The sequence below is a fragment of the Sphaerodactylus townsendi genome, linkage group LG07 (assembly GCF_021028975.2).
Source record: "Sphaerodactylus townsendi isolate TG3544 linkage group LG07, MPM_Stown_v2.3, whole genome shotgun sequence".
Lineage (NCBI taxonomy): Eukaryota > Metazoa > Chordata > Lepidosauria > Squamata > Sphaerodactylidae > Sphaerodactylus > Sphaerodactylus townsendi.
Genome location: NC_059431.1, coordinates 56,416,998 through 56,561,176, shown reverse-complemented (window position 1 = coordinate 56,561,176; position 144,179 = coordinate 56,416,998). Strand labels below are relative to the sequence as shown.

The window sequence follows — 144,179 nt, the reverse complement described above, 5'->3', positions numbered from 1 at the left end:
CAGATATAATTTTGCCATACTGAAACGACCTTACAGTCCTTGCATGTTGTTAGGCTTGATTATAGGCAACTGCACCATCATGCAGTTTGAATTAGGTGGTTGAGCTTGCTTCTTTAAAATTTACTTTACTGTTACAAGCAGGCAACCTGCAGGAGGCAATCAACCTTGCAACATGTGTCTCAGCATCTTAGGGTACAATGTGAGGATGTTAGAACATCTGAAGAATGGATTGTTCTGGAATAAAATTTCAAACTGAATCCCTAATCAGAAATAAGCAGCCATGATGAGATGTGTGATGTATCAGTTGTTCCTGGGACACAAACTCTGAAAAATAGCTGGTATAAATAGCTACTTATTAAAGATCCGTGACTTCAATACAGAAGATACAGTAATTACCTACTTGCTGTTTCTACTGATTGTTGCCATGAGCTCCCTTCATAAAAACAAAGAAAAATAGCATTGTTGAAGGCTTTCACAGTCGAATTCAACTGGTTATTGTGGGTTTTATGGGCTGTGTGGCTGTGGTGTAGTAGATCTTGTTCCTAATGTTACGCCTGCATCTGTGGCCAGATGCGTATTTAGGCAAACTGGAGCCCAGGTTTGGCGGGGGGGCCCAGTATGGGTGGCCTCCCCCACCACGACCCTCCCCCACCACAACCAAACAATGATTTTTTGCACCAGCTCACAAAACACCTCCCACCCCCAGCAAAACTTACCTGGCTCTCTCCCCACCAACTCTCCTAATTTTGTCCTCACACCAACCCTATGAGGTAGGTTGTTAGCCTGAGAAGGAGGACATGTTGAATAATGTTCTCCATATGGATATTCCAAAAGTTTCCTCTGCTTTCCTTTTTATTTTTTAAGGAGCTAGTACATTATAAACTGTTCCAAGGAAATTTGTGGGCTCTATTCTTTATACTCATATACAAGAAGTAAGGATAGGAATCCTTTAAAGGACAGTACATATTCCTGTTCCCTTGTTACTCTATCTCTCTCAGTGAGAACAGTGCCATAATTTACACACATGAAGGGATTTGTAACATGCCATCTGAATATGGCCCAGGGCAAAGCATTTTTCTTCTTCAGAAACTGACTAAGAAGACCCCCAAGCATAGAGTGTGTACAGATGTACATGTTTTGAGCAGTGAGCTCACTCTGGAAGTGTAATCAGATTTTGAATCCCATCTGCCAACTTTCTCCCCTAGATTGTTCATGGAAAACCTATTGCTGTTTGGAGTAAAAGAGACCATTCACAGTGCTGACTGGCATGCTGTTACAGCAATCCCCACCCACCCATTTTTCAGCAGTTATTTGAAGACTTAATAAACTAATTGGATTTGTGTATATATATATTTAAAAGTTTGGCCAAAGAAATATGCAAAGCAATCAAAAAGAGGACAGCCTGCTGAAGGGTGATGTAGAGAGGAAAAGAGGTAAAGGCAGTGAAAGTTTGGTAAAGGAATACTGTTCACCCAACCGCAGAACAGCTTGTATCAAGTTCTGTTTGCCGGCACATCTGTTTGCGACATGGTCTTAACTTTCGGGTAAATTCTTATGATGCAAGTTGCATAGCTGGCTCCTTTGTGGACTCAGAAAGCCAACAGCAATGGAATCCAAAAGGAGAGCACCTCGGGATATATAACATTACAGCAGTATTGAAGTTTTCATCTGCCAGTGAAATCCATATGCTGTGTACTTTGTGAATAACAAGGAAGCAGGAAAAAAAAATCACGAGAGAACCTGGCAAACCAGCATCCCAATTTGCAACTTTTGCAGTGCCTGCAGTCATGGAACATCACACAGCAGAATTCACTAACTGAACTGAGATGTCTTTAAAATGTTATGAACTAGTCTCAAAGAACAATGTAGAAGTTTCTACTTGAATCTTCAAAATTTCTTGCACATAAGCAAGAGATATTTTTGGAAGCCTCTAGCAGAATTTCAGGGAGGCAGAGTTTATTCTAATGTGCAAAGCAGTAGGACACATTTTGTATAGAAAGAAAATAAAATGTGTAGAAAGAAGTAGTTTTTGTGCAGTTGGCAATATGGGCTTTAGAAAGGAATAATGTTATTTTTTAAGACAGATGAATGAGAAAAAAAGTTAAAGAAACAAAATTAAGATGATTACTGTTACCTCATTCTTCAAAACCATATATTTTGGGGACAAACTACATGAGACCAGTCAAAAGAATTAGTTAATTCATATTGAACTTGGAACCTTTTAGGAAGTGCTCGCGAGATTGAGAGTTTAGTGCTAGCATTGGTTTCTTATACAACAGGGGGAAAAGTGTGGAATGAACCCTGCAGAGGGGCTTAGGATCTGGGTAAAAGAGCACATACTGTTCCCTGCAAAGATCCCCAGACTCCATCTGCACAGCATTTCCATTAAAGAGTCTCAGGTTGCAAGTGTTTTGGAGAACAACCTTTCTCTGCCTGAGACCCTGGAAGGGAGCTGTCAGCCAGAGTATATGGTTCTGAGCCAGATAGACTGAGGATCTGATTTAATGTAAGGTAGCTTCATCTGTTCATCTGTTCACTGAAATAAAAACAAAGGGAACTTTAAGCTAAATGAACAGTGAGAGAAGGGATGTGGGAACTGCATTCCTTGCACAATACTGACCCCTCAGTCTGGTTAACCAAGAATGGTCACTGAATCTGTTATGTTTTCTTCACATATAAATTCATGCTATGTATGAAGCAGGTTTCTGCATAAGTCTTGTCTCCTCTGAGGATTTCTCTTTAAGGCTGACAGTAGACAGGGAGAGGAAAAAGAGCTGAGGGATGCTCTCGCTGCCTGATTCAATTAAAGTCCCCTGGCATACTGCACAAAAGCTAATGCAATGTCAGAAGCTAACAGTGATTAAGAGTGACACATTTTACAGTTACATCACTAAAGCATAAGTGAATATGCAACAAAGGTGAATTAATAGAATTGTAAAAATTATTCAAAAAAGAAACTTTTATCCTTTATAGATGCAGCATCACTTAGGAAAGCGAGCAGATACTCAGGATATCACTTCCACAACAGAGTCCCACTGCATCTGTGTGTGCCAGGTACAAAATTACTCAGAGCCTTTTGTCTATTCAAACTAATATACTACATTTATTATAGCAACTCCATTTCTAGATAGGATAGTGTGAATATAGTTTCCTATTCTTGTCTAACTAGAATGGAAGGAGATATAGAACCTGCATCCTGCCCTCATAGTGGAAACATGGAGAAGTGTAGCATGCATGTGAGAGGAGGTGAAAGAAGGAGAAAGGAAGGATGTTTCTCTGAGCGTGTCAGTCTACACATCAAAGAGATAGTGTCAGAGCAGCAGAGAAAGGATGTCCAGTGTCTTAACTTTTTATCTGTCTGACTCTGAAGTCAAGACCCCTCTGAAGTGTGTTGTTAAGAGACAGTGCAAAGACCTTCACTTCTAACAGCTGCTTCTATAGGGCTACAGCTCAACAGATGTTGACCCAAGTTCTAATTAAGCTTATCAATTAACTGGGAGGAACTTTATATCAGAAACAGTAAAACAACAACAACAACAACAACAACACATATCATCTGAAAAGCGGTGGAAAGGGGCCTGGAAAAAATAGAAGAAGAGGAGGAGGAGGAGGAGGAGGAGGAGGAGGAGGAGTTTGGATTTATATCCCGCTCCCTTTCTCTCCTGTAAGGAGACTCAAAGGGGTTTACAATCTCCTTTCCTCCCCCCTCCCCCCCACAACAAACACCCTGTGAGGTGGATGGGGCTGAGAGAGCTCAGAAGAACTGTGACTAGCCCAAGGCTACCCAGCTGGCATGTGATGGAGTGAACAGACTAATCTAATTCCCCTTCACAGCTCAAGTGGCAGAGCAGGGAATCAAACCCAGTTCTCCAGAGTAGAGTGTACAAACTACTGGCTTCCAGCAACCAATCAGCTCATTTTCTGACTAATGCTGTAAACAAAGAGCGTGCAGAGTCTTGCTCGTCACAACCCAGCAGATCCTTGCACAGGCCTTTCTTTTGTGGAAGAACTATTTTTGCTCAGTACTTCACATATGTGCATACAGATGCCTTATTGCATCAGGGACATACACAGTAATGTGGTGCCAGTGGTGTCTTTAAAAAAATAAAGGAGAGAGATCACAAGACAGTGCCCATGGTTACTAGAAACTAGGACACAGCTGTTTTCTCTCATGATATTCCCTCCGTCTGCAATAGTTTTACCTTACTGAGGACAGAGAAGGCCCAACTTCTGACTTGCCACTCCCAAATGCTGCCACTTCTGTGTCTTCCTCAAGCATGAGCATTCCTGAGCCTGTGTGTTGTTTATGCTCCACTGTGGCTTCTGTGTTGTCTTATAATTTCAACTTCACTTTTGGTCCCAATAGTAGGATTTCAATTTCATTTGGAAAATCCCACTTTGTAAGACACAGTGAAAATATTGCCTTAGTCTGTGCTCACTTGCTCCTTAAATGAAACAGATGAAATCAAATCCAATTTTTCCCTAATTCATTAATTACAAATAACATTAGACATTTATGAAGCAGTGTCTATTTAAAAGGGTTTTTTTAAGTTTCACATTAAATCAGAAAAGTGTCACCCTTGATAGCATAATCTTGTTTTAAAACATTGCAGTAAGATCTCAACATATCTGCAAAAGGTTTATTACATCTTACCTTTCTGAATACATATATGAAACCTCAAATTAATTCAGCAGCATGAGGAAAAGGGAGGCATATCAACAGAATAACTGCCAACAATGCTCAACAACTGAGTCAGTGGAATGAATTTGCTCTTTGGATAATTATTAGTAATTAGCCTTGGGATGTTGAGAATGACAATCCAGTGGTACACAGGGATAGTTCTGACATTAACAAAAGTACCTTTAAAGACATTCAGTCCTTCTCTATATTTAGCATGAAACTCTGCAACAGGGATAAAAGGTTTAAAATGTTAAAACATTTCTGACATTTGAACCATACTTAAATAGGAAGTATTTTGACATTAACTGAGTCTAGAAATGATTTATTAGAGGAATTTGTTAAGATTAACTAGTAACCCAGTGCAAGAACACAGTTTGTAGCCTCTAGTCAAACACAACATTTGTCAGTGATGGAAATAAATGGATCTTGGAATAGCACCTTTCTTGGCATTAAATGTTGATACAATGTGATAAAATAAATTGCATTGTTTGTAGCCAATGACCATTAGAATCTGCCATATAAAACCAAATCATATTAAAACAGTCTGACCAAAAAATGCTAGTCATTACATACCTTAAATGCCCTCAGCTTTAATCCAATGCCCTCAGCTTTAATCCAAATTTTCTTGGCTGATAAGGCAAACTGAGACATTCTATAGCAGGGTGGCCAAACTTGCTTAACGTAAGAGCCACATAGGATAAACTGAAGATGTTTGAAAGTTGCATGACCTGAACAAATATTACACATACATTTTTATTGTTACATGCATAGTTTGTTACAAACCTTTTCTATAAATATTAAGAAATACATATAAGTAATAATTATTATTCATGTATGTAATTTTTATTAGCATTTAACGAGACTGCCAAAAAATAAAAACAAAAGGCATAAAAGCAGATATTGCTAATTGTACTTCTTTGGCTAAGACTCTGAATGTCTAGTCAAAAGGGCTGATTCTGCATGGGCCAATTAAAACAATTTGAGGCATTTTTAAAAGCGTTTGTGGGAGGAGTTGCCACCGAACTAGCCCCCAAAATGCTGCTAACCCATTTTAGTGGCTAGAACCCAGGTTTAATGGAAATTGCTAATTTTGCAACTTTTCCCCTTAAACCCAGGTTGCAAACACTTCCTGCTTGCCTGTGCGAACATTGGCAAGCAATAAGTGTTTGCTCCCCTCCCCCTTCCCCCACCATTATGGTGGATTCTTCAGGTGGCTGCCATTAGAAGGCAAACTCTAATAGGCAGCTGCCATGCCATGCAGTTAGGTGGGGGGGATTCTTGCATGGGGGGGATTCTCAGGGGGATAGATTCTTGGGTGAGGGGATTCTCAGCTGTGTGGTTCGCACAGAAACACAGTGTTCTCCATGTGAACCGTGCTGCCTTCTACCTCCAGGATCCCAGCAATCCCAGCTGACCCCTGCAGCTGTTGTGCAAATGGCGGCAGAGGCAGCAGAAATGGGTTCCATGAACCCATTGCTGCCTGTGCAAAATTAGCCATGGAGAAAAACATGTAAATTAGAGATAGTGACTGGCTATTACTGCTAGTAGAAATATTGTGCATCTCCATCTTTGTTGTAAGTTGTTTAAAATCTGGATGACATGTTGTCAAGGCTGTATGAATTACAGGGGTATGAGGCCTTGTGCACTTACACTTTGATTCCCATATCTTTCTACCCTCCCTGCCCCATAGCAAAGTGAGGTAGCACAGCCAGGGTAAAGGACACGCATAGCAGGAGACAGGCAGGTGAGGGGGAGACTCATTCCACTAACCAGCCGTCCTGGCTGCGAGCTGCACATTAGGTGGCAAAGAGCCTGTGTGGCTTGTAAGCAGCAATGTGTCCATCCCTGCTCTATAGGAAACAAATGGATCAACATCTGAAAGGAGAAACAGAAGCTTCTCTGAATCTGAAAAGAGATTTGTCATTTAAAAACACTGTAAGAAACTAAGTTCTGGACTCTATATAAAGAGGACAGAACAAAATATAGTGCAATAGGTCCTCTGGAACTGAAGCTCCACAAATGCATAGACAAGAGGCTCACGGTGTTTGTTTGGGAGTTACCTCTAGCTGGCAAAGTCATTGGCATGGTTTGAAACTGGATTGAGGTGAAAGATATTCTAAGATTGAGAAAAGGGAATGCTGACCTGATATGAGGCACTGACATGATCCCTTTTAAATAGATTAAACCATGAGGAGAATTTAGATTGAGAAATTCACTGTTTGTCTGATGCAGTGTCACACTTAAAAACACCCAATCTCAGATGTTGGTACCTGCCATGGGGACACCTCAGGTGTCATCCAATATGGAGCAACAATTGCAGGATGTTTTTATAGCAGGGTAATGAAGCAACATCATTTTGCATCATCATGTTAAAACATTGCCTGCAGAGGAGATTGGTGGTGCCATTGCTTTGCTTTCTCCAAAATCCTAACAAGGCTATGTATACACAGGCTCTAGCTGAATTCTGCTCTCAACAAAGCTGCAGGGGGGCCTCTAGGTAAAGCTAGAATTCTCTTTTTAAAAAGATTTTGGATAGATTCCAATCTTTTGACCAGATGATCATTCCAACCCCAAACCTTTATGCAATGTAAGAGTTGGGGAACTGCATTACTTTGATACAGTTACAGAGCTGGATCAATCAAGAAACCTCTTTTCATGAAGTAAAATTTCAGAATAGCACCTATAAATTTTAAGGCTATAGACCTAGTAATTGCAAAATGAGCCGCCCTGGTTAAAGTTTCACTGAAAGTTGCCTCTGAATACTTGAAAGTGGTGCATTGATCAACAGGGATTCCATCTATAGGCCATTTATATTTGTGAAGCCTTTTAACAAAAGTCAAACACACCCCGACCCTTTCTTTAGTCAAGCATGGTTGCTGCAATCCTATGATTTCATAAAGAACTTTAGGAAAAAATTGATGTGCATTGTTTGTGAGAAGGGAGAATGGGCAGTTCAACCCAGAGCCCTGGGGCAGCCAAGGACAGCACCACTGTAGTGCTACTCCCCTGTTAAGAGCTTTCTTCAGAGCAGTTCTTCCAGATACCTGCGGGTCTCCAGCACTTGTCAATCAGTTTCGTCAGCATGGCCAATTGGCCATGCTGTAGGGGCTGATGGGAATTGTAGTTCCTGAACATCTGGAGAGCCGCAGGTTCCCTACCCCTGCTCCAGAGGGTTTTTTTGGTGGTGCAGGGAGACAAAAAAAAAAACCCTCTCCACCACCAAAAGGTATAAGGTTTCCGGTGGGGTTTCCGGTGGGGCAAGATGCTCCGTAAGCAGCGGAGCGTCGAAGTTTTGCAGTTTCCTTTCAATTCCTCAAACTGGGCTCAAAATTGGAGGGCTTCTAAGTTCAAGTTCATGGGTTTAGAAGAGACGGTGGCTGCGGGCTTGGGAGAGACAGAGACGGTGAGAGAGAGAGAGACGGTGAGAGAGCCTTCCACTCTCCATTCTCCAAGCTTAGAGGGCTATGCTACTGCACAAAGCCGTGAGTCATCGAAGCCAGCCAGGAGGCGCTGGAGTTTGAAACTCAGCAGCCGCAAGCCTCGGTAACGCCTCAACCTCCCCCCCCCCCAACTACGGGCTCTTTTACCAACGCCACTGACACTCTCAACTCAAGTGATTAGAAGAAGCTTAGCCCGGTTCCCCATCCCTGTAAGTATGAAGGCTGCGAAAACCGCTGCGGCTGGCTGCTTTTTTCCTCGGCTGTGGTGTGTGGATGTTTTGTGTTTTATGTTTTTGTGTTGTGTTTTCCCGCTTTTAAACATGCTACGTGGAGCAAGGAGTTTTATAGTCGGCAAGTCTTAATGCAAATTGGGCTGAAATGTGAAATGGCTATGAATAGCAGACTTCCATTTCATAATACTTCTCACAATATACCAAACAGAGGCAGCTAGGACCTGGGGGAACCCTGGACTACAATTCTTGGTAGGAGGCTGAGACGGCATAAGGGACAGAAGGGAGAAAGAGAGGGTGCCGGGTTGGCGTTTCTACTAAGCTGGGAAGGTACTGTAATTCAAGTCTGCATCTCCAAGCATTTTTCTCTTTACTAATGCACGATCCTTTAACAACAAAATGGATGAACTAAGGCTGCCAGACTGTGAAGAGCAGGTTTGGCAAGAACAGCTGTGTTTTATTAATTACAGAACCCAGTCTTCAATCACACATTCCCTGATGCGGCAGTTGAACTATCTGGCTTCACTTCTTTCCTCGCAGGACAGAAGCAGTAAAGATCTGGCAAGCTGAAAGGGGGGGTTAAATCTCTATGTGAACAAAAGCTGGTGCACTAATGCAAGTATCAATGTAGGGGTCACTTCGCTCAAAAGGATTTGGAAAGTATAGGGACTGTTAGGATGTAGACTCCATATATCTGCTAATGGAGTTCAGTGTGGTTATCATCATTGCAGCATACATTCCAATCTGATGCTAATGCTACCATGGTTTCTTTGAGCTCTCTGTACAACATTGTTGGGATAACCAGCAGAAAAGCATCCTGATGCTGTGCCTAATATAGGAGAGGAGATCCTTTAATCATACTAATTTAAAACAGTGCTCCCTAAACTCTACTCAGCAATGTTAGGTGCTCCTACGAGAGGATCCAATACATTGGATAAAAGTGTAATACCAACATTAAGGATGCCTAGCAAGGTGATACAATTACCACACTTGGGTCAGTCAGACCATTTTGTCACCGCTTCTAGCACCAGCATATATTCCACTTGGGAGGCTGGTGTTGCCTGTACAGTGACTGTGAAATCCCTGGCCTGATGATGCCTCCGAACTACTTCAAGATTGTTTTGAGACAACAAAATTGGGATGTTTTCTACCACCCAGATCTGAAGAGTATACCACTGCTGTTCTGAGTTATATCACCTACTGCACAGGTGACATTCCATACTGTGGATGTTGCGATCCTCATTTCTAACTCCAACCATAAAACCCTGGATGATGTCCCAGGTTCAGCTTTAATTTTTTTTGTACATGACAGGAATATTGCTTTCAGATCTGGTGATGAGGCAAAATACAGTATGGCGAGAGCTGGCCCCAAGAGAGGTATTAGACAAGCCAAGATGAGTTATAAGAGAAAAATTGAGGATCATTTTAATAATAACAACATGAGGTGGCAGGTGTGGTGGGATTCAAATAAATCACCAATCATAAACCAACCAATGACATCTCTGTAGATGGGGGATTCTTCTTCTCTGGCAGAGCAGCTAACCAATTTTTTTGCCCGCTTTGAAACAGGTTTATCAGAAGGAGATGACACACAGCCACTAGGTGATTGCAGCTCACACCCTCACTGTGGAGGAACATGAGGTGAGGTAAGTTTTGAGGGCTGTGAATCCAAGGAAGCGCCGCTGGACCGATGGTATCTCCGGGTCGGCGTTAAAGGAATGGGTACAACCAATCCGGCTGGTGTTTTTACTTCGGGATCTTTAATCGATCTCATCCCAGTCCAATTCATCCCATCTTGTTTTGAAAGCTCTCCACCATTGTCTCCACTACTCAAAGAGATTTCCTGGTTGACAATCTTCAGGGATTATAGACCAGTGGCACTCACCCCCCATCATCATGAAGTGTTTTGAAAAACTGGTCCATAGGCATATTAGTTCTTGCCTTCCAGATACATTTGATAAACATCAGTTCGCAGATATCGGACTAATAGATCTTTTACTTGAGGACGTTTCATTGCCATTAGCCTCCACACTGCTTTGACGATCTGGAACATCAGGGGAATTATGTGCGAATGCTTTTATGGACTTTAGTCTGCATTTAATACACCGCCACAAAGACTGGTGGACGAAACCTCGTGGATCTTGGACTCTCACATTCAATCTGTTTGTGGATTAGGGACTTTGTCTGATCGCTCCTAGAGGGACTGGGAAATCGGGTTTCAGTTCTTACTTCTAAATATGGGAACGCCACAGGCTGTGTGTTGAGTCCTTTACTGTTCACAATTCTTTATACATATGGACTGTAATTCTGTCTATCATAGTAAAACCATTATCAAATTTGCTGATGACAATAACGGTGGTGGGGCCTTATCCTGAGGGGATGAGTGGGGCTATCGGAATGAAGTGGACCGACTGGTCTCATGGTGCAGGGCAAATAACCTGGTTATTAACACTAACAAGACAAAGGAGCTCATAGTGGACTATAGAAGGAATAGCTCAGAAATTCAGCCCTTGACTATAAAATGAGATCAAGTGGGAGCTGGTGGCTAGTTTTAAATTTCATGCTATGATTAAAGAGGACTTGACTCCATGCATAGACTGTCACAGGGTTAAGAAAGCCCAGCAAAGACTGTACTTCTTGAGACTTCTTAAGGAAGCAAATAACTAGATGGAAACTTCTGGTGTCCTTTTACTGTGCTATAGAGAGAGTAAGTTCTAACTCTACTGTATCTTGTGTATGGTTCTCCAGTTGCACAGTGCATAATAGGAAGGCCTCCAAAGTGGGTGATCACTACTGCACAAAGGATTTATCACGCCCCTCTTCCCTCCCTTGAAGAAATCTATAATTCCTAAGCCTAAATAAGCTCAAAATACTTGAGGGACCCGCCCCATCCAGCACACTCTCTTTCAACCAAGCTACCATCTGGCAGACTCCATACAGGGCTCTCTGAACCAGGGACAAGAGGCTTAGAGACAGCTTCTACTCTAGAGCTGTGGCTATGCTAAACCTCACAAGCCTACAGGCTGATGTATTTAGCTGTAGGGATGTAGTGGAGGAAGGGGCAGTGAGGATGATGTATGAGTCTGAAATTGTGTGCATCGAGGAATGCTGCTGTAAATTTCGTTGTGCGTGCACAATGACAATAAAATGCTTATGCTTATGCTTATGCTTATGCAAAAAGCCCTCAATTGGGCTTAATGGGATTATGCCACCCTCCAAGCCCCAGGTGTCGGTATCCAGGGAGGCAAAGCCAGGGTGGAAGCCAACTATTGCCGACTCCACCTCCAGCCATGCCTCTGGAATGCCTCCACTATGCTGGCAGAGCCAAAGGGGCACAGGAGCACTGACATAGCACTTTAAACCGCATCTGCTTGTTGTTGAGGGGTGTGGCAGCCACCTGCCAGCAGATTTGCCCCTCCAACCGGGTAAGTGCTCTGGGGAGGGCAAATTTACCAATGTAGGGCCCTGAAACTCCACAGCTCCCTTGGTCCCCCCTCCGGGTTTGGCTATAAGACTTTCATATTTCAAGTTATTATTAAAAGACAATACATGCAAAAGAGAGATTACTTCGAACCATGGAGGCAAAATTGTCATTTCTGATATTTACTAATATTTCTAGTATAAGACCACAAAAATAATCCTGGATCCTTGCTTCAACCTCTTCTACTATGGAGATGGTCCTCTGCTGAAGAGCACATTCCAAAGTTTCTAGAACCTTCCACTCATACAGGCAAGCATCTTTCAAGGAGCTGAAAAGAGCCTCAAATCTGAATTCTGCACAAGGCTGTTTTACAATAAACAAAGAGAGGCACAAAGACAAGCAGTGTCCATGCCCGCAGTTTATTGAGGACACAGGTTTACACTCTGTAAGCAGAGGTGGGATCCAGCAGGTTCTCACCAGTTCCCGAGAGTGGGTTACTAATTATTTGTGTGTGCCAAGAGGGGGTTACTAATTGGGCCCGCTTTTCCGTCTCCTCGCCTCCCCCTCTCTTCTTCTTTCTCGTAGCCCGGAGCTTGCCGGCTAGTAAGGGGAGGGACCCTTTAACTACTGTTGGGTCCAGAGGACTCTTTACTTGCTTGGTAGGCTATTTATTTTGGCACTCTGTTCATTTTATGGTAAATTGTGATTTACCATGATGCTTGGCCACTTAAAAGCTCTGTATTCCTGTATGTGAGAATGTTATGCTAATCTGTGTCTCTAATCCTGGATTAATTAATCACGCAACATTTGCAGAATATACAGGCGGATTTCAAAATTCTAGTTCACAAATGGATGATGTTCCTGGTTTATTTTTTACTTTAAACAGAAGAAGAAGAAGAGTTTGGATTTATATCCCCTTTCTCTCCTGCAGGAGACTCAAAGGAGCTTGTAATCTCCTTGCCCTTCCCCTCTACAACAAACACTCCTGTGAGGTGGGTGGGGCTGAAAAGCTGTGACTCAGCCCAAGGTCACCCAGGAATAAAAAAAAGGGAGTGTTAATGACTGGATTTTAGGTATTTATAAAGCAAAGGGATTACAAAAGCATTTTGCATAAGGGAAAGGTTAAAAGTTACTAATTACTTCAATTTTTTTTAAAACCTGTGTATCCTGGGTAGTAGCCTTGATATCTAGCTCTCAACATGCCTATGCATTAGGAATGGTCCATCAGGATCCACATGTTTTAATGAATGTGTGTTCTAATCTAAAGCGCAGAATTATTTTTGAGTATTGAATGAATTAGCCCCTTCAGGAATATAGTTAACAAACAGTGGTGATGGTGAATCTTCACTAGAAGCTGGTAGATGACCACTCATGATTCTACAGTTTGGCATAAGTCCTGTTGTTTCCTATGGCTGGTTAGGTGAAGGTAGAAAACGGGATAATTCTCCCTGTTGAGCTGTTTTAAAAACATGTTTTAGAAATAAGGATAAAGTTCCTTGTTGCCATGGAAAGCATCCTTTCTTTGGATTTCTAGGAAACAAAATTAGAGAGTATTTAAAAGTATTAAGCATTTGACAGGCAACAATTAGAGGAGAAGTAGTTGTTTCTGTTGGCAATAGATGATAGGGACTTGCTATAATGAGTTTAAATTCATGGACAGAAAGATACCAGCTGGAAATTAGGAACTTTTTTTTTACAGTAGAGTTTTTTTAAGGTAACAGAGGAATTTATTAATACGCCCATCGCCCTCGAATGCCCGCCGCCACGCCACCATTGTGCCCCTGCCCAGCCCCCCCATTGGCTTATGCCACTGTTTGAATCCCACCACCATGGGAACCTGTTACTAAAATTTTTGGATCCCACCACTGTCTGTAAGTGAAAAACTGCTGTGGTAAGTAGTGAAATATGTAACCCATTAGTTCCACAAATACATAGGTTCTGCATTGTACATTCAACTGAGTACTAGGAGAACAAGATCAAGTGGGACTGAGCAGTATCCCTCCATCGCTTCATATTGCGCTGCTGTTATATTATTCACAACTAGATTATTCTGTTTGGACAAGATAATTTCCAGTTATGAAAGTTTGCTATCATTCAACAATGATACACAATATGCACAATAATACATCCAGTGATAAGTGGATGAAGCCAAAGATATGTCCTTGCAGTTTTCTAAATTAAATTTAATTCGATTTGGAAAAAAGAACAACAAAAACCAAATTATTGACATAAGGTTAAGGAATAAAGAAGTATAAATGAGATCTTTTTTGTACAAGAAACTTGTCAGCTTTCCCGTTTATTTTTTGCTTCATTTGGATCATTGAATTATGGAAGGGATTATAACTGCAGTAAGGAATACACTTTCAGTTCCAAGGCACAAGACCAAAGCAGGCAGATTAATTGGGACTCTGCTTTCAACAGGAATTTATCACTGTATGTTCATTAGCAGCAACACACAGTTAACATCATCCATGGTGCAGTTTATAAAACATAGATGAATTTGAAAAATAAGGCATTCCTTCAAAGATTTGACCAGAGACAATAACAAAGCTCCATTAAAGGACATGTGACTAATTTTGATATTCTGAATCTTGATTAGTGCAATCCTATGTACAACTGTTCCCTTCTAAACACAATGATTTTAATAGATTTAGGCTGAAGTCACTCTGCACAGGATTTCAATGTAAATTATGTTCTTCTCTATAATTAACTCCAGTGATTAAAAAATCTGCCAATTCTACAAATAACTGCTCACACAAATGGGCAATATATGCAAAAAAAAAAAAACAGTCTAAGCAGCCAGCTCATGTGAGCTCTTCCATGAACTGAAGATTGGCAAGGGGGGAAGGATGAGGGCAAAACCCCACGTGATGTGAATGGTGGCCACTCAGGGTGTTTGTTCCCAGGTGGCCCTGTGGAAGCTCCGCCTCTGTCTCACTTCTTAACATCTTGTCATAGGTTCTGCCTCCTGTGTCAGTCATTTTGTGGTTGGTTCTATCACCTGCAGCAGTCATTTTGTGGTTGAAACCCTGTGTCAGAATTCCAAAAGTTCAAACAAGTCTGAAGTGGTTAGGGACCACTGCTCTATAGACTAATAATGTTTGTTTTATTCTGGTCACATGATCTTACAGTGCAAAACTTGTAGATTATATTCCACAGTTTTCCTTAGCTGCATTTTTCAAGTGTTTGTTACAAGTTCTAACTTGTTTTTTTACTGCCAAAGCATCTGAGCGAAAATAATAAACCAATTGGTGGAGCAGAGAACACAGTTCTTATAACATTTTCATAAAAAGATAATCCATGGTACAGTGTATTGGTTTTAAATGAAGGATTTGAACCCAAATCTTACAGATCCAGATGTTGCATTCCAGACCATACTGGCTTTTCCATGATATGTTAAATACAGCTAGGAATCACAAAAATTGGCTTTTGCTATTTAGAAACATTATGGAAACAGTTTCAAAGTATGAACACCATAAGCTAAATGTTTGAATGAAGAATCAGATCCTCAACTCATTATGAACATGGATATGGTAGTAGTAGTGGTGGTCAGCTCTATAGTAACCACATTAATTACAACTAATAGAGGCATGCTGAGGCAAGCCATGTATCCTTGGTTCGAAAGTATAACACTGTTTCCCTCAAACTTCAGACTAATGTGTCCTTCACTAACAGCCTTAAAAACATGGGGGAGGGGATATTTTGCTGGATTTTACCCTGCTGCTCCAAGATATTGCCTTCTATGACCTAAGTTGGTACCAGTACTTGAACAGCTATTTCTCTTCTTCCAACAGAACTCTCTGTTAGGGTTCTTTTTGCAAGTTAATTGCTCTTGCGAAGCAAGAACAGCAATTAATTTTAGAGCAGGAAATGCAGGGAGACAAAGGCCACTAGTGCAGACATTTCTGAGAATTGCCAGCATGGAAACAACAACTTTGCCTTGTTCTCTTTGAAGTCCAGTTCTGGGTGTGCTTAATTTAAAATGAATCTCCTGCTGTGTGGATAGGCAGCTTGAAATTTGGCATGAAGAGATGTCATGCTGGTCTGTGGTAATAATTGGCTCATTTTACCTCAGTTTCTATTTCTGGAAAAAGAACTAGACGTTTAGGGATATTAATCCAATGAATTGTTATTAATAAATGGCAATTTATTTTTGTTTTCTTTTAAACACTTAATTATATCTGAAGACATAAATATGTACATAGAGATGAAGGAAATATTGTGCCTGCCATTTGTGTTGCTAACACATTTCTCAGGGAAAAATGCATCTCATGGTACACAGAGGTATTTCATCCACATATATGCTATATTTAGTCATTCTGCCTTAGCAATACAGAAAAGCACAACAGACACTGCCTACGAGAAATATGACGATCAGCAGCAAAAATGAAAGCAGCTATTTTTGAGAGTTTGAGAGACAGAGGGGGAAGAAGATATTGGGGTTGTAGTAGATAGCTCAATGAAAATTTCAACCCAGTGTGTTGAAGGAATAAAAAAGACAAACTCTGTTAGGAATTAGCAGGAAAGGGATTGAAAATAAAATGGCTAAGATTACAATTCCAGTAAATTATAATGCCCCCATGCATAAACAGTTTTGGTAACTGTATCTCAAAAAGAACATTACACAGCTGGAGAAAGAACAAAAGAGAGCAACCAAGATGATTAAGGGGCTTGGAACACGTTCCCGATGAGGAAAGGCTGAAGAATCTGGAACTTTTCAGTTTAGAAAAGAGGCAACTTAGGGGGAGTGGGGGAATAATGGTTTACAAAATTATGCATGGAACGTTGACAAATAGAACTTTTCCCCCCTCTCCCAAAATACTTAAGGGCATCCAATGAAGCTGATGGCTGGATGGAAAAAATGAAATATTTCTTTACACAGTGAGTGATTATAATGTGGAATTCTCTGCCAGAGGATGCAGTGATGGCCACAGGCAAAGACAACTTTAAAAAAGGGTTGACGGATTCATAGGTCTTTCAGTGGCTATTAGCCATGATGACTGAAGGGAATGTCCATGTTCAGATGACTGGAGAAGACAATGGTAAACCACCCTGTAAACAGTTTGCCTTGTAAACTTTGTGATGTGACATCACCTATGAGGCTGTAATGACCTGGTGCTTACAAAGGGACTACTTTTATCTTTTTACTATGTTCAGAGGCACTCAACCTCTGAATTTCAGTGCCAGGGGGGTAACATCAAGGGAAGGCCTTGCTCTCTGTGCCCTGTTGTCTGATCTCCAAAGTAACTAGCTGGCCTCTGTGTAAGACAGGATGCTGGACTCAATGGACTGGTCCAGTCCAGTCTGATCCAGCAGGGCTCTTCTTAACACAGAAGTTAGCAAGTTGTTTAATTCAGAATTAACCATGTAAGATATTTTGCAATCTTGCTAATATAGGAGGTCACATTATCCTGCAACCCTTCATGGCCTTGGCCTCTCTTATTTGCAGGACTACCTGTCTCCCTATTTTCTGCCATCACACCTTCGCTCATGTCAGCAGTGGCCTCTGCAGGTGCCAACCTGCAGAAGGGCAAAATCAACCACTGTGTATATGTGCTCTTGCCTTGTGGAATGGCCTGCTCAAACAATAAGAAGTTACATGTTAATATGTTAAAGCCTTATCACAACAGAGGCAATTTGATATTAAAGCAACAGATGAAGAACCTCAAGCTTTTGCATTGACAGGTTAAGGTTTTCACAGCCTAGGAACACCCCATCAGCCCCTACTAGCATGGCCAATTGGCCATGCTGACAGAGGCTGATGGGAATTGTAGTTCCTGAACATCTGGAGAGCCGCAGGTTCCCTACCCTGCTGGGGTAAGTTAAACAGGGAAAGTACCTTGCCTGAAGTTGTGTTATCACCCCAGTCAATCACAGAACAAAATTGGCAGCTTAACCTGTACTTCAAGAATATCAACGTAATTATTCTAACTTTCCTGGGAAAATTAATTTGGCCAACACAGAATAGACACTGGGGAGGCAAAACTTGTTGCATCAACCCCATACAGGGTGACAGATGACCATGCTAAAACCATCTCTTTAGAGATCAAATAAATGTTGGAACTATGACGTATTGTATCATCTGATAGCCCATGGGCATCTCCTGTCATTTTAGTCCCCAAACCAGATCAGACAATCCATTTCTGAGTGGATTACAGGAAATTAATCCAAGTTACTGTTCCTGACCTGAACCCTCTGCCCAGAGTTGATGAACTGGTAGAAACTACTGGAGCAGCTAATTATATTTTTACTTTTGATCTAACTAAAGGCTATTGGCAAGTTGCCATAGATCCACAGGATCAACTGAAAACAGCTTTTGTGACCCATGATGGTTTGTATGAATTCACAGTCCTTGCTTTTAGTTTAAGAAATGCACCTACTACATTTCAGCATTTAACTGACAAACTTAGTCGGGTTAAAGGATGTAGCACTGGCATATATTGATGATATTGCCATTTTTAGCAATACCTGGAAGGAACATCTGCACCATCTCTCCTTGATATTTAATAGAATAAAATCAGCAGGATTAACTGTCAAGGCTGCTAAGTGTCAACTAGCCATGAAACAAGTAAAGTACCCAGGTCATTTACTGGGTGGAGGAAAAATCTTACCAGACAGTAACAAGGTTAAAGTGATTCAGGAATGGCCTAGACCAGGGGTAGGGAACCTGCGGCTCTCCAGATGTTCAGGAACTACAATTCCCATCAGCCTCTGTCAGCATGGCCAATTGGCTGATGGGAATTGTAGTTCCTGAACATCTGGAGAGCCGCAGGTTCCCTACCCCTGGCCTAGACCATAGGTGTCAAACTCTCGGCCCTCCAGATGTTATGGACTACAGTTCCCATCATCCCCTGCCAGCATGATGCTGGAAGGGGATAATGGGAACTGTAGTCCATAACACCTGGAGGGCCGAGAGTTTGACACCTGTGGCCTAGACCAATGAGCAAGAAGCAGATCAGAACATTTCTGGTCAGGTACAGCAGATACATTGGCAGAGAGTGGGAATCGTGGCCCCACTCCAACCACAGAGGTTTAAAGACCTGGCCGGAATTATGGACAAGGGGACCAATCAAAGCCCTGAAAGAGTCAGATTGGCAGCCTGTGGGCCAATGGGAACCTGGGAACAGTACCTGTCCTAAGAGGTCCAGGTGATAGGTCCAGGAGGGGGTGGAGGGGATGGTAGAAGGGGATAAAAGGGGAGAGAGGAGAAGGGTGTGGGTGACGGAGAAGGAGAAGGAGGAGAAATCAGAAAAGAGGAGAGAGCTGAAGATGAAGGAGGGGGGGAGACAAGAGCAAGCCCAATTCCCACAGGCAGCTGGCAGCCAGCAGAGGTTGAGACCAGCAGGTCACTGAGCCTGATATTCAAGCAACAAGAGGTCCAGGCCAGGACAAAGATTATCCAGGAAGGGAAGGAGGGATAGCATACAGCCCCAATCCCAGGTCGCCAAAGGGTACACTCCACAACCAATAAAATTACTACTGAATTTCAGAAATAGCCTGGAAACTGCTAATTCTGGCACCAGCCACTAAAGAGGGACCCTAAAGTAATTTTAGAAGATCCCTGCTGGAGAGGAGCAGTGGTCTTTTTATTCAATATGCTGTTTTAACATTGTCCTGGAGGGCAGGCTGATTTACTGGAATATGCTGCTAATCCAAACAGACATAAAAGTTCAGCCTTCAACTCCTCATGGATGGTAGTGGCAGTAAACAGTCAAATATACCTTTATAGGCCTGACTGAACCCACCCCCACTACATCCATGCAAATCAATGGAGTCTATGTCTGAAATGCCTTTTAAAGGACTACTATTAAAAAACTAATATTTGGGTATGTTTTCCCCTCATTTCTTTAGCAGGCTGAGTTGAGCCTCAAATGTTTCAGATTACCAAGTGGCTCATGTTTCTTATCTCAGGAAAACACATTCTGCAACTATACATTGGCCTATCTACCACTTTGTAGTCAGATTTAAATCTGGAGTGTTAAATTTTCCCCATTACAACAATTTCCCAGATTGCCTGCAGAACTATAGCCAAGCTGTTATTAAAAATGGGTTAGGGAAGTAGAAGTCTTAAAAAAAATGGTGCTGCTATTGGGTGGTAAGAAACTGGAGCACACCTTTCTTCTGAAAAAAATAATGAATATAGAAATGACTCCACTTCATGCAACAGACCTGCTCCATCTGCATTCAGAGCTGCAGTTGCTGAGTTAAGGGTTTAAACAGGATTGTACTCCTACTAAAGAAAACAACTACGGAAATGGCATTGTAGTTTATTCCCTGTTGTGGATCACAGCAATTATTTAATAGATTACTAAAGTAGGACATGTGGGAATTTGAATACAGCACTGACATTATAATTTCACCTCCTGAGCTTTGAACACTAGTGAAAAACAATGTTGCACTTACCTGTAACTGTTGTTCATCTAGTGGTCTTCTGTGCAGGCACACATGGGGCTGTGCTTGCACAGATCTGCTGTGTAGAAGAGTAGCAAGCTTTTCTTCCATAGCAATAAAGTGCTCCCATCTCCCCTTGGAGCTGTAGGTGGGAAGGTTTCTCTCTGAAATGGTCATAAGGTCAGAGCAGGAGGGAGCAGTCTCATCCATTCTCCAACTACTGCAGACCAATTTATTTGAGAAGTAAATGCCCCCTTACAGGCAAGAGGAGAGTGATGAAGGAACAGTTTACAATGGGAAAGGTGGAAGGAATGTGGGACTGCTACAAGACCACCTGATGAACAACAGTTATCGGTAAATGCAACATTTTTCATCTTTGTGGTCCTATGTGCAGTCCCACATGAGTGAGTAGCAAGCTTACCACCTTAGAGGTGGGGTGAGATCAGGGGCATAACGAGCCAGCCCTGGGCTAACTGTAGCCCTGGGCAAAACCTGAGTTGGAGCCCCCCCCCCATGGGTGGCCACTCCACCACGACCAATTTTTTTTGCACCAGGACATTGGTGCCTGCAGGGGGTGCATTTTTAGACATATCAGCACCAAAATTTCAGCATATCATCAGGCGACTGTCCTTATGCTACTCCCCAAGTTTGGTGAGGTTTGGTTTAAGGAGTCCAAATTTATGGACTCCCAAAGGGGGTGCCCCATCCCCCATTGTTTCCAATGGGAGCTAATAGGAGATGGGGGCTACAGTTTTGAGGGTCCATAACTTTGGCCCCCCTGAACCAAACTGCACCAAACCTGGGGGGTTTCATCAGGGAAGTCTCCTGATGAGACCCTGAAAGCTTTGAGACTGTGCCTTCAGAAATGTCCCCCCCCCCAGCCTGCAACCCCCATGGACAGCAATACAGAAAACTCAATGCAGAACAAAGATTCTTGGGCAAATTTCTGAGATGTTCCTGCAGGGGGCGCATTTTTGGATGTATTGGCACCAAAATTTCAGGGTATCATCTGAAAACTGTCCTTATGGTACCCCCCAAGTTTGGTGCAGTTTGGTTTAGGGGGGTCCAAAGTTACAGACCCTCAAAGGGGGTGCCCCATCCCCCATTCTTTGCTAAGGAGATGGGGGCTACCCTTTGAGGGTCCATAACTTTGGACCCCCTGAACCAAACTGCACCAAACTTGGGGGGGTGCCATCATCTCCAGATGATACCCTGAAATTTTGGTGCGGATACATCCAAAAATGCACCCCCAGCAGGAACATCCTAGAAATTTGCCCAAGAATCTTTGTTCTGCATTGAGTTTTCTGCATTGCTGTCAATGGGGGTTGCATGCTGGGGGGCACATTTCTGAAGGCACAGTCTCAAAACTTTCATGGTTTCATCAGGAGACTTCCCTAATGATACCCCCCAGGTTTGGTGAAGTTTGGTTCAGGGGGGCCAAAGTTATGGACCCTCAAAGGTGTAGCCCCCATCTCCTATTAGCTCCCATTGGAAACAATGGGGGATGGGGGCAGTGGTAATAAACTGCCAACAAGTTGAAAAAACCAGAAAGCTTGTTAAGGAATGACATCCCATCTAATCATGTCTTCTTTTTGGTGCTAGGTGGTGGAGGGAGGGGAAATTGCCCACCCTTGCAACCCTTCTGGGAATTCTGAAATCATCTATAGCTCTGTTAGAAAAAGGCAGGGCACTCTTGGTGCCTGACTTCCCCAGTGGAACCTAAATGAGATGAACATTGGTAGGAGGGATAATGTGAATTTGTGTACTCAGTTGGGATATGTGCAAAATTGGGGATTTGTTTGGGATGTGATCCCCAGGGAGCAAGCAGTAGTGGCTTCATTCTTAAGGGTATAGAGAATCTCATCTGTTTTACGTTTGAACAGCTACCATCAAAGGGTAGCTCCTTGAAGTGGAGTTTTGTATCTTGGGTCAATGCAGAGGAGCACAACCAAGCGCGTCTACAAAGGCCAATGGCAGAACCCATGAATTTGGAGACAATGTCAGTGACATGCCTGACTCTGTTCGGTCATTGTCATCCCACTCTAGCACCTTTCACATAAGTGGCTTTAGCTGAGAAGGCAGGTTCTTGAAGCGGTGGGCAACTCTATCCCATAGGTGCAGCCAATACCTTCCATTACACCTTGGAAATTTTCTGTCTTCATGCCTAAGGCATCCTGGGAGCACAACTTTCTTCCCAGAAGATAATGTTTTCTTTCCTCCTTATCTTATATTTGGATGGAAGGGCTCTGGTCAACATGGAGTTGGGGGTGGATAATTAAATGGGCAGACCCGCACTCTTGTATCTTACATATAGCCTCAATATTGCGGATGGATCCTCATACTGCAGAGGGTTTTGCCCAGTTGCTCTGGGCAATGTTCAAGAAGTCTTGGGACATAGGGAATGCCGAGGGATTCTTGCTAGCCAAATAAAGGCAGTCCACAACTGGGTCAGAGGACCCATCCAAAGGAGTAACAAGAGTTAAGTTCAGCATACTGGCCGTTCGGATAATTCGTTCTGAGTACATAGTCAGATCATTTGATGGTGATGGTTCCAGCAGACAGGCCAAACCAGTCTTTCAGAGAGGGTTGTCTGCTGAGCGACCTTGGGCTGGTCACAGTTCTCTCCAAACACTCTCAGCTCCACCTACCTCAAAAGAGTTTGTAAGCTGCTTTGAGACTCCCTACAAGAGAGAAAGGTGAGATATAAATCCAAATTCTTTTTCTTCTTGCCATTGCCTTCCTCTGAAGAGCCCTCCTTGGTGGCCTCTCATCCAAGTACCAACCCTACTTAGCTCCCAAGATCTGACAAGATAGCGCTATAGGGCACTGTCATCCCTCCCCTATTTTCCTGTCTTTGTTTTGTTTTTGTCATCAAGTCACATCTGACTTATGGTGACTGCTGGTGGGGTTTTCAAGATAAGAGATGTTCAGAGGTGGTTCACCATTGCTTGCTTCTGCATCACAATCCTGGTATTCCTTGGAGGTCTCCCATTCAAATAGTGCACTCCCCCCCCCCCCCAAAATGAGGCAGTTAATGATTCCTGGGGCTGTTTCAGCTTGACAAAATTGTATGGGAGGAAGACTGATATCCCTCCCCCTCTACCCTTTAGGAGTCCCAATCTCAGTTCAGACCCAGCAGCTTGTTAGAACTGAGTTCGAGGGGGAAACTTCCCACTGCAAATCCCATATGGCTATGAGCTATGTGTAAAATTGTCTATCTTCAGCATAATGTTCCTCTTTCCCACCCCCACCTTTGGCTGGCTGGTTTACTTAGCACATCATGTATTGACAAAGTGTTTCATTTTCTTTCCTTAACACTTCACTTCAGTAGTCTGCAAAATACATCTGGGAAAGAAGCCTGTGTTATCCATCAGTATTATTTCAGATATGGTTTTATCAAATATCAATACTACTCAAAGGAAAGATGCAAGTGGGAAATGGTGTTTGTACAACCTGGCACTCCCTGACCTGGGTGTATTTGGCAAAAGAGGTTAGCAGCCTTTATAATTCATAATAGGAAAGAAATGAAATTGCAAGGCTGCAGGCAAAGTTTGTTAGGTGTTATGAAGCTGACAGTACAGAACTCAAGTAGAACAAGCTGCCTGGTCTCCAAAGACTGAATCCATTATCTCTTATAAACAAGGCGTGACCTCCCATAGGATTTCTAAATCTACGCTATTTCTTTAAAACTGTTTACCTGCATAGAAATTCAACAAAAGGAGTTCAAGGCTTTCTTCATTTTATTCTTTATTCACTTTCAAAATTATTTGAAGTGGGGGGTACATATTTCCTCCCTCATTTGATAATTAGACTTCACAGGCCATTTAAAACAGCTTTGGTCAGAAGATTAAATATCCTGATTGAGGTGGCCACCTTCTAATCTTGTCCACAATTTTCCCTCTGATTTCAGGGTGCGTGAAAACAGGAGTAAGCAGTAGTAATTCGTAATTATGGGCATTCTATCTAAAATAGTTAACATCTGCTGAACGCAAGACATAATTTCAAAGAGTGAGAGCAGATACATAAAGCTTAAAACAGGCCACACACCTTTTTAGTTAAATACAGTTTACAAGCATTTACAGAAAATTCAGGTTTAATCATACAATCATATATTCCCCCTAACATGATTTGATATTTTTTCCACCACCATACATGTTCACCTTATGAGCTAGCATATAGTGTGCAGCCCTGACCTTTAAAAATGCCTAGGTATGAAGACAGAATAATTAAATGGATAGTGGATCCTAAGGATATTCAACCAGTAGTGAGTGTACTGTGAGAGAGGGGGGTGATCAGAATTGGTTGTGAATCCAAATTCATTTGTAAGTAGTGTTTTAATATTATCAGGATTGTTTTCAATTGTGCACTCTGCGCATGTTTTCTTTTTAAATTTACAGTGCAGTGCAGTGACATAAACAGGCACTGTATGCTGCTTGGCTGAAGTTATGTAAGCCTGAGTATTGCTCAGATGTCCCTCAGTGTGGATAAGCATCTTCAAACAGTAGTTCTTGAGTTGGAGGAGTAAGGAACACATATACAACTTGTAGCTTTCTCCTTTAAATTGGTCTGGGATGACTCTTTTCACTAGGGATGGTTCCTGTTATACAGTTAGGGATCATACTCTCAACATTAGAGTTATTTCTCTTTACAACTAGTTATGGATCCTCCTTGATCCTAAAACAAAATGTGTTCCTCTCCCTTCAGAGAAGAACACTCCACAGATAGCTTGCAGCTCACACAGCTTTATTCATTAACTCTATTAATTAACAGCTCTCCTTCAACTGACAGTTATCTAACTGCAATCCTTAGAATTCCATTCAAACTCTTAAGCCTGCCTTGGAATCAATGGACTGTATCTACTAGGGTCTGATTCTTCAGATGGAGGAAAATTACCAGGGAAGAGAATGCTTACAGAACCCAGACAATACTTATCCAATGTAGCTTTCCCTGAAACATGAGTGCATCATTTAAAGCAACCACCAGTACTATGAATATGAGTACCTAACTTCTCAGCACTTTAAGACATCTGTTTCTTCTTTTTGGTGTTGAGGGAGGCATTTAATTAATTACTGGTTCTTATATTTTCACCTAGATACTGCCTGTTTTTTCCCCCTAGAAGGCCGAAGTTGTAATTCCATCCAGCCCCATTTTTATTCAAGCCTTCCAGAATGAAGACAAAAAAATCTTAAAACCCATGGTCTGAAACAGCTTTTTCTTCCCTTTTCATTTTTAACATCATATCATAGTGAAGGGCTCTGGACAGCATGAAAGCTTGGACATAGCTTTGTGTTATTTTGACTGGTCTCACTAAAAGGTATTATGTGACTTTTGTTCCGGAATTTTGCTTTAGAACAATTTGGCTTCCTCTTGCAACTTCTGTCTCCTTAGAAAGTTCCTTTAGTTTACTCTAAAAGAACTTAAGGTACATACCCTTACAGTGCAACCTATAATACAGGGTTATTGTGAAGATAAAATAGAGGAGAATGACATAAGTTTCTTTGGGTCACCCCTGAGGAGAATGGTGCAATATAAATGAAGTAATAAAGGAACACAGTCCATGGGACTATTTTGGTATGGGTTTTTATATGGCTATCACAGTTGTTGACAATGCCATTTTGTAACACAATTATTTTGTTCACTGTTGTGAACCTTTTTTTTTACAATAGTCACACTGTAGTCTGTACAGCTGTTATATAGTCGGTTCCACCTTTCCATAAGAGCAGCCAATGGGAACTGATGGAACACTGGTGAGGGGGACAATTGAAAACAGTCATTAATTCAACAATGAGAGTTTACTGGCCAAGTAAAGTGTGGGGCAGAAGATCAGCTTAACACAGACTAGAAAAAAATAAATTTGTAATGCCAAATGCCTAAAAAGAAATGCCAAATGCCTAAAAAAGGAAAATAGTTCAATTCAAAAGAAACTCTACTCGATTCACTCAAATTTTATGTTCAAATAATAAATAAAAGCTAATTCCTTCTTTGTTTAAGCCTCTAATTACCCCATGAGCAGGGGTCTCAGATCAGATATTAAGTAAATAGCTGGGATCCCTTCACTGATGGTACAGAGAAAGAGCTATGCATTCTGTTTATTTTAAGTTGGCCTCTATCAAAGTTGAAAATAGTAAATTAGGGTGTATTCCCTAAGAGGAAACCCAGCATAGTTATCTCACAAGACTCCACAAAGAGACCATGCTTGAGAAAAAGAAAATGTGAGCTCAGCCTTCCTCATGCTGGCAGGGGCTGATGGGAATTGTAGTCCATAACATCTGGAGTGCCAAAGGTTCGCCACCACTGGCCTAAGATAATAACACTGTCAGTAAATTACATTCAGCCTTCCTCAAACCATAACAGAATCTGCCTTATTGGTTAAGATCGGATACACCAACCTGATACCTAGGGGAGACATAGTCAGACAGGGTGGTAATTTTAGTCATAATCTTGATATCAGACAGCAGAGACTCATGGAACAGAACAAGGGTAAGATGAATGCCAATCTTCATTCATGGGCTTTGATTTCAAGAATGTTTGCCTGACACATGACATCAGTTCTTTCCTTCCTGAATTAAATATGTATAGGTTTACAAATTATACCAGACCTGGGCTGCCACCTATTTAAAGGAAACTATAGGTGATTGAATTCAAACTATAGGTGATTCAATTTGATTGAAATGCTGCATACTAATAAATTCCCCCACCTGGAGGAACAATTCTCATATTTAATGTTTTTGATACTTTGTGCATGGTTTGATCAATAGTACAATTCAAACCAGCAGAGTTGGTAAAAAAAAATGAAGGTGCAGGTGTATATAATGGGGTTTTGTTTTGAGAAAGGCACGCAACTTTCCAGAACAAGAGCAGTTGTCTAAATACATGTGTGAGACTTTGAGAAATGGGTAGTACGTTCAACCTTCTTTCCCTGTGCCTACTGTTTTTAAAAGATTGAAGGATACCACATTAATTCCAACCTAAACTTGCCAACTTTAGTGTATTTTCCTCAACCAAAACCCGTATTTCTTAGTTGGTGTGTTGCATTAACATTCAGAACAAAGCCAATTTTTATATATCCACTTTAATAATGAAAAAACAGCACTTGAATAACGATAAAACCAAAGAAACACATGACACCTTTTGATGAACACTGAATGTTGGGATAAATATCACTGATAAATGCCATTGTAACCCAGTAAGCAATTAATGTGTGCATTTTGGAGACCTCTTTGAAAGTCAGTCCTGTTAGATTTTAAGTATAATTCTGTTCATAAAGAACACATTTTGCAAGTACAAACAAGTTCCTGTAAGAGATGAATTCTTTTTCCAATTTTAGTAGTTTGATATTGGTATCTCGGCAAACTTTTTAGAGAGAATATCAGTTCTGTGATAACATGGAATTGTCTTCAACTGGATGGTACCAATATTTGGCATCCTTATCATTTTGCACTGAGAAGAATCATATCATTTGCTCAAGGAAATGCAGGGCTATATTATGTTGGGTTGACCATGAACTATATACCTCTTAGCAGGAAATTAAAGTCAGTACTATCTTGAGACTTTATACTTGCTGGTACAAAGTGTAAAAGTGCTTTGGATGTCTTTTCAGAGGATGGAACCTGAATCTCTAACATAAATCACTGAGAAATCTGGAAGTGATTTGTTGTTATGTTTCAGCACATGCAGACATTTTGTTTAGCTCCTTCAGAAATGCCCATATAGCTGTAGGACACAATGTCAATTCTACTGATGGCACATTGCATTCTAGTTTCTTGCCCATATTTAAGCAGCTGTTTCATATTTAAATACTTGAAACTGTATCAATTTTTACCATTACATTTGTCTAGACAAGATTCCTCAGACCAGCTTCTAAAAGAATAAGTTAGTAGGACTGCATCATGTCATTTCTTATTGAAACCCCCCCCCCCCGGTACATAGAGTAAGAAGTGATGGTAAATAACTGTTGTGCATGAAGAGAAGTAACTGTTGCTAGAGGGTTCTACTTCATATTGTTCTCTTCCCCCCCCCCTTATGTGGTTGACTTGATAATCCTAAATTGTCAGATTACTTTGATATTACAGGGATTCTTCCGCACTAGTGCAAATGACGTCTTAATGGAGTCGCTACCAGACCAGAAGTCCTGATCATTATCTTCAATGGGCTCAAAATTGGATTACTGTATATACTCGTCTATAAGTCGACCCGAATATAAGTCGAGGCACTTAATTTTACCACAGTAAACAAGAAAAACTTACTGACTCAAGTATAAGACTTGGGTGGGAAATGCAGCAGCTACTGGTAAATTTTAAAAATAAAAATAGATACCAATAAAAATGTTTTTGAATATTTATTTCGAAGAAAAACAGTATGGTATCAACAATAACTTTAAAAGTTCTGAAGTGGAATATATAACTCTCACAGACAGTATCTCTTCAGAGTTTCATAGGGAAGATGCTCAACAAGATCCCCCTTTTAAAAAGTCCATACAGTTTCTCCTTCAACACGGATAGCTTATCATTACACAGTGCTTGCGTGGTGCTTGCATGGTGATGGCAGCCGCGGCCCCAAAGCAAGTCTTTTTTGCAGGTCTGCTAGCTCAGCTGGACAGAAGTCCCACCTGCTTTCCAAAAACACTGGGTGGGGGCCGAGAAAGCTGCTGGCAGTGGCTGCACCCCAGGGCACCCTGTGTGTGTGTGTGGGGGGGTGTTCCTGCTACCATGGGCTCCAATGGTGCAGATTTCCCAATGAGTATGGCTCCCTAGCATTCATGGAGCTTCCTGGCCTGAATAAAATTCTGTAACACATAAATTTAATATTTAATATTCACGCCTATTCACTGAATATTCACTGTGAATGAAGCTACTGGCCACCTGTAGTGCAGCAAAGCAACAGCCCAAGGCTTACCTGGGAGCTGCCTTTGGGTCCACATAGCAGAGGGCAGATGAAGAAAAACACCCTCAGCTCCCAACCTTTTTTCACTCGCCACCCGTTCCCCCCACCTGCTCACCACCAGTTCACTCGCATATGTCAAGAGGGGCTTTTTTTAGCACAAAAAATGTGCTGAAAAAGTAGACTTATACGCGAGTATATAAGATAGTTTTTCAGTTTCCTGAACGAATCTCGATGTTGGGATGAACAGTGACGTTTACAAGGACCACTGGAGGATAACCGAATTCGACAAAGGCTGGTTGAAGTATGGCATTGAGGACTGGCTGGCTGATGGTTGCGATGATAAGGGTGCAAACTGACAAGATCCCACAGTTGAGGTGATACTTGGCATCGAGGGCTATCAGGTGCTTGAATTCTGTGATGATGATCAGCAGCCAATAAGGATGGTCTCAAGATGAATCAAGAAGACTTACTCCTTCTATGAAGGCACCATGTTAGGTAGAATGGGTGGGGGGGGTATGGTCAAAGTCCACAACAGCCCCAGGAGAAAATATCACAGCACTCAGTATGACATCAAAAATCCCAGGAAGCAGATCTATGATGAAAAGGCTCTCTGGATACTCATCAAGGCAAATCACAGGAACCATTTTCAAGGGAAGCAGCTGGTGGTGGCACCACAACCTCTACCAATGATGACATAAGTGCTGCCTGCATGCCTTCATTTCCTCAAGGGATAGGGTGTTCCACAGATAAAAACTGGAATTGACCTCAGGACGAGAAATGGCAATGACTGCTTGAACAAGTAACTCCACCTCTTGAAGAGAGAGTCTCAACAACTACCCAATGAAGTCAAACTATGATGCTGAGTAGGCTTTACATTAGAAAGTGGAAGAAGATGATGATTGTCGGCATTTCAGGGCTACACAGCAGTGGTTGTGTGTTGACTGGGCAACTTGCTAGCAGTATCTTTGCCTGAAGTTAGGGAAGGCAGAGACTGACACTGATTTCCATGACAACCAGGATTGTGACCCCTCGACGAAGAATGCAGTTTTCTCAGGGGGGATTCGGAGGCCAACCTCCAGTCATAGGTCAAGGCTTTATGGTGAGGGGACGCTTCCTCTCAGCAGATTTGGACCGCTTTGTGGCTTTCAATGGGGGTGGTAGGGCTAGAGCCCTGTCAGCTTGGTCCAAAGTAGATGTCTGGACAGTCGGAGCTGAGGCAACTGGGGTGGGTGGGGGTTAGATGACTTAACACAACAAAAAGAAGTATCTGGCACCAAGGAGTGTTCATACAAAACAGCTTTGAGCCTCGACACCCAGGTGAGGCGAGCCTTCAGGGTGAAGAAGGCAGAGGCCTTGCATGAGGCTGGGATATGGCCCTTACAAAGGCAAATAAGACAGTCTGTGAGACTGTCATTCTTTGTCATCTTTGCTCCACATTTGGAGCACTTTTTGAAAAGAAATGGGCCCTTTTTCTCCATGTTGACTTCGAATGACAAACCACTACGCCAACAGAGAAGAAGGAACACCAAAAGCAAAAGCCCTTTCAACACAGTGACAAGAGGGGGGGGGGGTTGTTCCTTCCCCGTTTTGTTTCCTGCTTGAAAATGTTTTAAAAGGTTTGTGTGGAAAGGGTCACTCTGCTTTCTGTTGTCCAGCAGTGTGGCCCTCAGGAGGCTGAGAAACATCGCAGGGCCAGCGGAACAGAATGGAAGCAATGTCACAGGCTGTCTGAGATGCAATGCCAATGCAATTTATTTAATTCTGTTGTTTATAGCCCTGACCTGGGCATAACTCCACTAACCCACCTAGCCACATTTTGGTGTTCTCTAGTTGTGCCCTTGACAGGGTCCACAGCTGACCGCCTCCTCCTTTCCTTTCCTTCTTTCCTCCACCAAGATGGCCTTCTTTCCTCACTGTCTCTTCTCATCCCAATCTGTCAGCTTGTCACAACACCCTTCTGCCTCTGCTTCTCTTCATTAAGCCTGGCTCCGCTTCTTGTTTCTCAGTGTCCCTCTCCCTCACCAGCAGAGGCTGCATGGGACCAGAGAGCTATTGTGTGAGGATCCAGCTTTGCCAGGAGTCCAGTGGCAGCTGGAGAAAACAAGCAAGACCTACCCTAGGGCAGCAAGACCATTCACAATGCCACTGTCTCCTTTTCCGGGCAGGACCTGGAGCCCCAGCCCAGCCACTTCACAATGGTTCTGCAGGTGTGGTTGCATTGCACTCTTCATCGAGGTGCTGGCCTCATCTGTGGAGGTCTCCTTCCAAGGCTCTCCTCCCAGCTGAGGCACCACCAGTCAAGTGGGAATGTTTGCCTCCAGTTGTCATAGCCCAGGTATCAGTTGGGCTATCCCGCATGGGACAGCCAGTGTGCCAACCTAATATTAACTGCTAAAGTGGTGATATGCTTCCAGAACACATAATTACACTGCTTGTAATCTTTTCGAGTTGTACTTATATTTACTTTGCCCTATGTGAAACTAGAAGCAGTGACTATCTACAGAAAACGGAGCCTACAAGCATCTGGCCCGAGAGTGGGAGCCTGTGTAGCTGCCTGGCCCTTCCCCTGCTCTTACACGGACAACTGGAGTCTCCCTTCCCCATTCCTCCAGCCCCCACTTACCAGTGCTGCTCTTGCCCAGCAGAGAAAGCAAGAGAGAGAGAAAGGAGGAGAGAAGGAGAGACAGAATGAGGGCGATAATGTTAATATTACTAACCATATGGCTTTACTGCAAAGGTTTAGCGCTGTATCTTTATGTGGCTTGCAACATTTGTAGTCATGTTAATCATTTTATACAAAACCTTGGAAATGTCATCCTCTGAAGGCTCAAATGCAAGGATACAAATAAAAAGAGCCACATTTTGAAACAAAGTGTTTTAAATTGTGCCAGCAAGGGAGGTTTCTATATAAAAAGCTATTTAAAGATATTGGTGCAGAAGACTGAATATCTTCAATTTTAGAAAAGCATTTCAAATCATCTCTCCAAAATCTGAAATTGGTCTAACCCTTACACTCATATTTAATTCTGGGAAGAAAATGATCCATGTTTACACAGCAACTGCCAGTCACACAAGATACAGGGAGCTCATTTTTATTTCCTCCTATGGCTACAGGACCTTGTATAGAAGAGAATTTTGCTTGAAAAAAGACAGAAAGGGGGAGTAGAGAGAGAGAGAGCAGTACAGAGGAGGAGAGTGAATGAAGAGAGGAAGTACCAGTGTAACTCTTCACAGCCACCTGCAGGGGAAGGAGAGGCACTAGAGGGCTGTACACAGGTGCCATCCCAGGGATGTGGCACAGGTAGGGCGTGTCTGGTTGGTCAGGGAGGAGTGGCACATTGAACCACAGAAACTTGCCAGTGCCTGAGTGGAGGTCCTCACACCACCTGCCCACATCACCTCCTCACACTGAACAGGCAGCACAAGAGGCAGCTACCAGTGGTAATGGGAGAGCTGGGGGGCTGCCTATTTGGTTACGAGCCCCCACCCTGGCAGACGTGGCCAGCAACAACTGAGAAAGGAGACACGGGGGGATGGGGGAATGGTGCAACCTGCGAAGGCACCAAATGTTGGAGAAGGAGGCGCGTGGGTGTTGTGAGACCCTTCCCGCCCCTTCCCCCCCCCCTCCAAGATGCACCACTGGCTAGGAGTCCTCTAATATATTTTTACAACTACTGAGGTATATGACATAGCTACAGACTTGGCTGCTCTTTGTAGTCTGAATGCCTAGAAAGAGATAGAAGGTATTGGTGTCAGAAATAAAATTTAAATACACAGGACAAAATCATCTTTATTTTTTACCAGTAAGATATAGTTATTGTAGATAGAATTTTATATTAACAAATGTCTAATGGGTTATCAATTAATACATTTTTCTTTTCTAAACATGCTGGTGTTCATTTCCTTCTTTAACATTCCATAAATTGATATCTACCATGCAACCCCCCACAAAATAAAGAAGAATGTGCATTTTAAAACAACTAGAAAACAGTTCAGTGACTGCTTTCCTTGCCATGGCTCCAATCATATACAAACAGTATGTTTTTGAACACTGTGGGTCTAAGAAAGTGAAGAAGTAAATTAGAACATCAGTACTCTTAACATTTCCTTTAGCTAATATTACTGGTCAGGGAGGAGATAAGCCATTTACCGAAATCAATCACCTGAGTACTTCCAGGACACAGTTGGACAATTTTTAACAGAAAATACTGAAATGGCAGGAATATGATAAAGAAGCTAATCTTCAAACTGCATCATGTAAGGGAATCCAGCTGTGCTTGTATAGTTTCGAACTACAACAAAAGAAATCATGCAAGATATTTAGAAGCATATACATAGAATAGAAACAATCATAACCTAAAAGATACATACTAATTCTATCTACAGAATAATAATATTGCAATCCTATGAACACTTTCTTCAGAAGTAAGCCCCAATGAACAGAGCTGCTTAGGATTGCTCCATACAAAAATCCCGAACTTCTCAATGTATTTTTCCATTGAATTAATCAGAATCAAATTTTTAAAAAGCTATTCTCTGCAGGTTCTACTCTAGAGCTGTGGCTATGCTAAACTCCGCTGCTTCATATTGATGTATTTGGGGCTGTGTAGGGATGGGTGGAGGATGATGATGTATGAGTCTGAAATTGTGTGCATCGAGGAATGCTGCTGTAAATTTCGTTGTGCGTGCACAATGACAATAAAATGCTTATGCTTATGCTTAAGATATAATTATAGCTGATGTGCTGCTATTTCCGATACAAAACAGAAAGATAATTTTTATACACACACACACAAACACACACACACACACACTGACTAGGCGAGCTCCCTGTTTGTACGGACATGATTTATTTAAAATATTTCTAAAACATATTTTTGCTTTACAATCACTGTCTTTTGGTTTCTTTTGATATTTAATAACAAGTCCATTAACTATTACATTTTCAAAATTATTTTAAGAGCAAAATTAAAACCTGTATCCAGTTAGTACTTTATATGAGACATAATTCAGAAAGGCAGTGCTTTAGGGGATGAAACTATTACACGTTTACAAGGAAAGTTCACAGCAAGAACCACTAAGGATTTGCAATAAAGACTTATTAAAGAAAAAGAAAGGTTATCAAAATGTTAGAAAGCCTGTAAAAATACCAATACTGACCTTGTTATAGAATTCAAACAATTCTTGATGATTGAATTCCACAAGCACTTTCTCCATGTTCTGTGAAAGAAAAGGAAAAAAGAAACTCCAAGAAGTTAGGTTACGTTATGTGAGGTTATTCGCAATTTCTCTTCACATGTACAAACTGTTATTGGTACAACATCCTTTAAAGTTTTGATGCTAGTTGTATGAATATACAGCAGCAAGAACATACCCATGAACTGCTATAGATCATATTGTTCATGGTACATTTTCTTTTGTTCATCTGGTAGTTATTCTCCAAGTTGTAAGAACATAGATGCTAGAAAAAAAGTTCATTATCTTTTTTCAAAGGCACATATAAAACACAAGATTATACTTCAACTTTCTTCAGAAGATCTTTTGGGAACTAATAAATATTATTCTAATGAGGCACTGTATGTGACTGAATTCACATAGCCATTAAAATGATATGAGAGTAAAGAACTAATACCTCACATTAATCTAACAGTCATCGACTTACCATGTTGAATTTGCTACAGTCATTTACACAGAATCATAGAATCATAGACTTGGAAGAGATCACAAGGGCCATCAAGTCCATCCTGCAATGCAGGAACACATAATCAAAGCACAGACATTCAGCCAATGTTAACAATTAAACAGCTTCCAAGAAGTGCTTAAATAATAAAAACTAAAAAGTAACAATTGGGGGAAGACACAGGAGGCAAAACAGATGGCAGGTAATAAACTTCTGTAGGAATAAACTTATGATTTGTCATGCACTACTGTATGTACTACTGGAAGCAGCAGAGAGTCTCTGGAAACAGCAGCAGAGCAGTTGAAGTAGAGAAGAGGAGTGGGACAGAAAGGGCTACGTGAGCTCTGGTTTTCTTTTTGGAAGGCTTTTCTCAAAGCCACATCTTTTTAACAGTGTGTTGTTAACAAAGGTTTTTAACAGGGGTTAACAGGGGTTTTCTTTTTTCTCTTTGTCTGGACCGTGTGCTTGCCCCAGGCCTCTGAGAGGTGGGGCTTGCTATTAGCTGTGTTGCTCAGCCTCTGGAAGCAGCGGTGCACACCTAACGGCACGTGCTGATGTTCTACTAAATAAGGACATATCTTGAGGGATAGTAGAAGGTACAGAAAGCTCAAGGGGGAGGCGCTCAGTAAAAGTTTCATATTTGAATATCTAAACAGAATTAGATATGAAGGCAGGAAGCCAGCAGGGGGAGTAGGGGCTTTCCAGTGTTTTGCACTGAGAGTCACATGTACGACTATCTACCACTAGGACAGAAGTCATATGTGTGCCCTTGCTGCAATGAGCTCCTGGCATTCAGGGAACGTGTGTGTTCTCTTGAAGCCAAGGTGGCCCTGAAGAAGCGGAGAGAGGCAGAGAGGATGACAGATAAGGCTTTCAGGGACCTAACAGCCAGGTCCCACTCCCAGGGTGACATCTTGTCAGATATCATGGAGAATGAGGATCTGGGGGACGGAGGGTGCCAGTCTGAGGTGGTGGAAGATGCTCCCTTAGATGGGACCCCTTCCTTAACTGGTGATCAGCTATCCTCTCGCACCAAGGATATCCCTTGGGGAGATGGGAGGCTCCTCGTAGTAGGCGATTTGATCATTAGGAATGTAGAGAGTTGGGTTTGTGAGAGATGTGATGATCGCATGGTGACTTGCCTGCCTGGTGGAAGATTGTGGATGTCACTCTTTGTCTATATAGGCTGTTAAGGCAGTGCTGGGGTGGAATCAGCAGTTATGGTCCACATTGGCACCAACAACATTGGGAAATGGAGTCGGGAGGTTCTGGAGGCTAAATTGAAGCTGCTAGGTAACAGGTTGAAGTCCAGGACCCCCAAGGTGGCATTCTCAGAAATGCTATCTGTTCCACGTGCAGGGCCAGCTAGGCAAGCGGAGATACAGGGTCTCAATGCATGGATGAGAAGGTGGTGTAAGGCAGAGATTTCAGATTTGTTAGTTACTGGGGAACCTTTTGGGACAAGGCAGGTCTGTACAAAAGGGACAGACTTCATCTTTTCATCTTAACCAAAAAGGAACCAGGTTGCTGGCACTCAACATTAAAAAGATGGCAGTACAGCCTTTAAACTGATCCCTGGGGAAAAGTCAATAGGAGCTGGGGTTACTTCAGTTTGGAATACAGTATCTATGGGGGTGCAGACGGAGAGGGAGATTTTTCTAAATCAACCACATTCAAGCGAGGAACATAGCAATGTGCATATGATAAGTGCCAGAACTTCTTCCTTGTCTACCACTATCTTCGCTAGTTCCTCGGATTCACCTCCTAAGAAGCTTGGTTCAGGTGCAGGAATTTTTCTCATCTCCTCTTGGGTGAAGATGCAAAGAATTCATTCAGCTTCTCTGCAATCTCCCTATCATCCTTTAGCATACCTTTTGTTCCTTCGTCATCTAACGGGCCTACCGCTTCCCATCGCATCAATCTCCGCTGCCTCTGGATCGAATCTTTCTGCACAATCATAGAGGCCCTCTGGCCAGAGGACTTCATGACTTCACTGGAACTTATAGAGGCGTACCTGCACATCCCCATACACCCATCCCACCATTGTTATCTGCAGTTCGCTGCGTGGAGTCAACACTTCCAATCCAGAACCCTACCATTTGGCCTGGCAACAGCCCTATGGGACTTCTCCAAGATCCTACTAGCACCCATCACCCTTCTGCACCAATAGAGCATCCATGACCATCCTTACTTGGATGGTCATGGTTACTTATCCTGATACAATCCCAGTCCAAGCAACAGGCAAATCTAGAAATCAATCATGTCTTCAGGGTCCTACAACATGGGTTCCTAGTGAATCATGACAAGAGATCTCTGATTCCTTCACAGGAAATGGAACACCTGGGAGAGATAATTTCAACCACCAAAAACTCTCTGTTTATCCCAAGAGACAAGATTCTGACCATCCAGTGGAAGGTCTTGGCCGTAATTCTCTCCAAACGTGCCTCCCTTCTGAGCCTTGTCAGTCTTCTGGACCGAATGATCACAGCCATGGATATGGTCCAGTGGGAACCCCTACATGCCAGACATCTGCAACACTTTCTCTGCCCCTACCAATGCAGCATCATGGAAAAGAGGGATCAAATGTTAACCGTGCCAACTTCATTGAAGGTGAATGTCTCACAACAAATGTACAATGGTGAATGTCTCACAAAAACTTAGGTCAAGGGAAAGCCTATCTGTTCCAGGACAGTATCCAGATATTCACGGATGCCAGTTTGTCAGGCTGGGGAGCCACCCTGGACAACCAGTTCATCCAAGGCCCAAGGAGGAGACCCTATTCCCAATCAACAATTTGGAGACTCGCACCATCCTATTCACTCTCTGTTGCTTCAAAACAAAAATTCTTCACAGACAGGTGCTCATCCGCACCGACAATATCTTGGCCAAGATCTATATCAACAATCAGGGAAGTTCCAGAACTTCCAGACTACACTGCAAAGCAACCAAGATACTGTCATGGGTGGAGAGTCACCTCCTTTCGATTTGGGCACATCACATTCAGGGCAAGATTACTATTTCAGCAGATTAGTTGAGCAGAAAACAGGTTCTCGAGGCAGAATGGACTTTGAATCGGCAGATCTTCCAGTTGATACCTTCATGGCTCCAAGGGTAGATATCTTTGCTACAGCCAAAAACGCACAACTGCTGACATTCTTCTCAAGGTACTACTATCCCAAGGCACTGACAGTATATACCCTAACAGCTCTGTGGCCTCCGGCACTCCTCTATGCCTTCCCTCTGTTCCCAGTACTCCCACAACTACTGAGGAGGATTGCTCTGGAGAAAGTCAAGCTCATTCTAGTGGTCCCTTACTGGCCCTGACGACCGTGGTTCTCAATGATCCAAGAACTAGCAACTGGTCCCGCTCTTCAGTTACCTCAGCTTCTGGACTTGCTCTTTCAGGGTCCCATCCTCCATCCAAACCCGGAGTGGCTACATCTGACCATGTAGCTATTAAATGGAGCAGGTTAACAGCTCAGGACTATTCAGAAAGAATCACTGCCGCGTTGCTTCACGGCAGCAAGAAACAAATAGGATCTACAACTTGACCTAGAAGGCATTTGTCTGATGGTGTAGGCAAAAGGAAGTGGGCCCACAATCTCCATCATGGAGATCTTACAGGATGGCCTCAACACCAGTTTACGCTGCTCCACCTCATGCTGTCAAATTGCAGCACTGACCACTGTGTGGCCACTTTTCCAGGGATTCCCAGCCTCCAAACACCCGGACATCACCCGTTTCCTTAAAGGTGTCAGACAACTACAACCTCCTCCAATTCATCTTGGAGATTGCATTCTGTTCTAACAGCATTAATTTGCTCTCCATTCGAATCAGTCCAACCAATTCACCTTCGCTGGCTCAGAATAAAGGTCCTGTTTCTGATAGCGGTGACGTCGGCAAGACGCGTATCAGAACTTAGGGCACTGTCAGCCAATTCTAATTTTTGCATTTTTCACCAAGACAAAATCATCCTACATACAGATCCAACTTTTCAGCCCAAAATCCCATCTCCAACAGGAGATTATCATTCCAAACTTCTGTCCACATCCCAGAGAGAGACTCTGGCATAATCTGGATGTGCACCCTTATGGTCTTAGAAAGCATACCCCAAATGGAAAGCCTGTTTATTAGCATAGCATCACCTAACTTGGGCCATCAGATGTCCAGAGCGGTCGTCAGCTCTACCCTCAAGGCCTGTATAACTGAAGCATATAAATCTACAGACTTACCAGTACCAACAGGAATCACAGCTCATTCCATGCACAGTGCGGCCACCAACACTGCACTTAGAAAGCATGCTTCAGTGACAGAAATATGTAGAGTGGCAACCTAGTATTCCACATCATCCTTTGTCAGGCACATTCCTGGGTTGTCACCAAGACGACATTTGGGAAAAGGGTCTTGGAGCACGTTCTGAGAAACTATTGATGACCCACTGCTCCGCCTCCAGGAAAATGGTCCATTGGAAACTCACTGTGAAGGGCCCTTCTCCTGTTAGGCTAAGACGCCATCTTGGCCCTCCCTTTGTCATCATCAGAGCGTGTTCCAGGGTTACAGTGCCTTCTAGCTCTAGTTTGTTGTCTTACATGTTCCAGTGGTTATAAATGTTATATGTTACGTCCTGTTCCATAGTTGTTGTTTTTACTAGTTACTACTTTGTCCATAAAATGGAGTCAGAGCCCAGGACAGGAAGTTGAAGAATTTAGTTCCTGCCTTCCTAACAGAAGGATGAGGAAAAACCCACACAAGATGGCCTCCTAGCCTACCAGATGAAGGGCCCTTCAAGGTGAGTATCCAATGGACCATTCTTATCCGGAGAACTGGATGTGTTTCCCCACTCCTACATTCCTACTGGGTGACCTTGGGCTAGTCACAGTTCTTCAGAACTCTCTTAGTCCACCTACCTCACATGGTGGCTTTTGTGAGGAGAGGAAGGGAAAGAAATTTGTAAGCCCCTTGAGTCTCCTTATAGGAGAGAAAGGGGGTTATAGATCCAAACACTTCTTGCTTTTATGGGAAAAGAGACAGAAAAACAGCCAGCCTGAAAAACAGGACTCTTTTACACAGCTGATATTTTTATAAAGTGAATGAGCTGGTGGGTATCTGAACCCCTACAACTGCAGTGATTTTTATCCTGAGAAACACAGCTCTTAGATTTACAGAAGCAATATTTGGTTCAACTACTTTATAACCAACAACTGTCATTTCAAAAAATGTGAAACTGACTCAGAACAATGTTCTGAAAGTATGTTTACAGTGCAATCCCTAAGCAGAAGTATAGTCTACTAAGTCCATTGAAGACAGTGATCTTGAAAAGGTATAACATTGCATGGGATGGTGATGTTTAGTTTAACTGAATTTGCTTATTTGTGACGCCCATGGATAATCTGCTGTGATGTCATAGTGGGCTCTGATATCATAGCCATCCTCCACTATTACTACCTTTGTGGCTATCACTCACTAAGCTACTTTGTCACCTTATGACTATAAATGCCAGCTGATGCCTACGCTTGTCTCCAATAGCAATTATTTGGGTCTAGGGCTAGGCCATGAGGAATGATTTGAGCCAGTCCAATGCACAACCCTTGATGCTTACTTCTACCCTCAGGAATCTCTTTCATTATGATAAGTATAACCTTCTAAATTGATATTCATAATAATAATAGGCTACAAAGTCAATTCAGTGGCTAAGCCTATCCAATAAGATCCCCCTTTTATGCTTTACTGGTTTTATCAGGAATAAATACATCTTTGATTCAAGAAAGGAAAGGAAAGCAAGAGTTTACAAGAATCAGATTCTGCCACTGGCTCAACTACTTTGGAGAGCTGAGGTCTGACACACTGAACCCCCAAGATGAGTAAACACACTGACCAATATACACCATTTAAAGAAGATATTAACAACCATAAAATCAGTGAGGCCAGAATGTCTACCTCAAGGCTTCCTTCTCTCTTCTGTAGAAAAAGCCTCTTTCTAGCAATTTAAGGAAACTTACAAAGGATCCGTAATTTGTATGAGAGGCTAGTCTTTACTCTGATGGAAGGAACAAAGCAATTCTGGGAACAGGATAGCGAATAAAAAACCGAAGTACTGGAAAGGCAGTTATATCTGCCATGATTCCTGCTGATCCTCTCTATAAAGAACATAATATGCTAAAAGGGAAGCAAAAGAGTTTTTAAAGCATTCTGTCAAGTCTTCAATGGAGAGAAAGTCAACAAGTGGCTGGGAAGAAAGGAAAAAAAGAAATCACTTTTGAAATAAAGTCTCAGTGTCTCTGAGTGTCACATGCAGTCTGAACAAAAACCTAACATTCCATTATCAACAGTAAACAACAGATATTAAAAAATATACTGGAAATTTGCTCGTCACACTAAATAAATATGTTTATCCAATTTGCTTAACCATCCAATGAAATCTGGCACTGCTTAGGGCACTGCTCTTAAATTGCCAAAACTTGGCTAGCTTCATTCATACCAAGTTAAAGAAAAGCTTCTGTGTATTTCTGAGAATACCTATTAGAAAGTTACAAACATGTTGGTGAAAAAAATATAGAAATGTCCGGACAGAGTATTGCTGATCCATTTGATAAATACACCTTTTTATACACTTTGCTATTTTAAAGATTTTATATGAAGACAAAACACAAGAGAGCATCTTTGTTGCTTAAAGAGCCAGAATCTGGATGATTTTAAAACAGTTATATTTGCTGTTTACATAGTCAATGTGACAATCTCAATGACAGATCAAACCATGGCCTAGTAAGAGAATAGACAGTCTTTATAGACCATAGCCTACTTAGTGAATTCTTCCAGTTGCTGCTGCTGCAAGAGCTTACCTCACCCCGAAGCTTTTTGCTTCAAATCTGTACCTAACTGTGACTATTCCCTCTTTTTAGGGAAATGCACACAGGAACAGATGATTGAAAGGTAATCACATTAAGATCAAAAATTGAAAGATTTTAGCTTCTAAACAAAGCATATTTCAGTTCACATTTTGGAGTCTAAATGTATCCTTTATGTGAATTTCTGCACGTTAACAATAATTTCAATCATTTAAACCTGGCTTAATTGTGGCAGACATCAATTAAAGGGAAACCAAAACAGTTTCAATTAGAAACACTAATGTGGCAAACCAATGTTAAATAGATCAAAAAAAGCAGATGGAGAGACAGACTGGGTAGTCTCTTTAACTGTATCTATGGATTTCAGTTGCATTATATTGCTCTTAATCCAATAGAAGCAGTAGAAATGTTTCGTGTAGTTTTGCTGCTGGAAACTAACAAAAACTCTTTGAAAAATGCAAGATTTTGTGAAACACCAAGCACTTTCCTTTCTATATATTATAATGCCTAGAAATTGGCTAAATGTCTTGCATGAGCAGAAATACAAGTGGAGAAACAATAAATTTGACTTAGCTCAGTGGCTACCATGATCTTTTTTTCTGTCCTTTCACTTATTCAAGAGCTCTAACATCAGCAGGTATTTTGTGCTGTATCCAGTTTACTAATTTGCATCACCTCTAGATGAGAATATCAGCTAGCATGGGGAGAACACAAACATTTTGTAGACTTCTTTGCCCTTTATTCACTAAAGAAATCTCATCAATGGCAAAATGTTATAATTCAAGAATTACTCTCCTTTTGTGCTGGTTTCATACCTGGCACACATTTCTATTTCTTCATATTCTTAAACAGAACCAACTGAACAAACCAGATTACCAATTACCTGTCCAACAGAATAAAAAATTTATTAATGACAGTATAAAAAAAGTTTTTGCAGATATACCATGACAATTTAAAAATTCACTAGAAAAACAAAGCTTAGACATGGATATCAAATGTGTTAAGTTGCTTTTGAAAATCTTTAAAGGTTGGAATTGCTCTCTAACAGGACTGTTAACCAGTTTTACTGTTAACCAGAAACCCGCAGATTAAAACTAAGAAATAGAAATTCCTGTTCAAGGCCTCTTTCATTATTCATTTCATGAATTATATCTGACAGATTAAAAGTAGAACTTTTGTTTTCCTGCCTAACTATTCTGTAACAGAAATAGTACACCTTAATCACATTATATTAGCTAGAGATTTAAAAGGAAGGAGAGCGAGAGAAATGAGGAGGTAAAAAGGGAATTTTCTGCCTTCATTCAAGAATCTTTTGTCTGGTACAGTTAGAGTTTCTTCACAGGAATTAATTAGCATACTATTACATTACTGCATACACTCAGGAGCAATGAAGTAATTTAGAGCACAAGAGGGAAAATCGTTTAAAAAATCAACAAGTACACATTTCAACAACCAATTGTGCTATTATCACACTGATATTGTTCTACACTACAAATTCCAAGCAAAAGTGAATTTCACCCATCATATTATTGAATCAGCTACTTTGTCAAATGAAAGTCACCAATATGACTAAAAATAAGCTTAGTTCTTTCTGAGCTAGCATCCAACTTCACTGGACCTGGAATGTTTCCAGTACAGTCTATAAATTGACATTTTATACATATCTTAATGTAGCAAAAAGTTTACAAGTATTTTAGTCCATTTAAGTGCACCTTGATGAGCGCATATGCTTTTCACTGTCACCATCCCCATAACAAAACAGACGAAGAGCCATTTCACAAGAATGGGTACCAGTTCTTTTATAAAATCTTAAAATTTATTATTATTATTATTATTTATTTATTTATTTAATTTAATATACCACCCTATCCCCGAGGTTGGATCTCTCTGAATGTGGCATACGTCCTTCCAACATGGTGTCATGATTAGAGTTTGGGAAACTCAAATTTAGATCCCTACGCTGCCACAGAAGCTTGCAGTGTGATCTTGGGCTAGTCACACATTCCCAGCCTTAACCTACTTCAAAGTGTGAAGATAAATGGAGCAGGGAAGAATGTTCTAAGCCTGAGGCCTCATTGGGGAGCACGCTGAGGATACACTGCACCGTGAGAAACTCTCAGTGAAGATCTAGAAGACAGAGAGCCAAAGTTTCTGTAGGCAGGAAAATGACGTACACCCCCCTTCCCATTGACTGGATGAAGGGCCCCTGCGACTGCATGCAGTGCAGCTCTCCCCAGGTCAGTGGGGTGGCTGCTGCCCCCAATGCCACTGCTCACCTCAGTCCTCAAGGGACCTGGGGCTGCCTGCAGTCCAGTGACGCCCTTGACCGGGTTGCCCGTGCTGGCCCAGTGTAGTCAGCTAATTTGTAGTTGCTAGCTGCCACAAGTCAGCTGCTTGCTATCCTGCTTGATCCAGGCCTCCCGGCATCACCTAAAAGTGCTTAGGAAAAGCCACTTCTCCGTCTGGTCATGTGGCCTGATAAGCAGCTGCCAGGTGGGGCAAGGAAAAGAAGCCATCGGAGCCCAGGTGAGAAGAGGCGCAGGAATGGCCTGGCCTAGCCTGCCCATATAAGGCCATGGCCCTGCCTCCTCCAGCCATGTTACCTGCTCACTCAGGCAGCTGAATGCCCCCACTCAAGCTAAATTCCCCCCACCACTCTTCCTGCCCCACTCCCAGGCAGCAACCGCAGCCAAGGTAAGTCTCAGCCATGTTTTATGATGACTGCCATAAAGACTACAAACGAATGTCCTTAACTATTCAGTTGTTCTTCACCTGGGTAAAGGTGGGGCAAGGGGGCAGGAGAGAAGATAAAGGAGTTATGGCATATTGGTATATAGGCCATGCTGTACTAAGCAACAGAACATTCCAAAAGTCATCTTTATTTTATGTTTTTAAACAGCTAATGTATAAAATATTCTTCTCTCAACAACCAAGACGCCATTAAAAATACAAAGAAAATGTACGGGTTAATGTGAGGGAGGAGAGGTTATAAGGGTAAAGAAAGTTATTCCTTCAGATAGGCAACCAACTAACAATCTGGTTAATCTTTGCAATCAACAGGTGCTTCAGTAATCACATAGGTACTTAAGTATGAATTTTTTAAAAGCAACCATGTGGGACCATTATGTTACAGCCATTCTTTTGATAGTGATCTGCCACTTGGTTTACATAAACTAAAATGTGTGAACTAATCTAATGTGTACAGTTGCTTTATAGACATATTCCGCTTAATGTCACACATTTAAATAGCTCAGTAGAAAGAAGTCAAGCAGGAAGAAAATGAAAATTAAAATTCAGCATCTCTCAGATTAGACTCTTCATAACCAATTTCTTTATGTTTCAGAGGATAACCCTGGGGGCCTGCAGTAGAACAGCTAGATTCAAGTTCAGGAGTACTTGAGAGACCAACAAGTTTTTTAGGGTATAAGGTTTGAAGAGTCAAAGCTCCCTTCTTGAGATACAAGTTTCAAACCCCAAAAATGTTTTGTTATCCAAGGTGCAGCTGGACTCAAATCTATTTTTTGAAAGAACTCTCCCTTTTCCCAGCCCAACTATACAAACAAAATTCTGAAAGCCTATAGGAACCCGTGACTGAAAAAGATTAGTTTCAGGCCTGCATAGTTCAAAAGACTCACCTACACCCATGAATGTGGAGCATTTATGTAGACTAAAGAGAATATTGTTCTGCCTAGCTCCATCTATAATCCTAGTCTCTGTACCACGAGGCTATGACTGCTCTGATATGGGATGATTGTTCAGAGAAAACTGAGTTTGCCGAACGAACCGCTAGGCTAAGCTGACCCTTGGACTTCCACTGAATGATACTGAGCATTTGGACTCATTCTTATTTTCTGATTTAAAACTCAGAAAAGAAAATTAGTTGTGATTCTATGCACCAGAATCCTGTTAACTGTAATCTTCCATTTAATGCAATGCATTAGAACTCTACTAAAACAACCCACCTCATATAATTCTATGATAGTACAAATCTGTGTTAACACCACTGAACTCCAAACAGTTTACTACAGCAATGTTCTAAACATTTCTAATGATTCAAACTGATGAGGCTGAATTATGTATATTTTGTGTTTTGTAGTAGCATCAGAATCATCCTTTATTCTGTAAGCCAATTTCTTAAACCCTATCATGCCATTTAAAAGACAACTATTGTGAGCATCTACATAAACAATACTGCTAAAGCAAATACAGACACTGTTGCTATAATATCTTTATAACATATTTTGAAGAATACAGGCATTCATTTTAGTGAAAGACATGCAGCCCCACCCACATTAATTCCAGCACTTAATGTCATTTTTTTTCCTGGTGCATGTTGGAATAGTGAGGACTTTTAAAATCAAAAGATACACAGCAACAGTTCTGGTAAATATTTTTACACTAGCATTATAAACAATATGATAATTTCATAACCACCCAGTATCTCGTGAAAAAAAGAAAAAATCATTCTTGACATTGGATTTTTAGTAACTAGTATGTAATTCAACCTTCAAAACAAGAATTTCAAAGCAACTGCCCAGTGGACCTCAACAAATAACCAAACATAATCTTGACAAAATTGTTGATAACATAGGATGGCTTGGCTTTTTGTAGAAAGCATGTTATCATGATCAGCCCATCTGAACTGCCATGCCTGCTGTCTCCTGCCCATGCTGCTTCCTGTCTGATGTCAGAACCTGTCTCTTCTCATTCCTGCTCCCTGCTGTGCTTGTGTTTTTCCACTTTGCTTTTCAGGCTATGCCTTATCAGCTCATTAGACACCTGCTGTAATTTTGTCAGTAGTGTGGAATGTAGGTTGTTTTGTCCCGGGGTGAGGGGAGAGGCTTCTTCATCTGGACCGTGAGACTGGAGGTGTGCCATCCCCCACATGGGAACTGGTAGTTAGGGATGGGTGATATGATGTGGGGGGCGACGTGGAGTATAATGAAGGTTGCATTGCTGGCTATGCTTAGTTCTGGCAATAGAAGTCTAAATGTTTATTCCTGATACTGTTTCATAATAAAGAAATCTACTGAATACAGAGTCCTGTTACTGAACAGTCCAGTGGCACAACACATGTTTAAGCTGATTCTCTTTGGGAGCTGAGGGCTGATCACCCCGACCCTCCCCTAGTCTTTCCTGTAGCTCAAGGGCTTGCAAGGTTTTTGAAAGTAGGTAAGCAAAGTCATTTGCCTTGAAAAACCTGGTAGCAGGTTCAGGCAATTCCATTTCGTCCTCTTTCTCATCTGACATAATTTCCACTCTTCCCTTTCATCTGATTTACACTCAGAGGTGTTATCAAAGAGATGAGGGCATCAGACCCATAAGCAAGGTAGGAATTAACTTGTGGGCTGCCTTGTTGAGCCGCTTGCTAGTAGCAGGGGTTGCTATATTAGCATTATAGTCAGATATGGGCTCTGGAGTAGCGGTAGGGCAGGTGAGAGTTAGACAGGGACCCCTGCTGCTCACAAGAAGTCTGCATTTCCTCATGAAGACTATAAGGACCAGGGGAATGTCACAATCTTTAGGAAACTGGTAAGATCTGGAGAAACATTTTGCCCCTTGGAGACTGGGAATAGGAACGTTGGCAACCTAGTCCTCCCTGTCATTCTCTGCTCCCTGCTGACCTGAGGAACATGAGTCCCGTTTGGAGAAAGGGCAGAATTTGGCCACAGGATGGCTACCAGAACCCTCCTGAGCACTGTGGCTACTGCCTGGGTCATCCTCCGTGTGGTACTTTTTGGCACAAACTGCAGAGCGTGGCATTTTAGACTACCCTGCTGGGGCAGATGGCTGCATTTTTCCATATGGCACCTAGCGCTTACCCTTGCTGCATGGCTCTTCTTCAGGGTCTGAGAAGAGGCTTCCCCCATCAGTGTGGTTCATGAACTGAGCAGCAATTACCAAGTCAGAGTGATTAACAAGCTCCAAGTCATTCGCCCCGCCAAAAGAAGAAGGGAGGGGGGGAGAGAGAGAAAAAAACAGCTCCAAAGCTAAGAAAAGGAGAAGGAATCCAAGATAAGAAGGAACTAGAAAAGCTATAGGATAGAAAAGAAATAAGTTGAAGGAAGCAATGGTCAAAGATAGAAAGAAAAAAGACAAGCCTAATGCTATGACTAATATAGTGTAGCTGTGCTACACTGTAGGTACCGTATATACTCGCATATAAGTCGAGTTTTCCAGTCCTTTTCCTGGGCTGAAAAATGCCCCCTCGACTTATACGCGGGTCACCACTTATCGGTACCTGCGATTCCAAGATGGTGCCGCTTGTTGCTGCTTGTCTGGGTACAGGGCTTCCCAGGAGGGAGAAGGAGGAACCCCCGCAGCTTTCTCCTGGCCTCGGCAGAGACTGGGGGCGGGGCGCTGGGCCACTCTTCTTGTGGCTGCAGAAGTTGCTTGTGCTGGGCCACCCCCTCCCGGGAAGTCCAGGAGAGCAAAGAGGGAACCCCCACAGCTTTCTTCTGGCCTCAGCAGAGGCTGGGGGCGGGGTGCCGGGTTGCTCTTGGTGCGGCTGCAGAAGTTGCTTGTGTGGGGGAAACCTCCTTTTGTGCAAAACAAGGGGAAAGTTGGCTTTTGGGTGCGTGCCTGGCTGAGCCCTCCCCCTTGGTACTCACACTCGTTCCCCGCCACCACCCCTGCACACAAAACAACCACCCTCCCTGCCCACAAATCAAGGCAGACGTCAAGCTGCTTCCTCTATGATTTTATTGGAGCGGCTTCCAATTGGCCAGTATTGGAAGGTCAGGAGACAGAAAGGCACAAACTCACATGAAAAAACACACAAGAGATCACCTAATCAAGGAGTCAAAGGATATGCATTTTCAGAACCAAACCCCCTGGGGCCCTCCTCTCCTTCCCCCCAGAGCTACAGAGGCAGAATCAAAGAGAGAGGCACAGAACCCACTCTCCCTTCCCAGCAGCTCTGGGGGTTCTGGATTATGAAGCCGATGCAAAACAGCAGGAGCCGGGGAGGGGATGTGTGGGGGGAAGAGAAGGGCTCAGTTGCAGCTCAGAGGGGAAGGAATTCACAGAAGTTCTTTGCATTATTCTGATTCGTACTGCCAAATACAGCAAAGCTTGGAAGCTTGAACCTTCCTGCCAGAATCTTTTCGGATTCCCCTTTCCCCCCCATTCTACTTCCTTTGAAATGTCACAGCCTGTTTCCATGGAAACAGTGTCGGCAGGCTCTGCTGTCCCAGGAGACACTGAGACTGAGGGGAGGAGGGCAGGCTCGGGGGAGTTGGGAGGGGCATATAGGGACGGAAGCTGGGTTGGAAGGCAGAAAAGGCGGGAGAAGGAACCAGGCAGCGTGGTTGTTGAGGAGGAACAAGAGAGAGGGGGAAGGAGTTGAAAGAATAAGGAATAGAGAGGCCCAAGGAGGAGAAGGAACAGAACAAAGGAAAAACAGAGAGAGGAAGCACACAGCAGTGGAAGGGAAGGTGGGGTGAAGTTTAACCTACTGATGCCTCAATTAATGTAATTTTATTGGTATCTATTTTTTATTTTTGAAATTTACCAGTAGCTGCTGCATTTCCCACCCTCGACTTATACACGAGTCAATAAGTTTTACCACTTTTTTGTGGTAAAATTAGGTGCCTTGACTTATACGCAGGTCAACTTATCTGCGAGTATATACAGTACTTCTCTTTTGGAGGCAGGAAAAGAACTGAGGCAAGGGTGAGTACAGGAAGAAGGAAGCAAGAAAATAATTTCCTGCCTCCCTGATTGGACAGTGGGAATCACCTAGCAAGATGTCCTCCACCTCCAATGAGAACCAGACAAAATCACACTCCCCATGTCTTTTGTATCAGTGGTGCTTCTGACAATGCTAGAAATTACACTGACAAAAAAGCAGTCCAAGCTTGATTCGGCTTCTTCACCGCAGCTTATCAGCTGCATGGCTAGTTGTCCATGTAAATTTAGTCCATAGGATCCAAGTTTATATATATACACACAGAGGCCAACATTTTAAGTAGACATAGCTGTATTCAATTGAACATAATGCCTAATCAATGCTTAGAATTGGAGTGCAGAGATTTAAGTCACAATAAGTAATCGTAAATTCACCATCTAACAGAATTTTTTCCAGTGGCTGTTTCAGGGACTGTATTTAGCCAATCAATATGCCCTGATTAATAGCCCAAAAGAGAAATATTTGCAAGCAAAGTCAATGCAAAACATACACACAAAAAGTTATTAGAAACCTGTATAATGAAAACCAGCAGAGGATGAGGTATATAGAGGCAAGTTCAAGACCAGAAATTTAGGATCAAAGGGCATAAATCCTAGTTGCAAAATGAAAAGCTGAATCTTGGAAATCAGTTAGTCTGGCTTACTGTCACTGTCAGTAAATAACTAAAGATGAAATGGAAGTGACTGCAGTTAGTGAAGAGAAATAATGGAATCCTTGGAAGTTTTCAGAAGGAAATGAATGAGGAGGTGTGCTATCATTGTTGCAAATGGAATCAGAAAGATCATGACCAGAATGATGCTTCTGGCTGTTATATTTGTCCTTCAGAATAAAACACTAGAGTCTGGAACCTTCATCTATTCAGCTTATCCAAGAAACCATCTCATATAGCCCACCATCTTGCCTGGTCCCACCTCTCCCAGCCTGCCACTTCACCTGCAGGAGCAGTTTTGCGGGGAGGGTGCAATTTGGGGGGCACAATTTCAGGACTTGATCCAGGCCCCATTTTCTCATGGTACATCACTGCATAAATCAACAAGCCTATGCCCCAAGAAACACATATATTATCGTTGGACTTAATGAAATCCACAAAAGAGGTGGCAATAGAGATAAACAGAAATAATATATGTCCACTTCAGCTGTACAAACTTGGGCTTCGCTTTGGCAGGGGGTGATGGCTGAGGGGTTATGTCAAAAATTTCATGGAGAAGGTAGGTTTTGAAGACTCGTTTTTTCATCATTTTCTAAGTAGTCACTAGGTCTCAGAGAATAATAAACTCTGCTGTCTGTTTGCAATGCTGATCAGTCCTAAACCTCATTTTAAAAAGACACATGCAAAGCAAACCCACTTCTCTTTTGGTAAGAAATGTAGACGAATGTAGGAATAAATAGTCCAATCAGTAATTTACACCCAATCTTGGAAAGGCAAATTCAGAATCCAAATGTTATTTTAAAACAGACAAAAGAACCCTAGAATCTCACTGAAAGATATATTTATTGAAAAGGCTTTAAATAAATCCATCCATTCTAAGAAATGTAATTTCAATTAGCAATTCTGTTACATAACAATAAGAGAACTGACTCTAAATTCAAAACTTTTACCATCTTGCTCTTGACCACACATAGAGACGTTATTCTGTAAATTCTATTAAAAATGTGATGGATGGGGATACTTTTAAATTGAATTGTTAATCCTTAACCCTTAAATTTAAATTATTTCACATCCAAAGCACATTCTCAATAAAATTAGATAGTTGCAAGCTATGTATATTATTAATAATAATGGGTCTCAGCATGGACTCAAACTGAGGTTTTATGAGTAGTCTTTCAGTATTGTCAAATGCTGAAAAAGCAAGTTTACTGCCAGTCTGAACTCTCTTTGGATGCCAACCTCTTTCAATGTCCCTAAATGAGCCCTATGGGGGAGAGCAGCATACAGGTTTGATTAAATAAATAAATAATTTCAAGTTAACTCTGCAGATACTTTTAGCTGCATGTCAAAATCAGACATGCCATCATTTTGTGCTTCAGAACTCTACTACATACATTCTTCTTCTATATGTAGCAAAAAGGCCTAGTAAGGAAGTACAGGAGTAAGAGAATTATGCTTACATACCATTTTTTAATTCTTAGAAACGTCCCAATTTCAAACCCAAGCAAATGTTATTGCTTTTTTTTTAATCAGAAGATGTAATAAATCAAGAAAAATGTAAGTTTTAATTTGGACATATCTAGAAAAATGGTCAATATTTGGGTTCTCTTTCAGGTTTCAGGGGAAATAACTATGGTCCCTTTCAAACAGCCTTTATAATCCATTCGATCAGTCTGTTGCTAATGAATTTTTGGGTCATTTCAGGCACAACCGTTTGGGTTCCCATCTGCTAATGATACTTTTATCTTTTCAGAAAAAGTCACTTGTGTCTCACTGGCATCCTGAGCTTCACCTGTTTTGTTATAAAAACTGTTCTCTCTCATTTCAAGTTCTTCCCTGAACTTCTGAATTGCTGTAGTATGGTGTTTAAAATTTCTGGGACTCGTTTTACCCCCAATGCATTATTTTTCAGCTTTTCAAAAATGTTTTAATATTAGTGCATCATAGGAATCGTACACATCCAACTGCTAGTGATACAGAACTGAATTGCTATATCACCAGTATTGAGATGCACTTGACTGTTATGGTACCATATTGCTATAGCTTTAATCTTAGAATGTTAAAAATAAAGTCGACAAATAACATGCCATGAAGAAAAGCTGCGAAAAAAGTGCAGAATGGCAAAACGGCCAGGGCGCTTTAAAGATGGCTTGAAATGTGTTGAATGGAACACCCAACTCTGTATTGCTTTACTCAGAATCAGGTAATTAACAGATAATATCTATATTCTGACCCACTGAAAGATATAAGTAGAATTGTGAAGTCATCCACCGCTACTTCCTCCTCCTCCAACCCACCCCTTTCCCAAACACCAAGCCGGGCCCAGCAAGGCAGCACCAGCCCTCCCAAGCCCCCTCCAACCCTCTCCCTGCCACAAACCCAGGGACTATTTTCTACTGCAGAAAAACAGTACTCTCTCTCTTCCACCAAAGCACTACTGACCGCACTTAGATCTTTTGGTGGTAAAGGGTATAGTTTAGAAGGTAATCATAAAGGGGTGTATGCCTTTATGTAGGCATAATATTATACTAGGGCAGGGGTCGGGAACCTTTTCCCCTCAAAGAGCCATTTGGCTCACCCTCCCCCGCTCACCCCCCCACTCGCTCGCACGCCCCCCCTCCGCCCACTTGCTCACTCGAGCCCCCCGCCCGCTCACCCCCCCGCACCTGCAGGGCAGGTGAAGATGGGCCTGGCGGCTCGGCCTGGCCAGCCGCCGGGAAAGCACCCGCCTCGCAATGAGAAAGACGGGCAGGAGGTAAAGCCCGCGGCACGGCCTGGCCGGCCGCGGGCGAAGGAAGATGGGCCCAGCGGCTCGGCCTGGCCGGCGGAAGAGCACCCGAGGCAAAGCCCGCAGCGCGGCCTGGCCGGCCGCGGGCGAGGGATGTGCCCGCCCTGCTGCTTGCAGGGCGGGTGAAGATGGGTCCGGTGGCTCGGCCTGGCCGGCCACTACACGGAAGCACTCTCCGCCATGCCAATGAAGCAGAGATGGGCAGAAGAGCCAAAGCCCGCTGGCCTTGCTGACCTGGGCCGGCCACGGGCAAGGGATGCGCCCGCTCTGCTGCTTGCAGGACGGGCGAAGATGGGCTCGGCGGCTCGGCCTGGCCGGCCGCCGGAAGAGCACCTGAGGCAAAGCCCACGGCGTGGCCTGGCCGGCCGTGGGCGAGGGATGCGCCCGCCCTGCTGCTTGCAGGGCAGGCAAAGATGGGCCCGGCGGCTCGGCTCATGGAGCCGCAGAACAGCGGCGGAAGAGCCGCATGCGGCTCATGAGCCGCGGGTTCCCCACCCCTGTACTAGGGGGAAACCGCAAGCACTCTCTACTTCTCAAGTCAGTGACAATTGGGGGGGGGGGGAATCCAAGTAACATTAGTCAAATATATAAACTTCAGATTTGTATAGAAATGCAAACAGGTTTTTAAACTATCTGGTAAAGCCCAGCTGTGAACTGCAGGAAGAAAGTGTCATAATATAAGTTATGGTTCTTTTAAATAGATTACCTGTGGTGATCTCATTTGCACGAGTTCATATTCTGATGACCGCGTGTAGAGAAGTGACCAAATACACATTATATTTTAATACCCCAGCAGGAATGAACAATATGCAAAATAGTATATGCTAAAAATATTCTAATAATTGAAGCTTTCTTCTACTGCCCTCTAACATCGACTGAATATTAATCCAGAGCATACCCACCACAGATCTGGCTAATAAGCTTGGGGGCAGGGAAAATCCTAGCCAGAAAGCTTGAACAAAAAGCAACAGCAAAACTGCTTAATAGCACTCTACAAACATTATGATTTATGACCCTAAACAGTAAGCCAAGGAACATATCTGAGAAGATGAACTAACTAATTATTCCGTTTGATACAAAAGATCATGACAAAAAGATATACAACTAGAAATTCAGTCTCACAGTGAGTGCACACATTCCCTAATAACTCTTAGAAAAGACCCTTGCAGTATATTCTTTTATTTTCCACAAAGGATTTCATAATTACGAACATACGACGACAATTTAAAGCTGCATGAGCTCCTGAATAGTTCTCAACTCAGCCAAACAATAATTACCTACTGCTTTGATATTGCAGTTTCAGCTGAAAGGTTTATAAAATATAGTAGATGCAACAGATGGAATTAATAACCTTTTATGGCAATTTCAACAACAGAACTTTCGTTGACAGAGCTTGAACCCAAACTTAACTAGTTCTTGAATATTGTATCAGAATACTTCTCTGTAAAGTTTCTAGAAAACCAAAACTTAAATGTGACATGAAATTAAACCATTTCATAGTCCATAAAGTGAAGTTCTACTATACAGTATACTAAACTAATATACTTCTTCAAGGTACCACAGGAAATCTGCCAAAAAAAGGGGGATAGCAAATAGGAATATCTAGCATGACCTACTTCCTTCTCTTCATGGTTAAGAATGCCTTGGGCCTGGGTTCTGCAGAGCTCCAGGCTGGATGTTGAGACTCATGATTTCCAGCATCCCCTCCAGAAATGAGGAGTGACTATCAATGCAACCCTAAACAGAGCTATATTCTTCTATATCTTTTTCTAAGTGAACTTAGAAGGGTGTCTGCTGAGGACTGCGATTTCAGTCCTGCAAAAAGAAAGAAAATGGGAGATGACTGGCACATAGTTAAATCACATTTTTATGGAGGTGGAAAGGGATGATTATTTTATTCTGCCTACTAACTATTCAGTAAATCAATCACCCAGTAAAATAACTTGCTTTTGAAAGAAAAACTATTTTTTAGCATAATGGAAAAACCACTCTTGAAAGTAACTGATTTAATGGATGATTACAAGTAGTATTTTATTTGTAAGGAGAATGCCATTTGAAACAAAAAAATTGGGGGGAGGGGGGGTGAAGCCTGAGTTGAGCAGAAAGAAAAAAGAGTTTAGGTTTTCCTGTTTAAACAATCACAGTAACCATCTCCCCCCCCCCACCCCGTGAGTATTTCAGTCTTGTACATCATTCATTATATTGATTGTTCCAAAAATGGAAAAGAGAATGTTTTAGGACATACATCAAGTTTGTATAAAAACAACCAATGCTTTTATGAACTGGAAATTCACCAAATCAGAGCTTTCACACTGAGCTTGGACTAGCATTTTTGGTCAATAATTATTATGAGTACTGCAGAAATCCACTGAAAACCTCCAGGAAAATGCATTCATATCGACTGAGTCCATTACCTAGAAAAACTGGTAACATTTTTTCTACTAATTTCTGGATTACTAAGGATATATCAATCCTTTTACAAGCACAGAACTTTTGTTTCTTAAAGTAAGAAGCTCCCTACTCTTTATTATTCATGTTTGTTTTTATTTTAGAAAGAGCTGTCTCGTGCCATGTCGCACCATCACCTTCAGCAGCTCTCCACATTCTCACAAGATATTTTTTACCAGTGCTGCTCCCAGATGTACTTTCAAAAGACAGGTTGGAGTCTGAACCCACAATATTTTATAAACACAAGTTTGGATCCACAATGCCCACAGGAAAAATCCTTACCCTTCTTAGTAATCCAACCCCACTGCAGCTCCCCATCACCCACCCAAACTACTGCCACCATACAGAGCCTGATGCAGCTTCTTTCACTTCCCCCCACCCTCTGCCATTCACAGCAGAAATCCCACACAGTTCCTAATCTGGGTGCTGAGGCTTCCGCCACACCACTGCCTCTCTCAGCAGCATGTCTGGCACGGCTCCTGGTGGGCCCATTGAGGCTCCCTCCATCACTGCTGCTAGGCCCAGGTAAGATTCCCCCCACCCTCACCAGGTCCACCAACAGAGAAGAAGGAGGTAGCACAATTGTTTGTGTTCGCTCAAACAATGCTTTTGTTTTTGAGAGGGTATTTAACCCCACAATTTATTTATTTTTTAGTTTCAGGTTTTTCTGCAAACCTGGAAGGTTCTCCAAGTTTGCGGAAATATCTGTTTTCTTCTTGTGTGGCCCGTGTCCACAGATTTAGACATCCACAGGTGGGGCCACACTTTTGCTATTAGAACTTATAAGTGGGGGCCCACAAGAAACTTAAAGAGAGAGTGCTTCCTCCTTCTCAAATAATCTTCTAACGTCTCTTTCTTTCCTTCCCTGACAATCATACCACCACTCTTTCTCCTCCCTTTGATGTTGATCTTTCCCCTTCTTTTTCTCTCCCTCCCATTCCCTTACCCCCTCTTCCCCTCCCCTTCTCTGTCAATATTTCCCATATCTCTTTCTCCCCTCCCTCTTTACCTTGACCTCCTCTTCAGCTGCAGTACAGGGCCCCTGGAGAATGCAGCAGGATCCCCAGCAGCTGGCAGGGACACTGGCACCTGCTGGTCAGCTCTGCAGGAGAGTACTTTGCACATGAGCAGATAATGTTATTGGTTTGGGGAAGATCAACCCCCCCCTACACACACACACACACACACACACACCTTTTAAGAGTTTTCTGCAAATCTGAGGTGTCCCTCCTCAAGTTTCGAGAAAAAAAATCTCTTTTCTCACATGTGGGCCCAGGATTTCAGTATCCATAGATTCACTCACACTTGAAAAATAGATTTAGATGCACTACATGTGAGCTGCAGCCCACTTCTTTCAAAGGCAAAACAAAAGGACTATAACTTGTTCTGTCTTTAAAACAGAGGTTCATTTCGCACAGCACAAATAAGACTTCCAGAGGGCATTGAAAAGCATGCAGTAGACCTGCCATCCATAGTCCCAATGCTTTTCCTTGGGAGTCCTCCAAGCAGATAAGATTCTTTTATGCATGTCTGCATATCTTCAACAATAGTTCCTCCAGAATTTTAAAAAATAGGAAAACGATATACTACAGAAATTGGCAGGAAGAGCTGAGTACAGCAACGTACTTTTTGGGCTAAAAGGGCACCAAGGATTAGAGTCTGCAGAGCAGACGTCCTGGGGCAACCTTCAGCAAATGGAAGCAGGAAGAATCCCTTCACCAGAATGCAAAAATGTCAGGCACAATAGGAGGGTGAAACAAACCACAGAACAAAACAGCCGGGCTTTGACACCTTTGCTGTCCAGAACCAAAAAGAAGCCAATATTTTTAAGATGGCTCCCAGACATCTTATTTTGGGTGTGCAGAGTGAAAAAAGCAGTCGACTCTTTTTAAGACGTCCCACAGATGTGTTTTTTGTGCTATACGGAACAGACCAGGAGCTCTATATTTCATGATCATGACACTGAATGGTTCACTGATTACTTGTAATTTTAGGTAAGTGATCAGCATCCACAACAAAATGCTTTAATTCACAACATTTAAAATCATGGTAAACAAATTGATATCTTGAATTGAAACAAATTGAAACAAATTGACATCTAGTTTTGAAGTGTAGTTAATTAAAATAAGACTAGATAAAAGTAAAAATATTAGAAAGGTATAATGTGATGAGTTAACAGTACATTGTTGAATCCAAAGTGTGCGACCAATGCAATCTAAATAATTCTGCTCCCTGGGATCTTTCTCTAAGAACAGATAACAAATCCAGAATAAGTGTTTTAAGCTAATTACCTCATTGCTGAATGATCCAAACTCATGCCAATCTCAGAGATCAGTACTATGTCATGTAGCTCTCGTATACTTCTGAAAATCGCAACTGCATAGGGAGTCATGATCATGTCACTGTTCATTACTCAACAACCATCTGGCAATTAGACAGAGGCTAGTAGTCCAACTCAACATAAAAACACAACGTATGAAGACAATCTAGCCCTGCCCCTGCTCCACCTAATTTTACATTACTTCATCCCTTGAGAGATGTAACAGAGTTAAACAATCCCTCCCCATCTATACATTCAATTCACTGTTAAAAATTACCTGAACTTGATTAATGTTAAAATATAACCACAACCACCCACTCCATCTTGCTTTTACACATGAACTTTTCTATCAAGTTTGACCTTAAATGGTTTTATGGAAAAATCTGAAGAAAGAGAAATGGAATTATGCAGATGTTCGGAAAAGGAGCTCCAGGCATAGAGATTTATATTTTGGCCTAAGATATTCTACTGTTTAAAGACACACTTTTCCCGTTTTGATGGATTTGTCAATTATGAAACTATTAACCAAGACACAAGGAAGGGAAAAAGCAACACCCAAGAGCTCAGCAGGATGGAGCATTCTTGAACTTTGCTTTAAAGCTTCCTGTAACATAACAGATATCTATACAAATTACTATTTCAGTAACCTTTACAGGAATCATTTCTATTTACAGATGCCATTGTAAACCCAAAACTTGTACTCAATTATCCTTTCTCAAATTGCTGGCAAAACTGAGGGACACTGCAAGTATAAATGCAAATTCTTTGAACAGTTTCAGCATTAACAAAACAATGTATGTACACAGATGTTAGCGCTGGACTTGATATATTTCAGCTTCAGGAGCTAAGATTAAAGTGGGAGAGATTCAATCAAAATACATAAACATGACAGAAGTAAAATATAATTCACTGTTCTTTTTGCGCCTCAAGGATTTTTGAAGAAAATAAAACGATTAATAAGGATCTGAAAGAGCATTTAGGTAGGGCTCTATGATGACCCTTGCCAAATTCTCTTTACCTCAGAGGCAGGAGTTTCTTACTCAGGTGAAATGGCACTTGAGGCTTTCTTGGGTAGTTCTTCAAAAAAAATCACATATTTAAACAAGAAGAGGAAAGGTCAGGGGAAATCAGGATTTGGACATTCTTGAGGAAAAACAATCCAGTACACATACAGTACAGAATTTTATATTACAGGTTCGTGAAAAGTTGTGATACTGTGGACAGAATTATTCAAGATAAATATATTGAGAGGTCTTAAGAACCTGTTTTTCCAAAAACACTCTATTGTAAGTATTCACTGACTCTCTCAGGTTTCCTAAGAGGTTAGGAAGAGCCTAACAGGCCTTCTTTCAGTACTCCAGCTTTTTTGTTTGGGAACTCTCTCACTCTCTAGTACCCAGTTCTTAACTGACCCTTTAGAAAGCGTAAAGGATATTTTAACTCCACTAGTCTAGGGTACTCCATTCACCTCAGAGTTCTACGCCTGTCAACTGGACAGCAACTGTACTTTAACCAGATCAATCCAGGGAACTCTGTTCACCTCAGTTCAATTAAATCAAAAAACCTCTAGCTCACAGACTTTCCCTCTTAGCACTCCTGGGGTTAACCAATTATCTGCTTGGAGCAGCCAGTCAAGGTGCTGTCTGTACAGCACATCCAAGCAGTGCAGTCTGTCATAAGCTCATTGAACACACACAAAGATTTCAGTAAAAAGCAAAAAAATCCACCATCACGACTTTATTGATGACTGAGCCAGACACGGAGAGGATATTAGCCATAGGCTTTGTTTATTTTTTCCAAACTTTCTATTTTCTCCTTCCATGTGCTGTTTTCACTCTTTCCTCATTGTTATTTGATTTTCTGTATCTCACTCTTTCCCCTCAGTCTTAGTTAGAAGCTCCAGTGTCTTTTCAGTGAAGCTCTTTTTTTGGCACCAAAAGGCAGCTCCTGCAGAATGGTGCACAGAGCAAAGGGGGATGGCTTCCTTGCCAAAGGAGAGATATGAGCCCTGCTTAGCCACAGAGGTCACTCAGCACAGCAGGGAACTTAATGCTCACCTAGAACTCAGTTTTCTGGGCTACCCTGAGGCTGGGAGCGATGCAGCATGAAGCAGCACCATTCTCCCCAGTAAAGGAGGGACTCCGCTGCCATTTTAAGGGTGAGGGGAGTTTTCTGCAGCGTTTAAAAAGTCCGCTCCTGCTCCACCCACCATTTTTTCAACAGGAAAAAACGACACCGTTTGAAAAAGGCAAGTTTTTCCAACAGTCATTCAAGACACTATAAATGCTCTTTTATCACTGTACCATGTTTAAAATGCAAAGAATGATGGTTTTGACTAAGGCTGTACTTAAAAATGAATGTTAATATTCATAGACATTTGGAACTTTTTTCTACTGCTGAAGCACACTACTTTCTCTTCCACTGTGACACTACTGACAGCTCTTATCTTTTGGTGGAAAATAGTAATGTCTATTAAGTAACTTTTATTAAACTGATTAAACACTTGCTTCTCAAACTTTTTCTAATCTAGTTGTGTTTCCAAGGTCAACTGGATAAGACAGAAGCCCTCTTTCTCTACTACTTATCATCACTGCTGGTTATTTTACATAAACAAGTAGAGAACCAATAAAACTTCCCAGATAATTTAATGTAATCAATCATTCTTCACTAGAGACTGATAAAAAGAGAGATCTGTAGTCATGTTACCAATAAAAGCTTTTAGAGTACCTGAAAAATGCATGCACACGTGCCTCTTTCAAGTGACATTTAACTTACTTTCCAGCTTTACTGGCATTTATTGAATGTCCTAGTTTGTCTGAAATGAACTGGGGTGAAAAAGTATCTTCAGCTTGATAAGTAATTTTGCCTAGACACAGTGTCTCACTCTGAACAGTATACCAGCCATCAGTGTCCCTGGTTGGAAAATCTCATTTATTTATTTATTTAAATTCACAGATAAAATGGTTTGTACATTTCTTCTGCCTTAACAAAATGCCCTCATACTCACAACAGTGCCAACATCTTCTCTCCAAACCAAACAATGTTGCTGTTGCTGAGCTAAAAAAAAATGTTCAGTTAAAAAATTGCCTTTGATATACTATATTCTGACATTCTATACACCAATTACATTCAGTAATCTAACAATATCTTCTCAAATAATACATGTGCCGGTAAACTGAATTTAGCGGCAGATAAAAAGCTATTTTATACTAGCTCAAAGAATCCATAATACACGGCAACATTCATCTGAGAAATTTAATGAGTAACTTGGAAAGCATTCAAGTTTACGTTAATAGCTGGACAGGGGATTTTATACACCAATAGTACTAAAACCAGTTGAGGCATACAGAAGTTAAAGCACAATGAATATCTGGACCATAGAGCAATGAAAAGGGAAAACATGCTGTCTGAATACAACTACCTATGATTGTTAAACAATACATGTTGTTCAGTTACCTTTCCTTAAAACCACTTACAATACTAGCAATTCCCCCTCCCCCAGTGCACTTATTCAAAAGACAATCTGATAACTGAGGCTACACTAAACCCAGCCTAGCTGGGGGGTGGGTGGGAGACTTTTAGTGACATCAAATGTCCAGCTATTTTTTTAAGGAAGTTAAGACATATTTTTTCAATTATCTACAAATTAATACTTTCAGTTTAGGGTTGACATGAATTCCATAGGCACCTCCTAGCTTTTGAAAGCTATGAAGTAAACAGGGATCAATATCCCTAATGTACAGTTAACACATGAAAAAAGCAAAAAAAATTTAAGGGGAAAGACGTAAAAAATTACGTTGATTACTTGTCACAGTGCTACCTGAGTCTGCAGATGTGTGGGTGACAGCACAGCAGACTCTAGTCAGATGGACTGAGTAAGCAGGAGTGGGGAAGACACGCATTGCCACTGGCTTTGAAAAAAAAACGGGGGCCAGGAACATTATGAATTATAAGTCACCTGTACAAGAGACCTGTGCAAACCTCACCAGGGCTCACTACTGCAATTTAAAAGTCAGTTTTCCCGCCCAAACAAAAAAAAGCTTCAAATGGACACTCCAGCATGAAACAACAGAATTAGAATTTTCCTAAAGATCTGGAGCAACCTCTTTCCTGGCCTCCATCAGGGCAGAACAAAGATTTGGAGTTTCTTCATGGTTAGAGGTCATCTATGCTTATACTGTTTTACTGCCTACTCATGGGGTTTAATAAACGTTTTGCCACCTTCTTATTAAACATATGAAGCTGCCTTACATTCCTCGCCATCCACAGAGCTTCAGGATTTTAGACAGAGATCTTTCACATTACATACTATCTGATCCATTCAACTAGAGATGCTAGGATTGAAACCAGGACTTTCTGCATGCAAAGAATATGCTTTACCACTGAATAATGGACCCTGTTCCATAGACCCTTTATATTGTTTGATTTTACTTTGTTAGCCACTTTACACAGGCCTCTGGAAATAAAGTATATACATTTCCTACATAAATAAAATCCTAGTAAAACCTGGGATTTCTCAGCCATTGCAGTTATTTAGCTCAGTAAACCTAATAAAATGGCTGGTTACTGCTAGCATAAAGGTTCTCTGTACTACTTGAGAGAGCACATCTGCCCATATATTTCTGGCCGGGCACTAAGATCGAAGGGAAGGCCCATCTGGCAGTCTCTCCCCCTTTGGAGGTGAGGGGGGCAGCCTGGAGAGCCTTCTCAATAGCGGCCCCTGCACTGTGGAACGCCCTCCCACCAGGCACATACTCTCTTGGAGTTTCGGTGCCTGGCAAAGACAAGCCTGTTTACCTGGGATGGGGAGGGGGCCTTGAGGTGTCCTGTTCACTCTTCCCACTTTTGGGGTGAAAGTTTTAGAGTTTAGAATGTTTTATGGTTTTAGGATTGGTTTTATTCTATTATATAGGATTTTATTATGCCTTTTATTGTAACTTGCCCTGAGACTGTTGTAGAGGGCAGGAAATAAATCTAAATAATAAATATATGAGTAAATTCTGATTATATTTTCATTTTATATCTTATTTCAATTATGTACTTCCTGCATCAGTCCCTTGATCCTGCTGCATCTTTTTTCATAACTTCACATATGAGCTGCTACATGCATTTGACAAAATGGGCTGTGCTTTATAAATGCTTATACAAGAATAAAATCTTAGTTTTTAAGTAGTCATTAGATTCCATTCCATTTTTGCTGTAGTAGAAAAACAAGGCTATTTCTTTTGAATCATCTTTTAAACTATTCTAGTTTTTCCTTCATTTCCTTCCTTCTTTAAGGATATTATTTCGCTAAAACATCAGTGAGCGCCAATACCATAAACAGATTTGATTTATTCAAAATAAGTGAGTTCTAAAAGGAAAAACAGGATTCGTAGCTGTAAGCAGAAAAATAATAATTCAAGATAACATTTTACTTCACAGCTTTTTGGCTACACCGAAGCAATTTTTATTGCCTATAATAAAAACCAAACAACTGCGAAAGAGCTAGTGGTGTACTTCGCCTCTCTATTTTTAAATTCTTCACTTCTTCAAACTCAGTTAATTAAACTAAGGAACTTCTAAAATATACACTATGGGCATATCTGAAGTTTATGGTAAGGGACAACAGTAGGAGGCTTATAATGGCCTGTGACCTTAACCAATGGTATTCAGTAATAAGTGCCATTTTACAACACAACTTTAGTGTTAACAGATGTGTTGACTGCCACTGCCCCGATCATAAGACATTAACAGCATTATCATTAGCAGAGTTACACTTCACGGACTTCAAAATATAAAATAAAATAAAAGTCTGATTACAATTCTAATAATATTTTGATGTGCAATTAAAAAGCCAGATAGTGTCCCAAAATGTTCTGTTTTTTAAAAAATTAATATTAAAAAGTCTATTAATTGACACTTGATTTTAGAAATACATAGCAAAGCCTGGCTCAGACCACACACACAATATATTAGTTACTTTCAGGTTACCTTCACTTACAGCCTTAAAATGTAAAGATAATGAAGTTCCTCTTCCACATTATTATCTAGCAAACCAGCACAGCTATTACAAAAAACACAGTTTGCCTTTAGGAATAAATATAAATGTAGTTCTGTATTTTAATCTTTAAAGCCTTTGTAAATCATTCATTAAGAATTGTGATCAAACTGAATTGAAACTTACTTCTATATTTTTTTAAAGGGTCTGAACTGAATCCAAGCCCAAAAGAATCTTCACCACATTCCTTACCTGGGTGGTCGTCATGACATCATTTACGTTTTTTACAAGAAGATCAGCCGAGCAAAACAATGAATTCCCAGGGTTGAAGGCTGGACAATAAAGCGTTCCACAGAGAAAAACTGCCTCAACCCATTTCATAATCAGCCATCTTATAAGAATGAATTACTCTAATAGCATATAGACGTTGGGTGGACACAATGTTGAACATTATGTAGTGGTAAAAGTGGTGGTCTCTACTCTGGAAATCAGGTTTGATTCCCCACAAAGCCTGCTGGCTAACCATGGGCTAGTCACAGTTCTTCAGAACTCTCTCAGCTCCACCTACCTCACAAAGTATCTGTTGTGGGGAGAGGGAAGGAGTTTGTAAGCTGCTTTGACACTCCTTACATTTAAGAAGAGTGCATAAAACCAAACTCCACCTCCTCGTCTTTATGCACATAATTTATATGTTTACAAATCTTTCCAACTATTTTGCTTATAATCTATCTGAACAGAGGTCTTCTATGTGATCATTATCACTGACAAATAGCTTTTTGATCTGGATCATTCAGGGCAAGGAGGTCATTTTACTTCTTTCCAAGGCCTGCTGGTGACCAAGAGCTCTAACAAGGTAAAATGTGCAATTGTTGTATTGAACCTCAGGTGACTGCCCCTGAATCATAACTGGATAACCTTATAAATCTCATCCACTTAAGTGTTTATTCTTTCTTTCACATTCCACTAGAATGGCTTTTATTTTATTTTTATGACAACTGACAGGAAAGCAAACAGAAAAACAAAACCACATTTCTATATAGAGAAGGGATCTGAGCTGTTCTTAACCATATCCAGTGAGAAAACTATCCAAATAGTGTGTGGCCCCACCACGTCCAGATCATGAAATCACACAGTACTCCACTTTACAAGTATACTGTTAAGAAAGCTTAAACACAAAACTGCAGCAAAAACCTGTTATAAGAAGCCGATATGATGGCTCTATTCTCATTTATTGGATAATGCCACACCGCTGAGATTGACAAACAGATCATGAGCACAATGTGGCAGAAATCAACCTATTTAGAGTGATATCACGTTTATCTATCTATCTATCTATCTATCTATCTATCTATCTATCTATCTATCTATCTATCTATCTATCTATCTATCTATCTATCTATCTATCTATCTATCTATCTATATAAAAAGCAAACAGTCCGTTTGTGAGTCATGCTCTAACTCCGAAACCACTGGACGGATTGCTTTCAAATTTTCACTCAACGTGCCATTCCAATGCGGGAAGGTTTTTGGATATTCACATTGCTGAAGTTCAATACCTGAGCAAGGTAAAACGTCTTTTTCCTGGCACACCAGGCAATGAAGCTGGTTGTGTTTAACTGTCACCCTTAGAATGTTCATGCAGCATGTCTGTGACCTGAGGGGCTGGTATGCCCTTACAATGTTCGTGCAGATGGCCAGAGATGAGCAGTGAAAACAGTAAATAGGTAATACTGGTAGGTAATACAAGTGGAAGTGAAACACATTCACGCTTTGCCATGTGAGACGTCAGGTGGGGTTCCCCCCTTCACACGCAGGTAACTTTCACTCTCTGTGCCTCACCCACTACTACCACACAACACACATACTCTCATACACATCCAGCTCATCCTCACACACCTCACTCTGCCCTCCCTCACATCCAACCACCACTTACCCACTTCCTCACCCATATTCGCCACAGCTCTCTTTTACTAAAAGCGAGCTGGAGTTTGCCTTTTTCTTCTAAGAAAATCCGCGGGGTGGGGGTGAACCAACACTACTGGCTCCACTTCTTTTGCATGTGGCCCTTTAAGAACCCAGGGAGCTGGCCTCGATCTGTGCTCCTCACCACCCTGCTTCTGCTGCCTGACTGGGATAGCCTCCTTGCCCCAGTTCTGCCTTACCCAAGCCAGGACTGTGGTTGTCAACCAGCCTCATGGACAGCAAGATTCGCACTCTGGACAGTTCCATTGTGGAATGGAAAGGGTTACCTTATACTAAAAAAACAAGCCACCACCATATAACAATGTGAATTGAAAAGGGAAAGAGGGATTCCATTTGACCACCCCAAAAGGCTATGCTGCAGATCATTGGACCTGCATGGACATCTGTGTGGGTTGGGGACTGTGATGAGAAGGACAATTGCCACAGCAACGCGTGGCTGGGCCCCGCTAGTATCTTATATAACTGCAACACATGCTGACAGCCATCTTCTTTCAAAGTCATTTCCTGGGAAGTTCCATATTTCTAAACCTGAATTGTTCTTTCTGCAGAAACTTAACCTGAATTGTTCTTTTAGCAGATATTGTTCTTTTAACAGAAACAAAGACAACAAAATCAATTATTTGACAATGGATTGGGGGGGGGTCTAAAGAGAAAGAACATTCACATACAGAATACGAACTGCTGAAACTTTTTACAGCCACTAGAGAAGCTAAGGAAGCAGAGGAACTTATGAACACAAGCCCTGTTGTCCCTTCATCATTCACCACTTCTCACCCAAAATATAAGAAAAGGTGTCCTGTCTTCATAAACAACAAGAGAAAACAGTAGCAGGAAAAGAATTAACATGCTCAGATAACTGGTGTAAGCTGTGGTTTTAAAACAAATCAATTGACTACAAAAAGAACCTCTCGGGATGTATTCCCTGGTACTGTGTTTGGGCTGATTTTAACACATTGTGGAGCTACAGCTAAAAGAAAAAGGCCCAGCAAAGAGCAACCAAGAGAGAACTGTAAGCCTCTGGGTGATGCTCCAGTGTGAATTTTATGCTACTGAATAGGACACTCATACATGTTTCAAAAGACATTCAGTTGTCTTCGGGTACTGCATTGTAAAGTCACTTATCCAAAACTCATTTTATCAACTTTTGTTGAGAGTCTTTAAAGACAGGCTTTTCATGCAATTTTGCAGGAAATTCCAAATTTAGTCCATTAAAGCATTTTAAGTATTTTTCAGGTTCTTCATAGTTCTTTGCAATCCAGCTTGTTTATGTATATCATTTCCATATTTTAAAAAGCTTATTATTCCTACTGTATTTTGCAGAATACTAAAACACCGCACAATGCTGCTATAAAATTGTTTGCGTTGTGGTTTTCTGCAGCACAGTCCCACTAGACCAACAAGCCTCAATCCTCTTCTGCCTCTTCACTCTGAATTCATACAAAATGTGTATGCGTTTTTTGGAACAGAATCCATTGACCCAAACATGACTGTCAAAACACATGCCTCAAAGACAAGCCACTGAATGGAAGATAAAAGCCGTTGAATATTATCATTGCTCTTAGTTATGTTTCTCCCCCTAAAAATACATCATCATATGAAAGGACAGCAATGAGTCTGCTAAATGTTTGCAAGTGTTTAATATCTCAAGGGGTGGCTATGTTAGCCTGCTGCAGCCAAAAAAAGAAAGATTCTCATGGCACCTGAAATACAAATGAATTTATTGTGCCATAGGCTTTCATGAACCAGAGCCTATTTCATCAGATATGACAAAGCAGGCTCAAGAAAGCTTATGCCACAATAAATGTGTTAGTCCTGCAGAGAAATGAGACCTCGTTACTTCAAATGTTTAATGTTTACTGTTACCTGACATCTGCCAATAAAAATGACTTTTTATAACAGATGCAATAGAACAAATTAACATTTCACAGATATCTGATAGTGTGGCAGTCACAAATAGTTAGGCAGTTCACAAATTCAGCATGAGCTAACACTACTACAACAGGAAATGATGTGGCAAAACATATTGTGTATCAAGTTTTGTGTGTGCCATCACCAATTGTATAACTACCTCCACTTGTGATAGCAGCAGCTCACCACCAGGATGAGTTACAGCTACCATACTGGGAAGTGGTTACAAGAATGGAAAGTTTACTGCAAGCCTGAAGTTACTCACATGAGCAGAGTTGCCCAGTTTTAGACCATGACTTATTGTTACATTTAGGTCAATCAGCCATTGCTTCTGTTCTAAAGACACTAGTGAAAGATACACAAAACAGATAATTATGATAAAACAGATAATTATAATAATCCCCAGTTTATAACCACCTGTATTTCTCCAACTTTTCTCCTTTATTGCTTCCTGTACCAGTGTCTTCCCTTCCTCTCCCACTCTCCAATATACCAAACAAAGGGCAATTCTCAGACTCAAAGAAAAAAGAATTGCACTGGCCAAGGTATTTTTCCCCCAGCTGCATATTTTCAGCATATGTTCATGTAACAATAGTAGTGCACATTCTCCACAAACAAGACGAAACGTAATATGTGTTTCTTCTTACACTGAAGTGATATTTATCTTGGAGTAATGTGTGAAGCAGCCCTTACATCAAGGACCTTTGAGCTCATCCTCTCCAGCACAGAAAAGCACTCACATGGACAGTAGTAACATGAACCAGAAGGGTTTCAGAGGAGGAAACAAAGAAGGAAGAAACAAAGAAATAAGAATGATAGTCTAAACATCATCTTTTCACTGGCCTGCAACATTAATCAGTAATCCCAAATCAGCTTTTCAGATTTGTTAAGACGGGAACTTTTTCTACTGAACTGAATACTGTTAAATTCAGTATTTGTCTACATTTCTCTTGTAGATAAGGACTGTGATTCTCCAGAGGCAATTAATTCAAGGAGCTCTGGATTTCAGAACACATGCAGATATGCTGGCCCAATTCCTAAACACATTTAATTTGTGAGAAAGTCTCATTGAAGCCTAAAGCAGTTATGCATATGTGTGGTTAGTGTTGCAGGCAGAATGAAACAGACAACAGAAATCAGAGAGTTGGCAACATTTGATGCATTTAATTTGTTTCCAAAATATATTTAGCTATATGAATACATTAAACAAGGTGGATTTGATTTAAATCAAATCAGTTTTAATCATAATTTAAATCACAATTTAAATCACTTGTCAGTAAGACTTGACTTAAATAATGGTTTTATACAAACACATTCATTCTTGCTAGTATAATCGTAATATTTACAACCAGATAAAGGTTCCTTTTTTAGATTAGTTTAACAGTTATATAAGAAATTACTAATTTGGTTATACTGTTAAAAATACAAAGATAGATCATTAAGAAATTATTGTGAGGTGAACTATCTTCAGTTTCATTCAAGTCATTAGCCTTGCAATTCTTTGTTGCAGTGTTTGCATTTTACGTGCCTGCCTGCCTTATCCATAAGCAGAGGAACTCCATCAAAATATTCCCAAAGTGGGTGTCTTTTATGGTCTGCTGCCATTACAGATTTTCTCAAGGAAGAAAATAACTTGATAAACCTCAGCCTTTAAATACAAAGATTCTAAGACTAGAGGAATATTCTACTCAAAAGGTGGAACTGGCATTGTTACTGTTTGCCCCTCCCTGCTCACATTTGGCTCATTATGCAGATCTATTGCACTCCAAACAATCTTCTATCCATTGAACTTCTTGAAACTTTGCACTTAAGAGATAAGGAGTTGATTCTGTGTACAGAGACGTGCAAACAATGGGATTAAGGCATTTTTCTCAATCTGTAGGTTTATTTTATAAACTTTTTTATGGTGAAGAAGAGGCATGTTATTTCTGCAGACATAAATTCATAATTTCGAGAACTGTAAAACCAAGCACGTGTGATCTCTTTTAGAATGGAAAAATTGCAAAAATAATCGAACAGAAAACTCTAGAAGAACATAATATTGTGAATAGAATAATGGAGTTCATTTACCAAAAAATGTAAGCACTGCATGAATATACAGTCTCATGCTACATAATTTTAAAAAACACCGTTGCATATACCTATAACTGTTGTTCATCTAGTGGTCTTCTGTGCAGACACACATTGGGGACTGTGAATGTGCAGGCCTGCTATGGAGAGATCCTAGCAAGCTTTTTGAGACAGAACTGCAGAGCTGAGTGCTCTCCCCTCTCCCAACTGTAGGCGAAACCTGCCTTTCCCACCTAGTGGTCACATGTTAAAAGGGGGGGGGGAGAACACATATCCCTCAGTTCTTCTGCCACTACAGAGCTCAGTGCCAAATACTAGCTAGTGGCCTTTACTGCAATCTTTTAAATATCAGTCCACTGCTGGGAAGGAGGGAGGGATGTGTGCCTGCACAGAAGACCACTAGGAGAACAAAAGTTACAAATAAGTGCAATGCTGTTTTCATCTGTGTGGTCTTCATGTACAGTCCCACATTGGGAGAGAAGCAAGCTCATGCACCTTGGGTGGTGAATGTGAGACTGGCAATTTAAATAGTGATTGCAACACCGCTCTCCCCACAGCTGCCTCTTTCCTGGCATCTACAATCCATGTAATAATGTTTCACAAATGTGGATGGATTTGACCATGTGACCACCCTGCAAATCTCTGCAAGTTCTACCCTGGCCATAAAGGCTGCTGACAAAGTCTGTAACCTGTTGGAATGCACTCGAATCATATCTGGACATTCCACACCTGCTGAGATGAATGTCAATCGAATGGCAGTAGACACCTATCTCGACAGAGTCTGAGGTGAGACCTTTTTACCCTTTTTTCAACATTTAAAACAAATAAAGAGACTGTCATCAATTCTGAATGTTGAAGTTCTGTCCAGGTAAAATAATAGTGACCTTTTACTGTCAAGGCAGTGTAAAGCCCTCTCAGTTGTCTTGAGAGTTGGGAAAAAATTACAGGTAACAATGTCCTGTGACAAATAAAAATGGAAAACCATCTTTGGTGAGTAATTTAAGCTATGCCACAAAATAACTTTATCCATATGGAACCTGGAAAAAGGTAAATCATGTCTTCAGCTTACAAGTCCCCCACTCCTCTGGAGGATGTAACTGCTCCCAAGAAAGCAGTTTTATAGGAAAGAATATCCAGAGAACAAGTTGTTAGTGGTACAAAAGTTTTTTAATAAACTGGGGGTTGTGGTGGATTGTGCCCTCCCAGAGAAGCAAGACTTCCACCTCAGGAAACAGAAGCATTTCTCCTTCCAATAGATTTAACAGTGCTGGAAACCAGGGCCTCTTACCAAAGAAAGGCTCCACTGAGACACAAGTGCCTTAACTGGAGGGCAAATGCTATTAAGTCCATTTAGGAAACATTTGGAAAAAGAGTGTGCAAAGATAGACCATGAAACTGCAGCCAGATAAAATTTGATGAATTTGACAGACCGAAATCTTTTAATGAAAGTAGATATTAAAAAACTTCTGATAAGTCACAACTCTCAGGAGCAGTTCCTCTATGTGAAGCCCATGTAACAAAACCAGTTGTCAAGATATGGGAAAATCGTGCATGCCTGTAACGCCACACACGATATGACATCTGAAATACATTTTATAAAAACCTTGGGCGCAGTTGCAAGGCGAAAGAGTAGGACAGCAAGTTGGTAATAAACCTGCCCATAGGTAAACCTCAGGAATCTCCACCAACCCTTGTGGATGGCAACCTGAAAGTAAACATCCCAAAGGTCAAGGACCACCATCCGTATGGACAGTAAAGGAGACAATCCAGAATTTGCTTACGTCAATGTATTTGTTGAGCCTACGCAGGTCCAGTATAGGTCAGTAACCACCACCCTTTTTATCCATCCTGATATCCACCCTGGATCATTTTAATCCCCTTTCACCTGTAAATGATCTTTGGAATAAACTTGATGTTACTTAATACTTATGAAATGGGAACCCCATAGACCAAAAAATTTGAGTGTACAAGAGTTTAGCAATTTTTTGTCATTTATCCTATTCCGGATGGTGGTACACTGCAATGACAGTATAATACAGTTTGGACAGCTTCAGTGCATGCACTATTCTATGGGATGTTTAAAAAGTAAAAGTATCAGTTCACATGTGGCCCAGATGTAAGCATCCCACATGGCAACACCAAGCCTCATATAGTATCAATTTCCTTGCTGTTAAGTTCTAATCTAAGATTTTCGTCTGGAGTTTGAAGGATCATGGTGCACTTGATTAGCAGAATGAGAACCAGGGGTATGGAGAAAATGAGGTTCAGTTCAAGGAATCTGAAGGAACAAGCAGGAAGAAAGACTAATACAGACTAAAGCAGAGAGAATAACAGAGTGAGCGTATGTGTATATTATAAATATGGGAAGGGCTGTAGCTCAGTGGTAGAGCACCTACTTAGCAGGCAGAAGGTTCCAGGTTCTCCATCATCTCCAGTTAATTGTACCAGCCAGTAGGTGATGCAAGAGACCTCTCCCTGAGTTTCTGGAGAGCTGCTGTCAGGCTGACTAGACAATACTGATCTTGACAGACTGATAGTCTGATTTCGTGTAAGGCAACTTCATGTTGTAGAAGAAACTGACAAAGTAAAAAATTGGGTTTTGCAGTTTTCAGACACCATATTTTTAAATATCTATATAAGTATATGTATATATTTCTGTAACTAGCTGTATGTTTTCTCACCTCTCTTCCAAAAAAGTCGCTCAGCTTTTGAATAAAGTTTTTGTTTTCTGGGCAATTTTGTTTCATTTCTATAAATATATTGTTCCATTAACACATTTAATGAAATTCAGGAATGAGGAACAAATAATTTACATTGGAGAATGTCACCAACTCCAATGAAATATTCTAACTCATCTATCAGTCGTCCCTTCCAGTTTTGAACTTTGTCCTTTATCTGTTATATATGCAAATCTGCAGCCTACCTACCAGAAAGTCCAGAGTAAAGTACAAAGAAAACATACAAATTAATACAAAAAAGGAAACACCTCATATGTTCCATACTACATTTATTGTTTATCCTGCTTTACTGTTTGAGGGACTCAGTCCAAATAGTACCAGATAATCAGTAAGAAGAAAAGGTACTTAGTTCCCTTTGGGATTATTAAATAGGTGCCATAGTCACAATTCCCTTTAGTGTACTCCCCCTTGGCACATCTCTACAATGCAGCACTTAATAGTTGCTAATCCTCACTATCACTTGCTGCCCACTGATTCTGGCCCCAGACTAAACCTTCACATTCTATGCCTGTACAAGTTAATATCCTTAATAATCCTGAATAAGATTGGAGGAAAAATGCTTATTTATTCTACAGAAGGGGAAATAAAGCTCAAAACATCTCCTACTTAAGGAACAAATCCAGATCTGGGAATTCAGGTTAGAAGGCTGCAAAGGAAAGGTGGTAGAGGCTCAATTTGTAGTAGAGAAAAAGGCAAGAGGAATGACACTGAAGCTTTAGGGTGCAGCTACAACCCAGTTATACAGCAAATGCTTTGCAAACATAACATTCTGGGTTCAACCCAAAACAACTCCCAGAAGTTGTGAGATAGAAAAGACTTTGGAACAAGAGCAGAAAGGACTGCTGACTGAGTTCCTGGAGTGCTACCACCAGCCAGGCATACAGCTAGGAATACTAGCCAGGGTGTGGAGGGCCAGTGGCATGACTTGAAATAAGGCAGCTTCATAAACTCTTTCTCACCACATTTTGCCCGCGGTGCCCTGACTGCGAAGCAAGACCTGAAGGTATTGAATATTGCATGGGAAGAGGCTGAAACACTCAGCCATGACTGGAAATGCTGGAGAGCACTTGTTGCCTGATATGCTACTTAGCATGATGGACTTGATGATGATGATGATGATGATGATGATGATGATGATGATGATGATGATGATGATGATGATGATGATGATGATGATGATGATGATGATGATGATGATGATGATCTGCCTGTTTGTCCCTGCAATGCAACATATATACACCTGGGGGAAGCTGCTGGAAGAAGAAATGAGAATAAGCACAATCTATGGCCCATCACTTCTCCAGTGCAAAGTGTGTATTTCCCCAGCTACGGCACAGCTTTTCAGAAGCAGGTTCCTAGATCCAGGATATTTTTGCAACCATAAAGGGTTCCCCCCCCCTTCTCCTACCATGCTGATCTCTATATTCGTTAAAATGCACCTTCCAAAAACCAGCACCTCATATCCTACTTATAATTACAGTAACGTCTTCTACAATAGTTTACTAAGACTAGAGAATACATTTTAAAGTCACTGGACTATTATAAGTCAGCAGCCTTAACAAGTATACTGAGTTCACAAACAACAGGTATGCCTTGAGGATGACTTGCACAACCATACTTTCTGTAAAGCAACTCTCTGCATGCTTGAGCTGAAAAGAACTTCCCTATAAAATGATTCATTTATTTGAACATGAGGGAGCACGGCAAAAGCAACAGGCTACTCACCCAAGAGCAGAGTTTTGGAAAGTCTCTAACTCCTCCCCTCATACACTGACCCCACAGGTGGGGAGGAGTTAGTCTTACAGAATAAAGAGAAGGAATGTTATTTTCTATTTGGTATGTATTTTAAATAAGAATCAAGATGCATTAAGATATATATTTCTAGGACAATCAATCCCACTTTTAGATAAGGGATTAATCTTATGGGGCCTGCAAAAAAAATCTTTAGTTTTAAAAATGTCAATAGACATGTACCAGATCTAGGCTCTATTTTAATTAAAACCATGCTAAGTTTTCCATGAAAAAACCCCTGGCCCTGCTTGTTTCACCCTCACATTTATTAAGATTTCTTTCCAAAGAACAAAAAGGCAACAAATGCACTTCATGTCAGATTTCTTCATGTCAGATTTCAAAATTAAAAAGATTTACATCTCCGTCTTAAAGCTCCAAGCTGATTAGCAGCTCTACCTCAAAGCTTCAGCTATTTATGCCATGCCTCAACATAAGATAATGCTGCTGGCAATTAGTATGATTTAAGTTTCTGAGCTACATTTGAACTCACAAAGATGTCTTTTTTTTGCCATCACCTTTTTAGTTTGACAGACTGAATGGTACCTAGAAGACCTTGGTGATACACCAGGCCTAATAATTAGCACTGATAACCATTTTCCTACAAAATAAACACTAAACTATAAAAAGTATTTTTTACTAAACATTCCTTCATAGTAGCACATGGCGGCTACATCTCTTGATAGCCCATTTCTAGTTTTTACATTCCCCTTTCTATTTATATTTCCAACTTTTTCTTAAATTCTACAGTCCTTGATCTTCACAGTGTTTCTCAAACGGGTGTGAGGAATTCACCAGACATTAACAAACATATTCAGCAACATCTACTCCAGTCTACAACTCTTATTGTATGACACCTTGCCAATTTAAATACAGGAGGAGAAATCTTCTACATAAACTACAAAAGTAAAGACCTTTACCAGAAGTACCGTATATACTTGTGTATAAGTCGAGTTTTTCAGCACATTTTTTGTGCTGAAAAAGCCCCCTCAACTTATACACAAGTCAGCTGTATTTTAAAAAATGTTAGGGTTTTTATTTTGTTGGCCTCCAGGGGTGCAGTTTTTAGACTAGCAGCACCAGAATGTCAGGATATTATCAGGTGACACTCCTGATGATACCTGCCATGTTTGGTAAAGTTTGGTTCAGGGGGTCCAAAGTTACGGACCCCCAAAGGGGGTGCCCCCATCCACCATTGTCTCCAATGTAAACTAATAGTAGATTGGGCTACATTTTGAGGGTCCATAACTTTGGACCCCTTGAACCAAACTTCACTAAACCTGAGTGGTATCATCAGGATAATCTCTTGCTGATACCAGCCAGGTTTGGAGATGTTAGGTTCAGGGAGTCAAAAGTTATGGATCCCCAAAGTAGGTGCTCCCATCCCCCACTGTTTCCAATGGAAGCTAATAGTATTTTTTTATTTTTTATTTTTATTTATTTATTTATTTATTTATTTATTTATTAATTATTGCATTTTTATACCGCCCTCCCCCGGAGGGCTCAGGTATAAGGGTAGATGGGGCTACCCTTTTGAGGGTCCATAACTTTGGACCCCCTCAACCAAACTTCACCAAACCTGGGTGGTATCATCAGGAGGGTCTCCTAAAGATACTCTGAAATGTTGTTACTGCTAACATAAACATTCCTCCCGACAGGTTGTGTGACTGTCCCTTCTGGAACAGTTATTTTCCTATTCAATTACCTGGGCCAAAATGAATCTGTAAGGCAAAACAGCAACTGTCAAGGTACACCAAGTCTTTTGGCTCCCAAAGAGACATTTCTGCTTTAATTTTTAAAAATAATATTGTCTTATTTTTTGAGCTTAATTCAATACAATTCAATACAAAAGTAATAATAATAATAAAGGAAAACAGATATATACTGCATGTCGGTTGGTTTTTGCAAGAGACTGGAAGAAGAGAACCTGAACCTCAAGAAAGTACATGGCTAGATAAAGCTAGGGAATTATATTTATTCATTAGACTTAAGGCCCTTCAAAAGCTAGATATACATTGGAAATTATTACTGAAATGAGGTCTGCAGTAATCAAGCAATGCACTCCTAAAGAGGGATAGTTGCAGCATGGTTGGGAATGGTGCAGACACCACACCTCCTAAAATTCTTGCTGTGCCTGCAACCAGCAAGCCAAAGGTGACACTCCCCTGATCTCTGTGAAATCCCCCTATGCAACACAATGGGCTGTGCCCACCTTTTTGCTAGCATGTCGGCAGCAGAAAATGGGGGCATTTCCAGGCCAAAGAAGCTCCGGAAGCTACCTAAAGCTGGCTCTGCCCCCCAGGAATGCCCCCTATAGCATAGGTTCCTGTGCTGAAGGAGCACTGGCGCAGTGGCAGTGCTGGTGCCCAGGAGTAGTGCTGCTGCATGGTTCCCCAACACCAGCACAAATGCCTCTGCGCTGGTGTAAATGCCCCTTACACTGACATAAGTGGCATTTCCACTGGTGGCAGGATCATACTGTCTCCTCAGTGGTTTTGGCTTCCTCTCCCCTCACAGGAGTGAACTATAAATATTCTAAGTTAACAAAGAAAAGACAATATGTTGTGAAAAAATATGCACAAGATGTTCCTATGTGGAAAACCACAATTCAGGCAGTTTTTAATGCTGACTTTTTCTATGACTGTTTTAAAAGATGTTGTATGCATCCATGCCTATCAAATTTTGAAGTACTTAAACTAAACAGTTTTCGTAGAATTAATCCATCCTTCCAGACATTTTTAATTCTGAGCATCCTGATAGACAGTCAGCACAATGTAGTGGTTTAAGTGCTGGACTAGGATCTGGGAAACCCAGGTTCAAATGCACACAGAAGCTTGCTAGGTAACCTTGGGCCAGTCATACAGTCTCACCTAATCTACCTCACAGTGTCCTTGTGAGGATAAAACTGAATACAAAAGAATGATGTAAGCTGCTTTGGATTCATATTGAGGAGAAAGATGAGATAAATAAAAGACACTGTGGGGACCTATCCCCTCCACAATAGTAGGGTCCCACTTTTATTTTGGATTTAGTTGCTTTAATAGGCACCCCCTTTAAAGTCACCTGGGTTCAGCCATGACATTAGCGAGTCCCAGGAATGAGGAAGGGCATTGGTGGAATTAAAACTGATTAAATGCTATCTCTGCTAGCTCTGTAGCATATCTTTTTTAAGGACAAAATAATTTTTAATGCTGAAAGTTACATGATGAAACAGCTTTATAATTGTGAAAGATATACAGAATTTTTGCCAAATTTCTATTTGTGAAGCCACAGCAACTTCAGTGCTGTTTAAAAGGACAACCTCATGTACAATGTACAATTGGACTTAAGTTATAGCTCTTCTTTAGATAATCCATTTGATGTGGTTTTTCATCTTTCTTTCTTTTTTGGCTGTCAAACTGTTCACAGAATTTCTTCCTTCCATTGACTAGGGAGTTTATCTAAGTTGGTCCTGATTAGATACCTTTGAAATACCAGTACACTTTCAGAATGTGTGGGGTCAAGTATCTCTCTACAATTTTGTCATTTTGAATTGTATATGTTTAGGGGGAAAGGGAGAGACAAACAGCAGCAATTTAAAGAAAAAGTGAGCAGCGTGAGAGCAAACAGCTTGTGTAGGAAGACTTCTCAGCCCTCTGACTGAAAGGCCTCAACAGGAACTGCAGGAAATCTAGAACAGGATTCTCATGAAAATACAAAATAACAGACTAGAATTGCTTTTACATATATAAATATGCTAAGACAAAGCGCCAATTAAATGGATTTTCTCCCTGCTATTTTATTGTTTTTTTGCAAAAAGATGAAAGACTGAAGGAAGGCCATTCCAAAAATGTATTTCATTCCAAAAACCTTTATATTACATTTTGTTAGCAGTTTATGCAGACATACTTTCAACAATACCTGTTCCAATGATGCAGATTAGCATATGCAATACCATTCTCTCAGAGCAAGTAAGCATGCCAACTTTCCAAGTGCTAACACAACTGCAAGTGTGACTGGGTGTTGAACAGTTACAAGTAGGGTGCTTTTTTTATCCTACCCCTATTCCAAAGGGTTCAGGGTCCCTTGTCTGCGACAAACTGCACAGTTTGATGGATGCAAGAAGCTGCTTTAGTTGCAACTGAGGTGGTAACCTGTATGTTAACCTACCTGAAGAATGATAATAATAATTGCTGGTGTACCTTTACTGTCACCTGTTTAACATTAAGTCCATAGTGGGCATACCTCCTGACAATACATATTAGCATTCAAACAAGGCAGAATTTATGGTGATGAAGCTTAGTGTGTGATCTCTTAATAATGCTCATTAGTTATCATGCTTTCATTCCCCCATAACATCCAAGCAGCTCCAAATTCCCCCATAAAATCCAAGCAGCACGTTTCTATTTCATCAAAACCACCAGATAAGACAGAAAAAAAGAGGGGGAGGGACTAAGGCCGTAAGTTTCATGGCTCCCTGGTACAAGACCAACAAGCTGTCCCCTGGCCGCAGAACAGTGAATGACTCTCTTTATTACAGTTACCTAGGCTGGAAGATCAGGAAAAAAGTACTATGAAAAGTACTATTTTTTCCAGGGGAACAAGTAAAACACCTGTGCAGAATTTCAAAACAAGAAACTGCTTCTATGGATTTAGAAAGCTTTTGCACATAATTCACCAGTAAATTCTCCTGTACGAGCTCCACAGTTAATGGGAACTTTTGTCTTTCCATGCTGTCTCACAGATAACTCAATGGGCTTTCAGAGAGATTGACTTTGAGGATGCAGGGGATGAGCCAGTCAGTTCAGTGATGAATCCTTCCAAATCCACCAACTACTTACAACTCAAACAACTCAAAGTGATGCCACCAAATTCATGCAAGTGCTATATAAATAACAGTAACAGTTGACATGCAAAATTGATTGTGGCATTCCAACAAGGAGTCCATAGGTTTTGCTTTGATCTACTGGCCAGCTATTATTTGTGGCTGCCACTAACCCCTCTTCTATGTTCTGTAGCTTATGCTCTTTGGAAAGAGATTGGTTCATTTTTGCTGCAGACTAGGGAAGGTTAGCACTAAGGGAGTCTCTTCTTAACAGCACAAGCTATACGTTTAGCTTTTTTAACCTTCTTTAAACAATAGCACAGAAGCTCCTCTTTCACCCAGCTATCCTGGGTCCTCTTCAATTTGCTGAAAGCTCGTGGGAAGGTGAGGTAGGATTCACCAGGTTTTAGGATCCTGGCTTCTAACTCATTGAGTATTGAAAAAGAGTGTAGCCTTAAACATCATTTAGCTTCAGCCTGTTTTCTTCCTTTCCAGGAAGGAACTGGCCCATGATATTTTAAAACTATTAATGAAACTTCCAGAGTCATAAGACTTAAAAGTGAGATATTCAGAGTCAAATATTTTACTCAAATCATACAGCAGCCTCATCCTCTGACACTGGGATTACAACTCACACAGACACCTAATTTCAACTCAAAGGGCAGGATTCACAGCCAGGCTGGTCTCACGAATGCAGTTAAGAACGAATCACTAAAATCTGACTGATTTAAGAGACTTTTGCCCCACCTTTCCATCATATCCAGACTTCTAGGCAGTTTATAAAATCTGTCAGGAATACAACACAGTAATACGCACATAAAAGTTGATGGATGACATTTCAACTGTCCTGTCCTCGTGGTCTTCCTGTCACAGTTCTCTTGAACTAAGGCAGCCAAACACTTCTCATAATAAATTACCAATCTTCTAGTCAGTCGCTAATGCCACTTGCTCTAGGAATGAGGCTTCTTCTCCACTGCTGTTATAATTCTTCTAATCGTTCCCAGCTTGGCAACCACAATGGTCAAAGAGATAATGAGGGTAGATGCTGTTCTGTGGCATTCCTTGTATGCCAAGGACTTCTCACTATAGCTGGTTCAAAAAAATTAATAATCTTCACTAATGGATCCAAGTCCAGGCACAACAGGGAAGTGCCTGTATGATGCCTGTTCTTCTGAGAGTGGTTTTTACAGAAGTTTGTTATGAGTATCTTTTATACACTTCCAGTCAACTGGGTCATCTACAGAGGAAACTCACCTCTTTCATTTTAAGCAAATGTAATTTCTACCTTATCAACACCTATGCTAGTATAAATGTTCCTAACAACAGTCAGCTAGTAGAACTAGCAAGCTGATCATGAATATAAACACTAATGACAATCATCACATGGGTCTAAAAGAAAGAACCTCCCAATGTTCCACAAAAGGTGTTCATGGTCAAAGCAACAACAGAACATATATCTTCAATATTATTTTTGCACATTAAAATACTTCCCCCCCCCATGCCCCTTTCTTTTCTTATCCAAAACTGCATCCATGTCGCACGTGAACCAAAGGTGAAAAGTCTAAATCCAGCCACATTCCCATCTGCTTTGTGCACAACAACCTGCCTAAAAAAGAGGCTCTGTCCAGGCCGGGGTTTTGCATCGGGCAGCTTCTCAAGTCCACTTCTTGGCCTAATTTGCACAGCTGTGGCTGCAAGCTGCTCCGCATCCTGCCTTCCCCAGCAGCTACTGCACGCGGCTCTATTAAGCCTTCCACCGCACATGTTTGTTTTGGGGAGCCCACGTTCCTGTCCTACTGCCTCACCCGCCACTGGCCAGGTCAGAGGGTGGTAAGAGCCTGGACAGGAGGGGGTGCAGCGCCATCTCACACTCCTTTGCCTTCAACGGGGGGGCACATGCATGAGCACAACCTCGCAGGGAGGCGCATCACTCGCATGCACTGTCCCCGCTCCAAGGAGGAGAAAGATGAGGAGCAAGAAGAAGGTGGAGCAGATCAAAATGCAGGAAGTTAGAAACAAGCAGCAAAAGACTAAAGTTTTAGTGAATCCACCATGTGTGTGTAAAGTGTTAAGTTGAAGCCAATTTATGGCAACCCCTTATGGGGTTTTAAGGGAAAAGACTAACAGAAGTAGTTTGCCATTGCCTACCTCTGAATAGCAACTCTGGTATTCTTGGGTGGTCTTGCATTCAATTAGTAACCAGGGCGGACCCTGCTTAACTTCCAAGACCTGCCAAGATCCAGCTAGCCTGAGCCATCCAGATCAGTATGAACTCACCATACCAGAAAATTAGTGAGGAAAGGAAGGAAGAACCCCATTGTATGAATTGTCAGGAATCAAGAGGACAAGGCTGACTTCCAGAAAAAAATGGAACCCACAACACCTCAGGTCTGAAATCCTTTCATACTATATGACACTGTAGCTTACCTTTAATAGTCCATTCCTATCATGCTGCTGTGTGAACAAAGCGCAGCAGCACATTTTCTTTTTTAGACAAAGGTCACATTAATATTTGTAGGTCTTAAAAATTAAGTGTATATCACTCTAATTACTTCATTTGCAAACTGCCATTGTAACAGCCAAATGCTCCCACAAGAAGTAATACTCAGTCATTCCTAGATAAAGTCAAATATGCTGCTTTAAAGATTCATTGACACTGAAATCCATGTCCTTTTAGAGTATATAAAGCTGGGAAATTGAGAGAGAGAGGAAAAAACCACGCTTAACAGTAATATATTTTACTGCAAAAAATTTAAATGTAAAAAAGAGCAAAAATAAGATTTAAACATAAGATTTAAAGGTTTATATCACACAGCCCTAAATATCTCCAATTTGAAATTCTTCCCATAAATAAAGCACCATCTGCAACCAGAATCCAATCCAATTTACTGTAAGATAAATTATTCCTTGTTGTCAAGGTGATTTCATGGTAGCATCCTGGGGAAACGCAGATTAAACAAAGCCCCAAAGAACTGGGAGGGGTGTTTATTTTATAGTAGATTAGACATGAATTTACCAAAATCTCTCTCAATTTGTCAGTTCACAATCATTGCTAGCTTCAGATATTCCTCCAGTTAAAATACTTTTAATTTAGAATGCACATATCCCTCACACATGAAATCAACTGGAGATCAAAAATGACAATACAACTGTTGTAATACGAGAACATTAATCTTAGCCAGTTTGTTCAGAGCAATTCATTTGTTTCCTTATATCCCTTTCACTTCACAGCTGTAGATCAATACAAGTCAAGTGTTTCAATTTTAAAAGACATTTTTATTTCTCACTCTTAATTTTTCCAGTACAAATCAGACAACAGCAACTCCTCAGCGAGTTTCCTGTACCATAAAACAAAATTTACCACTTGCTCAGAAGGACATCACAAGGCAGATTTCCCCATCCATGTTCCACAAGTATAGGTGGGGAACTCCACATGGAGAAATAGACCAATGTAAATAAGTGAGAGAGAATAATTGGAAAGAAGGTGCTTGAATGTGTGATAAATTGACCCTTGACAAAATTACACTTACCCTGTTTCCATTTTTAACTTTTCAAATGTAGCAGTCAAGACCTGCCACGCAAAAGCTACCAAAAAGAATGTAATCCCAGATTCTGCACCTCAGCTCTCAGCACTTAGTTCCATGTCTATGATCCATGAAAACTGAACTAAAGCAATTTGTTTTGCAAATCTGCCAAAGAAACAATCTGCCCTTTAAACTAAACAATGGCTTGTCTTTTTTGGTCATAGGAAACTGTGGTAATAGGAAACTGTGGCAAACGTAGTATAAAAACCTCTAAACTGCACACCTCCAAACTGCACACGTGGTTTTCCTTTATTAACATCCTGGAATAAAATGGAAATATATTCCAGTTCATATATTTTTACTATTGAGGCTTCTTCTCAGGGGTCCAAGCTAAAAGGCCTCCAAGGTCTGCAGTCTGTTGGGGTTCCTTAAATTAGGATAATAGCTTTCCTACTACAAATGCATTTCTCACACTAAAATAGTTTTGCATCAATTCAGAGCACTTAACATTTAACAACCAAGCTCTGGTTTGTGATCAAGAACCAATTTCAGAAACCTAAACAGTACAAAACTATTTCTGCTATTAGAGTCATTAACAAGTACTCAGCATCAGTTTCATTTGTATATTGATTTTTTTAATTAAGTGAGTAGACAGAGTTCTGTTTCACCTATTGTTGTATGCAGATTACAAAGGTAAACACAGGGTCTCACAACTTGCTTCACAATTGATTCAACGATGTTATGAGAAAAAACATTCAACATTCAGGAGAAATGAAGAATACATGAAAGAGCTTTACTGCCCCCTGGCGAACCAATGCAAACATACACATTTAGGTCAATGTTTAAATATTCAACCAGAGAACACGAATTCCATGTTTCTCAAATTGATGATTTCCCATACAACAACAAATATAGTCTTGTAGCTACAACAGAGGAAGGGAAGATAATATGTTAAAGCTGGATAAAAAAGAAAAAAGGGGGAACTATCTGGATCAAGTTTACATATGCTTTTCAAAATAAATAAATGAAAGGAAGAATAGTTCATAGTTCAAATACTTTTATAAAAAGATCTATAAGATCTCATTTTATTTTAGAAGGTTTTGTTAAGAGGTAAGATACAATTTATACATGTTACTCATTAGTAATTGCATACAACACAGAGACGGTTTTCAAAATCATTACTTCAATTGCATTGCACAAAGGCCTATGCAATGTAAAAATACTGATCAACTGGTTCACATTTTAAAAACCACGTCAAAACATTGAATAATGAGTTATTATCTGCAGAACTGGAGCCTAGTAAGAAGCAAGCAAGACTTAAGTATTTGGGCAAGAATTCACAGGCACAGTAGAATGTATACAGGGTCATTACAACACATACACTTTCTTGAACTGCAAGTAACTGTCCTCGGGAAAGAATGTGATGGAAACTGGATTACCTAAAAACTAAGTTTAATAAGCAGATTCTTTTTTTACTGTAGATTATGTGACAGCAAAACACCAAAACTAATAAAAACCAACTATGCACAAGGTTGTATGCCAACAGTTCGACTGGATTGCTCCTACAATTATGGGCATACCTACAGTTTTATCAGCAACTATCACCATAATTAAATAAGCTTCATATTTAAAGGTTCTGAGTCACTTTCAACCTTACAAGAGGAACACAAGAGCTGAAGTACATTAATATTTGTCTAACAATGAATAATGGGTTGCAAGTTACAGTACAACTATGAAATTCTTTTAAAAATCCATCCAACTTCAAAGGGCAACATCACTTAGGTTGTTAAAAACATATACGCCATTTAATGTATATTTTTGGAACCTGAGAACTAGGCAAGCTTGCTGATCTACAGCAAAGAACATTACATAAAGTACAGGGGGAAATCTTCTTACCTTTGAATCTTGATTGATCACTCCAAGTTCCAATACAGCTTGAGGAGACTTCTGTTTTGCTTGTGTAGACTGAGCCATTTGAAGATTAAGCTGCCATCCAATTGTCTCAAGCTATAATACACAAATGCATATTACAATAACATGCATCAAGAAAACAATGCAATTTTTTTCCCAGTTAAAACCACTTTAGTGATTGGAGTCAGCAAAAGGCAGCCTGGGAACTGCAGAGGGAATGATGGTTTCAACAAAATTTCATAATTCATCCTTTCCTCAATTGCCTATGCTTGAGAAGTACTATGTGAGAATGAGATCTTCTTTAACAAGTTGATCTGGTCTCCCAGAATGTGTCCCGTCATGCCTGACAACACTACCAAAAAAATAAATTTGTAGTATTTTGATTTCTTATCTAGTTTTGGTTCCATAAGACTAACTGTGCTGCTTCTCCAACAACTGCTCAAAACTCAAGCTCACAAGTAAAGCTGCAAATTCTACATGGTAATTTCAGTAGCAACTGAAGCATTTACAGTGATACTTTGACAGGCATTTGTGAGGAGGGCATCACAAAACTGTTGAACTGGTTACAGAAAAAGAACTTCCCAGGATTTTCTACAAGCGAGGCTGAACTGGTCATACTCTCCAAGGTATCTTTCCTTTTACTATTGTAAAGTTTCAGGCATTGGTATGCCATGGGCACAAAGGATAAAAGCAGAAACCCTATTTCCACGAGGCTATTATAAATCATTTAGGCAGGAACTGCCAAAGGAAGCAAGAGGCACTGTACCAGTGTTGCCCCTCTCTCACACATCAGAGATACCAACTGGGATAGCATATCTGAGTCCTTTCTGCACACCATGATTTTTTTTAGTAGAGAACTATGTGAGCTAGACTCACATGGAACAGAACCCTCCCACAGGCTGCATTTACACAGCAAGTATAGTTAACTTAAAATAGACGCAATTGCCACTTCTTGCCAGGTTCACATGCATGCCTCCCTCCTTTGTCCTCTCCCTTCATGCACACAGTACAAGAAGGGAAGATGTCATCTTCAGCATGGGATAACCAGAGTTAGTTTTCCTACTCATGCACTAACTGGGTCTCTAACCCAAAGTTATATTCAAGCTTTGAATCTCAGACAAGAGGGACACAGTAAATCTAGTTAGCCTGTGTTCATATCTGGAAGCTGGAGTTAATTCGTAACCTGGATTCTTTTGCTGCGCTTTAACCACAGAGGAGGGAGGAACACATTCAATCATAGCAATAAGCTATACATATTTTAACTTAATCTGTGGTTAAGTTTGCCATCTGAATGAAACTTCCCTGTCTGATAATCCCATCAGGTCTCAATGGCCATACAGCCCACAAATCTATTTTTATGCAATATTTGAACGCTGGTTTATTTATAAATGTTTTATGTCACAAATATGTCACATTTGTTTGTATGTGTGACTTCCAGTGGGAAAATCAAACAGGAACACCATATGGTAAACCCATTTAAACACCATACATCAAGATATTTAAAGTCTCAAGCAGAGGAGAAAATGCTTCTCAGAAGTTCTAAGGTAGAATTAACCAATATCTATTTTAATGTTGAATAATGCATAACATGCAGTTTTATCTACCAGTCATCTATTAGGCAAGGAATGAAGCTTATGCTTAGCTGGCAGTCATCTTGGAAGGTCTTCAGCTGAACAGGCTTAGTCAAAGTGGGGCTCCCTTCCCTGTCACATCCAACCCATACAATACTCGGATGCCACTACATCAGAGAGCATGTGCTGTATCACAGCTTCCTTCACCATTATGCATTTTGGGTGGGCTGTTTATTATACCACGTTCATATTGAGAACAAAAATATGGGACACATTTCAGATTACTTAACATTACAAAATTGCAGAAGCAGTGGACCCATCACACACACCATATAGCAGATCAACAAGGTTTGCAAGTGAAGGAAAAAGAGGCAAATTAATATTGAATGGTCTTATTTTTCCAGTGCAATTCAAGTAGATTTCCCCCATTTCTAGCAGCCAGCTATGCTTTAAGAATTTCTGATTAATGTACCATTTGCTGCCGGAGGGCCTCTGAATAGCTTACCTATTTATTTTATTGAAAGTAAGATTGACTATAGTAGAGTTCATCCTATTTTGACTGCTTTGGGTCCATGATATATGACCACAATAAAGTGAGACAAAGCATATAGACACAGAGAGGTGAGTTACTTAAGACATACCGAGAAACAAGGACAAAAACTGGAACCTACAAAATAAGCAAACATATTTTCTATGTATTGTTTCTGCAGGGTAATATACATGCATTTAACAGGAATATGTTCTAAGGACAATTAAACATAAACAGTTTTCATGCCCACCAGGTTTACTGTAGGAATGCAATTTGAAATAGTTTTCTAGAAACAGTAGCTATCGAACAACACTAAAAGAGTGATCAACCGACTTCAGCCTTGCACAGTTTTCTTTTGCTCACTAGAATCTCATGGCTGATTAAAGGGTTTTGAATTTACAAACTAGTGCACACTCACAATTTCTCATCAATCAGAGAATAGCTAATGTGTGTTAAGTAATCCTGAGTACACAATCCTGATGAACATCAGCAGCTTTCTGAGCTCAACCAAAATCCACCTGACCCAACATACTTCAGAAAGCAACTAGTAAGTAAATGACTCACTGAGAACTGGCCAGTGGGCCAACAATCACTCATACTACTTCGTATTCAAGCCTGCATTAGACAGTTGCACTGTTCCATCCAAAGGCACAACCCAACCCATTTGTAATCCGAACAAATTATAATTGAAAACCAAGCACCTGAAGAAAAGTTTATGAGTGATGATGAATACTTTAAACTTTCACAAAAATAATTAAGTGGAGACCCAAGATAAGAAATACATGTTCTTTCCTCTCTCCTCAACACAGGTTCATTGCTGAAGAACACATAACACTTTGTTCCATTTAGGCGAAAAGAAGAGTTGATTTTTATACCTCACTTTTCTGTACTTTAAGGAGTTTTCAAAGTGGCTTACAATCACAATCCTTTCTTATCCCTCTAGCAAACAACTTGTGAGGTAGTTGGGGCTAAGAGAGTTCTGAGAGAATTCTGACTGGCCCAAGGTTACCCAACAGGTTTCATGTGGAAGAGCGAGGAATCATACGTGGTTCACCAGATTAGAGTCCACCACTCAAACACTATACCATGCGGACTCTCAATCTGTCAGTTCTAGAAAAAGTGTTTCAATTTAAAAGGACAATTAATGCTGTGAACAACATGTTTCTGGAACCCAGAAAACAAGACCAGAGGAAAGGGGAGGCTCACAGTTTGCAAAAATCTTTGTAAGAACTGGGGCCTACTACAATGACATTACAGCCATATTTCATGTCTTAAGGTACTGCAGCCTGCTATGATCAGCTCAACTCTCATGAAGTCTATGTTGCTGCTATGACACACGTAGAGAGGCACTTATCACCACATCCAGACAGATAACCTGGAAGACACCTAGAACTCTGTGCTATTTCATTGCAGTCATGTTTTGTAAGGGGACACCCACACTTCATGCAGCAGAACTCTTCCACAAAGCCCACAGTTTTCTTCTTAAGTATAGATTTCAAATAGATAGCTTACATAAGGACTCCAAAGCTCTGAATGAGTGCAGTGAGGGCTTTCACTACCTGCTTTTATTACTGAAGAGTCAAATTTTACATTGGTTTCTAATTTACATTTTGAATTAGTGAAATGTAAGCTGAAGAACTGATACATGAAGGATCAGTGTTTACTACATGGTATTTTAGATCAAGAGGAAAGGTGAAGAAACAGAGGAAAGGCTTATAATGTTATGTATGTAAAAATTAACTTAATGAGATATATAAAAGTGTTCTAAATCAGACTAAACTGTAGTGAGATCTATAGCAGTAGAAAAGAGCAAGTGTTCAGGGGTACCTTAGAGATTAACAAAATTTCTGGCAAGGCATGAGTTTTTGTGAGTCACAGCTCAGGTATTTTGAGAATCACTCTTCAGGTATCTGAAGAAGTGAGCAGTGGCTCACGAAAGCTCATACCCTCCGAGAAATTTTGTTAGTCTTTAAGCTGTTACTGGACTCTTGCTCTTTCCTACTAAATAGTAGTAAAATAGGCACTCACCAAAATCAATCATTTTAATACCGGGAAACAAGCTGCAGTGGGAGGATATGCCCCATTAAAAATTAAACACAGTGTCTGTTAACTTCCTTATTGCTTCTGGAAATGCACTATTTTCAGAGCTCTCTGCTATCAAGTGATTTTCATTCTTATAAGAGATTTAGTTGCACAGAACTCTTTTCACTTAAAGATCCATTTAAAAACACCTGTCAAGGTTATTAGCCTGATTCTTACTGAACTTTTGTATTGCTGAAGGCTTTCACAACCGGAATCAGCTGGCTGTCGTGGGCTTTCCAGACTGTGTGGTCATGGTCTGGTAGTTTTTACTCCTAATATTTCACCTGCATCCATGGCTGGCATCTTCACAAGAATGCCACAGTGAGATGTGTCTGGAAAGAAGACAGCTACACAGCCCAGAAAATGCACAACAGCCAAGTAAATGTTTTTTCCCAAGACATTAAGCTAATATAACAGCATTTTTTTTGCACTGATGGGACTTTTTGTATGAGATTCATATTGACACACAGACACACGCTTGAAAGAAAGATTTGACAGGTTCACAGAATTTTTGTAACAAGATTCTATAATTAAAGGGATAGAAAAGGAAGTAATTATGCTTCTTTTTAAAATATTCTTCAGGGAGGGGCAGATTATTCAGACACAGTCTGTTCCCAGCAGCCAGCAGAAGACAGCCACACTCCAACAGATTCCAGCCATACCTGCTTGAATCAGTGGCTGTGCACAGCTGCCAAATTGCTGTATCTGATCTGAACAGTTGAAGTAAATGCTTCCACAACTCAACAAGCTCCACTTTAAGTGGCTGTTAAAAAATTAGATCATTTACAACAGATTCAGAGTTTGCCAGTTGGCCCACACTGGCATATCATTCCCACCACTGGCGCTGATTTCTAGTGCCTGAGTGCACAGATACATTTCTTTTGTGGTCTACAGCCTTTGTGGTTGTCCTGCACCCCTGGAGGGGTCCCCGTTGGAGCTCCTGTTGCCAACCCGCCTTCTCCTTCCTGGATGTTGGAACCTCCGGCCTCACTCCCGTTCTCTGGGGAGTGGACTAAGTGAGTCAGCCGTTTTAGCCACAGCTTGCTTAGGCTGATCACAGTTTGCTTATAGACTGCCAGAAGCTTGGAATAACAGCCAAAGAAGTCCTCCTCTCAACCACAGCACTGGGGCTCCTCCTTTCCCTCATTACCCCAACCTCCTCTAACTTTCCGTTCCCGCTCCGTCTCTCCTTCTTCCCACTCTCTGGCCCTTCTCCCTCTTTGAATATCCACTCCTTCGCCTTTCCCTCCTCCTCTGTCCACTCTCCCTCCTTCGTTCCTCTACCCTTGCCCTCCTTCGCCTCCCACCACGCTGCCCCACCCTCTGGCTCTCCTCCGCCTTTTATCTCCTTCCTGTTCTTCAGTGGGGTTAAAAACCCCACCCCTTGATCTTGCCGGCGTCTCCCCCATAGTCTCTTCGGCTTGCTGAGAGCCCTTAACGCTGGTCCATTCTGCCGTTCTTCCCCGTCGTCGCCACGGCCGCTGGGGTCCTCCCCACCGCTCCATATCCCCTCCGAGAAAGGGGGCGAGGCCCACTCCCAGGTCCTCAGCGCTGTCGGGTGTCTGTCCCCGGTCGTAGGAGAGGTCGCCAGGCCAAACAGATGGCTGCTCCTGGCCAGAGGAGGGGGTTACCAGACGGCAAGTCCGGGGAGGGGGTGGGGCATACCCCCGCTCCCGGACAGTAGTCTACAGACCACCACAGAGTTTGTGGTCTACAATCTTTGAATCTAAAGACACCGAATTATGGTAAAAAAACAACCCTGAGGGCAAAACCATGCCACTTTAGGGCATGAAGCATAATCAGAACACTTGGAAATCAAGGTTCAGAACACTTGAAATCAAGGGTCATCTATCTTCAGTTTTGTTCAATATATCAACCTTACTTGGAGTGGTCAGAAAATAAAGGGTTGAATTATCAGGTGCCCTTGCATAAGAAGGAAGCATTCCCATGAAAATTGTGCACATGCACTCCCTTGCCTAAGTGTATTACCCACTCAACTTACAGCTTGTCATACTGAAGCTCTAAGGATCTCTCAATCTTCAGGAAAACTTTTGGGGGGATGTGTGGGTATGTACAAAAAGGGAGGCAGATGAGCAAGGTCTGTTTTGCAATGAGAGACTGACTCAAGGTTGTCTGAATCCAACCCATATTCCCCAGCATCAAAAATATTTCCAGCCTTTTTTGCAAACACTAATAATTTCCTCCTGACACAGTAGTATCACTGAAATGAAAAAGGAGCAGCCACAAAGCTAAGCCATGAGAAATATAAATATCTTATTGATCTGTCTTAAAACTATCAATGAGGTCAAATTTGTCTGTAGTGATGTCATCACTAGAGAAGCATAACAAAATAAATTCCAATATCTGTTTTCACATTAAATCTTGGCACATCTCTGGAGTTATTTCTAATAGTTCTGCTGTTTCTGGCATTAGCTGTGATTCTAATCAAGCTGTTAAAATGAACACTCATGCTTTGAGCTTCTTCCAATTAATTTCAGGGCAGCTACCAATGCAAAGCTTCCTCCCCTTCCTCCCAAAAACTTTGTATGGCACATAGAAATTTAATTTATATTATCCACTGAAGCAACAGCTATTTGAAGCTAGTAACTAATATGTGTACTCAAGAATGTGCATTTTCTTGGTCACATGCTGAGTTGTGAACAGCAAAAATCACAGCATAGATTCCTTCAGGGACTCTATCAAACCAAGGAGGCAAATGTCTGCAACAAAGCAGAGGATGTGTTTGAAATACTGTCCTCCTGCCTTAGAACATCCTTTAAAAAAAACTAACAGCACACACCTTTCCTTTGCTAATCCTTCCCCATGGTACTTTCATACCTCCTTCCCTTGGCTACTTTCTTGTCTCCTACAAATCTCCAGGCTCCAAAATTCAAACAGATGACATGCATCCTTCTACCAACCCTCTCCAACTTATGTGAAATGCCAACTACAGAGTCCATGGCATGAAATAAAAGGCTGGCTGACAGTCCCAAGCAGCCAACATGAATATCTAAAGAGCTGGTGACCTTCTGGCCCCACTCATTCACCTAAGTGTTGTTTTGTGTGAACCAGCTCTTACAATTAGTGTGATGACACCTCTGCTTTTTCAAGCTGCTGGAATCGTACAATCTCCACTGTTCGTTGGAGATTTTCCCAGGCTAAACAGGTTGCAGGTAAAGTTTGCATGTCTGAATATCATCCCACACTGAAGACTCTCAGTACACACTCAATGACTTGGTCAGGAAGAAAGCTAAGCTGCCTAAGCTCCTGTCTTTACTTCAGAGGCACCAAGAGTCAACAGAGGAGGCATCTTCAAGGAATTGTCCAGTTGGTTCCATTCTCAGATTCTCTGTAGGTGTTGACCACCTCCCACACTGGCAGCAGTTGGTCAAGGACACCTTCTCAGGTCTGTTAATTAGCTCGCACAGTTCAACTGTGAATCTGGTAGGAGAGGAGGAATTCACTCTTACTCTGGAAAGGTCCATGGATACTGCCTAATGATTGGCTAGGGAGGTCAAGTGGTTATGCCCAACGTTTTTTCTATAAGTGTAGTTAAATAAAATAATTGTTTTCCTTTTAGCCTTTCCTTCCTACCCCTCTTGTTGCCAAAAAGATATTTGTATTATGCTCTGGAAACTGTTTGCCTTAAGAACTAACTGTTCCATGCAAGAACTCTAGTAAGTACGATTGTCAGCTTTCGTATTTCTCAGCCACTGAACTAAATGCTTTGTTAAAAAAAAATTCCTGCATTTCTTCAATAAGGCCTTCTTCTGCTTTAGAGTGTGTGTTGTTTGGGGAGTTACTGAGACCAAACCCAAATAAATTTGCTTACGTTACTGCATCAAGGCATGGTCAGTCCTGACACCAGGCAAAATAAGATTCTAAGTAAACATAAACTGTGTTTCTAGACTACCTTCTAGATTGCATATTATTCCTATATTCTTCAGTACTGTAGTAACTGCATTCACCTTGCACAAATCTGCAAGATCCTGTCCTTCCATAAATGCCTTCATGTCCTTATTTGAACTAGTTAATGCTGCACTCACTCATAAAAGCCCAGAACGTGTTTCCCATGACAGGCCTGCTGCAAAGCAGTGGACTCTCTGTAATGCCAAAGATTGTGCTAATGAACACTTTTAAAAAAATAATGTATTAAACTCTCAAAATTTACTGCATGAGCACACATCCAAGAATTTTACATTGCTTAACTCCTAATAATAGAACACAACCATTTCATTATTATTAAACATTCGCACATACCGTGTTTCTCCGAAAATAAGACAGTGTCTTATATTAATTTTTGCTCCCAAAGATGTGCTATGTCTTATTTTCAGGGGATGTCTTATTTTCCCACTCCACAGCTGCATGCTCTGGTGTTCTGTTCGACGGGCATGCTTCCAAACAAAAACTTTGCTACGTCTTGCTTTTTGGGGATGCTTTATATTTAGTACTTCAGCAAAACCTCTACTATGTCTTATTCTCAGGGGATGTCTTATTTTCAGAGAAACAGGGTAACTAGCCATTAGCATGCACCTACACCTGCACTTCTCTTCAGTCTCAGTAAAATAAAAAACCTTCAAATGTCGCACTGACTGTTTTATGCCTTAAATATGTTTTAATAAGAACTACCTTTTGAGGTGACAAAATCCTTTGCCTGAACTTCTCCACTGTGTCTGGCCCTGCAGCAGCCCACGTAGTGGCAAACACTTCCGCTTTATCATGATCCACATGGGAATGCTCCAGTTGCTGTTGCAGAATGGTTGGTTTCAAATTGTGATATACAGCCTGAGAAAGCAAATACACATAAACACCATTTTGTAAGTGCTGCTTACGACAACTGCAGAAAACCATCACCGAGGAATGTAGATTACTTATGGTGCAATGATAAAAATTACTGACATGGATCCTATCGGTTTTTTGCTCAGCTGGGCAAATTCCCTTCCTTATTACAGCATTTTGCAAGGTTTTTGTTCATGAAAGTCACATGATCTGCAGAAAAGGGTGTAAACAGACATGTGGATAAGGGGGAACCAGTGGACATTGTCTACTTGGATTTCCAAAAGGCTTTTGACAAAGTTCCTCACCAGAGACTGTTGAGACAACTCAGCAATCAAGGAATAAGAGGGGAAGTCCTCCTATGGATTAAAAACTGTTTGAGGAACAGGAAACAAAGGGTGGGTATAAATGGGAAGTTCTCACAATGGAGAGATGTAGGGAGTGGTGTCCCCCAAGGATCCGTATTGGGACCAGTGCTCTTTAACTTATTCATAAATGACCTGGAAGTAGGGGTGGGTAGCGTGGTGGCCAAGTTTGCAGATGATACCAAATTATGTAGGTTGGTGAGAACCACAAAGGATTGCGAAGAGCTCCAAGCGGACCTTGATAAATTAGGTGAGTGGGCTAAGAAATGGCAAATGCAGTTCAGTGTAGCAAAATGTAAAGTGATGCACATAGGGGCAAAAAATCCAAACTTTAGATACACGCTACAGGGGTCAGTGCTATCAGTCACAGACCAGGAAAGGGATTTAGGCGTTTTAGTTGATAGTTCCATGGGAATGTCAACTCAATGCATGGCAGCTGTGAAAAAGGCAAACTCTATGCTGGGGATAATTAGGAAAGGAGTTGATAATAAAACTGCAAGGATTGTCATGCCCTTATATAAAGCAGTGGTGCGACCGCACTTGGAGTACTGTGTTCAGTTCTGGTCACCACATCTCAAAAAGGATATCGAAGAGATAGAAAAAGTGCAGAGAAGGGCAACGAGGATGATTGAAGGATTGGAGCACCTTCCTTATGAGGAGAGGCTGCAGCGTTTGGGACTCTTTAGTTTGGAGAGGAGACGTCTGAGGGGGGATATGATTGAAGTCTATAAAATTATGCATGGGGTAGAAAATGTTGACAGAGAGAAATTTTTCTCTCTTTCTCACAATACTAGAACCAGGGGGCATTCATTGAAAATGCTGGGGGGAAGGATTAGGACTAATAAAAGGAAACACTTCTTCACGCAACGTGTGATTGGTGTTTGGAATATGCTGCCACAGGAGGTGGTGATGACCACTAACCTGGATAGCTTTAAAAAGGGCTTGGACAGTTTTATGGAGGAGAAGTCAATCTATGGCTACCAGTCTTTATCCTCCTTGATCTCAGATTGCAAATGCCTTAGCAGACCAGGTGCTCAGGAGCAGCAGCAGCAGAAGGCCATTGCTTTCACATCCTGCATGTGAGCTCCCAAAGGCACCTGGTGGGCCACTGCGAGTAGCAGAATGCTGGACTAGATGGACTCTGGTCTGATCCAGCAGGCTAGTTCTTATGTTCTTATGTTCTTATCTTCTTGCTGTTTGAATCCAAACCATTGCAGATATATCCAGCACATACCAACCACAATCTGCAAGTTCGTAATACCAATAAAAGCATTGGCTTGGGGGATTGCTTTTTTTCCTATTAAAAAAATATCGCACCCAGCCACAATACTTTAACACTAGGCTTTCGTAAGGAAAATGTTTGGACAGTGCAAAATACATCTGTCTGCTAAAAAATGACTGCCTGGTAAGGTTATTGAATATGGCCAGAAGATTCATGATATAGCAACCTTGCTGAAGCTAAACCAACCTGGGTCTGGCCAATGCCTAGAGTGGAGAGGGCTCAAAGGAACAAAATGGATACCACCATAACTTCCACAGAAGAAAGGGGGCATATAAATATAACAAATACATGTATTTGTAGTACTTATATAGCAATTTACAGTCCTGACTTAGAAGGCAGTCAAAAATTTAAAAATGAAAACATTCTACAAATATCATAAAAGCAAAACAGAAACAAAACAGGAACAATACAAACAGCTCAAGAACCACACAGTGACAGAGTAATTATTCACAACATATAAAATTATAGGCAAAACAGCCCATCGTTCAAAGACCTGGTCAATAAGAATACTTTAATCTGCCTCAGAAAGGAGGCAAATGATAGAATGACACATCTCCAAAAAAGCAGTATAACAGAACAAGGTTTTACAACATGGATTTTAAATTCTGATCAACTACTGTAACTCCATTTTGTGCTCAGCTACATACAATGGTCTCATATTGTCTGACATAGATGTGTAAATGTTGGGTTACTTTTGTTCATACTTTTTAATTTACTTATTTTTTAAATTTAGATTTATTAATTGCCCCTCCTATGTTTGGCTCGCGGTGATGTACAAACAAAATTGTAATGCATAAAAACTGGACAATGGACAAAAAGATCCATAGTTTAAAAGGCGAAACAGTACCCAAAATAATAAATAAAATAAAACCACACAGTCCATAAAATCAGGAATTAAAGCAACCAACTACACTAAAACTATGGAACCAAGTGGGAGAAGTAAAACCCACCTAAAGGCAAAGGTGGCACATAGCCCCAGAAAGACTGGTGGTCAAGGATCAGCCTCAATGAAATACCTGGCAGAACAGCTCCATCTTGCAGGCCCTGTGGAACTCCATAAAGTCCTGCAGGGTCCTGCTCTCCTCTGGGAGGCTGTTCCACTAGGAAGGGGCCAATGCCGAAAAGGCCCTGGTCTGTATTGAGGAAAACAGACCTCCCATGTGGCAAGGATAATTAGGAGTCCTTTGGCTCATGATCTTAATGTCCGTTGGAGGTTATAATGGAAGAGATGGTCACGAAAATACTTGTGGCAGGTGCCTATAATACTTTACCCATTTCTATGATATGCTAATGCACTGCTGGAAGTTTCTGGGGGCTTCCTTGCCACAGATCACAGAGACTTCGGATTCAATCACTCTCATTTGTATCATGGTTGAGAATTGCATGACTCATCTTATTGGGAGACTAAACACCTGTGACTCTTTATCCTATGGAATTAGGGGCCTTTTCCCTCTCTCTTGGATGCACATTTTAAAATGGAGAGGGGGGATTGTGTTTCTCAGTGAGAGTAATACCATAAGCAGTTTAGATTCTGTCAAAAGGCTAAATTCCTAGCAAAGTCACTCAGAGTGGAATGGTCATAGCTGAGACACTAAACTAAGATGCATTAATCTCCTTCATGGATCAATGGCCACAGCAGTAGAACAGAGTGGGCAGCTGCAATGGAGGAATCTGGGCAGCAGCAGCAGTAGAAAGTGGCACTGGTGGAGAATCTATCATAGACAACAGCAATGCCACTTCGCTAATCCTGGCTAGTACTGCATAAAAGAAGGCAATGGTAAACCACTTCTGATCAACCCTACTATGACACAATCCTAAACAAAATGATCATAATGCTGGAAAATAGAGCCTTCAGGTCAGGTAGCACTTTATCAGCGCTATTCTTAATTACAGAACTGGAGTAAAACCAAAAGGTTGTTCAGTTGTTGAGGCAAAAGGATGCAAAAGGAAAGTCCAAGGTTGTTCAACACATATAACCGGAACATAGAATGTGAGAAGTGTGAATGAAGTTCAAAATCATAAAACAAAAAAATAGAATGTTTAAGCATTGCAATCCCAGGAGTGAATCAACTGAATTTTCAGTCAGAAAATTACGAAGGGTTTTACTCGGGAAATGGCCAACACTGAAGAAACAGAGTTGCTCTAACAGTGTAGCAAGATGTAGCACAAGTTGCCAAAGTCCAACCAAATAATATCAGACTTCATGGAAAGCCAATCAACAAAACCACCATTCAAGATTACACCCCAATTACAGACAAAGAAATAGAAAGTTTTTATGCAACTGTCCAGGAAGAAATTGATCACACACCTAAACAAGATGGTCTGATAATCATGGACATCACTGGATGGCCAATATAGAAATCAAACAATTACAAAATTGGAAGCAGAAGATTGGGAACTATTCCCTCTGCTAAAACAAGAGTAAGATCTGATGATCATAATATAGATCATTAACAGTTAATACTGAAGATTAGAATAAAGTTTTAAAAAATTAAAACATTGCTAAATACAATCTAAATATAATTTCCTGAAGTGTTTACGGACAGTATAAAGGACAGATTTCCATTACTAAATTCAAGTGAACATGAACCAGAAGAAGCATGGTTGGAATCAGAGTTATTTCAGCAGAAAACAAGCTTGTGTTTCATATATTGCTTTTGGAAAGCTTTTGGAAAGCTTTCATGAGCCCTTTGGGATAGGGCGGGATAGAAATGTGATGACAGACAGACAGACAGAGCAACAATTGGTTTTAAAAGAAATGGGTGTGCCATAGCATTTGAATGTTTTGATCCACAACCTGTGCTCTGGACAAGAGGCTACTATTAGGACAGAATATAACAGAAGGTTTTCCAATTGGCAAAGTTGCCAGACAAGGATGTATTTTATATCCCTATCTCTTCAATCTACACACAAAACATATCATACGAAAACTGGATTAGATTTAGATGATGGTGGAATGAAAATTGGGGGGAGGAACATTGACATTTTGAGATATGCCAATGATACTACATTTCTGGCAGAAAACAGCAAAGACTTGAAATGATAACTGATCAAAATTAAATCAGAAAGTGCCAAAGCAAGACTCCCACATCTGAAATATGCAAATGACATTACATTACTGGCAGAAAACAGTGGAGATTTGAAACAACTCCTAATGAAGGTTAAAACAGAAAATATTACAGGATATCTACAGCTGAACATCAAGATGAAAAAAGCAAGGACTACTGGGGAATTACACAACTTTACAACAGAGGATAAAAAATTGAGCTTGTTAAAGATTTTCTATTCCTTGGCTCCTTCAGCAACCAAAAGAGAGACTGCAACCAAGAAAGAAATTGATACTGAGAAGGGCAGCCATGAAGGACCTAGGAAAGATTCTTAAGTGTAAAGCTGTGTCACAGACAACAAGATCAAGATAGTAATGCTGCAAATGATGGTATGAACTATGCATGGGTGTGAAAGATGGACAGTGGAGAAAGCTGCCAAGAAAACAGTTGATTCCTTTAAAATGTGGTGTTGGAGGAGATTGTCACAGATACTGTGCACCACTAAAAGGACAGTTAAGTGCAGTGGTTCTCAACCTTCCCAATGCCACGACCCTTTAATACAGTTCCTCATGTTGTGGTGACCCCCAACCCTAATATTTATCAATTTTACAGATGGAGAACACTGATGCAGAGAGTCTCAGACGACCGCTGTGAAAGGGTCGTTCGACCCCCAAAGGTGTCCCGACCCCCAGGTTGAGAACCACTGGTTAAGTGGGTTCCAGCCTGAACTCTTCCCTAGAAGCTAAAATGACTCAACTGGGGCTACTGTACTTTTGCCACATTATGAGAAGAGAGGAGTAACGGAAAAGAGAAATTCTAGGAAAAAGTTGAAGGCAAACGGAACAAAGGGCGGGCCAAGATTAGATGGCCTGAATCTACAGGGGAAGCCAGTATGGTGTAGTGGTTAAGAGCAGCAGACTCTAATCTGGAAAACCAGGTTTAAATCCCCATTCCTCTACAAGAGTGGCAGATTCTTATGTGATGGACTCAATTTGTTTCCTTGCTCCTCCATATGAAGCCTACTAGATGACCTTAGGCTACTATTAAGCACCTAAAAGGGCAAGAAAGTGTTTAAGAGTCACTAAATATAAAACTGCTAAATATAAAAAACACATATGTATTTATTACAAATTAAAATAATCTACACTTGTAAAAGACTCATAATAGCCTACCTTATGCACACAATATCACAATTACAATATACAAAAGGATTCTATGGCACACTTCTTTGACCCTTAAAAACAGACACGTTTTAGCTCAATGGTCAAAAGTAATTCTCCAAATTCATTTGTTCCAGCCTAAAAGCATTTTGAAAATCAGTTGAACTTATGGCAGTATTAAAAAGATACCTGTTCCAAAATGAATGTTATTGTTTCAAGGATGAGGTGAAGGTCCTGTTTCTCTACTGAAAAGGCAGTTTGAAGTTTTTCTTCCTCTTCTTCTGTGAAAGTACTTTCCCCCTGAAATAAAGTGTGCATTTAACAAAAACTCAAACAGTTACCTCAGTAAAAGGTTATGGTTGTCTGCAAATTCCAAAATAGAATTACAGATCTTGGATTCAAAAGATCTTGGGCACATGGTCCACATGAAGAGACACAAGGCCATTGGCTAGCCTGGCAAACTATTGCCAAGTATTTCACAAAGATTAAAATGCCACAGCTTACCTGTTGTATTTCATTCCTTAGCAAGTGTTTCTTGTTCCTTTTCCTGCAATAGGCAGGGGTAAAGCAAGGAACTTAGCAAAGCTTTTCCTACCAGTGACTAACTATAATTGCAAGCATCTGAAAACTTTTGGCTGGTAGTTCCTGTTACTTTGCTTTCTGGATTAATTTCTTTCCTTTTTTAAAAAGAAGAACTGATTGAAGTCCAACTGTAGTGTTTTAGAAGAAAAGCCAAAGAGGATAATTGTTGGATAAATTGTTCACACTGAAACCTTACTTAAAATTTTAATTCTAGAACAGTAAAATTAACTTTAAGATTATAATAAATTATAATATGAACAGTTAACTAATTTGTTTTTGTAATGAGCATAAGTGTCTAAACCTGGGGTGACCAGTGTAGTGCTGCTCACAGGTGCCATGATGAATGTCAACAACTTGCCTGGTGCCCACCGAGTGTTTTTAGAAATCAGCTGGAACCAGACAGATCTTTTGCCCTGCTGGCCATTGGATTGGCCATCAGAGATCTGATTGGCTGTGCAGATTTTTAAAAATGTTGTTTTGGCAATAGCTGCTACCACAGCACATACACAAGAAAATGTTTTAACACAATATGTTCATTTTAAGACACATTCTGTTAAACAGAGCTTCTGCCTGAAAGGCTGAAGAGTTACTGTTAAGCATAATCTTACTCCCTGACATTTTGCTGTCAGTTCTGTCTCCTGCATCAGTCATTTTATGCTTATGCTCACCACCATATATCAGAATTCCAAAAGTGCCCACAGGCTCAAAAACGTTGGAGAACTCTGGTCTAAATTGTTGACAATTAGAGCAATGATTGAATTGTTCTAAATAATATTAATGCTTTAGAAAAAAACTTGGCCAACACGTGCACAGCTATCGTATACTCTTGACCGAAGAACGGTACACTCCTTCTATCTGGGATGGCCGTCCTCTTCCACCGAGCGCACAGCTTCGGGAGAAACGCACATGGAGCGGTGAGAGAGGTAGGGGACACCCGCCTAGCCAGCCAGATCAGCCAAATCAATCCTGGCGATCAATGGGGTGACAGATGTCGCAGCCAGATCGCCCTCACATCCACTTAGCCAACACGTGACCAGTAATTTCACCTTTTTTGGCCAAACACTTCAACTCTGTCTGAAAGTCTCTACATCACCAAACCAACTATTAACAAAACATAAAACAACTTTTGCTTCCTTCACATTGAACACAAATAAGACCTCCTGGAGCATAGTAATGGCTTATCAGATCCAGCATCCTCTTTCACAAAGTTGCCAACTAGTTGCCCTGGAGGACTGAGCAACAAAGTATAGAGGTCAAGGCCTTCTCTGAATGTTCCTTCACGCTTCTGATATTCATCCTCTTAACGTGAAAGCTTCCATTAGTCAACAACCAGGTCTAGCAGTCATTGATAGGCATATCCTCTCTGAATAGCTATTTTACAGCAACCTGCAATATCTGCCATTATTACCTCCACTAGGAGTAAATTCCAAAATTAAGTTACTTAATGAGTAAAAACGTACTGTCCTGAATCTACTGTTCATCTTCACTATGTGTGCCACTGAATTCCAGCATTATGGGAGAGAGAAAAATAGTTCTGCCATTAAACAAGGGAGAAGAGTCAGCAAAGCCATGTGTTTTTCCCACATCTTTGAAAAAATATACCAAAGCTAAAAGTTAAGGAGGATGGACCACAGGTGCAAGCACAAATCTAATTCAAGGACCTACTTCCATCTGCTTATAATTTTGCAGAATATATAGTGCACTGTCCAGCACAATAAATAAAAAATGCTTAAGACCACTGATTTTGATGTTACAACACTGAAATTACAACATGAATGTAGCACCTTTGCTAGATAAGTAAATATAAGTGTCCTACATCACTGATTCAGCACACAAAATTAAAAGGAGTCTACTCAAATCCTGCACAGCCCTTTGTTCATCCTCTGTCTGGACACATGTTCATAACTCATTCAATGTGCCAAGCAGATTGGCTGCTGAACTGTGTGAATCAATTTGTATCTGTTTAATGGAGGCCAGAAAGTTCCAGTACTGAAATGACTTAAAATAGCATCCCTACATTCTCTAGCTGAGCCACTAGACAATAAGACAAGTTTTCAAAACAAGTTTACCCATAATTAATAGAATAGAAGGTTCTATACAAACCTTTAAATGAAGCTTCTGAAGGATGTGGGAGAGCAGTCGAGAGAACTTGCCAGTGTCTATGGAGTTGATGAAAGATACCGCATTTCTGACACTGGAAAAGGATAGTTTCAGAGTGGCGACAGGGCAGAAATAGACAAACCTCACCATGAATTACTAGTTCTTTAAAACAGCTCAAATTTTTATACAACAGACCTATTGGGGCGAGGGTATTTCGATCCACATGTTAATATTGTCCTTTATTTAAGAGGTGCACACTCCTTAATACCAAAACGCCAGGCAGTGACATTTTTGCCATCCGATAAAATTAGCTATTTAATTTCTATCTGCTATTCCCTCCGGTACCACCAACATCCAGGGGGCGCTGGAATGGTCCAGAAATGATATCTGATCTCCAGACTACAGATATCAGTTTCCCTGAAGGGCAGCTTTGAAGTACGACAGGGGTGTCAAATTCAATTGCACAGGGGGCCAAAACTCAAAGCACACCTTAGGTTGGGGGCCGAACAGGATAACCAATTTATTGCCAGGCATGCAAACCCTCTTTGCCCCACAGAGAAGGCAGCTGCCTGCTCCATTGGACAGAGAGGGGACTTGCCTGCCTGGTGCTGCTGCTCTTGCGCCGCGTGAGCCGGGAACACCGGCCATGCAAACCCCCTTTGCCCAACGGAGAAGGCAGCTGCCTGCTCCATTGGGCAGAGGGGGGGGGGCAGTGCCAGGCATGCAAACCCTCTGCCCCACAGACAGGGCAGCTGTTCCACCTGCTCCGTTGGGCAGAGGGGACGGCAGCACCAGGTATGCAAACCCCCTCTGCCACATGGGGAAGGCAGCCGCCTGTTCTGTTGAGCAGAAGGGGCGGCGGCGGCGGCCTGCCTGCTGCTGCTGCTCTCGCGCCGCACAAGCTGGCGACACCATGCTTGCAAACCCTCTCTGCCCCACGGAGAAGGCAGCTTCCTGCTCCATTGGGCAGAGAGGGGACTTGCCTGCCTGCTGCTGCTGCTATTGCGCTGTGCGAGCCGGGAACACCGGCCATGCAAACCCTCTCTGCCCCATGGAGAAGGCAGCTGAGCCGCCTGATCCATTGGGCAGAGAGGGGACAGCAGCAGTGGCGTGCCTGCTGCTGCTGCTGCTCTTGCACCACATGAATCGGCAATACCGGGCTTGCAAACACTCTCTTGCCCATGGAGAAGGCAGCTGCTTGCGTCATTGGGCAGAGAGGGGGCGGCGGCGGCAGCCTTCCCAGTGCTGCCGGCTCTTGTGCTGCGTGAGCTGGTTGCACCGGGCATTCAAACCCTCTCTGCCCCACAGAGAATGCAGCCGCCTGCTCCATTGGGCAGAGAGGGGACAGCAGCAGCAGCCTGACTGGTGCTGCCAGCAGCACTAGGCATGCAAGCCCCCTCTGCCCTACGGAGAGCAATCCCACATGGCAGCCTACCCTGCAGGTATGCATAGAAGTCAGGGCAGGACTCCCCTGGCGCAAAGCTGAATCTGGACCTCCCATCCGCCCCTTCCACTCAGCCGCCTTACCCAAAGCATGACCCAGAGATCGGGCGGCTCTTGCAAAAAACTCATGCAAAGCACCAGGCAAAAAAACACACACCAATTTCTGCCCGCAAGGAGATGCCACGGGACTTGGAGGCGGGGAGTTTGCAAGTTTGGGTGGAGTGAAAGAGGAGGCCTTGCCCTTCTTTTAGCTTGGAGTTCTGTAACTCATGGCCCCCTTTTTTGCATGGATTGCAGGGCTGCGGGCGTATGTTTGCAATGGGTCAGCTCTCTTGCAAGGAGAGGAAATTATTTTCCTTCTCCTTTTGGGTCTGCAACTTTGGGGAGGGGTGAGCATTACTTACAAAGGATTGCAAAGTTTGCATGCAAATACGGTTCCCTGGGAGGGAATTTCTCAGCCGGCTGGCCTTTTGAAATGCGGGTTAAAAACAAAAAGCTGCAGAATGAAAGGGAAACTGGAGGCCCAAGGTTGCCCTTCGCTTCGCATTCTCGGAAATAGCCGGGATGCTCGACATGTGGGAAACACCCGTGAACTTAATTCTTAAGCGCCTGTTTTCATTCCACCACGACCCCCTACCTCCCTGTTTCTGGAATCACGATGGGCGCCGCCATTTTCAGCACTGTCAATCATCCTCCTCCCAGTCACTCCCATAGGCTGGAGAAGAAAGCTCCGCCCATAAGAGCTAAGAACCACTCCCAGATCAGAACTACCGTCATAGAGAGCCTGATCCGTTAGCCGTAGCTTCACATTTGAGCTGGGACCCTCTTTTTAGGCTGAAAGCTTGCTTTTTTTGCCTGTGATTTCTTTCACTATGGCTAAAACAACAGCAGTTAGCAGTAATGACAAAAGGGACATAATTCCCACTACAGCATTATTGAATAACGTGTTCTGTGCAAAAGGGAGTGTACAGTATAGTGCAGGGGTAGGGAACCTTTAACACTCAAAGAGCCATTTGGACCCGTTTTCCACAGGAAAAGAAAACACTTGGAGCCGCAAATAATTTTTGACACTTAAAATAAAGATAACACTATATATAGAGGGGTTTTTTTTACCTTTTACTCCGCTCATTCTGAGAAGTGCATGGATGCGTCTGCCCTGCTGCCTGCAGGGTGGGCAAGGATGAAGCCGGCGGCTCGGCCTCACCGGCCACCGGGAAAGCACCCGCACCGCTCCAATGAGGCGGGCGACAGGGGAACAGTTCCTTCTTTAATATAATGTATTGTCATTATTCCCTCTTATTCAAGAAATATTAGCAATTATTTTTCCAATTACCCCTCCTAAGGCACTTTGGTAAGAAGAACTGGCCTAAATGACCCCTTCTGCCTCAGAAATTCTGCAAAGCTAACTTTCCAATGCATAAAGTCTTTTTTGAAAATAATGTTCTGAGTTTTTCAGCATCAGCCTATCCTGTTTCCACTTGCGATAATTTCTCATCCTTCAGAGGTAAGGTAATTGATCCTGGAGTTTGGTGGATGAAAATATGTGTATACATTTCCCTTACCTTCATAAGAACTCTTTAGAGGTATTACCAGCTCTGGTTAAGAAATTCCTAGAGGTTTAGAGGTTGATCCCGGAGAAGGTGGAGTTTGGGAAAGGGTGAGACCTCAGCAGGGATATAATCAGTGGTGGGATTCAAATAATTTAACAACTGGTTATTTACAAGCATCAATTTAACAACCGGTTCTGCCGAAGTGGCGCGAGCCTGATGAATCCCACCACTGGATATAATGCCACAGAATCTGCCCTCCAAAGCAGACGTTTTCTCCAGGGCAACAACTCTGTTGTTTGGAGATCAGTGCTAATTCTGGGAGATCTCCTTGCCCGCCGGGAGGGTTAGCAGTCCTAGGTATCAAACTTAAATTAAACATGTAAGATCCTTCAAAGTACCTAAGCTCATTTTTAAAGCTAAGGTTTGTCTTTGATCCGCCAGCTCCAGTGTATGCTTGCCTAAGAATCTAGAAACAGCAGTCTTTGTTACACAATGAGATGAGACAGCCCTAGACAGAAGGTATCTGGATCATATCTTGAAATACGTATGAAAGTTGTGTTCCAAATTCATCTGATTTGAGACTAGGAGTCCTTAATAAAATCTCTGCATTTACTTGGAAACACTGTTTATGTTCCATTTTGCATTGTTAGGGCTATTTAGGACAGAAAAAAGTAGTCTGGGAAAAGTTCAAAGGATATGATTTGTGCATTGTCTGACAGAGCTGTAATCTTAACAGGGAAAGACTGGTGATCATTAACTGTGAAGCTCTCCCTTCAACAGACACTGATGTGTACAGACATGGAAAAAAGCAGACTCATTTTTCATCAAAGAGCTCAGCTGGACAAGTTGGCATTGCGCCCAATACACATTAGAATCAATCCCTAAAACCTAAAGGAGTGGTGTAATGGTCAGAATGGGACAGAAACACCTAGACTTTCAGGAGCCGCAGGTCTTTCAGAGATGGTACTCTTGCACATATGTTACCATGTAATCCAGGAATGTTTGGGGTCACAGTAATTATCACGCCAGTTCTGCTATGATTACTGTGCAAGTACCAGAATATTCTTGGAGCTCCCAAATGTTTTAGAAAGGGGCCCATCCATTTATGAGGAATGCATATGTATTTGCTGGCAGAAATATTAATACAGCAGAATCCTTTATGTCTAAATTTACCTTAATTAATTATGAGGGGAGGAGGTTTCCTGTGAATTGTCTGAGTTTAGGAAGAGACTGGTTTCTCCCTGATTCAGCCTTTTGTTTTCCACTTAATCTGATAAAATCAAAGTGGATCCAATTTGGCGATATATCCTATACCACTTTCTGGATCCAATTTGGGGACACATTCTATACCACTTGAAAGGCTTCTCTCCTTGTTCCATCTGTCATGGAAGCAACTATATAAAATCAGGCCCATAGCCAGAAAATGTTTATCCTTGAGTGGGAGGGGGGAATGAGTATAGGGGGCATCCATCACTAATTACTATATTTATAGACCCACTTTATACTTGAGACTCAAGGTGGATTACATGATATACAGCCATGTAATCAAATGGCATTAGAGATCTTTAAAGCAATGCAACAGGACTAGGGTGACAAAAATTCAAAAGGTGCAAAAAAGTATCAGACATGTTAGGTCAAGCAATGCAGAAAATGGAATCACAAAAAAATGAAAACAATGCCTTAAGATCATGATTGAATAGCATACATTGTGGCATAGACTGCAGTCCTTTTCTCTATTAGTGCTGTAAAAATTCTCTCTCACACAACTATTTTTCATAATTTGCAGAAGTAAAGAAGCATCGGAGCCATTTTCCAGTTATTGACGCCTGAAACTGCAAATACGAACTTTTTTTCTCCATACATTTTCTGCAAAGGAAACAGAAGGTTCTGTCATTCAAAACAGAGTTTTCAAACCAAGAACACCTCTCATCAGGGGCATACCTAGGCAAACTGTAGCCCGGGGACAAAACTTGAGTTTGGCGCCCCCCCATGACCCCCCCCCCCATGACCAAACAATGATTCTTTTGCACCAGGTCATTTCTAATCACCATCACATTATAGAACATGCCTCAATGCAGCAATAGTCCATACCACTCAGCAGAAATCAAACCTTTAGCCAATTTTTTCAAAATGCTTTCAAAATGTTTTATCACTGCTGTGAAAACGTTTACGGTGTTCTATCCAGCACCCCCAATTGACCCCAGCATTGGAAACACAGCACAGTGCTGGGAGGGAGGGAGAGAGGGAGAGGACAGGGACAAATTTCAAGTCATGTTTTCCACAGTAGTTGCACACATTGAATTTTAATACTGACAAAGGCACTAACTGATATGAACTCAGTCTTCTGAAAATAACTTAACTTAGAAAACATAGTCTTAGAATAACCCTGAATAACTGCTTTTTCATCTGAAATATGTTTAAAGCCTATAAGGTAAGAAACTCATCTATGACACTAAGAAGGCACCCCAGATTATCTAAGAAGCCCAGTTCAGAACTATTCCATTGTAGAGATAGAACCAGCCAGCTTTGCTGAAGTTTGGATGTCTGGGCACTCATTCTGTGGGCAGCAGCTTCACCTTCAACTGGGTGCCCCATAGCATTTGCCCCTCCAAAGCAAACTTCAGCAAAGTTGACTGGTTCCTGTCAGGACACTCAGCAGCAGCCCTGAGGTAAATTTGGTGCCCCTACCCAGAGCAAGACCCCAGCAGAGCACCGCCATTGAAATCTCTACCACAGGGACAGCTTGGCATAACAGCAAGCCTCACCCAATCCCACACCTCTCACTGCTTCAAATAGAGAATAGCAGCATTTTTCCCTCCAGGAAGAACAGAGGCACACACACCCCTCCCTACTGCCTTCCACACACCTCCCTTTTAAAAATGAAGCCACTCTACGACACCTAATGAACTATGGACATCAAGGGGCACATTTGCAAGCCCTGAATCTCCTACCAAATCCACACAGCACTACACGACAGCAGAAACACAAGTCCCCCCCCCCAAAAAAAAACTGAAGTGGGGAGACCCACAGGTTTGCCCAGGGCACAGCAAGAACTACAGGAAAACAAACCACTTCTAAAGAAAAGGTTGTTTTCTTTTTTTAAAAAGCTAAGACAACAAACTTAAAAGTAGAACCAAAGCAAGTTAGCAAGTAACAGCCTAGCCACAAAGCAGGGGTGGGGGGACAAACTGGGAGAAATTTCAAACCCAAACTAACAGTAGAACAAGGTAAAATCATGAAATCACAATACTGGGCGCAGTGTGTAACACACTTCTCTCTCTGAAGATGCCAGCCACAGATGCTGGTGAAACGTTAGGAACAAGATCTACCAGACCACAGCCACACAGCCTGGAAACCCCACAACAACCAGTTGAATCCAGCCAGGAAGCCTTTGACAATACAAAAGAAATTTTGTTTTGTAAAATAAGATGTCAATGGTAAATTTTCCTTGCAATAAGAAAAGTTCTGAAGTTATGTGAACACATCAGTTAAGAAATTAGTTTTAAGTCTACTTATACCTTAGCTAAGATTTTACATCCTCTTTATTACGGAATTTAGTTTTAAGAATAATTGAATAATATAAAGAGATCCCACCCCACCCCCATATTCGCTGCAAAAGGCAGGAATGCCTGTATTCAGCTCTCATATGCTTAAAAGGAACAAACCTCTCTGGAAAGATGCAATTACCAAATCTCCCTGAATAAGAATGACTTTTCCCTTTCACATTGCAGGAGACTTGAAGCACTTGAATAAATCAACCTGAATCTTTCTCCAAAGAACTACATTATGTTTAGTTACTACATTATGTTTAGTTACACTAAACTAGTGTTATCTAAACAGCAGTCCCCTCATGAGCATACATCTTATTTCAACAGCAAAGGATTAAATCCAGCAAGGTCTTGAGCACTTATCTAGACTTTTTGTCTGACAGCCTTTAGTCTCAAATACAAGGATCTCAGGCAAGTTTATGCTGGACTTCAGCGCATCTATTCAAGGAACATGAACTATTTGGCAGATCCCTGACACACATACCCAAAATCAAATCCTGTACTCTGCCATCCTATAGCAATTCATACACCTGTTTCCAGTGGTGGTAGTGGAAAGTGCCACTAAGTCATGGCCAATTTATGGTGACACTGTTGGGTTTTCAAAACAAGAGATGTTCAAAGGTGGTTTGCCATTGCCTGCCTCTGCCCAATGACCCTGGATTTCTTTAACAGAGTTCCATCCAAGTACCAATGAGAGCTAACCCTGCTTAGCTTCTGAGATCTAACTAGAGAGGACCAGTCTGAGCAATCTTGTTTCCAGACACAGTCATTCATGCAGATTAGAATCCACACTGACATGCCCAGAAAGTGGGGGGGGGGCTTTCCCCTTTCCTTAACCATGGCATTGGCTACATCAGGGTGACGAATAGGGCAACTAATACAGAGGGAACAATCTTGAGTATCACAGGTGTACAGACAAAATGATGGTGTCTGCAGAACAGAGTAAGGGGTTCAGAATGAGCAAGGGGGAATGAAGCTATATGTGGTGTTGAAAAGCAGTAACATATCTACCACAAGCCCTGGCCGCATGAAAAGGAGGGGGGGATATTTAGTCATTGTTAAAACACAGGACTGGGAGGTGGAAAAAAAGTAGCTACGGAATAATGTGCACTCGAGGAGGAGTTGAGGGGATTGTGCCAGACTATTCAGGCGTGGGGAGAGGGAGGCCAGGGATTTCTGCCTCATGGGTTATAAGGGTGGGGGTGTCAGGACTGCTTGAGACGTGGAGCAGGAGCTGCAGGGGGGGTAAGAAGGGAAGTGCTTTGACCTCTCCAGTGGGCTGCGTGTTGATGTGAATTGAGGCCGGGGGGGAAGTCCAGCAGAGGCTGAGGGGCTGGGGAGTTCCTCTTCCCGGGTGATGGGTGCTACTCAGGGAGAGGCAGCAAGCGGCACGCAAAGCCCTTCCGAGGAAACCTGAGAAGCAACGTTTCAAGATTGGGAGGGACAGTTTAGCTTCCCTGGCTCTAAAACGAGGGGATTTTCCTCCCTCTTTGCAAAGGCGAGCTGCAAACAGAAGCCTGGGGTTGGAGGAGCAAGCCGTGAGGGGGAACGATGGGCTTGAACACCGGCTTGCTCCTCCAACCCCAGGCTTCTGTTTGCAGCTCGCCTTTGCAAAGAGGGAGGAAAATCCCCTCGTTTTAGAGCCAGCAAAGCGAAACCGTCTCTCCCAATCTTGAAACGTTGCTTCTCAGGTTTCCTCGTTTTTTTTCCTGTGCACTCAGCTAAACTGCGTTTCTTGCTTACCTCGGACCTGGAAGGTGCTGGGAAACCTCGCTCCGTGGTTGCCTCCAGTGCCCACAGCACCTCCCAGGTCCGAGGTAAGCAAGAAACGCAGTTTAGCTGAGTGCAGAGAAAAAAACAACAAGGAAACCTAAGAAGCAACGTTTCAAGCTTGGGAGAGACAGTTTAGCTTGGCTCTAAAACAACGGGATTTTCCTCCCCCTTTGCAAAGTCGAGCTGCAAACTCTGCCCTTTTGTTTGGCACACAACAGTTGAGAGGCAGAGCCTCGGGCTCGTGGGCCACTTGCTGCCTGTTTCCTGCACACCTGGTGAGGCTGCCTCTCCTGCACGCCTCTTGCTGCCTCTCCATGAGTGCGCCCATGGCAGGCCAGCAGCGGAGGCGACCATAGAAAGGAACCGGGTGAAACCACTTGTTGGGGAGGGGGAACGATGGGCTGGGGGAGGAAAAACAAAACTTCCTGATCGGTACGTGTGGGGGTGGGGGGGTAGTGATGGACTGGCAACAAACCTCTCTGTCCTCTGACGAGGCGCCATGGCTGCTGCGAGGGACACGAGCTGTTAGTGGTCAGCAGCGGCAGGCAGAACTCAGAGCCAAAAGACAGGGCCCGCCTCTTTCCCCCTGTGCCCGTGCTACTGCTGCTTGCTTCCTCCCGGGCTGCGTTCCTTCCCTTCTGAGCAGGGGAGGAGGTTTGTTTGCATGACCACACCCTGAGAGGCAAGGCACGCTGGTTCCAAGGAGGGCGGAGCTCACTAATGCTAAATAGACTGAGGTGGAACTGGCCCAGTGGGGCCACCGTCCAGAGTGGGCGAGGCTAAGGCAGCCTGAGCTGCCTGATAGTAATGGCTGCTGTGTAAAGCAGGCTGCTGGTGCAATGATGATGGTGAAGTCTGTGGGGGGAGGAAATTTTGCCTGGCGCCCCCCACGTGACCAAAATTGTTGCGCCCGGGGACAAAGGGGACCCCTTGTCCCCTAGGTCGGTACGCCAGTGCCTCTCATGACATCTGTAACTAACTGGTCAGAGTTCTTATTTTGTTCTGGAGTAAACAAGCTGAGGCTGTGATTGTGTTGGTTTGCAAGTCTCTGTCACAGTTATAAAAGGGTTAACTGTTTGTATGTAAACAAGTTGCTGAAGTCACTGTTTATGACCTGATTTATTGATTAGCTATTGGCCAGTCAGATAGTAATTGCTTACATGTTAGGAAGCACATACATCTGAAGTTAATTATGAGGGGAGGGGGCAGACACAACACCAGAGAGGAGACACGAGGTTCATGACATCATGTGAAATAGCAGATAGGTACCAAGATGTAACCAAACGTATAGTAATGTAGATGTGTAACAGAAAAGAAAGGATTTCTTAATTTATCTCCATGTAAACCTTCCTTATAGTTAGTAAGCTCATTTATATATGAGTTTACACACACACACACACACACACACACACACCAGATTTTCTGTACCTAAGTTTGGAGGACAAATTAATTCAGTTATCTAAAGACTCTTGGTCACTGCTTCCAGTTTTACACTTGAAACTTAGCTATTGTTGGGTTATAATTATGAACCTGTTCATTTTCTTACAGGATTAAGTTATTAAACGAATGCCAAATGAGACTCCTGATATTTGAAAAATGGAACCTTATCCTGAGAATAAGATTCTTGTGGGGTTATATTAATTAGCAAAAGATTTGTGCTCAACTTACCTCTAGGCCTAAATGTCTCATTATTCGTCTCCTGTCCTGCCAAAAATAATTTCCCCAGCAATAAGAGTTTTTCAGGACTATTATGAAACACTGTCCTGTCCTTTGTCTTTTTCTTTCCTTTGTTCAGAGTCTGATACAACATTATTTTTACCCCTTCAATACTTAATCTCCCTCTCTTTATTCCAACATAATTTTACTTCACTGCTTGCAAGCTTTTTAAAATCAAGACTTTTCAGCCTTGCTAACTATTTCTTCTGTCTTGGCCAGTTGCCTAGAGTATTCATACTTGGAAATATTTATGACAGGATTCAAACCTTTTTGCCTCAACCCTTTTGTTTTCCCCTTTACATAGAGAATTTACACTTGAAAGACTTGTGTCAGATTTCACACCAACCCCTGGTGCTTATTGGAGGGGCATGACAAATTCGATGGAGGCACCCCCCTTCACACATACACTTTTTGCACCACTGTGGCTGAGGGCCCTTTCTACATTGTTTTCAGTGATATGACCAAAGCTCTCTGTATTATTCAGCGAAATCATAAATCATCTGAAGGTCTTGACTTCACTTTTGTAAAGGCTTTGTTTCTAACTATTTTTAGTAACATTTAAGACCTGATTACACTTTCAGATAATGGGATACCATGTTGTCTAAGATGGAACTAGACCTAATACATCACCTGAGGACTTGCCAGTTGGCATCTCAGTAGTTCTTTCAGGTATCCTGTCTCACATTAAAATCTGATGAGAGGGAACAAAATAAGTGAACAAGTAGGCTTTCCAGATAGAAACTGAATGGCCTAACACCTCTATTTTTCTCTGTTCCTTTAGAGACAACTGAAAGGGTCAAAGCCACCAGGCCAATGTTGTGGGGTCAATTGGAGTCAAGAGAGAAACAAGGCAATTATGTGTTCAAGAGAAGTGGGAGAAAACTTTAATACAATGTTTAGATATTTACCAGTTTAACCTGACATCATTAACTATGAATATGCAACTGTATGTGTGCATTAGTAGACTGTGAATAAAAGTAAACAGTGCATAGTTAGATTAATTGGAATGAAGGATGAAATATGTAACCTTTCCTTTCACAGTGTGTATCTCTCTGAATTTTTATGTTGGTCTAATTGTGCATGGGGTTTTAGTTACAAGTAGGGTAGCCAACGTCTGAGGAAAATGCCTAAAAGCTTAATTGGGTTACAATTACAATTAATGGGGTTACAATTAAGAGTTTAAACAAAATAATAGTAGTTTCTTTGGGTTTCAATGATAAAATTATCAAACACAAGATCACATGCAGTTGGAAAAGCCTGCATATAAGCCACACCTTATTTCATGGATGTAGGTAAGGGGGGGTTCTCGGGTTTGAAACCCCCCCCCATTCATGTCCGAAGCTCCGCCCCTCCGTTTGAGGGTTTAAAAAACATTTTAGTGCTTTTTCGGTTTTTGGCCTGCAGGGGCGCATTGTTTGGGCTAGCAGCACTAAACTTTCAGGGATTATTTGGGGGACTCTCCTGATGATACTACCTGGGTTTGGTGAGGTTTGGTTCAGGGGGTCCAAAGTTATGGACTCCCAAAGGGGGTGCCCCCATCCTCCATTGTTTCCAATGGGAGCTAATAGAAGATGGGGGCTACACATTTGAGGGTCCATAACTTTGGACCCCATGAACCAAACTTCACCAAAACTTGGATGTATTATCAGTAGAGTCTCTTATTGATACCACCCAGGTTTTGTGAAGTTTGGTCCAGGGGGTCCAAAGCTATGGACTCCCAAAGGAGTGCCCCATCGTCCATTGTTTTCAATGGGAGCTAATAGAAGATGAAGGCTACATCTTTGAGGGTCCATAACTTTGGATATCCTGAACCAAACTTCACCAAACCTGGGTGGTATCATTAGGAGAGACTCCTAAAGATACCCTAAAAGTTTGGTGCTGCTAGCTTAACAATTGCACCCCTGACAGCAGGCACCCCCCAAATTTCCCCAGACTCTCCTTTTAAATCCACGCCCCTTGGCATGGATTTAAAGGGAGAATCTGAGGTCCTCAGTTTAGAAGAAGAAGAAGAATTTGGATTTATATCCTCCTTTCTCTCCTGTAGGAGACTCAAAGGAGCTTACAATCTCCTTGACCTTCCCCCCTCACAACAAACACCCTGTGAGGTGGGTGGGGCTGAGAGAGCTCCGAAAAGCTGTGACTAGCCCAAGGTCACCCAGCTGGCGTGTGTGGGAGTGCACAGGCTAATCTGAATTCCCCAGATAAGCCTCCACAGCTCAAGTGGCAGAGCTGGGAATCAAACCCGGTTCCTCCAGATTAGAATGCACCTGCTCTTAACCAGTACGCCACATTGAAAGTGATGCTGTTTCAGGGTGGGGGATAATCCACCCCAAAACAGCATCACTTTCAATGTTGTTTAACTAGGGACCCCAGATTCTCCCTTTAAGGTGGATTTAAAAGGAGAATTTGGGCTCTCTAGTTTAAACACCATTGAAAGTGATTCTGTTTGGGGCTGGATTCCAGCATCACAGCGGCTGCCGGGAGGGCTCAGATTTTGCACCAGGTTCCATTTTCCCTCTATGCCTCTGCCCAGAGGGGAGGGGCAGGGCAGGGCAGGGCAGGGGAGTCTGCCATCCCCGACCTCGGAGACCTGCTTTTAAAAGCACTAGGCCAGGGGTGGGGCTTGGGGAGGCGTGGCAGACTGCAAATCATGAAATTCCCATGTCAGGTTATAACAAACTAAGAAAGAAAACAAAACGTGTGGCAATTATCATTGACAATTTTTCAACTGGGAAATTAATTCCCTACAATGCACTATTTGTATTAGGAACCTGGTCTCACAATTAAGGTGATATTTACAGTACGAACATATTTAAAATTGGATGCTTCACAGAAATATATTAGTACAGACAAAATGAACCAATAATTATTCTCTCTCTGACCAGAAGTGCTAGTTTTTATGTACTGGTTTCACAGAGCTTCCTCAGGAAGGACAGATAGTAAGTGCAGGTTTGGCTTACTTCCCAGGAGAAACCTCTCTTAATAGCTAGTCCTGCTTTTGCTGAAAAAAACCCCAGACATAATAATTAACCTTTAAGTCACAGGCATTCAAACTAATATTGTTACAATATTTCTATATAGGCTTACCCTCAACTCTTATCATATACATCTATTATTGTATTTAATCAGCAGTGTTGTACTGGAACACACAGTTCACTGAAGTGTTAGGTCTCGAACCACGAAGCAATAAACGGACTCTGTATTATTGATCAGTAGAGTTTCTCGACAGGCATCGAAGCACCCAGCTTGACAAAGCCAGTTCTGGGGAACCTGGCTTTTGCTATCCCCTTTATCTCGGTTTTAATCCCCCCTCCCATTTTCCCAAGAACTGTGAGAAATAGTTAGTTTGGAGTTGAGGCGCCCCAAGGTCAGTGACAGATAGAGAGCCACCTGGCATCCTGCCCCCATGAGATAACAGAAACAATCCTGATTCTCATGAGAACAAAGTATCAGGGGAGAGCCTAGTTATCTACTCGGTGAGTGAAGCCATAGAGATCAAGCAAGCAAGCTTTTATTGGCATAGACAACAGTACAACAATAGTAAAAAAAACTGATTAAAACATATACAGTACAGGCAGGGGCGTAACGAGGCAAACTGTAGCCCTGGGAAAAACCTGAGTTGGATGCCCCCCCCCCCCCCATGGGCGGCCACTCCACCACGACCAATTTTTTTTTTGCACCAGGACATTGGTGCGTGCAGGGGGTGCATTTTTAGACATATCAGCACCAAAATTTCAGCATATCATCAGGAGACTGTCCTTATGCTACTCCCCAAGTTTGGTGAGGTTTGGTTCAAGGAGTCCAAAGTTATGGACTCCCAAAGGGGGTGCCCCATCCCCCTTTGTTTCCAATGGGAGCTAATAGGAGATGGGGGCTACAGTTTTGAGGGTCCACAACTTTGGCCCCCCTGAACCAAACTGCACCAAACCTGGGGGTATCATCAGGGCAGTCTCCTGATGGGACCCTGAAAGTTTTGAGACTGTGCCTTCAGAAATGTGCCCCCCCCCCCCCGCCTGCAACCCCCATTGACAGCAATACAGAAAACTCAATGCAGAACAAAGATTCTTGGGCAAATTTCTGGGATGTTCCTGCAGGGGGTGCATTTTTGGATGTATCGGCACAAAAATTTCAGGGTATCATCTGGAAACTGTCCTGATGCCCCCCCCCAAGTTTGGTGCAGTTTGGTTCAGGGGGTCCAAAGTTATGGACCCTCAAAGGGGGTGCCCCATCCCCCATTCTTTGCTAAGGAGATGGGGGCTACCCTTTTGAGGGTCCATAACTTTGGACCCCCTGAACCAAACTGCACCAAACCTTGGGGGTACCATCATGACAGTCTCCAGATGATACCCTGAAATTTTGGTGCTGATACATCCAAGAATGCCCTCCCTGCAGGAACATCCTGAAATTTGCCCAAGAATCTTTGTTCTGCATTGAGTTTTCTGCATTGCTGTCAATGGGGGTTGCAGGCTGGGGGGGGGGCACATTTCTGAAGGCACAGTCTCAAAACTTTCAGGGTCTCATCAGGAGACTGCCCTAATGATACCCCGTAGGTTTGGTGCAGTATGGATCCTAAAAACTGTAGCCCCCATCTCCTATTAGCTCCCATTGGAAACAATGGCGGATAGGGGCACCCCCCTTTGGGAGTCCATAACTTTGGACTCCTTGAACCAAACCTTACCAAACTTGTGGGGTAGCATAAGGACAGTCTCCTGATGATACGCTAAAATTTCCGTGCCGCTAGCCTAAAAACTGCGCCACCTGCAGGCCAGAAATGGAAAACCACTAAAAATACCCCCAAACGAACCCTGGTTTTGATGCCCCCCACACGGTGGTGCCCTGGGCAGCTGCCCACCTTGCCCAATAGGCATTACGCCCCTGAGTACAGGAAATAAATGTTAAGTGGAGGGAAATCTACTGGCATTTAGTAATTTCCAGGAGAAAGTCTGCCACTATCATACAGAGAGAAGGATCAGGATTGTCCAGCAAGTAGTGTAATCTAAATAAATCGGGGAGATCAGGTAAATGTAAAGGAGTAAGATTCACATACTTGGATCTGATTTCCTTGAATCTGAAACAGTGTAATAATTGGTGGGCCAGAGATTCAACTGAGCCATCATTACATGGGCACAATCTTTTAGCCTTTTCTTGCTTGTTAAATCTGCCATGTGACAAGGCAGAAGGCATAACATTAAACCTGGTGAGCATTATGGCTCTCCTTTGAGCAGGGTTTATTAAACAATACAGGTAGTGGGCCAAGTGGCCCTGTTCAAATGGGAGAGAAAAATACAGGGAGGAGCATGTTTTCTTAGATGCGGTGATTAGGGTAGAGAACTCTCTATCCAATAGTTGACCTTTTAATTTTCTATACATAAAGTAGAGATCAAGGAAAGAATGTCCCCACATGGCAGTGGTAACATATAGCAGGCCAGTTACATATACCTTGTAGCAATTACGTTGAGTTAGGAATGTACCTCAGTCACCTAGATATGACAGGTGTCCATAAAGAACACTTTTGTTTGGTTATTTAAAGGAACAGGCTCAAAATAATGTGCTACCAAGTGCAAATGCTTTACTATATACTCAAGCAGATTACAAAAAACAATTGTAATTGGATTTTCCCATCTGTGTTGCCAGTAGTTCATCACCTTAGCTATTAGAAGCTTAATGTAGACAGCTGATTTTTTTCATCGTATTGAAGTAAATAACATCCCATTCCATATCTATTAAAAGGCTAGGATTTCTTTCTTTCCAGGAAATTGGCAAGCCTGCAGGGCTCCACTGAAAGTTGAAAACACCACTCCCCTCTCCCCCCGAAAAAACACAAAGAAATGCTGTTTTACTTGAACAGATAAAATATGTTTGGCAATGTAGTACAGCAATTACCTGTTACACTGAAAATTATATGCAGCCTTCTCGTATCCCACAGTGTTATACTAGCCATCTACCACAAAGCATGAAATAATTGCAATATGATCATAATCGCATCTAAGGAATAAGTGATTCGTTTTTGAAAAGAAATAAAATACCATCACATTTATCAAATCTGGTAGTAGCCCTTTTAATAAAATCACCTGAATATCCCCATTTTAAGGTATGTTGTCTGTTTAACTGAAAGAGACACTATAAAACTCTAGAATGTAACTTAACAACCTGTTGCTTCCATGCATTCAAAATCTGGTCTTTCTACTATAAAAAATGCTACATGCCTGACTTAGTTTATGTCTAGCTTTGCTTTATAAGATTTAAATGTGCACTTTGATAGCACCTCATTCTGCACACATAATAACAGAAGGAATCAATTTTCAAGTTGTACAGCTACCTTTTTGGGAACAAGAAGAAGCTTTAATTAATGTTACATTTCTTGTTTCTCTTTTTATCTAAAGAGTCCCATTTTTCATTGTAATTTAAGAGTTGGGTTTTTAGGGCAGACTTGTTTTACATTTGAGTAACAACAGATACAATAATTTATATGAGACATTTATAGAAGAAAGCAAAAAATAAGCTAATGAAGGAGTCTTCTGATTTTTCTTCAATTTACTTCTGCTGGTTTGGAGTTGCTTTATTCTCAGGGCAACCCAATCTCTCCACTAAATAGATTTAATTCCACCTTTCCTTTCTCCTCAGACTTAACATAAGAGAAATGTTAAATAACTTGCAAAACAATCCTAAACACATTTACTTAGAAATAAATACCTGATTTGGATGGCCCCAGGCCTGATCTTTTCAGATCTCTGAAGCTAAGCAGAGTCAGTCAGAGAGTAGCAGTGAAATAGTGGTTAAGGGCAGGTGTACTTTAATCTGGAGGAACCCGGTTTGATTCCCTGCTCTGCCACCTGAGCTGTGGAGGCTCATCTGGGGAATTCAGATTAGCCTGCACACTCCAACACACGCCAGCTGAATGACCTTGGGCTAGTCACAGCTCTATGGAGCTCTCTCAGCCCCACCACCTCACAGGGAGTTTGCAAGCCCCTTTGAGTCTCCTGTAGGAGAGAAAGGGGGATATAAATCTAACTCTTCTTCTTCTTGGTTAGTATTTGGATAGGTAACCTCCAAGGAACACCAGGGTTGGACACAGAGGCAGGCAGTGACAAACCACCTCTAAATGTTTCACCTTGAAAACCTTCAGGTCACCATAAGTTAGTGTCCTGCGTTAGGCTGCTTGTTAGAGGTTTCAGGTTACAGCACAGAGTTGTACCTAGAGAGAAGCAGAGAGCTGAGATTCGGCAACAAAGTGGGTAGTTTGAGAGAGCCAAGTCACGCGTTCCAGGATACCAAGCCAAGAGTCCATCACACAGGCTCAAAGTCCAAAGGGGTCTGGTCTGCAGGTTACAGTCCACAGAGTCAGCATGCTAAGAGGATGTGGTGCAGCAGCCACCCTGATATAGGACCTCCCACGAACCCTACATTCATCCTGTGAGGAATCTGATTATTTCTGCTGAAGGAGGTGCCTTCTCTAAGCCATCAAAATTGTGCGCTTTGCCTTTTAGTCTGGAGCAGTTCTCTACAATACTGTCTCCGTTGACGAATGGGCTCAGGTGAGCTAGTTGCCTGAGGCACCTCAGCCAGGGCAGGACTGGGTGAACACTCTGCTTCTGCAGGCACTTCAGGCTCTGAGTCCTAGCTAGCCTGCTGTGATGGACCCATCACACACCTTCTATACTTCTTTAGGCAGGGAAATCACTCACTCAGCTTTTCCCCTGTAGGGACTGGGGTGCTTCAGAAATATGGTAGTGTAAGATAGAAAGCTCTTTCCCTAGAATCATAGAGTTAGAAGAGACCCCAAGGGCCACCAAGTCCAAACCCCTACAATGAAGAAAGCACTCCCAACAGATGGCCATCCAGCCTCTGTTTAAAAACCTCCAAAGGAGACTCTACCACACCCCAAGGAACTGCATTCCATTGTTGAACAGACCTTACTGTCAGGAAGTTTGGGCTGTACCACACTCCAGAAAGCAAAGGATGCCCGATGACTTTTTTCCCCCTTTCCTGCCACTCCGCTAACTAAAGCACACTAAAATGAATATACTGAGGTTGTTTCTGCATGGTCAAAATATCCTGGGTTGAGCAAGAAAAATATCTCTGTGCAGCCAAGATGTTTGCACGGTTCCTGGCCCTAAAGCAAGTTTGCCCTATGATATTTCCCTCATCCCAGGGTATTCAATCAATCAACAAACTTTTATTGGCATAGTTAAAATAAAAGAAAAATTTTACAAAGTTGGATTAATAAGAGAACGGAATTGCATGGCTTGCAGTAAAAATATTGCTATATCGACTGTTCTCTGGGGCTGGCAATCTAGTAAGAGAACAAACTTTCCCACTGTCAGTTAATGAGGAGACGTTCTTAAGGGGTGTATCAAGACAGGAATTCCTCAAAAGGGTATATGGTTCACAATGTAACAGAATGTGACTGGTAGTTTCAGTCTGCCTCTGGGAACATGGGCATAATCTTTCATAGGATGGTAAAGACATAAAGCAGCCATCTAAAATTGATGTGAGAGGATGTTAAACCGCGCTTGCATAAACTTCCTTTGTAATTGCGGTGCAGCATGTATGTAAAAATATGCTTGGAGGTATCCATATGTAGGAGGTATCCATAGCCTTAGGGCTTACACCTAAGAATAAGGTGTTTCTTGATGTCTTGCAGTCTCTGCTTAAGAGCTAGAAAATTCATCAAAATTTTGGAGAGAATCCAAGGAAATACCAATAGATTGGATCTTTTCTACAATTTGCCTGTCCCACCTTGAGCGAAAGATATCGGAAAACATTTGCCAGGTCAAACTACTAGGTTTGCTTTGAAATGGAGACACAACCAGTATTTGAAAGTGGATTGCCATTCCCAACCAGTTTGAACCCAGGGTGTTCAAAAAATGCCAGTTTGGTGGCTCTTTTAAAAAAATCCTTGGGTGAGTCTGCTAGAGCCTGCTACTGTGCGACCAATCGGGAGCACACCAAGTTTATTTTTCCTGCCCAGCCACCTGATCTCCCTGCCTGACATTCTTTCAAGCTGCCACTCAAAATCAACAGCCAATCAGAACACGGGACACCAGGCATGCTGAGATATGGTTGCAGCTGCCACTCAAAAACAACAGGCAATCAAAACGAGGGCACCAGGCATGCTCAGATATGTAATCCATGTAAATACAGAAGTCCCAGACTGGAGCATTTCCTCCCTGTCTTCACTGGATTCCTTCAAAAAAAGGGGGGGAGCCGTGCAAACCGACACCCTGGGATAAAATAGACCCAGGTTTTAAAAAATCAACGGTGGTACACAGATATAATTTTGCCATGTGGAAACGACCTGAAACAGAAGTAAACTTAAACAGAAACACAGATTTATTCAACAGATAGAGGAGATGAGAAAGGGAGGGATCATAATTTGGAGATGGATAGATGAGGCTAATAAGGCAGAAGACGAGATAAATATATACACTAATTACATAGGAGCTTCATCCCACATATCAGCATAAACCTCACTGAAGCCACCATGTATCTGGATGCAGATAAATTATTCTGGCCTCTTCAGGAACCTGTGAACAGCCCCTCTCAAAACTGAAAAGAAAAAACTCCACATCATCACCTTTCTGATAACGAGGAAACCTCTTTTGTTCCACTGAGGTAAATTCTCCAAATTTCTGTGGTAATTCTGCTCATTGCTGAAGTTCCTGCATCCTCATGAACATTTCTTTCTCATGTTCCATCCTCGCTTCCCTTTCTTTCTGCCCTCAGCTTCTATTTGTGCCATTTTAAGCTCCCTCTCTTTTCTCCTTTTTGCTTTCTCAGCTTCTTCTCTATCTTTTTATGTTTGAATCTTGGCAAATTGAATATCTTTTTCTGCCTCAATCCTAGCCTTTTCATTTTCCTTCTCAATCCTAGTCTTTTCATTTTCCAGTTTTGCCATCTCTAGTATTAACTTCATCATCTCCTTTTTAGATCAGTGGGACCTATTCCCTAGTAAGTATGCATAAAACCCAAACCTTAGAGAGGAGCTTTAAGCTGTAACTTTGAATGTCTGAGGATAATAAGTATTATGGCAGTGCAATGGCAAGATATACCAGTGTAGTTTGAAAACATGCTGAACTCTATGGTGATATGACAGGGCCAAGGCATGCCAGTGCTGGATTAGTGTAACCTTACAGGTTTCTCAACTCTGGGTTGGGAAATTCCTGGAGAGGGACTTCAGCTGTAGAACCCATTCCTCCAAAGCAGCCATTTTCTCCAGGACAATGAACTTTTGTCATCTGGAGATCACTTGTCATTCCTCACCTGGAGGTCAACAATTATATTCATAAACTGGTGACCAGGATTATTGGCTTGCTATTAAAAAATAAGTCTTTGGTTTTCACCAGTGCTGCAGTTTGTAACTTACTATTTTTTAAAATTATTGAGTATACATTCATTTTTAAAAAATTAATTCTGTAGAAATGAAATCAAACTTTTGGGAAACACAAGCTAAACAATATATTTATTTGATTATGGAATGATGGACTTTTTTGAAGCATTTTTTGTCACAATGGGGGAAAACAAAATGAAAATGTTGTCAGTTGGCTCAAAATGGAAATCTACTAATTTGTCCAGCCTCTATCTGAACCTGATCATAAACCCATTTTCTGTTACAGCGACACTCTGCCCCACACTTGGTGGAATTGCATTTAGGGCAGGGGTAGAAGCAGCCCAAGCAGTTCTTCTCCAGGCAGTCACACAAATCTGCTTTGTTGGAAAGCAGCTGGCCATGTTTGTCATATTTCTTCACAGTTCTATAAAAGACCAGAGAATCACAGTGAGCCCTTCTCTATATCTGGAGACAGCAAAAGAAGAGACATCAATGCAAAGGGTCAGGGCTTTCTGCTGACACATTTGCAATGTGCTGACAAATGCACTTTCTAAACCTCAGCTGAAGGCAAGACCCCTCTCCCTTTTTTTAAGTGGAGGGTTTGGTGCTTATGTTCATTTAGGACATGTTCATTAAGATTTTTTACTGACATATTTTCAAATTAAGATGTGGAACCAGTTTTAGGTTAGAGAAGCAATATTTATTAGTGCATTTTTATCCTGCCCTTGCTCAGGACACATACCTTAGTTTCTTCTCCTCCTTATCTTCACAACAGCCCTGTGAGATAGGTTTGGCTAAGAGAGGGCAAGTGGCCCAAAATCATCCAGTTAACTTTATGACACAGTTGAGGATTTAAACCAGATCTTTCAGCTGCTAGTCTGATACCTTAACCCTGGGGTCCCCAACCTCTAGGAGTCTTTGGAAATCAGACAGGGGGTGGTGGGTGCAACCACAAAATGACTGCCACCAGGAGGTGGAGTCAACCACAAAATGTCATGGAGTGAAGTTATGAATAATACAGGTAGTAGTTCTTCAATATTTCAGACAGAAACTGTTTTAATGGAGTGGCTTTTAAAGTTAGCATATTGCTTAAACATATTTTCTTGCTTATACACAAAATAAGAATAAACATTGAGTTAGTTAAGAAATCCTTGTCTAGCAGTGTCAATTTTACAGGTGTCTAACATACTTATGCAACAGTTAAGGGAAAAAATGTTGCTTTTCCTGGCCATTCTCCTTCCATGAGTGATTCTCTCATGAGCCCAGCCATGTTATCCTGTATTATGACTTGTAACAATGACAGCTAGTGCTGAAAAGCTGATGAGAGTCCTTCCACATTGTGTGCAAGAGAGATTCTAACCAGTTTTTGTTAGGGACATAAATGATTTTTGAAAAGTGGCTAAGATTCGATATAGTGATGTTTGTGTCAAATTCTAATTGAATTATAAAAATACATTCAAGTTGGGAAGATCTGATGGATGACTTCACTAGAAGTTCCAATTAGATGCATCAAGCATTTAACACTACAATCTACCCGGGAGTGGGGGCAAAAGGGTTGTGGAGCTGACATGACCCTGGCGCCAGCATCACTGACAGTCCATGCATTATAAGTGGCACGTACACCAGAGCCAGGGAACCATGCAGCTCTGCAGTGCCCCGATCAGGAGCAGGGTGGGATGCGGGTGCAGGCTAGCTAGGCCAGATCAGAAATGGGGTTGGGGTAGGTGCCTGGACTGGAGAGGCAGTAACCGAGAGGGGGAGCGAGGGGGGGTTGACTCAGCTAGCTCTTGTGTTTGATAAGCCCTCTTATGGGGCCAGATTCAGCCCCCAGGCCACATGTTTGTCACCCCTGACCATATGCCTATTCCTTCAGAAGAAAAAACCTTTTACAGTGAATGCACATGCAACCTGCAGGTACCTGAGTACACTTATTCGTAAGAAAGAACCAATGTGTGTTCATATTACAAATGAAACAGGAACCAGTACCTGGATAAATGCTGGGGACAAATAACATATGGAGATGTACATGTATTGAATACAACAATAGAATTAATGCACTTAGAATGAAAAATAAATTGTATGCTATACACAGATTGTGTGAACATTCACTGTAGCTTGTGAAAAAAGGCTTCTATGAATAATTTGGGACTCCATGGAAGTGAGCACAAGACTCAAGTCTCAGATTATCACTGTCTGTCATAGTGACATTCTAGTTAAAATCTTGAGTATCTTAAATGCACCAACTTACTTCTTTGTATTATTAAAGCAATCCTGGTTTATCATTGACAGGCAAGCTTTCTTCTGCTGTTCCCGAGTTTCAGGGTTGAAATCTGCTAGAAGCGGTCCAGGATTTTGAAACGCCAGGCATTTCAGCTGCCTTTCTATTTGTTGCTATAAGCAAAGAAGTAGGTGAATATAAAGTGATACGGTGATCTCTGTTGAATTGTGTTGTTACTTATAATCATTACTATTGATACAGTGAGCTTACAGCAACCTTACCTTAACAGTAATTCCTACTAAAACATTTCACCATCTCTTTCCTTCTAAAGAAACCTTACTTGAAAATTAGCTAGTTGGAGGATGTTGCATCATCACAAATATCCATGTTAGCAGCAGCCTATGATGATTGTGCATCAGTTACTCCAAATGCTTGAAAAGTATTAGAGGGATCTGTAAGTATTTACCACAGTTAAGAGAAAGACAGGTGAGGAGCTCTGAGATAGAGAAAAAGCTGGAGCTCTCCTATTCAGGATGGAAGATGTTTGAGCTCAACCTCTCCCTCCCCCCCCATCAGAGGGGGAGGGGAAGAGTGGGAGAGGGGACAGGAAGAAGGGAGGAGGAAAGCCAGCAAAGGATGTCACTGTGAAGGAGGCCCAGAACAAAGAAGAAGGTGAATGACCAAATTTAATTTTAAAAGGTTTATTGTGAAGTAGTCTAAGAGAAAAGGCTAATTTTGGAAGAGGGTAGTTTTGAAGGTCTGATGATGTGCTACATTATCTTTGCATCCTACTTGGGTGCATACAACAACTTTGATCAGATGTGCCTTGTGAGTTCTGTGCATGAAATACAATTCCCAGATGTGTAGGCACCCAATTCAGATTGGGACTGCTGTGCATGGGGAGAAGGGGTTTAAAAAACCCCTCCATGCCATCCTTCCAACCTGAAATGGCTCCAGAGGCTGGTATTCGTCCTGATGGAAAACCTACATGTAACCATGGATCCCTTCGTGGATGAAACCGTACTTTCTGGTGCTGTTTCACATAGGAAAACTGCATGGGGATGTGAGACTTAAACCCTTTCTCCCTATGCTCCAGTGTTCTGTATGAACTGGATCCCCACACTCCTGGGAACTGACTTTCAAGCATGGAACTTACAAGCTATGTCTAATTAAGTCATTATGACAGACCAGAAGAGGACATGAGTATAAAGTAACATATAGTTGGCCCTATATTTAGAACAAATGATTTGAGTGATTTAATTTGTGCTCTAAGAGAAACTCACATTTTTCAGTCCTTGCAAACTGTTCTAAACATTCTCATAAATGGGGTAACCAGGAAATCATACATCCTCAACAACTCCTGTGACAGCAGAGGATCATTTTCCAAGTGCTACAGTTACAAAGAAAGACTGCTGCAGATCACAGACACAAACCATCAGGAAGGTTTTCACACAAGTCTCATTGCAACTAATGGAAGATGAACATTAGTGCATTTGATTAGACCCAACTTATTTACATTAAGCTTGTGTTCTACATTTCAGATTGCCCAGCTGACAAATTAGGTTTCTCCTTATTAAGATTTTCAAGACTGGCTGTATGGGCAGTAGCATAGTGTAGACTGGTCTTCCAAAACCTACAGTGGAAGAGGAAATGCTCAGACACTGCTACTTTCAGCTTGCCGTGTCCATACTCTTACCATTTTCTTTTTCCAATGTTCCACCTGGTTTGCCAACTGAAGAATCTGAGGGCAAGGAAAAGGCATAGAAAAAAAATAATTGATGCAAAGAAACAAAACATGCAGTGGACTCCAGCAAAGCATTAAGAAGACAGCCAAAGCCAGCATATTAATCACTAGGAAAAGTATTTTAAGGTAATTGAGTGAGCATTTTTTGGAAGTAAGTGGGGGACTGCATCTGGACTAATAACGGACTAAGATAATGAAGTGCTGGCAAACCAACCTTTATGAACACATTTTAAAAGCACATAGATGAGAAGGAGGTCCTAAAATGCTACATTTTTTCTATTATTCCGAGCCCTCCATATCACTTGGCAGGTCCCCAGTATTAACTGGCAGACTGAAACAACATGACATCTGTCATGTACATTCTATGTAATTTCTGACAATTTCTATAAACAAACCAAGTATATGAAATACAAATTATGGAATCTTATGGTGTGAGGGAAGAGACAAGCTAAGGAAGGATTAAGCCTAATTTTTAAATTCAGTTCTCAAAATTGGATTTTACCCATAAAATATATTGGATTTCACCCATAAAATACAGTCTTGATAAAAAGCTTGCACAATAAAAACAAATAATGAAGTTCACAATAGAGGAGAAAAAAATAGCAAACATAAATAAATCAGCAGAACAAGATACATTTAAATAAACTACAGAAAGGGTGGTGAGTTGTTAGATGCCCTGCTCACATTTGAAAGAACTGCTCTCAAACTACTACTTGTTCCTATCATCCATTTAAGAGGGGTAGCAATACATTACAATCAATATGACAACTGCATGTTAAAATTGGTCCGAATAGTGACCAATATTGTATGCACTGAAATTTACTGGCACTGATGCAGAACAAGGATCAGTAAAGTTTTACTGCAGCACCATCTTTCTTTTCCCTCATTTGTGGTAATATCCAGCCTAATGCTGCATACTTGAAGGTCCTGCAAAAGCTCTGTGTCAATTCTGTGAGTACCCATACCCACTCTGATTGGCTGAATCTCGCCCCATTCCCCCCCACTCAATTTCAGTATTTTATTTTATGTTAAAATCAGAATGCAGGCAGACGGTAAGAATCGGCGCCCTTGCCCACCCCCACCCACCCCGTCTAAAATCCTCACGTGAGAGACAGAATTGCTGGCTTCCCCTTTAACTCCTTGAGTGCAAGAGAGAACTGCCGGCTTCCCCTTTTAATGCCTTGCACATGCGAGAGAATTGCTGGCTCCCCTCTTGTGAACTCCTCGCACGTGGGGTGGGGGAGGATTCTCTTGTTTGGTGGGGCGGGCCAGAACAGCGAGGTGGGAAAATAATTTGGTATCATCTGGAAAAACTTGGCCACCATGCTACCCACCCGTACTTCCCGGTCATTTATGAATAGGTTAAAGAGCACTGGTCCCAAAACGGATCCTTGGGGGACACCACTCCCTACATCTCTCCAGAGTGAGAACCTCCCACATTTACACCCACTCTTTGCTTCCTGTTTCTCAACCAGTTTTTAATCCACAGGAGGACTTCCTTGATTGCTGAGTTTTCTCAATAGTCTCTGGTGAGGAACTTCGTCAAAAGCCTTTTGGAAATCCAAGTACTGTATATACTCGCAGATAAGTCGAGTTTTTCAGCCCTTTTTAAGGCTGAAAAATGCCCCCCATAACTTATACACGAGTCAGTGACCCCTCCTGCGACGCCCCCCCACCCTCCACTTACTTTAACAAACACATCAGGTTTGAGAAGAGGGCTTGCCTGTGTTCCCTTCCAGGCTGAAATGGCCTGCTGGGGACTACATTTCCCAGGAGACCATGGGAAATGTAGTTCCCACCAAGTCCAAACAGAAGGGAACACAGGAAGCAGGCCTTTTCTCAAGCCTGCTCCATTTGTTAAAGTAAGGGGGGGGCGCCGAGCAGGGAACCCCCTCTGCCACAGAGAAAAGGCAGCTGCCTTCTCCCTGGGGCAAAGAAGGAATGGCTGCTGCGCCCTGCTTTGTGCAGGGAACTCCTCTGCCCCACAGAAAAGGCAGCTGCCTCTCCCTGGGGCAGAGGGGGAATGGCGGCAGCGCCCTGTTCTGTGCAGGGAACTCGTCTGCCCCACAGAAAAGGCAGCTGCCTCTTCCTGGGGCAGAGGGGGAATGGGGGCAGCGCCCTGTTCTGTGAAGGGAACTCGTCTGCCCCAGAGAAAATGTGGCTGCCTTCTCCCTGGGGCAGAGGGGGAATGGTGGCTGCGCCCTGCTCTGTGCCGTTGGCTGCTGCGTTTCCCACCCTCGACTTATACATGAGTCAATAAGTTTTCCCAATTTTTTGTGGTAAAACTTGGTGCCTCGACTTATACTCTGGTCAACTTATACATGAGTATATACGGTAGACAATGTCCACTGGTTTCCCCTTATCCACATGCCTTTTTACATCCTCAAAGAACTCTAGTAAGTTTGTAAGGCAGGACTTGCCTCTGCAAAAGTCATGCTGACTCTTCCTCAGCAGGTCTTGCTTTTCTACATGTTTTATAATATTTTCTTTAATGATATTCTAATTTTGTTTGCTAAATGGCACAAAAGCAGGGGAAACATTTGTAATATGTGAATGTATTACTAGTCTTTAGGAGAAAGTAGGAGACAGGAATAAACATTGTTTGCCAAGAAACTATACCTGTTGTTTCTGTTCCAGAGTACTTTCCTTAGTGTAAGTGCTACTTGTTTCTGCCATTCCTCACAGTACAGATTTGCAGTCTTCAGTACTGATTCCTTTCAAAGTATTTTCCCTTTCCAAAACAAGCCCTGAAATGGAAAAAAATACTCAGGTATTTATTATTGTTCTGCTTTTCAACAGTTGCCTCCCAAAGCATCTTCCATCAATCGAGCTCCTTCTATGCCAACAAAAAAGTCAAATCACAAAAGTAAAGGGAAACAGAAGAAGAAAAGTAGAGTGGCAAGATATATAGTAAAATCTGGGTCCTGTCACACCCCAGTGGGTGACACGAAGCTTAGTAAAAAAGAAAGAAAGAAAGAAGTCCATAGCTGCACTGCAAATGAATTAAAAGGTTTATTGAGGCACAATACCCCAATGAGTTGAGATGATGAGCGATATTTAATTAACACACTACACATAGACAGAAGCAGAAGATCACATTTAGCCTCATCCCTCCACTATTTGACAGTTCTATTCTCTAGCCAGTTAAAGCCATCTATAAAGCAATTTCATAGCTACCAATTTGTTGGAGTGAACTGATAAAGTTCTACACACATTGCACTTGTTTATCAGAACATAGATAATTAGGAGGTTCTCATTAAAGCACCAGTCAAGATGTCTCAGAGAAAAGAACGGGACAGGACTGGTCAAACAAGTGATTCCATCTATCCAAGTCAGGGGTGCCATTTGTAAACACAGTGAAATGTAATATGTAGTTAACCCTGAGTGCCTTTAGATGTCAGTACTGCTCTATCATAGTACTAGCACAGTATAAGCTATTTCTCAAATGCTCAGAAGTATCAAGAAACATTCTTCTTTTTACTACTCACAAGACAAACTGGTAATCTGGTTTATCAATGGAATACAGATTCAGACAAAAACTGGAGATGGTAAAATGTAACAATTACTAACCTGGAAAGAGCTTGCAGGAAAAGCATATTATTCCAACTCATGAGAATTTCATTGTAGAGTCTCACAACATAAAGGCACTGCGGGCCATCAACATCTTCCCTCCCCAGCTTTACTTCATCTTATTGAGGTTTAAAAGCCCATGCACCAAAATAATTTAAGAATCAGAAATAGCAAAACTAAATTTAGACTTGTCAACTGTTCAGTTCTAGCTATAACCACTTAAAAATAATCTTAATTTGAGAGCTTCTGGGGTGGCTGAGTATCTTAGCAATCACTTTGCAACAAATTCCTACCTGGTAGTAGCATATTTTTGGCAGTAAAATAATATGTATAATAATGAATCAGCCACCAGTAAGGTACAGTCGCAAAGTCACTGCTCTGGAGGCACCTTAAAGAAACAACATTTCATTTGAGGTACAGGCAGTGCGTAGCAGTGTGCTATCATATACAAGCACCTCTGTTTGGTAATTGTTAGCATATGAAAATGGCTGTTCAAATTTGGCTGGATATTTGATTCCCGCATAAAGCACGGAACATTTCTTTTCAGCATCTTTAAAAAAGGTCCCAGTTCTGCCTGAGAAGTTGTTAAAAAATTAACACTCTTTTCCTCTCTGTTAAAGGGTTCCAAGGTCACCCCAGCTTTGCAGCATGTGTCATCATCCCAGCATGTCACTTTGATGAGTTTTCAGACATGTTGCCTGGCTCAGGAATTCAGTATCCACAGTGGCACATTTTAAAAATGTCAGTGAAGCTAACATTAGTTTTCATAATTGTTCTGAGGCTTTTAAAGAATACAAACTAGAAATCAAAATGAAATTAAATGTAGGACTCTCCAAGTACACACTAAAATATAATTCTGTTCGTTTTTTTCAAAGGAGGGGACATCTACACACTCCAGAACAGACGGTTTTTAATACTCCTGACCTTTACATATTAAGAACATTTGAAAGCCCATTGCAAAAAAGGGGGTGTGGAGGAGACATCAGTCTGCCCAAGCCATTAAAACTGGCAGTATCCCAAAAGGAAATATTTGGGCTAGACATTGATATTTTAAATTATTTATCCTCTTCCTCCACCCTTGAAATTCCTTACACGTTTCCAATTGGTTCACTCTAATAAGTAAGGCAACCAAGCTTGCTAGCACAATGGGGGAACCCAAAGAGAAGGAAGGGGAGCATCCTATGAATGAAGAAAAACATTAGTTTGTAAGTTAGAGAAAAGACACAACTCAACATGAGCATACTCCAGCAGGCTTTCAATGCTCAGGGGACTTGAGCATTATTTTAACTGTTGAAGTGTTAGAAATCTAAATTAGAAATCCTACAGCTAATATATTCCTAGCAATATTTTATGCTCATTAATAAATAGCAATTAAAATGAAAAGGTTTCAAAGGAGGTTTCTGACTGAATGGCTACAGCGAGTCATATACAGATTATAGCTGTTAGGTCATATCCCTAACTTGGATTCTTGTGAAGATTTAAGAGCAAATGATTGGCAGTTTCAGAAATTCAGAATTTGGAATGCAAAATCACCCTAATAATCTCAGTACTACCTGCATTTTAGAACCTGAACTATCTACCCCTTTTTAGCCCAGCCAAAATTAAAATCAGTAGCAACATAAGCAGTTAAAAACAAGAGTAGGCCTGAAAACAGCACACCCAAACATTTTACTTGGTATCCAAGGCCATCTCTTGGTCCAACTGCAGCACTAGCAGCACTGTGAGTGCAGCCATGTGGGAGAAGGCAATGGGCATGGCTTATGCCTGTCATCACCTCTAACAGCGGCAAAGCTCCTAGCCATGTCCAAGACAAGTCCCTGAGATACTGGCAATGTCCTGGAATTTGGCTTATTCCAAGCCTATACTACTGTTCCCAACAGGCAATTCAAGAATGAATGTGCACACATAGAAAAGAGGCAGTTTAGCATCTATATATATAAAAAGCTAACAGTGACTTTGTTAGTCCTGCCCTAGCGCCGAAACGGATGGATGGATCGCCCCCACATTTACACATGACGTCCCTCCCCGTTATGGGCAGGTAATCAAACCTTCAAATCGTCGAAAGTCCATACCTGAGCCAGGTAAAATCTTTTTCCTGGAGCACCAGGACATGAAGCTGCCTCTGTTTAACTGTCACCCTTAGAATGTTCGTGCAGCATGACTGTGGCCTGAGGGGTTGGGATGCCCTTAGAATGTTCCTGCAGATGGCCAGAGATGAGCAGTGAAAACAGTAAATAGGTAATACTGTTAGGTAATACGAGTGGAAGTGAAACACATTCACACTTTCCCCGCAGGAGACGCCACGCTGCATGCCTCCCTCACACGCAGGTAATCTTTCACTACTCTGTGCCTCACCCACTGCTACCACACACAACACACACATCCAGTTCATCCATCACACACATCCTTAAGCACTCTGCCCTCCCTCCTCCCTCACATCCAACCACCACTTACCCACTTCCTCACCCATATTCACCACAGCTCTCTTTTACTAAAAGTGAGCTGGAGTTTGCCTTTTTCTTCTAAGAATATCCATGGGGTGGGGGCGAACCAACACTACTGGCTCTGCTTCTTTTGCACATGGCCCTTTAAGAACCCAGAGAGCTGGCCTCGATCTGAACGCCTCACCACCCTGCCTCTGCTGCCTGACTGGGATAGCCTCCTTGCCCCAGTTCTGCCTTACCCAAGCCAGGACTGTGCGTGTCAACCAGCCTCATGGACAGTGGGATTCGCACTCTGGACAGTTACTTTGTGGAACGGAATGGGTTACCTTATACTAAAAAAACAAGACAGCACCATATAACAATGTGAATTGAAAAGGGAAAGAGGGATTCCATTTGACCACCCCAAAAGGCTATGCTGGGGATCATTGGACCTGCATGGACATCTGTGTGGGTTGCGGACTGTGATAAGAAGGACAATTGCCACAGCAACGTGTGGCCGGGCCCTGCTAGTTCATGATAAAATGCAATTATTTTAAAATGTTCAGAGGCTGCTCATCATAACTGATGATAGAATTACAAGTTGAACCTCAGGGAGTTTACTGTGGGGAGTTTACTCTAAGCATTCCAACACATCTCTACACTCTCTACAATCCCAGATGCAGAGAAATTATGAACAGTTGTGTGTTCATGTCCCCTGCTCTTTTTTCTAGACTCCTTTGTTTACAATTCATTAATCACAAACAAGCAGAGATGACATTAAAATGTTGAAAATATATCTATTAGTAACACATCCTACATTGTGCAGAACGAGAGTTGCCTGCTCAAGACTGGGAGATACCTGGAGATCAGAGGTGTATCTAGGCAAACTGGAGCTCGCAGAACAAAACCTGAGTTCCCCCCCCCCCACCGGCATGGGCGGCCACCCTCCCCACCACGACCAAACAATGATTTTTTGCACCAGCTCACAAAACACCTCCCACCCCCAGCAAAACATACATGGCTCTCTCCCCACCAACTCTCTTTGCTAATTTTGTCCTCACACCTACCCTATGAGGTAGGTTATTAGCCTGAGAAACAGCTCCAAGCCAGTGCAAGTGGGTATTAAGCATGTAAATCTCACACAAATCATCCCCACTAAAACATTTACCAAAAAAATTTCAGCATCATCTCTCATAAAACACCTCCAGTGGAATCCAACCCCAAACAGCATCACTTTCAATGTTTAAACTGGGGACCTCACATTCTCCCTTCAAGTCCATGCCAAAGGGGATGGATTTAAAAGGAGAATCTGGGGAAATTTGGAGGGTGCCTGCTGTCAGGGATGCAATTGTTAAGCTAGCAGCGCCAAAATTTCAGGGTATCTTTAGGAGACTCTCCTGATGATACCACCCAGGTTTGGTAAAGTTTGGTTTACGGGGTCAAAAGTTATGGACCCTCAAAGGTGTATCCCCCATCTCCTATTAGCTCCCATTGGAAACAATGGGGGATGAGACACCCTGTAACGGGGTCCCTTATATTCAAGGGCGAGGGAGAGAGATATTAACCCACCACTAGCCACCAATTGTAACTGGACCAGTGGCCTACAATCAAGGTTCCCACTAAACTGACCAGTGGGGTTTCCTTTGCCACCCAAAATATCCCAGGCTAGTGTTCAGGGATCTTCTTTTTTACTCTGCTGCCACCATTAAAGAGAAAGAACTAGGAATCTCAAAAACTGCTGCTGGCTGCCAAATATATAAAGGATCCCACCTCACATTTGCTCTTGGTCTGTGGGGAATGTCCTTCAGAGTCCCATATACAATAATGGAGGGAACTCAAAATTGGCTGGAATTCTAGTGTCTCAGACAGGCACTCCTCAACCTCTCACACACAAACGCAGGTTGGCACGAGGGTAACTTGAACACAACGAATGAAATTTATTTTAAAAACAAAAGAAAGGCTTCTTAAACTGGCTCAGAGAGGTACTAACGCTTGATGGTTTCAGAGAAGTTCTTTTCACTTAAAAGTTACAGAGCTTCAGATGTTACTTAGGTTTCACACACACACTGACAATAAATAATACCTATAAGTGTCTCCTTCAGGAACGATTTTGCTTTAGATCTACTAAATTTCTTCTTCACAGACAGACATCTAGTCCTTTCTCTGATCCACCAAACCCACTGAATAACATCACACATTACACCCATACAGTCTATGCCCTGTGAGATTCTGCGGCGGGTACAAAGCCCTTTCTCTCCTCTGCCACATACTAATCCCCAAACTGGCCTCCCTGCCACTGGATGGGGCTTTTCTCAGACTGGTGTTACACTGGGGTAGGGCAGACTCTAGGTCTGGACAGTGTATTACTATCAAGTTTCACTGGACTGGCTGGCTGGGCTACTTTGCACCATAAACTCAGGGCCTCCTTTCTCTGATAAGCCTCCCTCAGCTTTGTAGAGTGATCTGGACTTCTGTCAGCTAACACTGCTGGAGAGACAGAATCCTTCAGTTCAGATCTGACAGACCGCTCTCTGTCAAACTCTGGCTCTTCCTGAATCTCTCTCCCAATCTTGACTCCTTCTGATCTCTGTATCAGAATCTCTTCAGAGAGAGTGTATCTTGGCTAAACTCTGACAGGCACAGCACTTCGCCGTTATTTTATACTGGCTCGCACTTTAGTTCCCCCTAATGCATTATTATAGGCAACTGTGCCTTTGCTCAACCAATCAAATGGGGTCCTTAGTATAGTGGAGCCTGCTGCCTTAACTCTGGCTGTTACTAAGGCCTCTTCATTAGGCCTTTCACACACACCAGCCCTTCAGGGTGGGGCAAGTCCATTACACACCCCTTTTGGGAGTTCATAACTTTGGACCCCTTGAACCAAACCTCACCTAACTTGGTTGGTATGATCAGGAGGATCTCATGAAAAATCCCTGAAATTTTGGTGCTGCTAGCAGCTAGCCTAAAAACTGCGCCCCCTGCAGAAAACTGAAAAGACACTAAAAAAACAAAAAACACACAAATGAACCTGAAATTTTTGCGCCCACCCCCCCACCAGGGGGTGCCTGGGGACATAGGGTACCCCAGGTCCCCTAGGTAAATATGCCACTGCTGGAGATTTTCAAGGTGAAACCCAAGGAAGGGGCGGGTTCCAGGAGATCTCCAGCCACCACCTGGAGGTTGGAACAATATATGACTTGCACTCCTTCAGTAACTATTAAAGATAGATGTTTTTCAAGTGGATGTTTTCCAAGTGCAATCAAGTATACAACAGTTAAGTCACATACATGTATCTGCATAATTTTTTAAACTACATAGTTTGTGCAACTCCATTTAATAGCATAATATAAACATACTACTAATTAAAACTTTGCAGGATCAATTGTTCAAGTTTCATTGCTGGGTGCATTCTAGCATTTATTAGATTAATGCAATTCACAGATATCATACTGTGCTTATGCTGGAAGATAACAGGTAAATGCTGAGGTGCGATCCAACCAGTTCTCACCACTTCTCTAGAAGTGGTTACTAATTTTTTCTGAGTGCCGAGAAGGAGTTACTAAAGCAACCTCCCTGCCCAATAGGGACTGGAGGTGTGTGTGTGCGGCGGCTTGAATCCCACCACCATCGGAACCTGTTATTAAAAATTTTGGATCCCACCACTGGGTAAATGTCTGTTGCTCTAATTAGCCCCCTTTTGCAGAAGCTTCTCTTTTTCTTTTCTTTTAAAACATACCAATGCAATTTTCAGAAGGGCATGTTTGATCTCTTCTCCACTCTCCCGGCTCTATCCCAGCCTTTTCTCTCCCCCTCCCTCCCTCCCTCCCTCCCTCATGAGGCAAAATCAAAAGTGAAAGTGAATGAGAACCAATGAGAAGAAGGCTCGATTGCATGCAGGCTCTGGGATGCTGGGGGACAGTTTGGGGAAAATATCTTTTCAGAGGGGCAGAAAGGGATGAGAGCAAATTGCAAAATAATGATTTGCAGATGCCCTGAGGATGCTGGGAAACTGTGTACAATGAAATTGAGACTCACCGTAACTTGAAAGGTTTGCTGCTTGGGAAGACATAAATACCTAGCTGAGTGAGTTTTTTTATATAGAGAGTGAAACAGAAGCTCTTGAGAGCAAGAGCCACACGACTATCTGCCAGAAGAGCGGGCAGGGTGCGATTGTGTGATTTTGCGCCCCTCACGAGACTCCCATGGCGGACGCCTGGGCCATTTGTCCCCGGATGTCCCTGTGGGAGCTCCGCCACTGCACCTAATCCATAGAAGAGACATGATTTTTGAAAATTTAAAAGAAAAGCAGGGTTGAAAAGTGGGGCACTGGGCACCTTGTCACAAATAATGTAATGACTATACCAGCCAATACACTTCATATCTACACCCTGGAGATTTCATATCAGTTCCTGAAGATTTGGAGGTACAACCTCAGAAAGGCAGTTTGGGGAGGAGAGTGAACATGATGCTGCAGCCTTCACCCTCTGAAGATGTTACTTCTCCCAAGGGAGAAAATCTCTGTAGTTTGGAAATCAGTTGTAATTCTGGGAGAACTCCAGGTCCTGAAGGCTGACAGCTACCGGGGGGGGGGGGGGGGCTGTCCCTTAATAGGCTGATATTTATCTCCTCCATCCAATGAAAAGTTTCTGCTGCCAGTTTCTGCATATTAAGCCTCTGTTAAAGGAATACACCATTTTGCTCCAGGGCGGTTGTCAATCTTATTGACATCCTTTGGTACATCCAAGGGAGATGATGACATAATGTAACCCCCATGCCCTGAATGGATTGGCCCAGAATGGGTTGACCCAGTAAGGGGGTGGAGACTCGGAGCAGCAGAGAGGCTGAAAGAGCTCTTTTGCAGAAGAACAAGGCTACCAGACTCGGACCTTGATTTCTATAAGCCCTTTACACCTTGTTAAGGTAATTGCAATATTGTTGGAAACTACTGGGAAGGTAGTTGTTGTTTTTGCTATGTTGTAAATGTTGGAGTTTATTGTTTCAGGGTTTTCTTGTGTGGTTGTAATGGGTGAGAGTTCTCCTGGAAACCTTCATCATGTTGCAACCTGTTCATCAAGCCCTTGGAGTCTTCAGGAGCCAGCCAACTTGCAAAGAAGAAATTGGACTTGGCAGTATCAGTAGACTGTAAATAGAAGGACTTGAAATGCAACCTGAACAGGACCTTGAATTGTAACGTTAAATGTTGATGTTTTAAAAGTGTTAATTGTAAAGAAAAGTAAACCATTTTGTTGTTTAAAAATTGTTGTTGCAACTCATTCCAAGAACTGCCCCACAGAACCCACAAGCTGAGGTTACATTTGGTACATCCAAGGGAGATGATGACATAACACCCCTGGAATCAGTGTTATGTGTAGTGAGTGTTCAGATGTTGAGACATAACCTGGGCATCTAAACAAAAGTCTTAGGGCAGTTCTGCTAAAAGTCAGTTCCACTTAGAAGTAAGTCTCATTTTAGTCAATGGGGCTTACTCCTAGGAAAGCATTTTTTTAAACATTAAAGCCTCTGTTTTAACTTTTTCCTAGCCTGGTTTGTGAGCTGCTCAAAGGCTCTGCAGAAAATAGCTTTTTAATCTAACATCTTGCCAGTGTCTGCTCAGGAATTCACAAGTTCATCTCACAGAGCTTAGCTTACGCAATTTCTTTGAGATTCATTACAAACTTGAGCCAGCAGCCTCTACCACTATTTTTCGTTGGGGAATTTTGCATTTATCTCTTTTGAGGCGCTTCCCTTATTTACTTCCCTTGTCTGCTTCCTATCTATAGGTGACAGTAGAGAGCATTTCATCACTAGTCTGCTCCTGTGTGTTTACAGCACCCCCTTCAGGTTTGGAGCAGATCAGCATGCAGATGATTTCTGAAAAAATTTGGCTAGTGGTATCATCTCGATTCAATTGCTCTTGATGAGTTCCTGTACCACTGTCCACTGTCCTCTTGAAAAATAGCTGCACACCTTGTATATTTGCAAAATCCTCTAAAGTCCAGATCAAAATTACATCCTGAACAAGGGACCTAGGATGTTATGAACGTGCAACAGAGCAGGGAAAGAGTTTCAAGCCACGTGGGGAAAATAAATTATGACTCAGAAAATACTCTGGGATTGTCTTATTGTCCCTACACCTCGCTGTAGATTTGACTGAAACTGCAATGGGATAACTTGGAGTTGATAGTGGGAGAGGAATGGCCATGTCGGATCAAAACCACGTACGCAGAGTCAGTAGTTTGAAAAGAAGAAGAGGAGAGCAGAACTCGCATATAAAAATTGAACTGTAGCAGAATGTACAGTGGCTCTATATTCATTTTTATTCTGGTGTTCATTAAATATGTTTCGCTGAAGTAGAAAATATGGTATATTTTAAAACTACTTTTGAAATTCAGAATAAGTGCCTCAGTTTGCATACACGGGTGAAATTAATTTAAATTTCTTACCAGTACTGTCTCTTTCAGGTGCTTCAAAGCAGAAGATGAGAGATACTTTCTAAAGGGCAGGGGCAGGTACCACGTTACTTTCACCCCTGTTTTTCAGACCTCAATATCCATAAAGGAACAAGATTGGTACTGATAAACAGAACATTTATTATCTTTTCCCAAGGAGCTGAAGGTGGCTTACATTATTCTCTGCTTCATCCTGACAACAACACTATAAGTTGGGTTGCCAACCTCCAGAAGGGGCCTGGAGATCTCCTGGAATTACAACTGGTCTACAGAGTGAGTTTCTCTGGAGAAAATGTCTGCTTTGGAGTGGTGGACTTCATGCCATTTTACCCCATTGAGTTTCCTCTCCTTTCCAAGATTTGTCCTCCCCTGGCTGCACTCCAAATCTACAGGAATTTTTCAGGCCAGAGTTTGCAACCCTACCCAAAAACAAAATAGTCACAGGCAACTAAAATAGTAAGGAAGGCATAAAGATAGATCTTTTTTCAAGTAGAATCAAGTATACAACATTTACATCACATACATGTACCTGCATAATTGTTTAACTAAATGGCTTATGCTACTCCATTTAATAGCATAATATTTTTAAAAAACTACTAATTAAAACTTTGCAGGTTCAATTGTTCAAGTTTCATGGCTGAATGCATTCTAGCATCTATGAGATTAATTTGTAAACTCTTCAGATTCTGAATCTCCTGAATCTATGCTGCCTGTGTGCTGTTTGCATAATGCACTTTTATTGTGCTAAATTTCTTCCCCACTGCCCCGGTTGGCTCCATCCCATTCCCAGCCCTTTTGCCAGTTTTCAAGCCTACCCCCCCTCTCTCGTGAGGCAGAAGCCTCTACAAAACTGAAAGTAGAAGGAGGCCATCTTTTCTTTTACAACCTACCTCCACAATGTTCAGAACTTAGGGTATGAAGCCATGATCTCATGCCCATTACTGTAGCCATTTTTGTTAAGGGCGGAAGCTGTTTAGGGTTTTATTTGGCTATTACTGTAGCCATTTTTGTTAAGGGCGGAAGCTATTTAGGATTTTATTTGGCTATTACTGTAGCCATTTTTGTTAAGGGCGGAAGCTATTGGCTGCAGAAGATACTTAGGTTAGGGATCTTCTGCCAATTCCTATCTCATTTCACAAGTGTTCAATGTAGAAAAGATACACACTCCTCTTCCCTCTTCTTCAGTTGTCTTGCCGATCACAGAGAAAGATATATGGGCAAGGCAGGGGGAAGGAGGGGGGGTGTGGGGGCAATTTTCCACCCCCCATATGACCCCAAGGGCTCTGCCCGGTGCACCAGTCCCCACCCCACCCCTGGTGGCTATGCCTTTGACCCCAGGACCTGCTACCTTTTCCGTTTCTGCACAAACCTTTTAAAATATTTTGAGGCATGAAATAAAACATTTCCTCCATGCTATTGTTAGCACTGAAAGTATAATCGCATTTAATCACATTTAGTCATATTTAGTGGCATTTATTACTCACTTATATTCAATAATTATGATATGCTTATTCCTATGTTATACTAGCTATTTTTAGTTGCTCATTGTGGGAAGGCCTTCAGCTCTAAACTTGAGCTGGATGGGGGAGAGCTAGACAACATGGATGTCTATACTTTCTGCTGATTCGGCAGACCCTGACGGCATAAGTAAAACATAGCCTAAAACAAGCCCCTAACACATAACAAAAGAAAGCCTTTAAGGGTACACCAGCCAAAGCATTCAGCAGTAAGTCCTCCTGCTTGAACCAAGGTAGGAGACAGAGAGTTGAGTTAGAGTTGCACTTGCCTCTGTCAAGTGCATTCCTCCTGTCAGATTCTGTGTTTTAGAACCACAACTACTGTTGCACTCTGGCTATAACTAATTTTTCAAATGCGTATATCTATATACATGAGTTTATATCATTGTTCATATTTTTTATATTTCATTAGCTATAAATACAATCATTTCTTGTCAACACCATCCAACAGGTAAGTTCAACTTATTTTTAACAATTATAACAAATAGATTCAGGGTCATCCATATTAGTTCAGGTAAGTATTTAGTTCATACTCTCCCGTCAGTTCAATATCCATAAGGTAAGTATTCAATTAATGCGAAAACATATATACACATAAATATACATTCAGTCCATCTTGATTCATCATCATGTTATATACATCCACTCAGGTAAGTATTCTGTACGTATTCAATAATAAGAATTACAATTGATCTCCAAACTGCACAAATCAATTCACCTGGAAAAAATGATTGCTTCAAAGGGTGGACTTTATGCCATTATACTCCACTCAGTTTGATCCCCAGACTCCGCCCCATCTCTCCAGGAATTTCCTAACACAGAGTCAGCAACCATAACTTCCATATATCTGTCATTCTGCAAACTATGTACAACTAAGTCATTCAGGAGAGCTTTTATATGAATGTAATGGGGCTGTACTGTAGCAGAATAATGCAGAAAGGTGCTTTACAAAGGGAAAGGGCAGACTGTTCCACTGTGTAGGATATATTATTTGCTTGCTGCACATGTTGCTGCATTATTTTCTAACAATGTAATACCATTTTTCTACATTGTGTCTCCCTTGTGTATCGTATCTAATAGGCTATACCTATTCAGGCATCCATAATCCTAGTCCTAGACCATTATTTATTAGATGTTTCATCATATTAATTGTTTCACTTTACACAGTGCACTCCACTTTGAGTCTCAGTGAGAAAGGCAGACTACATAGTATACAAAGAATTAGGTATGTAGAGTCACAAAGATAATTGTTAGTCTCAGGGCTCTGCTGGCAGCACACTTGTAAAGGAAGACAAAATTTATACATTCAAAGATGTACAATGCAATGCTAGGGACATAGAGGACGACCCATTAAATAAAATGGGATTTACTTCTGAGTAGACCTTCTTAGGATTGTTCCATCACTAGTTTCATGAAGTCTAAAGAAAACAGTGTGTCACAACCTTACATATACAGTTTTGGGAACCCCTGAAGACTCCAAAAATTTAGTTCTAGCATAAAATTTCATGGATTAAAACTCACTTCTTCAGATGCAATAAGTGGATCATTATAGGACTACCTCCTTTTTGTGTATGAGATATGAAAATAAACCATCAGTAGCATCAAGCGCCCATGATATAAAGAAAGTACCTCACCTGGTGAAATGTATTTGCATAAAATGTAATCAAGAATATTTCAGAGGCCATGTACTAATGCTGCTAAATTAGTTGACAGTTGTGAATTCAAAAGGTTTTGTTGACGGACGATTTTAATTATTTGTTTTGTTTTATTCATTTATTGTTTTATGTTTATATTACTGGACTGTTTTTCACTTTACTTTTTTCAGTTGTTCTGTAGCTGCTATTGAGAGGTATATGATGAGCTGAATATAAATACACTCTTTTCTGCTATCAAATGAGCAGGGAAAACCTCTGTCTTCTTTCTGCATGTATGTGCGACACTGGTACTTATTTTCACCATAAGAGGTTGGTACTTTGTTCTTTTATTTGTCTCTCCCTGTCACTCTTAACATCTTAGTTTGCGAACAATAACTTCTTTTGTGAACTCTATTAATAAAAATTGGACACCCTGAAGAAAATTATCAGTAAGGGCTGCTTTAAAAATTACAATACTAATTTGTAATTACTGTACTTGCAGAGAAGTGACATCACCAGTCATCCTAGCCCCAAAAGACTGAAACGAAAGCCTGAATATCAAAACAGTGTTCCCTGGACAACTAATTGAGGGCACTATCAGGTAAATGAATCTTCCAATCTGTTTTATGTAATGACTTACCGCAACTAGCACACAACGTACATACCAGTTTCAATCAGTTGCACAGATAACAATAACTTTAACCCAACAGAAAACTGTTATTGGAAAGATAACTGCTTAAAATAGCTGTTCCAATAAATTTTGGAGAGTCTTATGAAGAGCAACGTTTCTGTACCTCACGTTTATACAGTCTCTTGACTGATGGCATATTCTTTACTGTGCTATTTTGCTCATTATGTTTGGCATTTCCAGTAATTTATCAAGCAAGTTCAAAAGACATTGTTTAGAAAGATGATTACCTGTCTCCTTTGCTTCAAAAACTAAAATCTCTGAAACACTTCTCTGTAATGTCTTCTACATCAGCAGAGAGAAATAAAATTGCAATGGGAATTTCATACAAGTTTCACAGAACATTTGTAGTGTTTGGTTAATTTTATTTTTAAAAAATTGAAGAGCTGCTAGTCCAACAACTAAAATTGCAGCAACACTAGATTTAAAATTTAAACAACTTAAAGGTGTTATTACTATGTCCCAAGCAATGCCATCCATTCCTGTATCAAAGGATGCAATGTTGTCTCATTAGGGCAAACTGTATTTGTTTGCACCAATTATTTTCCAGACAATGAAGCATAATTTTCCCCCTAAAATCACAACATAAATCTCTATGATATGGGTTAAGTCATTGATATGGGTTAAGTATTTTAATTAGAGGTTCTAATGGATAACTTACCTGATGTAAGAACTATGCAGCAAATGCTTCAATATCAAAATTCTATTTCATTTGGACATTCACTCAGCACAGACACAACTGACAGTAATGTTACACAGTGGTCTGTAAACTTGCAGATCGTATCTTAGCAGAGATGTTACCTGTTGTTGTTCCCAAATGTAATTGGATACAATGGACCATGTGACTGTGCCCAATTAATGATGTTAGTGCACCTGTGACATTTCTTAATCAGATAATCTGTAGACTGCATAAAGATGTTTTATAACAACAGAAAAATGATACTTTAAGACAGCAGCTTTCTAACCTTTTTTGTGACTACCTCATTGTTATATAGTAAATAAAGTTTAATATTTTCATTGTGTTATTTTGATTGTATTATTTTAAAACAAAGGAGTTGCATTTGTGAGATCAAAAATAATTGCAAAAAATGACTGATTTTTAGAAGATCATCCAATACTAGTATAAAACTATCAATTGGTCTACATCTTATGCAGGATCCCACAAAATCAATGTTTAGTTTTTTAATTCCATGATCGTTCCAATGAGTGACTATGCAGTGTTCTTCAATATAAAAGTTTTATTGAGTTTAAAATGAACAAACATAAAATACATATAGCAAAAAATGAAAAAGTTGTCTCTCGCTTCCCTTTAACAATTCTCCATATATACTACTTGTACACAATTGAAAGTTAAGCATATTAACTGGGGGGAGGGGAGAAAAAAGCATAAGAGAGAAAAGATACAAGAGAGGAGAGAGAGAGAGAAGAAAAGAAAAAAAAACCCTAACATAGAACCAGACAATATAAAACAGAGTTGGACCATGCAGGGCTGTAACCTACAGCCCAAGCAATGGATCCACCAGACTTCCTGATGGAGCCAACAGATATTGTAACTTCGAGACTTTAATACTTTCCCCATGCTCCTCTGTGTTATATATAAGAGTTAACTTACCATGTCTTCACTAAATGCCTTGTCTATACAATTTGTTTCTATTAGAACAGAATAGAATAGAATAGAATAGAATAGAATAGAATAGAATAGAATAGAATAGGTGTTGTTTTGTATTTTCGTTGTGTGGGCACAAGGCACAATGTGTGTGCACAATGACATTAAAGTTGTTCTGTTCTATTCAATAAACAACTAAGAACATAAGAACAAGCCAGCTGGATCAGACCAGAGTCCATCTAGTCCAGCTCTCTGCTACTCTCAGTGGCCCACCAGGTGCCTTTATCTCTAAAAGAAAACATAG

General features: G+C 41.6%; 2 protein-coding genes across 3 annotated transcripts; both read right to left on the bottom strand.

Moving 5' to 3' along the window:
* Positions 1–32,816: 32,816 nt before the first annotated feature.
* On the bottom strand, positions 32,817–103,822 carry COMMD10 (COMM domain containing 10). Its single transcript, XM_048504112.1, has 7 exons — positions 103,747–103,822; positions 101,670–101,760; positions 99,174–99,284; positions 92,984–93,139; positions 84,158–84,268; positions 34,207–34,266; positions 32,817–33,338 (listed from the first exon to the last, which is right to left on the bottom strand). The coding sequence occupies exons 1-7, from the start codon at positions 103,779–103,781 to the stop codon at positions 33,300–33,302; spliced, it is 603 nt and encodes a 200-aa protein (XP_048360069.1). The 5' UTR covers positions 103,782–103,822; the 3' UTR covers positions 32,817–33,299.
* Positions 103,823–122,183: 18,361 nt separating this feature from the next.
* On the bottom strand, positions 122,184–128,730 carry ARL14EPL (ADP ribosylation factor like GTPase 14 effector protein like). 2 transcript variants are annotated; one of them, XM_048503122.1, is made up of 4 exons: positions 128,608–128,730; positions 125,941–125,985; positions 124,275–124,417; positions 122,184–122,450 (listed from the first exon to the last, which is right to left on the bottom strand). In XM_048503122.1, exons 1-4 carry the CDS (start codon positions 128,662–128,664, stop codon positions 122,243–122,245), a joined length of 453 nt encoding a protein of 150 aa, XP_048359079.1. In that variant the 5' UTR covers positions 128,665–128,730; the 3' UTR covers positions 122,184–122,242. The 2 variants fall into 2 exon arrangements, with proteins under 2 accessions (XP_048359079.1, XP_048359080.1); XM_048503123.1 differs by lacking the exon at positions 125,941–125,985.
* Positions 128,731–144,179: the final 15,449 nt, after the last annotated feature.

What these genes read in the sequence shown, in the direction of transcription:
- COMMD10 (XM_048504112.1), bottom strand. Translation starts at nt 103,781, where the DNA reads ATGGCGGCGCCCATCGTGATTCCAGAAACAGGGAG. An exon ending in TTCAGAAGCTTCATTTAAAG is followed by an intron (nt 99,285 to 101,669) that starts GTTTGTATAGAA and finishes ACTTTATTTCAG; the next exon opens with GGGGAAAGTACTTTCACAGA. An exon ending in TGTTTGAATTCTATAACAAG is followed by an intron (nt 33,339 to 34,206) that starts GTCAGTATTGGT and finishes CTTTTGTTGTAG; the next exon opens with TTCGAAACTATACAAGCACA.
- ARL14EPL (XM_048503122.1), bottom strand. Translation starts at nt 128,664, where the DNA reads ATGGCAGAAACAAGTAGCACTTACACTAAGGAAAGTACTCTGGAACAG. An exon ending in CTCTGGAACAGAAACAACAG is followed by an intron (nt 125,986 to 128,607) that starts GTATAGTTTCTT and finishes CCTTGCCCTCAG; the next exon opens with ATTCTTCAGTTGGCAAACCA. An exon ending in TGCTTTAATAATACAAAGAA is followed by an intron (nt 122,451 to 124,274) that starts GTAAGTTGGTGC and finishes GGTCTTTTATAG; the next exon opens with AACTGTGAAGAAATATGACA.